Source organism: Phoxinus phoxinus (genome assembly GCF_949152265.1).
Source record: "Phoxinus phoxinus genome assembly, chromosome: 25".
Lineage (NCBI taxonomy): Eukaryota > Metazoa > Chordata > Actinopteri > Cypriniformes > Leuciscidae > Phoxinus > Phoxinus phoxinus.
Window position 1 is genome coordinate 21,730,602 of NC_136900.1, and position 144,179 is coordinate 21,874,780.

The 144,179-nt window shown below is 37.9% G+C and overlaps 9 protein-coding genes across 16 annotated transcripts in view; 2 read left to right on the plus strand and 7 right to left on the minus strand.

Annotated features, from left to right (window-relative positions):
- The first annotated feature begins 6,050 nt into the window (after nucleotides 1–6,050).
- On the plus strand, nucleotides 6,051–29,309 carry ccdc33 (coiled-coil domain containing 33). The gene is made up of 11 exons (XM_079604622.1): nucleotides 6,051–6,315; nucleotides 6,430–6,493; nucleotides 14,826–15,021; nucleotides 23,262–23,350; nucleotides 23,720–23,851; nucleotides 24,731–24,824; nucleotides 25,666–25,784; nucleotides 25,969–26,049; nucleotides 27,174–27,290; nucleotides 27,422–27,498; nucleotides 28,323–29,309. The coding sequence occupies exons 1-10, from the start codon at nucleotides 6,143–6,145 to the stop codon at nucleotides 27,482–27,484; spliced, it is 1,128 nt and encodes a 375-aa protein (XP_079460748.1). The 5' UTR covers nucleotides 6,051–6,142; the 3' UTR covers nucleotides 27,485–27,498; nucleotides 28,323–29,309.
- LOC306994193 (uncharacterized protein) lies at nucleotides 16,904–21,421 on the minus strand. The gene is made up of 2 exons (XM_079604623.1): nucleotides 20,739–21,421; nucleotides 16,904–20,676 (listed from the first exon to the last, which is right to left on the minus strand). Exons 1-2 carry the CDS (start codon nucleotides 20,754–20,756, stop codon nucleotides 20,290–20,292), a joined length of 405 nt encoding a protein of 134 aa, XP_079460749.1. The 5' UTR covers nucleotides 20,757–21,421; the 3' UTR covers nucleotides 16,904–20,289.
- On the minus strand, nucleotides 28,484–34,800 carry LOC306994191 (cholesterol side-chain cleavage enzyme, mitochondrial-like). Its single transcript, XM_079604621.1, has 9 exons — nucleotides 34,538–34,800; nucleotides 32,951–33,106; nucleotides 32,677–32,876; nucleotides 31,311–31,514; nucleotides 30,447–30,607; nucleotides 29,901–30,067; nucleotides 29,022–29,100; nucleotides 28,713–28,904; nucleotides 28,484–28,612 (listed from the first exon to the last, which is right to left on the minus strand). The coding sequence occupies exons 1-9, from the start codon at nucleotides 34,792–34,794 to the stop codon at nucleotides 28,490–28,492; spliced, it is 1,539 nt and encodes a 512-aa protein (XP_079460747.1). The 5' UTR covers nucleotides 34,795–34,800; the 3' UTR covers nucleotides 28,484–28,489.
- A 1,688-nt stretch (nucleotides 34,801–36,488) lies between these two features.
- stoml1 (stomatin (EPB72)-like 1) lies at nucleotides 36,489–55,281 on the minus strand. Of its 2 annotated transcripts, none has more exons than XM_079603589.1 (7): nucleotides 54,913–55,281; nucleotides 54,550–54,656; nucleotides 54,320–54,469; nucleotides 54,031–54,234; nucleotides 53,719–53,947; nucleotides 41,832–42,020; nucleotides 36,489–36,971 (listed from the first exon to the last, which is right to left on the minus strand). In XM_079603589.1, exons 1-7 carry the CDS (start codon nucleotides 55,079–55,081, stop codon nucleotides 36,772–36,774), a joined length of 1,248 nt encoding a protein of 415 aa, XP_079459715.1. In that variant the 5' UTR covers nucleotides 55,082–55,281; the 3' UTR covers nucleotides 36,489–36,771. The 2 variants fall into 2 exon arrangements, with proteins under 2 accessions (XP_079459715.1, XP_079459716.1); XM_079603590.1 differs by having other exon boundaries at nucleotides 36,491–36,971; nucleotides 41,832–42,014; nucleotides 54,913–55,257.
- A 1,767-nt stretch (nucleotides 55,282–57,048) lies between these two features.
- On the minus strand, nucleotides 57,049–78,362 carry nr2e3 (nuclear receptor subfamily 2, group E, member 3). 2 transcript variants are annotated; one of them, XM_079604624.1, is made up of 10 exons: nucleotides 78,264–78,362; nucleotides 75,794–75,833; nucleotides 60,253–60,654; nucleotides 59,795–59,945; nucleotides 59,584–59,687; nucleotides 59,222–59,494; nucleotides 58,378–58,559; nucleotides 57,934–58,174; nucleotides 57,725–57,830; nucleotides 57,049–57,621 (listed from the first exon to the last, which is right to left on the minus strand). In XM_079604624.1, exons 3-10 carry the CDS (start codon nucleotides 60,338–60,340, stop codon nucleotides 57,489–57,491), a joined length of 1,278 nt encoding a protein of 425 aa, XP_079460750.1. In that variant the 5' UTR covers nucleotides 60,341–60,654; nucleotides 75,794–75,833; nucleotides 78,264–78,362; the 3' UTR covers nucleotides 57,049–57,488. The 2 variants fall into 2 exon arrangements, with proteins under 2 accessions (XP_079460750.1, XP_079460751.1); XM_079604625.1 differs by lacking the exons at nucleotides 75,794–75,833; nucleotides 78,264–78,362 and having other exon boundaries at nucleotides 60,253–60,789.
- A 2,002-nt stretch (nucleotides 78,363–80,364) lies between these two features.
- Nucleotides 80,365–92,503, minus strand: hexa (hexosaminidase A (alpha polypeptide)). 2 transcript variants are annotated; one of them, XR_013796483.1, is made up of 15 exons: nucleotides 92,102–92,503; nucleotides 91,170–91,274; nucleotides 89,931–89,996; nucleotides 89,770–89,816; nucleotides 89,570–89,680; nucleotides 88,655–88,756; nucleotides 88,369–88,501; nucleotides 84,756–84,936; nucleotides 84,562–84,648; nucleotides 83,697–83,769; nucleotides 83,449–83,623; nucleotides 81,925–82,099; nucleotides 81,206–81,296; nucleotides 81,012–81,119; nucleotides 80,371–80,584 (listed from the first exon to the last, which is right to left on the minus strand). XR_013796483.1 is itself a non-coding variant. In XM_079603458.1 (14 exons), exons 1-14 carry the CDS (start codon nucleotides 92,361–92,363, stop codon nucleotides 80,521–80,523), a joined length of 1,605 nt encoding a protein of 534 aa, XP_079459584.1. In that variant the 5' UTR covers nucleotides 92,364–92,498; the 3' UTR covers nucleotides 80,365–80,520. The 2 variants fall into 2 exon arrangements, 1 of the variants encoding a protein (XP_079459584.1); XM_079603458.1 differs by lacking the exon at nucleotides 83,449–83,623 and having other exon boundaries at nucleotides 80,365–80,584; nucleotides 92,102–92,498.
- A 6,890-nt stretch (nucleotides 92,504–99,393) lies between these two features.
- pkp3a (plakophilin 3a) lies at nucleotides 99,394–125,236 on the plus strand. 2 transcript variants are annotated; one of them, XM_079603457.1, is made up of 13 exons: nucleotides 99,394–99,651; nucleotides 105,967–106,064; nucleotides 107,852–108,819; nucleotides 110,898–111,021; nucleotides 111,107–111,311; nucleotides 117,469–117,733; nucleotides 118,710–118,827; nucleotides 118,928–119,092; nucleotides 119,211–119,393; nucleotides 120,003–120,159; nucleotides 120,249–120,444; nucleotides 120,532–120,619; nucleotides 123,996–125,236. In XM_079603457.1, the coding sequence occupies exons 2-13, from the start codon at nucleotides 105,987–105,989 to the stop codon at nucleotides 124,029–124,031; spliced, it is 2,583 nt and encodes an 860-aa protein (XP_079459583.1). In that variant the 5' UTR covers nucleotides 99,394–99,651; nucleotides 105,967–105,986; the 3' UTR covers nucleotides 124,032–125,236. The 2 variants fall into 2 exon arrangements, with proteins under 2 accessions (XP_079459583.1, XP_079459582.1); XM_079603456.1 differs by lacking the exon at nucleotides 99,394–99,651 and adding an exon at nucleotides 101,661–102,107.
- A 5,451-nt stretch (nucleotides 125,237–130,687) lies between these two features.
- sigirr (single immunoglobulin and toll-interleukin 1 receptor (TIR) domain) lies at nucleotides 130,688–138,996 on the minus strand. 2 transcript variants are annotated; one of them, XM_079603597.1, is made up of 9 exons: nucleotides 138,722–138,996; nucleotides 135,264–135,455; nucleotides 134,112–134,239; nucleotides 133,818–133,958; nucleotides 133,585–133,728; nucleotides 132,332–132,434; nucleotides 132,055–132,205; nucleotides 131,808–131,985; nucleotides 130,688–131,058 (listed from the first exon to the last, which is right to left on the minus strand). In XM_079603597.1, exons 1-9 carry the CDS (start codon nucleotides 138,745–138,747, stop codon nucleotides 130,886–130,888), a joined length of 1,236 nt encoding a protein of 411 aa, XP_079459723.1. In that variant the 5' UTR covers nucleotides 138,748–138,996; the 3' UTR covers nucleotides 130,688–130,885. The 2 variants fall into 2 exon arrangements, with proteins under 2 accessions (XP_079459723.1, XP_079459722.1); XM_079603596.1 differs by having other exon boundaries at nucleotides 135,264–135,468.
- Nucleotides 138,997–143,775: 4,779 nt separating this feature from the next.
- Nucleotides 143,776–144,179, minus strand: part of gse1a (Gse1 coiled-coil protein a) — a 188,507-nt gene continuing 188,103 nt past the window's right edge. For all 3 annotated transcript variants that reach the window (XM_079603591.1, XM_079603592.1, XM_079603593.1), the window contains exon 16: nucleotides 143,776–144,179. This exon is cut by the window's right edge and continues 1,464 nt beyond it. The gene's annotated coding sequence lies outside the window, so the exon portion shown is untranslated.

Below are 144,179 nucleotides of genomic sequence, written 5' to 3' on the forward strand. Positions count from 1 at the left end.
AGATTTAAAAAATAAATGAATACAAATGTATTATAAAATATGACAAACAAAAATAAAAAAATACAGTATATAGTATACAGCTAACAGTTTTTTTATTTTCTAAATAAGCGAGGAGATTAACATTACAGTATAAATTAAAGAAGTTGATCTCTGCTTCCTGTTAAAGGAAGAGGATGTGGATCTGACCGATGCATTAAAAATTCATCTGGCTTTCAGATTGTACACACACACACACACACACACACACACACAAAGAAAAGAGAAGAGAAAAGAAAAACACAGACGCTTGTGTTCGGCTCGAGTCTCGTTCCCTCATCTGAATCGCCTGGCAGGGGGTGTGATTCTTGATATTGAACATTAATATGAATGAGACACTTTGGAACAGATTGCTTTTTCACGGAGTCTCATTTCAGTGTGCTCGTATGGACATTGATGGGACTTTTATTTATGCAGGCAAATAAATGTGTATTTTAGTTGTTTTTGTTCAGGATATAGTGTCCTCGTAATTGACTTGGACGTAATGCTAGTTCTCTGTATGCGTGGCAAGTTTTATGAAGTGGAATGGTGAATCTGTATCTCACATAAAACTATCATATGACATAAGATTTGGACGCACAAGCCAGATGGAATTTTTGTGATACTTTTCCTTTAAGAAACTCAAAAGCAGCAGGTGTATAAATCTATCCTTTCATTTTTCTTCACTAACACTCTTCTTTATGTCATGTGCACACACACACCATCATCGGTACCTCCATTAACACATCCAGGCGCCTGTCACTAGGAGGGCGAGAGTCGACAGGGAAAGTGTGAGAGAGAGAAAATTGCAGGCCGTTTTAAAATCAAAAGGTCTTCAAGACCAGACTGAAAGAGATCAAATGAATGGGTGAATGAAACCTGATTCATTTGTAAAAGTTCATGTTATTTATTACCCTACAGGGTTTTCCCTGTTCCTTTGAAATCATGAAACAATTGGCATGGTGTTAACATATGAAGCCCACACTTGCATATTCAGCATTCAAGGGTTACTCGTTTTACAAGCGAAGAGCTTAACCAATCATAAAATAGTTTATTTGCATATGAAACTCTTAAAGGTACAGTATGGTTTTAAAAGCAGATTTAATTCTGATGTTCAGCAAGAGGGTGAAAAATTGTTGTAAAAAGCTAAATTACATTGGTTTTTGATGCAAGAAACTAATTATAAGTACATTTCAGGGGGTTCACATTTAATTGAAATAATAATAATAAAAACGAGAAAGGACTATTAAGTTAAAGGACGATCACAATGGGCATGAGTTTTGGGTGGCTATATGTGTGTCCAACCAATGACACACAACTAGGAAACTTGTTTGGAAACTTCAGTTCAATCATGACAACTCGCAAAATAGTTTTAACATGTTAATGAATACACTGTAAAAAAAAGATTAGTTGACTCAACTTAACTAAGTCGAGTCATCTTGTTGCTTTGACTGAGTTAATTTGAGTCAACTTATAGTGTCAAGTTTATTAAACTTCAAAACACGAATTGATGCATAAACTTGACACTATAAGTTGACTCAAATTAACTCAGTCAAAGCAACAAGATGACTCAACTTAGTTAAGTTGAGTCAACTAATCTTTTTTACAGTGCACAATGGTTATGTATCTTGGCGGACTAGATCTGCTACGCTGCTGCTGATGATTATTGCTGCTGCCAACACTGCCAATAGATACACTGACACGCTGCTGTGAGCATGGAAAATATGTTGCTAATACATAAATTGATATACATACAGTAAATCCCATTGCAGATCTAGGCAGGTGGAGCTGGGGAAGGAGGAGGACCAGCCTACAGAAAACACTGACTGAACTACTTATTCTTCAAATTTGGTTTATTCGTTCCACAGAATTCACACACTTTAGCCTAACGTCGGCATTAAATGGAAGTTGTGATCTTTTTTCTTTCCTATTGTGACTATATCCGAGGGAAACGCTTCTCGAACGAGAACAAATCTAGGGCGGGACTTGATTTTGCCCATTGGGAATCGATTGGATGGTTTGCTATTGGTGGATCTCATACCGTATAATGATGTGAAGAGATAAATAATTTATAATAAGTAGCCTACTGCAATATTCCTTAAAAAGATGTAAGAATTATATAGCCTTGTGTTCTCACTAAATATATCTGTTTTTAAACCGTGTGCGATTATTAAGTCAAATAATGTGATGGGTGTTAAAATAGAAAAAAGGTAAACCAAAAAGCATACAGGAAGGACACATGAGCGACAAATGAAGCGAAAAAGGCCGAGAGCATCTCAGCGGAGAAGACCCTGGAGACGTCGCCCCGTTCTGAGGGTAATTGAGCTCCGTGTGGCGGCAGACTCAGTCCTGTCAGTCTTCTCAAGCCCCATTTGCTGTGTTTAGCAGGTTGTGTGCTGAATACAGATGCAGGGATGAAAAGACAAGCACAGACCGTACGGCACACCGCAATCACCGGCCAATCTAGTGTCCCAGCCCTCTTATACCCCGTCTGTCAGTCTCTCTCTGCCCTCACATCCAGACCCGCCCCGGACTGATGGACACGGATCAGTCCTCGCCTCAGCCTGAGGTATAGCAGACGTTCTGCTGGTCTGAAGGTTTCCTAAACGCTCGATGCCGTTTGCTTTCTCTCCCGCTCTCATTCAGAGCACATAGCTGCAAGGACAGAGTGAATAATTCATTAGGAATTTAAGTCGTCGGTTTGGAGGAGTAATATTTACCTTATTAGATCTTCCTTATGGTTAATATTTTAAGCCTGAGAGGAAAGTCTGGGGGGAAAAAATCCATGCTTAGACTTCCACAAATTGAAAATATAAGACATGCAATACATTTTATTAATTAAAAAGAAAAATCTCTTTCATTTTGTTATGAGGATAAAATAAGCCACATTTTTGCCTTTTAGTTATTTTTTGTTTTAGTCTGACTGGCGGTCAATTTTCAGCGGTGTTGCCATAGTAATACAAGTTAGAGACGAATCATTTGATTAATTCACATTGTTGTTTTTAAATGGAAGTAATTTAAAGAAATGAAAAACCCAAACAATAGCAATTATTGAGTCAAATTATTGCCTCTTTTTTATTCAAAAAAAAAAGAAAGCTGTCTTGGTTCTAAACTAATTGCATATTGTTATTGGACTCGGCATGGCTGTCTGCCGCAGTATTGCTTTTTGTCTCATGAGAGTGATGTGATAAACAGGCTCGTGATTGAGACACACACACACACACACACACACACACACACACACACACACACACACACACACACACACACACACACACACACACACACACACACACACACACACACACACACACACACACACACACACACACACACACACACACACACACACACACACACACAGCCTTAAGATAACACCATTAATGTATTTAATGCCAGTAGTATTTTATATTTTATTTCAGTATGTTAAGATTTTAGTTTTTGAAATTAATACTTTTATTCAGAATTTAAAATTGTTTTTTCTAAATTGGTCAAAAGTGACAGTAAATTAATTTATAGTTTTTCAAAAGATTTAAAAGAAATGCTTCTTTTGAACCTTTCTGTTCACCAAAGAATCCATAAATATTAAGCACAATAATAATAATGTTTTTTGAGCAGCAAATCATCACATTAGAGTGATTTCTGAAGGATCATGTGACACTGAAAACTGGAGTACTAATGCAAAAATTCAGCTTTGATCACAGGAATAAATTACATTTTAAAATGTATTTAAATTGAACAGTTAATAGTTTTAAACAGATATAACAATTGTAATATGCTGAATTAATATGTTATTTTATTTATAATGTTAAACTAAGTATTTTCACATGGCTAATTCCCACCCTTTTTGTTACCTGTTAGTACCTTTAAAATCTCTATATGCAAATTACCTGTCATGATTGGCTAATTGTACACTATGTTAATTTAATCATGGTTCTGACAATATATAGGCTACCGATTAACCTGCTTTTTTTTCTTCAGAAAATCCTTTTTTTAAACATGTCCTTTAAAGCAAAACCATAATTTTCAGAGTTCATTGTTGTAAGATGATTGTCTAATGACTCATGGTGGCACTTAAAGAATATTAATATGCGGTAACCTTTGGCACGGGGAGAGGAACACATTGTATTTGGAAGTGTACAGGTGTCGTGCTGAGCAACAAGCTCCTCACAGCATGAGCAGAAGTCATTAGCAGTCGCTGCTCATCAATCTCCTGCTTACAGACCCGTGTGCCACAGTCCAGACCACAGCGCCATTGATTTTACATGGCCTTTCAGGAAACAAGATGGTGGAGTTCAAACATTTCAAAATTAGATGTGTTTTCCTAGCCAATAGCTACAAGTTGTCTTTGACTTTATACTGACACCTGTATCTGCGTAATGGAGCATCAGTAAGATTGAGCAAGTGTTATTTGGGAGGTCATGTGATCTATGTATACATTATACATATAATTTATCAAAAAGTTAATTTTTCATGTATTAAACTTAAAGGTGGGGTATGTGATTTACAAAACGGCCGGCAGATTTTGAAAATACACAACTCAAATGGTCCTACCTTCTTTCCTTTGACTCCACCCATTCAAAGAAGATGGACATGGATGGGGGAGGGGGGGATGGTACGACCGTTTGATTGACGCACTTACTGTCCAATGATTCTAGGTGGTCTTGGAAATGATTGGCTGGAGTTTTTCGAGTCCTGCCTGTTCCACAGATGATTAAATTGCTTAATTTTTATTTCAGCGCTTCTAACTCAGTGGCTGTAAGTGGGTTAGGAATAGGATTTTAAGTGATTTTGAAAAAATTGTCAAAAAAGAGAATTACATACCCCACCTTTAAGAGAAACTTCTACATTTTAAAGCGTTTTTTTATCATTTTTAAATGTTTATAAATGTATATTTCATATTGTACATTTAAGCATTATTTTCTCTCATTGTATCTGTAATCTTGATTATGAATGTTGTGCTTTCTGTTTAGCGGGTGTAACTGTTGCCAGGCAGGGTTTGTGTTGTGGTAACCCAAGCTCAGGTTGCCAACAGAGTCAGAGCCGTGTCTTCATCCAGCCATTCATTCACCTATTTAATATTCCCGACAAGATCTCAGAACCTTTCGGCCTCATGCAGACCTCGGAGAGTCCACGGAATGAACCTGCGAGCGCTCAGGTAAATCACCTGTTAACATGTGTGTGTGTGTGTGTGTGTGTGTGTGTGTGTGTTTATGGTAGAATGGAGAAGAAACGGGATCCTTGTTGAGTGAATAGAGAAAGAAAGGGGTTACACAGGGAGTGTGTGTGTGTGTGTGTGTGTGTGTGTGTGTGTGTGTGTGTGTGTGTGTGTGTGTGTGTGTGTGTGTGTGTGTGTGTGTGTGTGTGTGTGTGTGTGTGTGTGTGTGTGTGTGTGTGTGTGTTTGAACGAGATGGGTTAGTGGTAGTTGGACTTCTGTCCTGTTTACATTACATTGAGGCAAAAGTGTAACGTTACTGTAAAGCTATAACAGACTGTGTTTGTGTTTGGCGATGAGTTTAAGACCTTCATTCTCACGAAACTCTCTAAGTGAGCACGTTTTGGATTTCATGAGTAACGTTATTGTATACGTATGTAGTTTATTACTATACATTTTTGAAAATGCTGAAATATTACAGTAACTTGCGGTAAGTACTGGGATATATAATGCACTGTAGTAGCTTGATGTTTGTTGTCTAGGCTTAAAAATAAGCCATATTCTCTGTATTTAACTTTACATGGCAGGTATACAATGTGTTATACAAACAAATTGTTACAATGGCCTCTACTGCATTTCGTCAGGATCCATTATTAAAGTCTGCATGAAACAGAAGTTGCGCTTGTCTTTTCTTCCCTATTGTGACGTATATCTGAGTGAAACAACTTCTCGAACAAGAACAAATGTAGGGCGGGACTTGATTTTGTCCATTGGGGAATTGCTTGGATGGTTGTGGTTTGCTATTGGTCGATCTCATGTGAGTGACAGGTTGCCCCGCCCTCGCGCCAGTAAACACATCATCAGAGAAGAGAAGTAAGAGGGAGTGGAAGTTATTAGAAGATAGTAAACACTGCAATATTTTATAAAACATTGCAGTTTTCTTTAAACATGCTGTTTGTTTTTCCCCTCAGATGGAAAGGGATTCCTATGATTTGCCGTCACATGACGCCCTCTCAAAGATCCTCCAGGAGTATCTTCACCTCGTCGAAAATCCTAAAACTCAGACCAGGACAGAATCTCTACCTCAGAAAAAGTCAAACTCTCGGCTCAACCGAACCTTTGACGTGCATTCAGCTAAAAAAAGGTACAAGAATACCACATGATGGCTACTGTAATTATTAAGTACAGCTTTTAGCTTTGGTGTGAACCTATAATTTCCATTTACTTTTATTTGTTGCTGTAAATATTTCCTTTTCAGTCCATCACTACCTGATTTCAAAAATGATCCTCGTGCAAGTGAAGTCACTGAACATCAAACTAAAGTAAGTAATAAAACTGTAGATGAATATTATGTATGCTCCTGCTAGCAGTTTCCCTTCCCTCAAAGAGACGTACAAACTCATTCAAAACCAGACTTTGAGTTATTTCCATAAGGTGTAGTCCACTTTCCATCTTCGGCTGGAAGTATAATTCAGTTTTAACGCGAACGCTTAGAATACGCATACATCCGAACGCATAGCCTTTCAAATGATATTCTCCATTTGATAGTGTAAGCGAACACCGGTGCTCGACATGTGCGCACTGGAAAGAAACACTTTTTTGTTATACTGGAAGAAACTCTCTTCACATCCTGGTAGCAATCAATAATAGAAGTGGTCTGAATATTAAAACATGTACATATATCCTCTGTGGAAGTCTCAGGACCAAAAAATATTCATCCAATCATTGCATTCTATCCAAATGCATTGATAGGATGTCCTACCTGCCTGTCAACATATTAATCTCCATAACTCCACGCACCCCCTTCCAACGATAAAAATGCATTTGTTTATTTAGTTTAAACTAGAGTTGCGAGTATCTCTAGCCTGGCTCCGCCCTCCTACGTACTTCTGCTCAATTTTCATTTTCATTCAGTACTACGTCTGGGCTTGCGGTGTATTCTTGGGTTTTCTCCGATCAATTTCTTACCAGTCCAACCAGCGAACAGAGGGAGTGGTTGAGAACGATGACGTTGAGTTTGTGCGTTAGTTTGAGTCGACATATGTCTCGAGACTCACGACCAAACGTTAGCGATTGGCTATGGCAGATCCAGAGTGGCTCTGGGCAGATCCAATAGTTTTAAACTTCAACAGAGGACCCGCCTTCAAGGAAGTTAACGCTTGTCAATGGAGAGAGGCCAGACTCTCTGTACAAATTAAACGTACAAGAGTCTGGTTGGCAGTGGCGCCTCCAGAAATTTTTCATAGGGGTGGCCAGATGGGGCCACTTAAAATCTTGGGGTGGCACACCAAAACTATAAACCATAATTTCAGAATTGTATTCTACTGTTGTAGTAACCCATACGGAAATGTAATATATGACATATCCCTATATCGCTAGTGACGCCGTCATATATGTTAAATATAAGACAATATATAGCTATCACATATACATATCTCTACATATATGTTGATATAGGTTTTTAACATATATAAATTTGCCATATTAAATGAGTATATTGACATATATTAATATGATGTATATGATTATTATTTATATAATACTGTATGTTTTGACCATATATGTCACCGATATGTTTAATTTATATATGCCAAACTATTTACTATTTATTTCAAGTCTACAGATCAAGTCTACATATCCACATTTCATTTCAATTTCTATCTCATTTTCGAATCTTTTATAAATAAAATGTATTATTTATTATTATTTTACCTCTTCTTGACCAGCTCATAAAAACAAAACAAATACTACACAAATTCTATTTGAAAACTGATAATTATATATGTGACATGTATGTAAAAAAACACTATTATACATACATCAAATATATGGGCTGGTTTTAAATGTCAATTGTTCCATTTTCTAATAGGTTTTATATATGGGCATATATATGGGTATATATATTTTATATATGTGGATATATTTCATATATGTATATTTCATATACCTAGGCTATACATATATTACATTTTCGTATGGGTAAACCGGCCTGAAGAAAACTATCAGAAAGACTTAAGGAAACTCCTACTGATATACTTTGGTTTATTGTGTTATATTTAACGGACAGTGCATCACGTTGCATGAATTTCTTAAAGGGCACCTATTATGACATTTAAAATGTTCCTAATGTTGTTGTGGGAGTCCCCAACAACAGTTTTACATGCATGCAATGACAAAAAACACTTTTGTTTTCGTATAATATGCATTTATTTTTACCTGATTTGCTCACCGACTCCCAAATGATTCGTTCAACGACTCGTTTTTCAAACCCCTCCTTTGCGCGACGCTAATCTGCGTTGATTGGTCAGATGACCCAGCAGTGTTTACAGAGATAATACTTATTTTTAACACGGAGTACAATGATGCTTTTATCAATTAAATTATATTATAATAATGATTATAGTCCACTGCTTTATAGTTTGTAGTAAAAAACGAAAAATAAGATAAAGAATTTAATGTTATGTTAGCGAGCATAGCCCAGAGTTCATATTGTAAAAGCACAATCAGTCTTTGTTTGCATTAGCCCGATGCATAAACATAACGTTTTACAAAAAAAAAAAAATGCAGTTACGTGGTATTACTCTATTCTTTAGACAACTCCGAAAACAACGACAAACACTTCACATATCTCAATACAATTGCCATTGAAGACCTAGAAGCTAAACGGTGCTTACACAACAAACAAAATAATTATTAAGCATGCTACATAAAATATAAAAGCAAAAATTATTAATAACACTTACAGGTTGTGATACGGAGGAGGAAGCTGATGCAAATACACTTGGAAGTTGGAACTGAACCTTCCCAGCCAGCTCGCGAATCCAAGTTTGATTGCATTTAAAAAGCAATCGTCTTCAAAATGACGCGAACAAAGCACAAGGCTCGGACTATACTTCTGTGGTATAGTGAATTGTAGCCACTTAGTCTTCAAATGCTCCTCCTTAGGCAGATGAAAAAAGTTTGCTTTTGAGCCGCACTTCAGAACACAGCGTCTCGTCGCCATGATGTTTTCCCTGGCCTTGGAGCGCAATAAGTGGGCGTATCATATTCAAATAACTTGACAAGTTGACGTCATCTAGTCAGAGAAAAAGCTTCGGTCTTCTAACGATTCATAAAAATGACTCAGAGTCGACTCTCACTTTTGAAAGACAATAACTTTATATACGGTGCACTTTCATATTTCAAACTTTGCAGGATGTTTTTGTTCACTTAGATCTATGTTACACACTACATGAAAGGTAAATTTCAAAATTCCATAATAGGTGCCCTTTAAATGAAATAAACAGAGTTCACAAGCAGGTTAATAATAATACACACACTCCATTTCATCATTGCAAATAACACATAGCCTATGACTCGACTGACAAAACTAGGAACTAACAGACACATGAAGTAAACTTGTGTGTAGTTTATAAAGTCCAACCTTGCACTTGAAAACAATCTAAACTCTGTTTTTATGACGCAGCTCTTATTGATGCGACTTACCAGCACGAGAGATGTGAGACTCTGCTGGTGGTGACGTAGCTCCGCCCGCAATATCACGCACACAAATGCAACAGCCAATGTCGAGTTTTCCCAATTAATGCATGAATTTAACAGCATTATTTAAACTCTGTTACACATATACATGCACCAGCTAACGACGTTAGCTAGGTAACTCTTGTCAAAACATGTCAAAGACGCATCAAAAATCTGTTGTAACAGTATACTGTAACCATTTGGCACTTAAAAAGCAAGTCACGACACATAATTCCCCGTCTTCTTTTACTAAAGAATATTTTTTACTTATTTACTTACCGGTAGTCTTCGTCTTCTTTCTTAACTTCTTTTAAAATTGTTGACCGACGGGCACGCGCTGAGCTGTTGCTGTCTGAGCGCGCAACAGCGGCATGTACGGAGGGGCGGGGGAGGGGCGGGCAATCGAAAGTCTAGATCAGCTTGCCTGCCTGGCTGTGCATTAGGGATGAAATGCATAACTGATGCTACTAAATTTTTTACTGGCCATTGGGGTGGCCAGTGGGGTGGCCAGGAGTCGGCCAGGGGTGGCCACGGCCACCCCTGGCCACCCCCTGGTGGCGCCATTGCTGGTTGGACCAGGCTAGAGTATCTCTTAGCCGCCTCACAAAAGTGCTTGTCAACGGGGGTCTATTGTTGTTGCGTCTCCAGTAGCTTGGGGTTTTTTTCAGCTGCAAAACAAAGGCCCAGGGCCAGTGACACCATCTTGTGAACCTAGTAATTAGAGCAAAAATGCCTGCTGGGTACCCATACAGATTATCCCTGCGTCCGAATATGCATAATTCCATACTATAGTAGGCGAGAAACAATACGTGAGCTGAGTAGCATGTCTGAATTCACAGTATTCATAAAACAGTAGGTGTAAAGCACCCTGATGACCTACTACTTCCGGCGAGAAGTGTGCATTCACTGGACACTTTACTATCCCATGAGGCCACGGGAGAGGATTTATGAATGGAAGTGAAGCGACACTAGCCTGGCAACCCAGACCCACATCAACATTGGCAGGGCTCAATCTGAGGGGCGGGATAAACGCTTGTCTTTCAAATTCCCTCTGCACGCAATAGGATAGCGCTACAACCAACCAGAGCAACGAAGAAGGAGACGTAGTCAGAGAAAAGAATGACTTAAGTGCCGTTCTTTGTTCTTTTCTCAAAGCTTAACTCCAAGTCCTCCAGAGTCGTGGCCAAAGCCGATTCGAAAGACCGCTGTTCGCCAGCAGCCGCCATTCTTTGTTTTCAAGTAGCAGGGAACCGTCGCAACTCTGTCGTCATTATGTTAAGCCCGCCCACTGACTCTATACACGATGTGATTGGCCTGACTAGAGTTTGTTTTTTCCAGCTCGAAAGCCATCGGAGAGTTGCTAGACCACCCTGGCAGCAAAATAAAATTTGCCGCCGCTAGGGTGCGTCTAGATTTCTAGGCTAAAGCGGCACAACTGACGCCGTAGGTCACATGACATATATAGAATATAGACATATATAGATATAGAATTTTCTTTTTAACAGTCGGAAAGTAAATTTCAAACCAAATGTATTTACAGTATGCAACAAATCTGGCTGCACGCTACTGTATTGATGACGCTATTTACGTCACGTATACTATACGTATATCCTATATGCGTAAAAATCAACGTTTATTGTGGCTACGTTTATTTTTCATGAATATTTACACCATGATTCGGGAATTGAAATAAAAACCCCTCCAGACCATCTCAAGGTGACCCTTATATGTCCACAGTGTTCATCCTACAGTATGTGAAGGTTTGATGAAATGGACAGTCTTTGCTTTTCTCATCATATCGGAATCATTGAAAAGCACCCTGCCGAGAAAGAAAGAGAGCGAGAGAGCAGCACATTTGTGCTTTTATAATGTGATTGTTTGAAGCAACAGTACAGACTGCGCAGGACCTCTGTCTGCGGCGTCTACGGGGACCAATCTCTCTCTCCATTCACATTTCATTGGGTTCAGATGATTCCCTCCGTCTCCTCCCCTCCGCGGGCCCCATCTCATCACCGATCATCATTCTCACCTTGCATGTGTGCCCTTTCAATTAAGCGCTCAATTTCTTTCAGACGACCCCAGGGAGCCACAAGCACACTGGCCCAGATTGGAATCGCCTAATCGGTCCCTCTCCCACCCCTCCCGTTCCTGCGCACGACCCCCGACGCAGACCCCCTTCCTGCACACAGTGACCCTGAGTGAAAAGCAGACGCCTCGGTGGCATGTTACATGACATGCGACATAGGACTAACACAATGGCACAAAAGGATGCCTGGAAGTGCGGCACATCCCACAATGGCCCTGGTCTGCTGTCTATTTAGCACAACACAATGTCTCAAAAATGCTATTGTTCAGTTCTATAGAATGAACTAAGGTTGACCAATGTATGTGCCGACATAACTGCATAACTGTATTATAATGACTTTGTTACACTTTTTTCATCCCATTTGTGTGAATACTTTAGCTTATTTTTGAAAGAGCACTTACAATATTACAGAAATAATATATGTTAAAGAATATACTTAAAGTCCCCCTGTAGTCAATAATTGTATCCCTTATATTAAAACTCATGTTTGATCACCAAAATGAGAAATGTAAAAAAAAAAAAAAAGCGATTTCGAACCGCGTTTTTGAGACGGTCTTCTTGGTTCACTGCAGTTTTAAGGAGATAATATTCAGCAATGGTGTTGACTTAAGAATTCACACAAGGTTTGTCTTAAAGGATAATTCCGGTATTTAACACCTTGAGTCTATATTGTAGTTTGTTTTGGATGAACAAGAGTGGTGGACAACATTTTTTTGACAATGGTTCCTCTCTCGAGTTTTTGACTATAAAAGAATTGGCCATGGACCCATTTAACATTGGAGTCAATGGCCATTTCCGAAAATGTCATTAAAACAGCCAATAATGTTCGTTTACAAAACTGTTAAACTCACCGAGTGATTAGTGATGTTAGTTGATGTTCCAGAAACAAAACGTGTTGCGAAATACAGTTTCTGTCGTGTTTTATTCGTCATTTTGTAAAATCCCATTGAATTCTGTTCAAGGACTGAGTGCTCGTTAATATAAATGCGCTACTGGAAACAGAAAGGGGGCTGTTTACATTTGGTCGATGTAGTCTTTTTGCTCGCTTCCGTTTCTCATAAGGCTAGCGAGCAGAGCAACTGTGCTCCGGGAGAGTAAGCCAAATAAACAAACAAAACCTTGAAAATATTGAAAGACGTGACCACTGACCAGAGCAATATGAAGTTGAACTCGACCTTGACCGTGAGTGTCCCGCGAGACATAAACATCGGTTATCGCCATCAAGTGGTCGGGAGTGTGCTAACGCTTCAGATTCAAATATTGAGCGGAAGTTACACGGTTGTGAAGTGTCTGAAAAAATAGTTCCACTATAGCAAAATAAACGGATTGGAATCATATATTGCGACGATATATTGTTTATAATCATCAACGAACACCACTAACCACTCGGTGAGTTTAACAGTTTTGTAAACGAACATTATTGGCTGTTTTAATGACATTTTCGGACATGCCCATTGACTCCAATGTTAAATGGGTCCATGGCCAATTCTATTATAGTCAAAAACTCGAGAGAGGAACCATTGTCAAAAAAATGTTGTCCACCACTCTTGTTCATCCAAAACAAACTACAATATAGACTCAAGGTGTTAAATACCTGAATTATCCTTTAAAGCACATTAGAAACATCACACAGACATATAAACAACATTAAAAGCTTGATTTTCACCACAGGGGGACATTAAATGTGAACTGAATGTAATGTTTTGGACACTTAATTGCATGCTAGTGCTTTTTTAGACCCACATAAGTAGTAATTCTATTGCCTCTGAAATGTGGTAAGTATGGAAGTAACGTTAGCTACTGACAAGCATTTGTGGTAAACTAAAATATACTTTAATGTCAGTCCTATTAAAACATGCATGTCATGAATTTAAATGTATAGTTTTTTGTTTTTTTTTGTATATTCAGTAGTTACTTTTTCACAAAAGTATGACTGTAACAGTAGGCTATTATTTTAGCTCTACCTAGCTTTATTTAGGGTATCTGCTAGCAACTAGTTGAAAGCGGCTGGGTGTGGACCCAACCACACTTTAAACATGGTTAAATGATTCAAGCGAAGCACAAAAAGGAATGTTATTTGGTCAGATATAGTCAGGCTCAGACAGAGTCACACTCAGACAGAGTCAGGCTGCTGATGATCTGTGTTTCTCTCAGCATCCCGACTGAACATGTGACTTTGATTCCACCTAGTGGCGGGAAACTGCATCTGCCCCTCCCAGACAGTTGAGCATTGCATTATGTCAAACTAATAATTTTAAAACTAATTATGCCAATGACCTCCAGCTAAGATGATCCTGTTATGAAGAAACTCCTTACTAAAATATAAAGTCAGCTATATATTTTCATGAACACAAACCCTTTATAGTCTTTCATAAAAATAAAGATTACATTTAAATAAAGACAGTAGGCTACAATTAAATAATGGTTTCCAAAATTAAGTAACTGGCTTTTACAATGTAATTGAAGCAAACTATTAAAATAATATGTGAATATATTTCCTTTTTATTAAGTTGAAAGCATAGCTATATTTATCCAAAATGAGCTATAATCAACATTTGGCTAATGAGAATGTTGTATATAGGATATATATATATATATATATATATATATATATATATATATATATATATATATATATATATAGGCTAGGCTATATATAGGCTACCGTTGATATAATTTTAACTTTGATACCCTTAAAATACATTTAAAAAAGCGCAAGCCGCAAGTGCAAATCCGCAAGCACAACTTTGCATCCTTCCAGTATTGAATCTTCAGTATTAAGCTTTCAAATAGAATATTGTCAAAATTAATTAACAATCGTACACACACACACACACACACACACACACACACACACAGCACCTTGGGGTAGCCTACCATTAAAACACTTTGGTTGGCCATATATCAAAGTACCATGGTGATAGTCTACTCTTGCAATTTTCTTGCTGCATTATGAAATAATATCCTGAATGGAAATTGTTGGTTCACATTTGCAATCTATATTTGCAGATCATTTTGTATGTACAAATCAATTTGTATATCTCCTCTAGGAGTTGGAAACCTATCGTGCGGCGATGCATAAGATGGCGGATGACATCTTCGGCCTGCGCTCTCAGGTGAGCGGACTGGAGTCCGAGAACGGGCGGCTCCGGCACGACCTCTCCCAGCATCAGGACCTGGCCCACAGCCTGCTGGACGACACCGACGCGGACATCATGACCAAGGCCGAGATTGCTGACCGGATCGGTATCATTTCTCCCACTATAATCTCATTTTAAAAGCATAAGCCTATCATTAGTCCAGTCAAAAAATTTCTTTGGATCATCTCAGTTTTCTATCAGAATATCATCCTGGCATAATTTATTAAATTTTTACATTTTAAAACTTGTCGCCACAATGCCAGAAAGTCAATAGTGCAAATTAATGCTAATGTGCTCTGCGTGATGTTAGCTAATGATTTGCAGTAACATTCATGTCTGTAAACTAAGACGATTAGTATAACATTACAGTATCAGCAATAGTTGGCTTACTTAGCAAACACTATTAAGGTTAACACCATAGCAAATGAGTTGAAGTATCATTCATGTCTTTACCACGCAACCCGATCTCACGGCAATTCGCACGTATTTTACGAGGTGGCTAATTCGTATGAATTCGTACGAATGACCCACCCCTGACCCCGCCCCTAAACCGACCCGTCACTGTCTGGGGTTTAGACAAATCGTGCGAATTCGTACAAATAGCCACCTCTTAAAATACGTACGAATTGGTCGTGAGATAGCGTTGCGCTGACTGATCTGAAGATTAATACTTTTGGTAAATGTAGGCTATACCAGCAACAGTTAGCTTGTTTTTTCTTAGTGTTATATGAATGATTTTTAGCGCATGAGTTGAGGTAACTAAAAAATTACACTAATTTTAAGTAGTCAGCTTACTTATCAAACACCACTAAGCTGTTCTGACTGGTCTTTAGCTATCATTCCTGCCCATAGCAAAAAATAACAAATTATGCTCTGATATAGCCTATATGATAAGTTGTTATTAGCAATAGTCGGCTGTTTAGCAATTAGCAAAACTGTTTTTTTACTGGCAAGTGATTTTAGGTTTTATTCATGTTTGTAGGCAGCATGAACATACAAATTATGCTCTGATTAATTCTTAATAATTATTAGTAATAGTTTGTTTGCTTAGAAAACACCACTAAGGTGTTATGAGTGAGTTTTAGCATGTGCTGCTTTGAGGTATCATTCATGTCCGTTGTAGCATGATAAACTTACAAACTATCTCATTACGTAATGGTAAGTAGCCTATTATTGCTTAGCAAACAACACACTGTGGTAATCTGAATGGTTTATAGCACAAGTATTGATCAACATTAATCATTCAAAACGAACATTATACTTAATGGTAGAATTGGCAAGAGTTAGCTTGCAATAGTTAGTTAACAGTGCTAATTAACATGGAGAGATGATGTACATATGCAGAAAAAAATGATCAACATCAGACAAAAGTTTTGGGAAGTGACTCTATCACAGTTGAGATGTTAAAAGTTGAGCCTGAAGTGATTTGCACAGGTTTCATGTCCTCTGAGCTGTGCTGAGGATTGATAAGACTTCTCATTTAGCTAAGGGAATCTGATAAGCACTCACTGCCTTATCTGCTGAAGGACAGTTTGTGTCCCTCACACACTCATATGCACACAAACACAAGGCTCCGCTTAAAGGACACGTCAAAGACCTTTGAGGCCTTCAAAGCAAATGCTGGCTTTACTTTCCTCTCTCTCTCTCTCTCTCTCTCTCTCTCTATCTCTCTCTCTGGCGAATGCACTGCTTGGCTTTCAGGGGTTTAGATCATTTCTGGAATGTTTTCTCCAAAAATATCTTCACAGTGTCATGGTCACACCATTTGTTGATGTTTCTGCAATGCTCAGAAAACAGATTTTGTCATAACCATAAATACTTCATATTAAATGATATATATTCAATGAAACAGAAATATAGATGTCCCCATCTACACTGTAAAAAAATAAAAACTGAAAATGTACTGGTAATTTTGTGCTGTTAGTATTTTTAGCATTACTTTGTTTAATTCAATTCAATTCAAGTTTATTTGTATAGCGCTTTTCACAATACACATTGTTTCAAAGCAGCTTTACAGAAAATGCATTTCAAAAATATACATACAAAAATACAGTTAGTTAATCATGAAATTTAGGGCATAACATATCGCCGGCGTTGGGTCGTCTCTTCACAGGCGTCGAGTCGTCTCATCACAGGCGTTGGGGCATCTGAAGTCTCCATGAGAGGCTGGATACTAACTGGAGCTGACAAACTCTATTTGAGTTATCTCGGGACAGGCGTCCCGAGATAACAACAGAAAAGGCAGATGGGAAATAATTAGCGTAGCTGCTGTTCTTAATATGAATGCATTTGATCTGATTTAACTGTAGTATAAAAGGTATGAGATGCATCATGTGAATGCTTGGCTAAAGAGATGTGTCTTTAATCTAGTTTTAAACTGGGAGAGCGAGTCTGAGCCTCGGACAGTATCAGGAAGGCTATTCCAGAGTTTAGGAGCTAGATGTGAAAACGCCCTCCCTCCTTTAGTGGACTTAGATATCCTAGGTACGACCAGAAACCTCGAATTTAGCGATCTTAAAGAGCGCGATGGAATATATGGCGATAGAAGATCTCTTAAATACACAGGAGCTAAACCATTTAGGGCTTTATAGGTCAGTAACAATACTTTGTAATTGATACGGAACTTAATAGGTAACCAGTGTAGAGATGATAAAATTGGTGTTATATGATCATATTTTCTTGACCTAGTAAGAACTCTAGCGGCTGCATTTTGGACTAACTGTAGCTTGTTTACGGAGGATGCAGGACAACCAGCAAATAGAGCATTACAGTAATCTAGTCTCGAGGTCATGAATGCATGAACTAACTTTTCTGCATCAGAAACTGATAGCATATTACGTAGCTTAGCAATGTTTCTAAGGTGGAAAAAGGCTGTTCTTGTGACATTTGAAATATGATTTTCAAAAGACAAGTTGCGGTCTAGTATAACACCCAGGTCTTTTACTGTAGAGGATAAAGTAACAGGACGTCCATCTAGATTAAGGTTGTATTGTAAGAGGTTTTGTGGGCAGTTTTTTGGACCAATCAGTAATACCTCCGTTTTATCTGAATTTAATAGAAGAAAATTACACGTCATCCAATATTTTATATCTTTAACACACTTTGTCATTTTAGATAATTTAGTGTTATCATCTGGTCTAGATGAAATATATAATTGAGTGTCATCAGCATAACAGTGGAAACTTATTCCATGTTTTCTTATAATATTACCAAGTGGCAGCATATAAATTGAGAATAGCAGGGGGCCTAATACAGATCCCTGCGGCACTCCATAATTTACTGACGTTATCTTTGATTTTTCCCCATTTAAATGGACAAAATGGTAACGGTCTGATAGGTACGATCTAAACCAGCTTAATGCCTGTCCCTGAACACCAGTGTAATTTTGAAGTCGATCTAAGAGTATTTTATGATCTATAGTGTCAAACGCAGCACTAAGATCGAGTAAAACTAGTATTGAGATACAGCCTTGGTCAGAAGCTAAAAGTAAATCATTTGTAATTTTAACCAGCGCAGTTTCTGTGCTATGATGTGGCCTGAATCCTGACTGAAACTTTTCATAGATATCGTTTTCTTGCAAGAAAGAGCACATTTGAGCGGACACAACTTTTTCTAGTATTTTAGACATAAATGGAAGATTTGAAATGGGTCTGTAATTTGCTAGGTTATTTGGATCTAATTGTGGTTTCTTAATAAGAGGTTTTATAACTGCCAGCTTGAATGTTTTTGGAACATGTCCTAAAGATAGAGACGAGTTAATAATATTGAGAAGAGGCTCTTCCACTACAGGTAACACTTTCAGTAGTTTAGTGGGTATTGGATCTAATAAACATGTTGTTGGTTTAGATGCAGTGATAAGTTTATTTAGCTCTTCCTGTCCTATAGTTGTAAAGCGCTGTAGTTGTTGTTGAGGGGCGATAATTGAGGCTGAATCATAAGACGCTGTCAAAGATTGTACATTTACAATTGTGTTTCTGATGCTTTCTATTTTCTCAGTGAAGAAATTCATGAAATCATTACTATTAAAATGTAACGGAATATTTTGTTCAGGTGATGTCTGTTTATTTGTTAATCTAGCCACAGTGTTAAATAAAAACCTTGGATTGTTTTGGTTATTTTCTATTAGTTTGCGGAGATGCTCAGCCCTGGCTGCTTTTAGAGCCTTTTTATAACGTGACATACTGTCTTTCCACGCGATTCTAAAGACCTCTAAATTAGTTTGTTTCCATTTGCGCTCTAAGTTACGAGTTTCTCTCTTGATAACATGCGTAGCACTGTTGTACCATGGTGCTTTAGTTTTCTCTCTAACCTTTTTTAATCTAATTGGTGCAACAATTTCTAATGTACTAGAGAAAATGGTGCTCATACTGCTAGTCATTTCCTCTAGTTCATCTGTTTGTTTGGGTTCACTGAGGAGCGGAGATAGATCAGGTAAGCTATTCAAGAATCTATCTATAGTGGTTGGAAGGATTGTTCTGCCTGGTCGATAACGTGGCGCAACATGACACATTTCAGCCGTACGTAGTATGCAAGTTACCATGTAATGATCAGTGACATCATCACTTTGCGGTATAATATCTATATCGGTTGGATCGGTTCCATATGATATAATTAAATCTAGAGTATGATTAAGACGATGAGTGGGACCACTAACGTTTTGCTTGACCCCAAAGGAGTTTAATAAATCTGTAAACGCAGCTCCTAACGCATCATTTGTGTTATCAACGTGTATGTTGAAATCTCCAACAATTATTGCCTTATCGGCATTGACCAATAGATCTGAGAGAAAATCTGCAAACTCTTTTAGGAAATCAGCGTAAGGCCCTGGCGGTCTATATACGGTAGCCAAGGCTAGAGATAATAGGGATTTCTTTCTTACATCTAGGAGCGTAACATTTAGCACAAGTACTTCAAACGAATTAAACCTGTGGCCTGTTTTCTGAGTAACATTAAGAATATCTCTATAGATTGTTGCAACACCGCCGCCACGACCAATCAGACGGGGCTCATGCTTATAACCGTATCCTGGTGGAGTGGACTCATTAAGACCGAAATAATCATTTGGTTTAAGCCAGGTTTCAGTAAGGCAGAGTACATCAAAGCTATTATCAGTGACCATTTCATTTACAATAACCGCCTTAGGTGTAAGCGATCTAATGTTTAGAAGACCTAGCTTTAGACATTGTTTTTGTTCACTAATATTGAGATTTTCTGGTTTAATCACAATTAGATTTTTCTTAGATCCTGCAGTAGATTTATTGTTTGGCCTCACTAAACGAGGAATAGACACAGTTTCTATATAGTGTTCTACACTGGTACTTATATCAATTAATTTGGGACAGCAAAGAATGTGATTTGGACTTTGACTTACTAGTCATATGGTGTGTAACGTCTTGGAGATGTTGTCCGACAGAACAGCCGCTCCGATTCTGCTGGGGTGCAGGCCATCAGCACGGTAGAGCCTAGGTCGCTCCCAAAACAGATTCCAATTATTTACAAAGAGCAGTCTCTGTTCATTACACCATGACATCAACCATTCATTTAGTGCAAACAATCTACTGAACCTTTCTTGTCCTTGTCGGTACGTGGGAAGCGGTCCAGACACGACGATCTTTGCTTCAGGCGATGTTCTGCGTACCGTCTCGATCAGGCTCCTGTAGTCCCTCTTCAGAACCTCCGTCTGCTGCAGCCTGATGTCGTTCACCCCCGCGTGCAGCACGACAGCTCCGACGCGCTCGTCACCGTTCAGGATCTCGGGGACCTGCGCAGCGACATCGAGAACACGAGCACCAGGAAAGCAGTGAGTGCGCACCATACCTTTACCTGAGGTAGCGCGGACATGCCGGACCATGGAACTGCCGATGATCACAGCGTCGTCGCGTTCCGTCTCGCGAAGAGGGGAGAAGCGGTTCCGGGTGGAGATCTCGAAGACCGGGAGGGGCGGAGAGGTCCTTGCTCTGGTCCTGGCTCGTGTCTTCCGCTGTGGCATCATCCAGGGTCCATGGTGCTGTGTCGGTGTCGGGGTAAACGAAACCAGGGGTGCTCGGGTCCTGTGCAGAGAAATACACGGAGTAGAGGAGGCCGGAGTCGAAAAATTACTAACCACTGACTTGTGAGCATCGGCGCGTGATGCTTCAAGCGCTGATCGTCGGTCTCGCAGCTCGGCCTGCCTCCCCAGCAGATCACGGATCTGCTTCTCCACGGACTCCAGCTCCAACCGCACCGAATGCAGCTCAAACGTGTCCTCACCTGCACTCAGAGGTAGACACACATCCGATATATTCGCCATTATGACAGATGAACAATAAATTAGCAGTGATGCTACCAATATCACTACTAATTTAGGACTGAAATCATGGATAGAACCCGTATCCTTCCAGTGATTCGAGTGTAAATAAGACGGTCGATAGGCGAGACCACGCGTGCAAATGCTAGCGGGCTAACTTAACGTTAGAGATAGTAACGGAAGTTCGGAAAGTTGGATATAACCAGCGATATCAAAGCAATCCGATTGTTTTTTATTTTATAGAGAGTAACGTTAGTATCGGAGATATGTTCACATGCTCACAAACTAAGCGATTCGAAACACAAACTCCAAACACAACCAAAGCGGTTCGAACACAGACACAAACTTCAAACACAAACAAGCGATTCGAAGCACAAGCACAAACACAAACTCCAACACAAACAGAGCGATTTCAGTGATTCGAGTGTAAATAATACGGTCGATAGGCGAGGCCACGCGTGCAATGCTAGCGGGCTATCGTTAGAGATAGTAACGGAAGTTCGGAAAGTTGGATATAACTAGCGATATCAAAGCAATCCGGTTGTTTTTTATAGAGAGTAGTATCGGAGATATGTTCACACGCTCACAAACTAACGTTAACGTTAACAGTTAAGCGATTCGAACACAAACTCCAAACACAACCAAAGCGGTTCGACCACAGACACAAACTTCAAACACAACAAGCGATTCGAAGCACAAGCACAAACACAAACTTCAAACACAACAAGCGATTCGAAGCACAAGCACAAACACAAACTTCAAACACAACAAGCGATTCGAAGCACAAACACAAACTTCAAACACAACAAGCGATTCGAAGCACAAGCACAAACACAAACTTCAAACACAACAAGCGATTCGAAACACAAACTCCAAACACAACCAAAGCGGTTCGAACACAGACACAAACTTCAAACACAACAAGCGATTCGAAGCACAAGCACAAACACAAACTCCAACACAAACAGAGCGATTTCAGTGATTCGAGTGTAAATAAGACGGTCGATAGGCGAGGCCACGCGAGCAATGCTAGCGGGCTATCGTTAGAGATAGTAACGGAAGTTCGGAAAGTTGGATATAACTAGCGATATCAAAGCAATCCGATTGTTTTTTATAGAGAGTAGTATCGGAGATATGTTCACACGCTGGAAAAATAGAAAATGCTCGTTTCTAAATTAGTGTAAAGAACAAAATCAACGATTTATGAATCAAGTCGACGGAGCTTCAAACACAAACACAGCGCTCACTCGCGACGCATGCGCAAATATTATCATGTTTACTAGTCTTGTTACTGTATTTTATCTCCAAAAGCCTCCCGTGAACAGCTGTTGAAAATTAGCATGTGTGCTAAAACACTTAATCAAATGCATATGGTTTGTCCAATGTAATTGTATGTCCATGTCAAATAAAAAAATAAAAAAAATAAAAACCTAATGCAATGTTTAATTCAAAATACAGGTAAAACACCTGTTAATAAAAATAAAAATACGGAAAGTTCCTTCATATTTATACAGTACATTTTGCCCTATTTTTATGGACTTTTGTATAGTGTAACGGGGAAGTTTCTCAGAAGTTTAGCAAACGTTCTGGCAAGGTTCTCTCAAAGTTATGAACAAATGTTTGTCTAAAGGTCTCTGGTCTTTAATAACGTTCTCAAAATGTTAGCACAAAAACGTGATTTATACATCTTTCATCGAAACTGAGCATTAATGCTTATGCGCCATCAACCTACGCCTTCGTTATTGTAAGAGGTTAGCGACACCTAGCGGTGAAAACATATTGCAGCTTTAATGTTAGCATAACCAAGAAAAGTGTTCTTAAATGTTTTGCCCATTCAGAGAACATTTAGAAAATAATATTTTCATAACTTAATGGGAACATTCAATAAACATTTTCAGAACATGTTTTAGTAGCTGGGTTTGTCTTTAAAAGAAACAGAAGGAAGAGATTCATTTTTAAATATATTTTATTTTATACAGCAATGGTCTTTTTGTATTGTTATTGTAATATGTTTGCTGGTTCATCAAGCACTCATTCATCTTCTATGGCACTGTCTGCAGCCTCTCTGAAGTCCCAGCTCTCCAGTGAAAGCAGCAAAGCCGCTGCCCAGAAGGACAGAATCCAACAGCTTCAAAACGAGCTCATCAGGGTGGGTTAATCAAGGCCGGTCTCCCTCATATCATTTCAAGTTCTTAATAAAAGCTGCAGCCGTGCTCAGAGACCGCGTGTTTCCTTTCTGAAGCTCAAGGGGTCCATTGACCGGCATACATTTGTGATGTTTGCTGGCAGTTAGGAGATGCTGTATCAAAGGCATTAATGGTTTCCTCCCAAGATCATTGATTGGATCAGGTCATTGAATTTGTCTCCAGACTGCATGGCGTATTGCTTGTTGTATTTGATACAAAGCTAAAAATACCCGAGTCTGGCTGGAGTCTTAATAGACCCCAGGCAATTGAGTTAACCCACTGCATGGACTCATTGGGCCTGAGTTTTTAGCTCTTTATTTTGCTTCTTGCAGAAGAACGACATTGAGAAAGAGTTTGTCCAGCTGCAAAGAGCACATCAACAGCAGCAGGCGGTGCTAAAAAGATATCAGGCCCGTGGCAGTAAAATTACTGTGCTGGAGGATACAGTTCGCCAACAGGAAAAGGTATTTAGCTGTACATCGAAACGCTGTTTCTGTCATTTTCCGACCACCAAACAATATGTTTCCATCCACACGTTTTTATCCGAATTAAGTGATATCGAATGAAAAATGCCTTATGGAAACAGTAAAATTCGATTGAATTTCATGAATATCGACTTAAATTAAATGCGTTCGGTCTCATCGGATTTTATCTTGATCGATATACGGCTTATGCGGTAAACGCTGATGGAAACGTTATTTGCCGAATAAATAATGAATTGCATTTTGTCTAGCAAAACCTTGTTCGCAAATGTTGGCTTGAATGTTGTGCGATTCAGTGCGAAAATGAATGGAAACACCTTAAAATGTCTCAAATCAATTCGATATACCAATTTGATCGCAAAACAGCGTGTGACGTCATTACGCACAGGTTTTTATTCGCTTTAAAGCCGTTGGATGGAAACACACTTTCACCAGCTTTATTCGCATGCGTTTTTTTTACCGAACTTCAGATAATTCGATGGACAAGTGGACGGAAACTTAGCTAATCAAGCTATTAAAACTCTCAGTCAATAGGACAAAACATTTTTTTTACCCCAAAATTAAAATTGTGTCCTCATTTCTCACTCATATGTCATTCTAATAGTGTTATTTTAGTAAATAACACTATTATTTCACATTAAGGTGACATGAAATGAATCCATGAGACTCTGAGGACATATGATAGCTGACGGTGAAAAAATTATAATTGCGAAATATTAAATTCCGCTTCGTTTTTTTAGGTGCATTCATGAAAAAAATCCCTCCACGCCCTTGGTTATGGTTGGTTGAACTATTTGTTTACATATCTAGCAAGGATCTAATGTATAATGTGCTGTATTGTGTTTTAATTCACTGTGGCAGGTCATTGAGAAGATGGAGAAAATACTGGATGCAAAACTGAAGGAAATAAATAAAGAAAATTCAGAGAAGAAGAGACCAGCTGTGAAACATAAAGGTGTGGCTTTACACCCGCTTTTGGTGGAAACACACACACACACACACACACACACACGCACACACACACAAACACACACACACAATTAGCAGACCCTGGCTACAACGAAGAATGGAGAAGTGGGAGATGACCAAATAAGGGATGATAATTTGCTCTGACCTAATATTACAAAAAAGCAACTCACACAAACCGGGTATATGTTATATTTTTAATCTTCTGAGAAAAAACAGCTCATTAACCTCGCTAACCAAGCGCTGGTTAAAAACAGCAGCTCACGAACGTTAAGTTAGCTAACGTTAAAGTTAGCAATAACCAATGGAAATTCAAAATGGTATACACACGATGAACACAGACAATATAACATTTAAATATACTGCAAATAAAACAGTCACTTGGATAACGTAATTTTTTTTTTACTTTTGGCTTAAAATGTCCGTCTCTGACCACGGCAGTTGGCAGTTGCAGCAGAGAGAAAAGTCCCATAATGCAATTTGACACATAAATAAACAGAAATACACCCGTAAATGACGTTCTATGGACAATTTCTGTAAAAATATACAGTAATACAACTGTTAATAAACAGATATTTCTTAGAGTGAAGTCTAACACACACACAAAAAAACATTTCAGTTATTATGTATTGGTCAGAGCCATGGCTTAGTGTTTGTGGTGCTCGTGCTGGAAATTTGGGTTCGAGTCTGTCCTGCGTCATGCCCTAAAAACTGCCTCTCTCTGTCTCGGTAATTTCCAGTCCTCTTACTACTCTCTTTATCAATAAAAAGTGTGAAAAGCTTTCCAGAAATTGCCACTGACAAGTAATCGTGCTGTTGTATTTATGAAGAGGAGCTCAAGAGTAGAGAGATCGAGTCTGTGCTGGCGGCAGAAAACTCTCGGCTCCGAGCAGAGCTGGACAGGCAACGTGATCTACCCCCACCGATCATCATTCAACCGCCGGTGCAGGTAAAGCCCCAGCGTCCCCTCAAACTGCCATCCCGGACCGCAAACATCGAGATCCGGCCCACATCTGGTACGCGTTGAATCCACATGTACCGGATCTGGGCCGACACTATGTTGCTGTCTGAGATTCTGCATGAGTGCTTTAATGTGCACATTTTATTAATGGTTTTGATCTCAATCCCATCAGCCTTTCTCAGACGGCGAGAAGCTGGACTTATTGACGCAGCTGGCGAGAGCTGAGGGTCGAATCCAGACACTGGAACAACAGGTTTGATCCTTTAAAGGGATAGTTCACTTTGATATTAAATGTTGGTATGTTTTAGCTTACCTGAAGTGCATCCAAGATGTAGGTGTCTTTGTCTCCGCAGTAGTTTACATTTTGATATTTTAAGGTCAAACCGTTCTTGTCTGTCAGTCATATAATGCAGGTCTATCGGCACTGTGTCTAATAGCATGCAAAGTCCAAATTAAAAAATTCCCCATCGTAAGTGCACATTGATGGCCTAAGACACGAAACAAGCGGTTTGTGTGATAAAACGAACAGCATTTATATAGTTTTTATCTCTTTTATACAACCACGTCCAACATATCTGTTTACACCGGATTTCTTCCCCGGAAACTAATCTAACCGCCTTCGATTGGACGTTGCATTTTTAAACTCAGCAGAAACGCGTGTGATTGGCTGTACGGCTCAACGTATGCCTGTGATTGACCTGAACAATGAAGCGAGTAGTGTGTCAAGATAGAAGGCTTACAAATTGGGAATAAGTGAAAACTCAACACTCCCGGATGAGTTCGCGCGAGCTTAGGCCATCAATGTGCACTTACGATGGGGAGTTTTTTAATTTGGACTTTTCTCTGCATGCTATTAGAGACAGTGCCTATATACCTGCATTATATGACTGACAGACAAGAACGGTTTGACCTAAAAATATAAAGATTGAAACTACTGCGGAGACAAAGACACCGACATCTTGGATGCACTTCAGGTAAGCTAAAACAAACCAAAATTTAATTTCAAAGTGAACTATCCCTTTAATGCTGTGAGAAGACATTCACTTTCACACGTACAGGAGTGTAAATTATGGGTTGAGGTGTAGTGGTTGGTGCGAGCGCTCTTTACACATTGAGCTTTGGTGCTCATGTGGGTGATCGAGGTTCGAGTCTAGCCAGTGACTTTTCCCATTTGACTTTCTTTCCCATATAATTTCCTATATCATATTTTATGATATTAAGTCCTAAAAAATGACATCTACCTGTTCCTATGTACCTCAATAATAGAATGATTGTTTTTGTTTACACAAACACTGGAACAAGACACTTCTGTCAACACAAGAAATGTTTATTTGAACTGTGCGGTGTTTGTGTTTGTGATATTGGTCATTTGCGCAGCTCAAGGAGAACTCCAGACAATGGGGGAAAGAGAAACAAGACATGTTGACCAGACTCAGTGAATATGAACATGGATTCACTCGAACATCAACCATGATTCTTTTTGATCTGCCCGTGGTGAGTAAATAACTGCTATTTATTTAAACTTATGATTATTAGTATTATATTTGTTAGACCTAGACCAGTTTATATACTACTGTATATCAATGGTATCGTCTTTTAAGTCGTCCTTTTTTATTTCTTAACAGAAAAGTGTGACTGATTCTGTATTGGGACATTCTCGACACAGGCAACTGGAACCTCTGAAGTGATCACGTCTATCAGTGTTAGTATTTTGCTAAATATTGTTGGGGAAAAAAAAGTGTATTTTTAATATAAAAAAAACATAAAAATTTTATGTGCCAATTTTCATTCATTCATATTAATTCAAAACCATTTAGAATATTTGGATGGATGTGTATATATATATATTGTTTCTGAAATATAACAAGACAGCTTGACATTAGTACCAGTCAAACATTTTGTTTTACTATTATTCTAAAAATCTGGAAAATATTAATAATAAAGTCATCAAACCTTTTGAACAAACTTTGAGAGTCACAATTAGTTCAAAATTAAAATTAAATTTTAAATCAGTGTTATTTTAATATCATTAAGAAACTAATATAGCTTTTATTAATTTAAAATAGATATTATATTCATGTTTGCTATTTTCGCTTTAATTTCAGTTTAAGTTTTAGTAATTTTGTAGTGTGTTTTTGTCATTTTTATATTAGTATTTTAAAAAATAAATGTCTATTTTGTTTTTATAAATTTTTTATTTCAGTTTATTTCTATTTTTTTAAACTACATCAAGCTAAACTAAATAAAAATGAGAATATTGCCTTCGCAACTTTTTTTGTTTTATTTTATTTTTATTTTATTTTATTTCAGTTAATGTTTATTTTATTTCAAATACCGAAAATGTTTAGTATGGTTTTAGTTTTAGTTTCAGTGATATTAATATGAATAACCCTATTTTAAGTTTAAAAAAAATTAATTACTAACCTTCATGCCATTCCAAGCACAAAAAAAATATTTTTTTTTGACAAAAATGTTTTTATTTATGTTGTTTTGAACATTCCTCAAATATCTTCTTTTATGTTTCAGGTTAGAATGACATGAGGGCGAGTAAATGATGACACCACAATCCCTTCAAGATCATGAGAAACTTCAATTGAGTCCAATCTTTTGACAGACGTTACATCTCAAAGACGGATCTAAAGCTCCGAGTTGCGTCCAGTCCAGTCCAGTCCTCGACATCATTCGCAGCTCTGCTATCTGCGGGCGCTCAGTGGTTTGATGGTTAGTATGATGGGCTTCTCGGGCAGTAAGATGAGCTCAAACGTGCTCCTGACCTCCACCTGCCTCTGCTTCTCAAACCTGAAGTTCTCCAGCATCTATAAAGATGACAAAACGACAAATTAGAAAGAGAATGAACCCGACGTTATTTAGCCACTTAAGAGGATATGATGTTCCTCGCTTTAGAAATCCACATACGTGAATAAGGAAGAGCTGCATCTCCGTCTCGGCGATCCTGCGGCCCAAACACTGGCGTGGGCCGAACCCAAAGCTCAGGCTCTTGAAGTAGTGGGTCTGGGATCTGACCCAGCGAGCGGGACGGTACTGTTCTGGGTGCGGGAAGACCCGATGATCACGACCCATAGCGTACAGACCCAGCTGGACTAAAGTCTGATCCAGACAGACAAGAGAACAGTTACGACTGTGTCCAGGTTGTCATGAACGAATTCGGTAACTTCCTTCAGTTCACACACACACACACACACACACACACACACACACACTCACCCCGGCTGGAATGTGGTAATTTTGAAGGACGATGTCTTCAGTGATGTATCTTTGTAGACTCACAGCTACAGGATGTATCCTGCAGAAGGAATTATATGATTTTAGACGCATGGTAAAGCCAAATGCTTTTATTCTTTTATTTCTGGGTGTTTCTTCACTAATGAAGAAGTAATCGATGAAGCTTAATTGTTGTCAATATTGTTGCTTGTGGTGAAACTGACAACATTGTAATTTGTGTAAATATTGACAAATCAATTTCACACATTAAATATTGAAATGGTTTATAATTATATCACTGTACAAGTCTATTTTAAAAACAATGTTTTTATGATGGATATACATTCTGTATATATATATATATATATATATTAGTGCTGTCAAATCGATTAATCGCGATTAATCACATCTAACATAAAAGTTTGTTTATATATATATATATATATTATATACACATTATATTGATTAATCGATTTGACAGCACTAGTAGCCTATAAATATACACACATACAGTGCTGGGTAGTAACTGATTATTTGTAATCTGAATTACGTAATCAGATTACAAAAATGAAGTGGATTATATTACATTTTAAAATTCAGTTAAAAAATTATTCATAATTTATTGATTCTCCCCAACTCAAATTTTTAATTTTCCTTCCTAAAAAACCCTATCACTTATAATACTGTATGTTTAGAAAGTCTTCTAGATTCGTGTAATTGCACACAACACCAGCCGCTAGTAAAGTGTCTGTAAGTGTAAGTTAACCTTGAACAAAGAGACAAAATATTTCATAAAAATCAACTCTTGAAAAATTTGATCCCCTATAGTTGAACCGAAAGGTGTTTTATGCCATAATATCTTGGAGTGAGCGGTTTGTATACCTTAAAGTTTCCTTCAGGGCTCCTTTAAGCAGAGGAACCATCTTAAGCATCTGCATCACGTCTCCTTTCGAGGCGATGCGAGCCGCCGAGATCTCCGCCCGGATCTCCTCCTGCAGGTCCGGGTGTCGGGCCAGCTCATAGAGCGTCCACATCAGTGTGATCGACGTCTGACGCACACACACATACAGAAAATATCTCAATACATCAACCTTGAAAACATTTTGATTAAACACACTTTGTATAACCCGAGTTCATATTTTGTAATACCGCCAAAAAATTTAAATATATAATAATTTACTCAGTCAGGTCATTCTCTTACTTCAGTGAAACACAAAAGAAGATGGTTTGAAGAATGTGTTTGTCCATGCAATGAAAGTCAATGGGGTCTAATGTTGTTCGTTTTGGACCCCATTGACTTTCATTGCATGGACAAAAACATTCTTCAAAATAACTTATTTTGTGTTCTGTAGAAGGTGTGGAATGACATGTGGGTGAGTATATTATGGTATTTTTATTTCTGGATGAAGTGTTGATTATTTATCTTACCGTGTCGACCCCTCCAGCCATCAGCTCCGTGACACTGGCCTTTATGTCCTCGATGGACAGTTTGTCCAGCATTAGAAGGCTAGCCAGCACGCCAGGGTACTTCCCGCTGGCTTCTGGATCTTTCCTCATCTGTCGGTAGATGTTCTGGATACATCGGTCGGCTTGAGGGATGAGGGATGAAAAATCAGTGGAAGTTTCAAGAGCCTCGATATACTTAAAGTGAAATCGAAGAAATGGTGTGATGTAATTTCGAACAAAATCAGGCCAAAGTTACTTTTGTTTCAAGTTCGTTTGGGAGTTCGAAAAACCTTGCCAAAGTGAACTTTCCGGAAAAGTTCGCTCCGGCTGGTGAACACCTTCGAGCTACCATTGGTCCGTGGCGATTAGTTGAATATCTGAACATGCAATATATCAAAAGATAGAACAGAGCCTATGCTTTTAACAAACAACAACAAAAAAAACGTTTTATTGTTTCATGTTTCCTTTTTTAATCAACACTTGAATGTGGATAAGTCTAATAAAAAAAGAGAATGAGAAAATCAGATTTTTGTCAAAGACCTGGAATGTTTTCCTCAAAAACCTTAATTTCTTTTCGACTAAAGAAAGAAAGACTGGGGACATCTTGGATGATATCGGGGTGAGTAAATCATCAGCAAAACATTTTTTGGAAGTGAACTAATCCTTTAATACTGTATAGCTACTTGCAGCGTGGGCAGCATCGGGATGTTTGCTAACGGTATAACGCTGGTCACATATTTTGAAATCATTTTTACCCCTAAGCGAAGAACTTTGCAGTGAGTATATCATGTTTCTTGGCAAAAAGACCAGCATGAATTTCATCCTATGCAACCAGTGTTGTGTTACCCTGGTTAAAGATGCCGTCCCAGGCCTCCACGTGGTCCTTCCAGATCTTGGCCCCCATGCGGCGGAGCAGGGCCGGAGGGAAGAACAGCATGGGCGAGGTGGTCTTGAACATGACGGTGATGCAGTCGATGAAGTGCTGGGCGTCTGGATCAATGTAGTCCAACAGCAGACCCAATCGCTCACCGTACAACACAGCACTCACGGCTGAGAGGATACAATGTATATATATTAGAGCCGGGACTTTAACGCGTTAATTAAGATTAATTAATTACACAAAAAATAACGCTTTAAACATTTTTTATGCATTTTAATCACACTTATTTTTGCACCGCGGAACGTTTCTCACTGGATGAGTTTCGGCGGACCGATTATACTCGAGCACCAACTAGCGTTCATGACTTCAGACAAAAACAAACCACAGTGAACATGAATAAAGAAGCTGACGAGACCGCTTTGGTTGGCCCCGTGGATGTGAAATTTTGTTATAAAAAACTAACGGATGGAAGCGTTGAGAATAAGAGCATGGTTGTGTGCAAGCTATGCAACAAGGAATTTGCATATCACCGCAGCACATCGAGCCTAAAGTATCACCTCAACGCAAAACATATAGCAGCTAGCGTGGACGCAAATATTTATAATATATCCAATTCAAATGCGATTAATTTCGATTAATTAATTACAAAGCCTCTAATTAATTAGATTAAAAAATGTATCGAGTCCCGACCCTATATATGTATCCACTGAATACTATATATATATATAGTAGGGCTGTCAAAAGATTAATTGCGATTAATCGCATCCAAAATAAAAGTTTGTGTTTACATAATATATGTGTGTGTACTGTGTATGATTATTATGTATAAATACACACACATTCATGTATATATTTAAGAAATATTTTCATTTATACACTGTATTATATAATTTATATTATCTATAAATATTTTATATATAAATACAACCAATTTTTCTTAAATATATACATGATTGTGTGAGTTTTTATATATATAAATAACTATACACAGTACACACACATATATTATGTAAACACAAACTTTTATTTTGGATGCGATTAATCGCGATTAATCTTTTGACAGCCCTGATTTATAGTATATATGTACTGTATATATTCACATTTTATTGTACAGACCATTATAATAAAATAAGAAAGTTGTGTTTGTTCACTCTAAAAAATGCTGGGTTGTTTTAACCCAATTTTGGGTAAAATATGGACAAACCCAGCCGTTGGGTTAAATTTTTACATTACATTTTTAACCCAACGTTTGGGTTTGTCCATATTTTACCCAAAATTGGGTTAAAACAACCCAGCATTTTTTAGAGTGTTTTTGATGGTGTCAAACCTTACATTCCAGTGCGTACTTGAAGAGTTCATGGGACAGATCTGTGGTCCATTCATTTTGTCCACTCCTCTCAATCTTTTTATAGACTCGAGCCACAAAGTCCTGCCCGACCTCATCCAGGAGCGGCACGAAGTTCCCCTGCACCTCCGGAGAAATCACCTCCTTGTTTAGAATGATCCTATTAGATTTCCAGTCCTCTCCATCTCTGCAGGAACAAATCAATGTCTTTTACTATTCCAGTAAACGTGGTTGTAGCAGATCTGGAAAGACTCTGCCTACTTTAGCAGGACGCCATATTTGCGGTTCCTGTAGTCCCTGTAGGAGGTCCACGCTTCCACCCGGAGTCTCTTGGGATAATGACCCTCGGCTTTGAACAGGATAGCAGCGTCTTCAGGCTTGATGATGTTCACACTCTCGTAGTATCCAACTTTTTCCCTGAGCAAATGTATTGTGCAGATATCATATAATGTTATGATGATGTTTTCACAATGTTCAGGTGTCTTGCATGATTTTGAGATCCATCTTTTCACACTGAGGACAACTGAGGGACTCAAACACAACTATTAAAAAAGGTTCAAACATTCCCTGATGCTCCGGAAAGAAACACGATGCTTTAAGATCCCGGTTCAATTGTACTTAATTTGTTTTCAGGGGAAATGTGTAAGTATCTTCTGTTGCTTCCCAAGGGCTGTACTAATTAGTAAAAATTTGATATTTAAACAAAATAAGAAAAAAATATTTCAAGGGAATGTGAAATATTTTTTATTTATTTTTGTCTTGTGGACTATATGTAAACATCTCTTATGTAAAATATCTCGTTCAGGACAGTATTGAATAGAAATATAACATGCATTTTGTATGATTCCTGCAAGGGGTATGTAAACTTTTGAGCATGACTGTACTATTGAAGTCAATTGGGGACCATGTTTGAGATTGGGTAAATAATGACAAAAATGTTATTTTTGGGTGAACTCTCCTTTTAATACCTCTGTGATGATGAAAAGGGTCACATGAACCCTTCAAGCACAGACTATTATGGAACAATTTATATATTAAATGTCTTTTTTAGATTTGTTCGGTGGTGTAAAAATGTTTAGGTGCATAAATGATTGTACAATGAAAAAGAAATGAAGACAATTTGTATTTATTTTTTCTTAAATAAAAAGGAAAAGGTCAGTATGGTTTATTATTATTATTTTAAAAATACTATATTTTTACTTATAAATGTCGGGTTATTCCGGTCAAATGGAATAACCTTAGGAAATCTTTTTGATATTCATGAGTCAAAAATGTGTGATATATTTCGGAGAAAAAAAAACTGTCTGGAAATATTTTTACGGTATTTTAGTACTTTTTATGTCATTAAACACATTTATGTAGTATACAATTATGAAATTAACATAAATACAATTATTAAAAAAAAAAATTACCACCTTTGACCAATTTCTATGACTTTTCAATCTTTGATAACTGGGGGAACAAAATAGTAACTCTTTTTTTTTAAGGTGATGGAGTTACACGTTACTACATGTACTTACTATAGTAATAACTGCATTATGCATAATTACAAGTAACGAACCCTAAACCTAACCGTAACTCTATAGTAAGTACATGTAGCTAGTTAATTGATATTACTCAGTACTTATTTGACTGTGTCGCCTAAAAATAAAGTGACACCAAAAAAAGTCATGAAATATTTGAGAAAAAAACATATCGCAAATAAATCGAAATGTGCATGACTGTTTTATTTTTTATTTCTATAATTTTTAAGGCCTGGAAATCACATTTTTCCTGAAAAATACAAATGTTTAATTTCAGACTATTAGGTGTAAAAAAAATAAAAAAAATAATAAAGTGTCGTTTTACCTGTAGATGGGACCAAACATATTGAAATTGTGCACCATAATCCGGTGTATATTCCTGAGGCCATCCATTTTCCAGAATGTGTAGAGACTCGCCACACCGTTCTTCCATTGTCCAGGAATCTCACTATAGGGCAGTACGGTAGAGTTGTCCTTTCGGACTGCAGGTACGGGTCCTGCGTGGGACGTCCTGACCTGTGGCAGGTGCTTAAATGCGGACAGACACGGAGCCAGACGGGCCCTCAGACTCCAGCGGTCCATCACACCCTCTCACTGCCTCTCTCTCGCTATGGGAAGAACAGCTGCTGTGGAAAGCCGCAGTTTGCTTTAATATGACTTCCCACTTCGCATGTCAAGGATGATGGAGTGTGCTGAGGACATAAGAGACCACCCCAAATTTTCTGGGACATTCATAAGATGTGGTGCCCCCTACTGGCTATTATTGAGGGCCTTATTGTGATGGACCTCCTGATCAGACTTCTCATTCTATTTTCTATTCTTTTCAAGCTTAAGTAGATTATGTTTTAATGAATTCATTATTATAATTTTTTAATATGGTTCTTTGATGGTCTTTTATATTTCTGCAAAATGTAATAAAAAGTTTCAATAGTAATAATAAAATATATATTTTCTAGGACCCCGTTTCCCAAACTCTCTCTCTCTGATTATTTTCCCAACCAACAAGTCCATTTCTTCACTAGCTGTCAAGTTCAAACCACTAACAGCATTTTGAAAGAACCGCTTCCAGGCTTTGAAGCTTTCTGGTTGGTCACTGAACTGTATTAAGCCAGTGTTAACAAGTTCAAGTCGAGCAAAATATCTGACAAAGTCTGAAATGTCTCACTTGTCTTGTTGGGAAGGTTAAAGGAACACTGCACTTTTTTTTAGAAATAGGCTCATTTTCCGACTCGCCTAGAGTTAAACTGTTGAGTTTTACCGTTTTCGAATCCATTCAGCCGATCTCCGGGTCTGGCGGTAGCACTTTTAGCATAGCTTAGCATAGATCATTGAATCTGATTAGACCGTTAGCATCTCTCTCAAAAAAATTACCTAATTGCGCTGCTGGTACGGCAGCAGTTCCTTGATTATTACACAGGAATGAGAGTATAGTTCCTAGTCATATTGGCCTAGAAAATCGCAACTTTTCATTTTCTGTCGGTGTTAGTACACGATGTAACTACAGAAGAGTCCAGTTTTAAATAGGAAAAATATCGAAACTCTTTGGTAATTTTTTTGAGAGAGATGCTAACGGTCTAATCAGATTCAATTATCTATGCTAAAAGTGCTACCGCCAGACCCGGAGATCGGCTGAACGGATTCGAAAACGGTAAAACTTAAAAAAAGCTTAACTCTAGGCGAGTTGGAAAATTAGTAAAGGAGTATTCCTTTAACAAGTTCAAGTCGAGCAAAATATCTGACTAAGTCTGATGTCTCACTTGTCCTGTTGGGAGGGTTAAGGTGTTGGACTTGCCATTGTTGAGAGGTGGTGTGCTGCTTTAGGAGAAACTTGTGTGCCTTCTGTGTTGGTTATTATCCGTGTTACCAGAAGGAGTATGTTTCATGTTTCTCATCATGTTTCAATATGCATTTGGCACAAATGACTTTATTTGAATGCTTCATTGATGACACTGAGCTGTTAGAAAATAAATGTGTTCATTGCTCATCTCTTTGAGGTCTAATCTCCCGTTAGTAGTGTGCAGAAAGAGCATTGAATACTCATTCAACTGAACAAATATATATACACCAAAATGCTATAGTGGAATAACCTTGTTGTAAAGTTTTCTGTATAAACAGTTGCGCAAGGGCACCAAATATATGGGGGTCAAAGGTCGAGAGACAGTCAGCCTTGGACAAGACAACGGATCAGCCTATAAACACAAACTTCAAGGATGTTGCTAAGTGTGTGTGCAATAAGACTCACCAAGAAAATATATTTCTGTAATGTCAAGACAAGTCCGTCATAAATAGATTTTTTTTGAATCAACAGTTTATTGGGTAAAATACATAAATTGAAATGGTTGGGTCACATAATACTCTTACACACTATTATAAATAATTAAACAACACTGACAGACACACCAGGAAGTGAAAGGCTTTGAATGCAATCACAATAAAATGTTTTACAAAATATAATTTAAGCCCTGAAGCTATTTAAACATTCACAGTGTAAACCTTATATTATTTACAAAGGCCTTTGATCAATTGAAATAACTACAAACGGAAGCGTTATAAATGGTGTCATGTTGTCTTGAGGAGTTTGATGAGTGTCTCCAGCTTCATGGCGGTGTTCAGATCTCCCTGTACTCTCAGTCTGCCGCTGCTGTAGGCGGCCAACGGGCGCAGGCCGCCCTGGAACATGGCCAGCAGATCCTGCTCGCTCACGCACAGAGAAACGTCCGGCTCTCTCGGCAGGACGCCCACACCACACGCTCCGCGGCCTGAACACAGACACGGGAAACCGCTGAGGCAGCATTCTGGGGATTTCACTACAGTCTAGAGACCATTCCCAAACGGGGCAGTACATAATCTTTCAAAAAATTCTCTGCATGTAATCATATACAGTGCTATGCATAAGTTTAGACACCTATGCTAAAGTTGACTAAAAAGAGGAATAAAAAATCATCTTTTGGAAATTGATCTTAATGCCTTAATTTAAAAAAATAGGAAAAATCCAACCTTTAAGGACACCAATTTTCTTTGTGAATGAATAATGTATCGTAAATAAATAAATGTTCTTCCTTAAAATACAGGGTGCATAAGTTTGGACACCCCTATGTTAAATTCCCATAGAGGCAGGCAGATTTTTATTTTTAAAGGCCAGTTACTTCATGGATCCAGGATACTCTGCATCCTGATAAAGTTCCCTTGGCCTCTGGAATTAAAATATCCCCACATCATCACATAGCCTTCATTATACCTGGAGATTGGCATGGTTTTATTTCAGTTAGCCTAACAGCTGGTTTGATTTGCATTGAGAGATGATCTTATGGAAAGTAGCCCATGCCAATCTCCAGGTATGGTGAAGGGTGTGTGATGATGTGGGGATATTTTAATTCCAGAGGCCAAGGGAACTTTATCAGGATGCAGAGTATCCTGGATCCATGAAGTAACTGGCCTTTAAAAATACAAATCTGCCGGCCTCTATGGGAATTTAACATAGGGGTGTCCAAACTTATGCACCCTGTATTTTAAGGAAGAACATTTATTTATTTACGATACATTATTCATTCACAAAGAAAATTGGTGTCCTTAAAGGTTGGATTTTTCCTATTTTTTTTTAATTAAGGCATTAAGTTCAATTTCCAAAAGATGATTTTTTATTCCTCTTTTTAGTCAACTTTAGCATGGGTGTCTAAACTTATGCATAGCACTGTACGTTGAATAATAGAGTAGGGCACGAGAGATTTTGGATGATGTTGGTCTTAATTTGGGTGCCGTGTTGGTAATATTGTGGATTAAAGCACTGTAAATAATGCATTTCTTATAGGCATTCACCATTCAATAATCTTACCTGATGCTTCATGTAGTAACACATCTTTATTTTAGCATTATAGTTTTATTAATTGCTTTTATTTTTAGTTTCATGTTTAGTCATTTAAATTTTCGTTACGTGCTTTTATCCTTTTATTAGTTTTTTTTTTAAATACATTTTTTATTTCAGTTGTAATAATTTGTAAAACTTTAACTTCAGTTTAATGACAAGGCAACTTTTCTAATTTTAGTTTAGTTTACGTTTTTCAACTAATATTTCTATTTTACTTGATTTCAGCTTTATTTCAATTTACAGAAATGTTTTTAATACTTTTAGTTCTGATCTCTGACCCCCTCATTTTTAATGACTAATAGCAGAGTCCCAGCAAACACAGAACGTCACCCTAACGTTAGTATTTGGGTCCCGTTTGGTTATTGTGATATGGATCACAAAACCTGGAATTACTTTAACCTTGCGTTTCCCTGAAAACATTTGCTCACCTTAGAAAGTGTGTCAAACAATCAGATCCAAGCATTCAACAGCGCCATAATGTATAATTACTTATAATTAATATTAGATATGTGAGTAAATATAATTTTGGAAAGATTTGACGTCTAATTGAAAATAACATGATGTTAATTGAGAAGAAACAACAGAAGCATGTCATGCTAAAGTGTACAATTCAGTGGTAAGAAATAAATGTACAGATTTTTTATTGTTTATTCATTTTTTTAAATTTATCAATAAATTTCAGATTTGAAAAAACATAGATTGTGTTGATGTCATTCTCTGCATACCCCTTGAATTTTTTTATTTATGATTAAAGAATATGTCAGAATTAACATGATGAACTGAGGGTAGGGGACCGTTAGGGTAACGTAAAGAAAACTTTCCTGGTTAACCAAAAACAAACGTTAAAGCAACACCAAGTAGTTTTTCAACCTTCATAATATATTTACAAGACTCTTGTGATGGTACATCGACTCACAATAGGTTAAATGACACGTCTGCCATAGCCTGACGGGGTCTGTGTCGCCTTCACTGGCACTACGGAGCTTCGGGGTTCGGGTAGTAACCCGAGCACAAACCGAACTACAATATTCGACTGCTTTACGGTATACCTCACTTCCCCCACTTCCTCAAATTCGGACGTGAGAGCCTAACTAGCGTTTCTTTGCCGTCTAGTAGCGTCTGTATGTTGTTGTCACGGCCGAAGCAGCAACTAAACCGAAGGAGGCAGAGGTTTTGTCGGAGGAGACTATAGGAAGAGAAAAAGGGAGAGTGATAAAATCAAAGGCCGGATGAGGATCAATATTGGCCCAGCGTTCGTTCGCTGGCGTGAGCTAAAGGAGGAGGAGGGACCGATGCTGATTGGCCGTCATGCTGTCGGACTAGTAATAGCTACATGATTAGACGGACAAAATCATCTTTTAGGATAACTATCCTAATGACTGCAGGCTGATAGTCATGTTTGTTTATTTATTTATTTTTCTGGTTAAAGTGTCCTCAGACTATAATGCAAATCGATTTTTCAAATTGGCAGATTCATCTATGGTTGCTTGATATTATAATATTGACGACATATGGCTATTACCTACCACACAAACATGTAATTGAATTAGCATATCCATTATGTAAAACAGTAGCCAATAGGCTACTATAGTGACGCTGGCTTGTAAACGTGAGCTACGTGATCTTTTGGCGTTTGAAAAAATAAAACCCATGAAATTATATTCACAAGACATGCTGACATATATGCCACTGTACCTGTGATGAAGACATTTCACACGCAACGCAGGCCGTCTGCCCAAGACGTGAGAACTCCTCCTGCAGAGTTCGGGGGTATCGGTTTGTCAACAAATGCACGTATATCTCCTGGTGTAACCATGACAGATTTTGCGACAGTAGTAGAAGACAATACTGTTTCCCAACTGTAGGGGGACCACGAGAGCAAAAGCTACTTGGTGTTGCTTAAAAAAAAAAAAGAAATGTGTGAACTAAAAATTGTAAGCTGGGGTAACAGAAATAAGCCATAGTAGAAAGGATTTCGGAGATGTTGCAAGCCAGGCCCGAACCCAAATCACCCAAATGAGCTTCATCAATAAGCCATGGCTCCGTCCTGATATTGTTCCTAGGATCATAATACCAATAGCAGGCACTAGGGCTGTGCGATATGACGATATATATCGGATGGACGATATAAAAAGTCTATCGATTCATATTATGCTCTATCGTTCATATCGTGGTGTCGCAAAAAACATTGTTTACGGCAAAACTTTTTTTCATCATTTGGAGGACTGCAATCTTACACGCCGCCATGAGAATGCAGGCAGAAACGTGAATAACATGGCGAGTGAAGGGTGATAGAACCGGGTGTTTCCGAGCAGGACCAGCCAGGACAAACCGAGGAGCTCGTTCCTAAATGAGGGGCTACCTCTGTAGCCTGAACATGATTTGGTAAAATTTCTTTATGTTTAGTTGACTATTATATTGTGATAATGAACATGCTGTTATGTCAAGTTAGCAATGCAAGAACGTGTGCGCGTGCCGTGAAGCGTCTGCGCGATCACAGGAACAGGAATTCGTTACTCCGTAATTTATGGTCATACGTATAGAAGCAAACAATTATTCAAAACTGTAAAGCCGTAAGATACAGAAAACAAGCTCGATTCCCTTTTCTAACATCTCGGTTTCCTTTTTGTGAACTTTGGACCCTGTCGCATGATCCGAAGCTCAGCAAAATGCTTCCTTTCGTTTTGTTAATCTGTAATTATTTAAGGCAAATAGCCTATATTTCGCATATAGGCCTATATATTAGTTTTATATATTTAGCTTTATTCTGTTTTCTCCGTTCACAGAAGCGCTTTAAGTGCGTGATGTGACGTTGTGTGGATCCATGTTCTATCTACACTATCCTGCAATTTTCGCTGGTTTCAAAAAACAAAAAGTTGCATATTACATACCTGCTATTCATTTTCATTTTTTGACAGTTGGTGACATACAGTATGGAAAACTAACGCCAGCGCATTCCCATTGCGACTTATCAATGATGACTGACAGCTGAGCATGGGCATTTCACTCACGTTGGATAGGCTATGCGCGTCAATATCACATTTGCTCAGTCTGTACTATTTGAATTCATGATTGGTTGACTGGCAAATTAAAATAGTTAACAGAACGATAAAATAACGTTGTTAACCGGTTAATGGCCATTTCAAATAAGCGTGTCTGTTCCATAGACAGTATATAAACGGTCTGTTCAGAAAGATTAAATTTAATTTGGTTTCCGTTTCTGGTTATGCTCCTGTCAAAATTTCGTTTGTTTGTTTTCGTTCATTGAACAGGTTCAGAGCCCTGATTTCTGCTACATTTTAAACATCTTCCATTGAATTTTTACATTTGGTATTTTATATAGCAATATTTTATGTTGGGCCTGTAATCATTTGTTTTTGAAAAGTGTTTTAAATTTCGTTCATATTTTATATTTCTACATTCTTTGAGAATATAATATATATATATATATATATTAAAAAAAAAACATTTTTGAGGATATACTTAATATATACTCAATATATATATATCAACTTTTCTTTTATTTGATATATGCTAAAAGTATTTTCCATGTAGTAATTATATATATAAATTATTAATTGATTGAATTTACAGAAAAGGTACTATATCGTGATATATATCGTTATCGGGATATGAGATGACTTATATCGTGATATGAGATTTTGGTCATATCGCCCAGCCCTAGCAGGCACTACACCAGGTGTAGTGTTTGGTTTATATAATGGCGTTCTCTCACACACAGTCCCAGTCTTACCTTGTGTCAGGTCCATATAATAGTTGTTGGTCTGTCCAGAGTCAGTGGTGATCTGAAACTGGTAACAGGCTCCCACCTGATGAACCAGCTCCTCTGACATCACTGATCGGACCACATCCATCAGTCCATCCACACTGCTGACACTCGCCGCGGACACTGAGCGCAGCTCATCTGCGAAGCTCACTGTATCTGGAGGAAACCACAACATTTATTATGATGGCTTGAACATTTCAAATGTACATTTAGTCATACGGCAGATGATTTTATGCAAAGTGAGGAATATAACAAACAATTTATTACAGTCTGTCAGTCTAGCAACAACTCACAACACCTTACCAATAGCCTAGCAACCAGTAAGAACACCTTGGTAACAGTTGTTAAGGAGTCCCCAAAGTGTCTCAAAAAATCCTAGCCATAGCCTAGACACACACGGCTTATACAGGTGAATCTCGAAAAATTAGAATATCGTGCAAAAGTTCATTTATTTCAGTAATTCAACTTAAAAGGTGAAACTAATATATTATATAGACTCATTACATGCAAAGTGAGATATTTCAATATTTCTTTATTTGTTATAATTTTGATGATTATGGCTTACAGCTTATGAAAACCCCAAATTGTGAAAAGGTGACATAATCATCAAAATTATAACAAATAAAGGCTTGAAATATCTTACTTTGCATGTAATGAGTCTATATAATATATTAGTTTAACCTTTTAAGTTGAATTACTGAAATAAATGTACTTTTGCACGATATTCAAATTTTTCGAGTTTTGACGTGAAAAGTATTTAACTACGCAGGGTTTGACATTAAATTTTTTGCTCACCCGCAGCTGTGGCTAGTGGTTTTCCAAAGATACTAGCCAGTCAGAATTTACACTGGCCACAATTTTGACATTGGAACCATGGGGAAAAACTGCCATATAGATATTAAAATATTATCTCGTAATTTGGCAGCGGGTATATTAGTTGCTGTCACTTTAAGACCTGACGCACAGAGCCATTATTCTGTTACACGTGCGTTTTATTTCTCAACTGTTTACATTCACTTAAAAAATACAGCAACTGACTGTGTTTAAGTGAATACTCGCCAAGACCGGCATTTTGACATTATTTTATGTGTATTTGATTGTTTAAGCTCAAAAAGCAGCAAAAACAACTTAGTACTGAGAGGCGGCTTTATGTGCGCGCACTTTTGATGCGAGTACAAAATAAGTACATTTATGTGCAATACGCGCAATCCCACAGCGAAGTTCAAACCCAGTAATATTCATCCAGAGCAAATGAAACGAGTGAGTGAGTGGAGGCGGGTTTTTGTGTAACTGTTGGACAGATGAGGGAGAGATATGGAAGTAAAATAATGACAAATGTTTTTGAAATAAAAAAGCCTGTTGAATTGCACTACTTGAAAAAAATATGCATTGCATTAACCATGCTTGTATTTTAATGCATTGTATTTTTAGGCCTCGCATTTTTTATGGGCTGAAATTCAACATGGTTGTATATTTAAGCTGTGAATATTACAATTCAAAACATTTCAAACACATTTTCATTCATAAAAATTCAATAATCCATTTTCACCTTTCATATTTCACTTCCAAAATATTCAAACTGTTAAAAAATACAACCTATAATATTCAACGGGCAATTTTCGGTCTTATTTTGCTTTACAAATTCGCTTCCACAAATTCAGTGGTTCAAATTCGACAGTAAATTCAACAGTGACCTCCAGGAACTGCAGGAAAAGCAGTAGATTACCGAGCATAATCTCCATCTGCTGTTAATCAAGCTCACCAGCAGGGGGTGCAAGCGTGTGTTGTTGACGAAGACCAGAGCAACAGTTAGAGCAAGCCATTCATTCATAAAACTGATTTTTAGAAATGTAAGTGTATTTGTGATTATTATGAGGGCTGTTTTCATGTTTAATTCAGTGTCTTCACGGTCCCTGTGTAGCCTACATCTTTCTCTACCGTGAACAAGATTACAATGTTATTCCCCCGATGCTGATGTACAGAACATATGTTACATTTGAGGTAGACATATATTTCTCTTGGTTGTTTTGCCTTAACTTTATATCGCGACGATGTGCTGCAGTACTGGGGTTTCCCTCAATAATTCAGGATTGCTGGACATATAAAACGCTTAACTTATCCTAATGGACTATTGATATAAAAGACCAAACTCGCACTTTATTGAGAAGGCTGTACTATATGGCTACAGGCAAGCAGACTCAGAATATGAACTTAACACGCAAAGTTTCACGCGTTTCCCGGTCATACTGGTTATAAAGTTGGCATCTATGGTTGGCATGACATTCGCACATTTAGGGGCCGTCTCTAAAGTTACATACGACATTGGTATACACGTTTCTAACTTCAATAGCATTGGAAGAGAATGACTTGCAGTCATAAAAACAACTGTAAGTGTTCATGTAGGTGTCAGGCATGATGCACACCTTTTAATTTTTTTATATTTATTCATATAAATAGAAGTTTGCTATTGAAGTTAGAAACGTGTATACCAATGTCGTATGTAACTTTAGAGACGGTCCCTAAATGTGCGAATGTCCAACGTCAAGCCAACTTTATAGCCATTGGCCAGTAAGTTATGTAACTGGGAAACGCTTAGCGTGAAACTTGCTTGCGCGTTAAGTTCATATTCTGAGTCTGCTTGCCTGTAGCCATAGTACAGCCTTGTCAATAAGGTGCGAGTTTGGTCTTTTATATCACTGTATTAGTCCATTAGTATACGTTAAGCGTTTTATATGTCCAGCAATCCTGAATTATTGAGGGAAACCCCAGTACTGCAGCACATCGTCGCGATATAAAGTTAAGGCAAAACAACCAAGAGAAATATATGTCTACCTCAAATGTAACATTTGTTCTGTACATCAGCATCGGGGGAATAACATTGTAATCTTGTTCACGGTAGAGAAAGATGTAGGCTACACAGGGACCGTGAAGACACTGAATTAAACATGAAAACAGCCCTCATAATAATCACAAATACACTTACATTTCTAAAAATCAGTTTTATGAATGAATGGCTTGCTCTAACTGTTGCTCTGGTCTTCGTCAACAACACACGCTTGCGCCCCCTGCTGGTGAGCTTGATTAACAGCAGATGGAGATTATGCTCGGTAATCTACTGCTTTTCCTGCAGTTCCTGGAGGTCACTGTTGAATTTACTGTCGAATTTGAACCACTGAATTTGTGGAAGCGAATTTGTAAAGCGAAATAAAGTGGTCCGAAAATTGCCCGTTGAATATTATAGGTTGTATTTTTAAACAGTTTGAATATTTTGGAAGTGAAATATGAAAGGTGAAAATGGATTATTGAATTTTTATGAATGAAAATGTGTTTGAAATGTTTTGAATTGTAATATTCACAGCTTAAATATACAACCATGTTGAATTTCAGCCCATAAAAATGCAAGGCCTAAAAATACAATGCATTAAAATACAAGCATGGTTAATGCAATGCATATTTTTTTCAAGTAGTGCAATTCAACAGGCTTTTTTATTTCAAAAACATTTGTCATTATTTTACTTCCATAGAGAGAGAAAGAGTAGCTGGTCTCGTGTATCTATTCTGCAGAAAATGAGTGTTGAAAGCCTCTTAGATATTTCAGTATTGATCGAAAAATCTATATTTTTGACAACACTACTCTTCTGTCCTCACTATGTGTATTGATACATAGCTATGCAGCGAGCTTAACACTCCTCCAAAAAGTACCCAAGACAGAGTTGACTTGAATTTAATTTAATGGAAGTGGTGTAAAACTGCAAAAAACAACAATAGAAATACATTAACTTTACAAGACACTTTGAGCATAAACATCTTCTAAAACATGCCTTCTAAACATAGATAGCATAGCATACATAATAGCATAGACAATATTCATAGTTAAATGTGTACACACATCCAACATATTCAAATACAACACTACGTTATATGACAAAGCACCAAATAACTTTCATGACATTAATTTTAGAAAACACTTACAGACAATGCCTTTCCAAGGGTAAAACATGAATGGAGATGGAATTCATCCGTGTGCTCTCTCAAATGCCTGATAACAAAATGGCTGAATAGCACATGCTCTACTTAAATAGAGGCACCTTGCCTCTAGGGGTCGCTAAATTTTAAACTGCAGCAGGGAACAGCATACTCCCCACCTGGCATCTTTAAGATGCCAAACCATACAAGCAAATAAACCTTTAGTGTCCATTCTATAGAACTAACCACAGAGTCCTTTACCGTCCTTACTCAAGAGAATAATAATTTCAGAGATCGGTCGCAAAAACAGCTTAGAGCCACCTTCTCTGACAATTTTCACTTCGACCTTCCTTACTTTCCCGTCATCACTTGGAAAGGTTTGAGTGATTAAACCAATAGGCCAGTCGTGTCTTTTGGATTGAATATCCTTTAGCAGGACAAGATCTCCTTCTTTCACATTTGTTTTCTCATCCGTCCACTTTTGTCTCTTCTGGAGACCACAGATATACTCGCTTCTCCACCTTTTCCAGAATCCGTTGGCCAGATGCTGGACTTGTCTCCACTGCCGTTTATAGAGATTACTATCGTCAAACTGCCCTGGTGGTACAGAATGTGCTCCAATCTTTTGCGTAAGGAGCATAGCAGGGGTAAGAATGAGAGGTTGTTCTGGATCGGAGGACACAGAAGTCAATGGTCTTGAATTTACGATGGCTGTAACTTCGGCCATAAAAGTTGTTAAAACTTCATGTGACAGTCCAGCAGATCCAAGTTTGAGAAGCATGGCATCAAGAATACGACGAGACACTCCAATCATTCTCTCCCAACTACCTCCCATGTGTGAGGAATGTGGCGGATTGAACAACCAAGTACAACCTTGCTCTGAGAGGTAGCTTTCTACAGGTTTGTTGGCATGCATAGAACCAACCTGTAGTTCTTTGCTGGCCCCTATGAAGTTTGTTCCACAATCAGACCTCAGTTGCTTCACAGGTCCTCTGATTGCAAAGAATCGTCTAAGGGCATTGATAAAACTAGATGTATCAAGTGACTCAATGATTTCAATGTGAATAGCTCGTGTACTCATACATGTGAAGATGACTGCCCAGCGCTTGCTATTACTCTGTCCTCCACGTGTTCTTCTGGCAGTGACAGACCATGGACCGAACACATCTAGACCTACATAAGTAAACGGAGGATCGGTGCTCAAGCGATCAACTGGTAGGTCTGCCATCTTCTGCTCTTCAGACCTACCCCGTAACTTACGACATGTTACACAGCTGTGTATTAGACTGCTGATACGTCTCTTACCGGCAACGATCCAGAATCCAGCTGCTCTGACAGCTCCTTCAGTGAAATGGCGGCCTTGGTGGCAAACTCTTTCATGGTAATATCTAATAAGTAGAGAAGCAACATGGTGTTTACCTGGAATTATAATTGGATGAGCCTCATTTGATGGAATTTGTGCTTTCGACAATCTTCCTCCAACTCGAAGTATTCCTTGAGCATCAACAAATGGACACAGTTTGACAAGGGGACTTCGTTTATTAACAGATTTTCCCTTTCTGATGCTCTGCATTTCCTCTGGATAGGTCTCAATTTGAACAGCAAGAATGATTTTAGTCTTTGCTTCATCCAGTTGGACTGCACTCAAAGGTTCCTTACACATATGCCAGCCATGGCAGGAATCCTGATTGACTTCTTTTGAGAAGGAATGAGCTATATGTGAGAGTCGTGCTACAGCTCTTGAAGCTGACGTCCAGCTTGAAAACCTTTCAAAACGTGCACTTCCAAGGCATGAAGAAAGTTTGGTTATACATGTCATTACCTCAGGTCGCAGTTCTGCATCAGATTCAGGATGGATGAGGTCAAAGGCTTCCACAGCTGGTTGGCAGGTTTGCGACAGGAATTTTGGCCCAGTAAGCCATGCAGAGACAGTAAGCTGATTTGCTGAAACGGCTCTTGTCCCACAGTCGGCTGGGTTGAGATCAGTTTGAACATGGTGCCACTGATGTTTCTGAGTTGAACGTCTAATCCGTTGCACTCGGTTATTAACATATACAAAGAAGCGTTTTGATTCATTGAATATGTAACCAAGAACCACCTTGCTGTCGGTATAGAATTTCATGTTCTTCAGCTCCAGGTCCAGCTCTTCCGAGATTACTTCTGCTATTTCCACTGCGAGAACGGCAGCGCATAATTCAAGTCTGGGAATGGTTAGGTCAGGTTTTGGCGCCAGTTTTGTTTTACCGAAAATGAATCCAACTTCAGTCTGTCCATGAGCATCTGTAACCTTTACATAGCCAACAGCGGCAATGGCTTTAGTTGACGCATCACAGAATATATAGACTTCTCTTTCCTGAGCTTGTGAATAAGGAATTGATGTGTATATTCTTGGAATCTTCACCTCTTTCAGATGTTGTAGAGAAGTACACCATTTCCGCCATTCCTCGAACTTGTGATCAGGGAGAGGTGCATCCCAATCGCAGATGTCGCTGGTCAGATCTCTTAGAATTGTTCGACCTTGAACACTCACAGGAGCAGCAAACCCAAGCGGGTCGAACAGGCTATTTATAGCAGATAACACCCCACGTCGAGTATATGGCTTTTCAGAATCAACCACTTGAAAAGTGAGTGTGTCTGCAACAAGGTCCCATTTTAGGCCTAGACTTCTCTGCACAGTGTAAAGGTCTTGGCCAACATCAAGGTCCTGTAAGCCCTTGGCAAGATCGGCAGCAGGGAAGGTTTTCATTACCTCCAGTTTATTGGATGCAATTTTATGCAACTTAAGATTGGATTGGGCTAACATCTCTTGAGCTGATTTCAGCACGCTGACCGCTTCCTCCACCATGGGGAATGATTTGAGGCCATCATCGACATAAAAGTGTCTTTCTACAAACTTTCTCACCTCTTTTCCAAACTCTCTTTCCCCCTCCATGGCTGTCCTTTTCAGACCATAAATGGCCACGGCAGGTGAGGGGCAGTTACCAAACACATGAACTCTCATGCGATACTCCATGATCTCACCGTCAAGTTGGTGGTTATGGAACCACAAGAAACGGAGGTAGTTGCGATGGTCCTCTTTCACAAGGAAACTATGAAACATCTGCTTGATGTCTGTCATCACCGCAACTGGCTCAGTTCTGAAGCGCATGAGGACTCCAAGCAAGCTATTATTAAGGTCTGGACCTCGAAGGAGAACATCATTCAACGACACGCCATTGAACCGTGCACTTGAATCGAACACAATTCTAATTTGCCCAGGTTTTTGAGGGTGGTAGACTCCAAAACTTGGTAAGTACCAACATTCCTTGTCTCTGTCGATGGGAGGTGCTACTTCAGCATGATTGTTTTCAAAAATCTTTTCCATAAAATCTATAAAATGATTCTTCATCTCAGTGTTCTTCTTCAGAGTGCGACTGAGTGACAGGAGTCGATTCAAAGCATGCTGTCTGTTGTTGGGTAAACGTTGTCTTGGTGTGCGAAATGGCAGAGGAGCTACCCAACTATTTGCACCATCTTTACAGAATTCCTGATTCATGATCTCTAAGAAGAGTTCATCCTCAAATGAAGCAGCAAGCCTATAGTCATTGTCTGCCTGACTGAAAATCAATTTGCCCACATCGGTGCGTGTTGATCTGACAGGTGGCTTGTTTTGTTCACCTGACAACCGTACTTTCATATAGATGCTGTTCTCACATGGTGTCAGGTAACTGGGACGTCCGTTCCAGAGGAGGTTAGTTTTATAAGAACAAACAGTGGGTCTATGAACACCATTAAGACAAACGTTACCAATTATAACCCATCCTAAGTCCAAACGTTGAGCAAAGGGTTCATTGTGATAACCATTGCACTGACCTCGTACCTTATGCACACGAATGATATCTCTGCCAAGCAACAAGAGAATCTCTGCATCATGGTCAAGGGGCGACATCTTGTCAGCTACAGCTTTAAGATGGGTATAACTGCGTGCAGCTTCTGGAGTTGGTATTTCATCCCTGTTGTTAGGAATTAAGTCACATTCGGTGAGAGTTGGCAGTGATAAGCGGACTTCTCCATCTACCGACTCTACAATGAAACCGCTTGCTCTCCTCCCTGCAGCATCTGCCGTTCCAGAACAAGTCTTAAGCGTATATGGACAAGCAGCGCCTTGGATTTTAAAAACATCAAAGAAAGCTGATCTAGCCAGCGACACATTACTCTGGTCATCCAATAGCACATACATTCTTACTTTCTTTTCGGGATGACCCTTTGGAAAGACATTTACAAGACAGATTTTAGAGCAGGATTTACCATTGAGTCCTCCTCCGCACACTTCAGTACACATGGAGGTAGTGGCAGCTGCTGCACTTTCACTTTGGTCCCCATCATGATCATCCATTGGCGTAGAAGAATCTTCCATAATCCAAGGTGCTGGTCCTGCATGAAGAGCTGAGATATGTCGATCACTATTACATTCTTCACAATGCACTACAGCTCTACACTCCTTTGCTTGATGGACTCTTGAAGAACAACATCTAAAGCATATAAAATGCTGTGACAAAAAACGCTTTCGTTCTACTAGGGGTTTACTTCTGAAAGCTCTACACTTTTTTAGAGAATGAGGGCTTTTGTGAAGAGGGCATTGTTTATCTGGATCCTCATTTAAGTGCTCTTGAGAGAATCTTCCAGAGTTTTCTACCTCTGTTCTGTTCACTGAGAAGGAGGCCTTCGGTTTCCATGCTTTGGTGAGATGTTGCTTCTCAACTGTTAAAGGGCCAGTGCTCGGAGTGTAGAGGAAAAAACTGGGATCGTTCCGCATCTCTGCCTGTTGAGAGACCCAGTCGACAAAAAACGAAAAAGGAGGATATGAAACACAATACTCCCTTTTGTAGTGAGACCCCTTACTCATCCATTGCTCTTGAATGCTGTGAGGTAATTTCTCTAAAATTGGATTTATTCCTCTTGCTGTGTCAAGAAAGTTAAGCCCAGGGAGATAACCTTCTTTCTTTGCTGCTAATATTTCAAAAAGTAAGTCACTAAGCTCTTGCAGCTTCTTGTTGTCTTTGATTGAAAGTTTGGGGAAGTCGTGAAGTCTGGAGAACAGGAAAGCTTCAATGGCTTCAGGAGAACCATAACTTCTGTCAAGCCTCTGCCAGACCATATCCAGGCCCGCAGCTGGATTATTTACATGAACAGCTCGGATACGTTTGACATGCTGTAGTGACTCCCCACCAATCCACTTGATTATGAGATCTAACTCTTCACTAGGTTTGAGATTCAGCCCCTCTACTGCGTTGTTGAAGCTGGATTTCCATGACAGATAACTGGCAGGTTGATCGTCAAACACTTTAAGTCCCGTAGTAATAAGATCTCTACGTGTTAAATAAGCAGCCAGTTCTGACACATCTGTGGAATTAACTTTTCCTGTGCTTGGAGGCTGACTAACAAAGTCGGCATGGTGCTGTGAGTAATGGTTGGGGCTATACACACCTGCAGGTTGATGATGATTCTCGTTTACAGGAGCAAAGTGATTTCGGACATATTCTCCTGTACGTTCGATGGACTGGTGGATAAATGAAGCATGACCTTCTCCCTTTTCAGATTCACCCCTTTCTGATTTAACAAGTGCCTCGAACACTTCAGCTTCTGCTGAGGCAGCCTCAGCCTCACACTCTTCCTTCAGAGCATTTAACGTAGCTTCAATGCGTGCTTTCTCAACTTGCATCTCGATCTCTCGTTTTGCGAAAGCTGCTCTTTTACGTGCTCCTTCTGCTTTGGCACGGGCTTGTGCAGCCGCTATGCTGCTTGTAGACTTGCTTGATCTTCGTGAAGAGGATGACGAAGATGATGCAGCACATTCTGACCTAACCTCTAGGTCTTCTGGATCGACACTTATGGAATTGGCATTCGACATTTTTGTTGATAGAAGACGATGTATCTCCAGTTCACATTAAATCCTGAAGTATGGTGTCTTTTTACTCTTCTGTCCTCACTATGTGTATTGATACATAGCTATGCAGCGAGCTTAACACTCCTCCAAAAAGTACCCAAGACAGAGTTGACTTGAATTTAATTTAATGGAAGTGGTGTAAAACTGCAAAAAACAACAATAGAAATTAGAGGTCGACCGATTCATCGGTTTTGCCGATTAATCGGCACCGATTGTTGACTGGTGGAACTATCGTTATCGGCAAAAATATATACCGATAGTTTTTCCTGGTTGCGTCCATTGCTGGAGCGGCTGAGAAGCGCACGCTGTCATTCATTACACACTGTAGAGCTGAGAAGGGTCTGCTGGCATGATGCAGTACAAGAGCGGCCTCTAGAGGTGTAATAAAAACTCGTGCCTCGTGTTGTTTATTTCGACACGTGATTCTGCGTGCTGCACTGAGAGCACATGCTGCGTGGAGAGCGCTGACATCAGATGCGCGTTTAAAGCACCGACAGCTCAAATGTATGTATACAGTACATTTTGTCATATCATTATAAAGTGATTAATTTGTTGACTAAATGCTGCATTAGTAGAGAAAGAACAGCACAACAGTATGTTTTGTTTGCCTTCGAGGCTGAGAGGACGCTAACATTAGTAGTACCTCAAGCGGTTAAAACACTGACAAACATAAACGTAAGTCCGACCCGAATGTTTAATGTCACAATTGTTACCTCTATTTGCATTAGTTCATATCCAGCTGGTCACTTTTATGCATTAAATATGCAGAGAAGTTGCATATTTAAAGCTAGAGACGTAAGCAAACTGATATGTTCATACAGCTGACAGAAACATAAACGAATCAGAAAAGCATTCGATTTCGGTTATATATTTTTTTCATCTTCACTTTAATACAAATTTTGTTACGTTTTTATTACTTAAGTTGGCTTGAAAAGAACAGTTAAATAGTTACATTTGAATGTAACTGGTTTTATTTGTTATTTAGAGTATTACTTTTTGTTTCAGTTTGAATGAATGTCTTTTATTGACTTAAATATTTATTCACATTTATATATTTATTTCATTTAGCATGTTTTCATGGTTCAATACAGTTTTTTTTTTTTATAATAAAGTTCAGCACTGTTTTACTTGGAGTGTTATGTTTGTTTTTATCCAGTATCAATTTTAAAAACTATCGGTTCATTAATCGGTTATCGGCAAGTATGGCCCAACCTAGCTATCGTTATCGGTAAAATCCACTATCGGTCGACCTCTAATAGAAATACATTAACTTTACAAGACACTTTGAGCATAAACATCTTCTAAAACATGCCTTCTAAACATAGATAGCATAGCATACATAATAGCATAGACAATATTCATAGTTAAATGTGTACACACATCCAACATATTCAAATACAACACTACGTTATATGACAAAGCACCAAATAACTTTCATGACATTAATTTTAGAAAACACTTACAGACAATGCCTTTCCAAGGGTAAAACATGAATGGAGATGGAATTCATCCGTGTGCTCTCTCAAATGCCTGATAACAAAATGGCTGAATAGCACATGCTCTACTTAAATAGAGGCACCTTGCCTCTAGGGGTCGCTAAATTTTAAACTGCAGCAGGGAACAGCATAACTACATTGCACTTAGGTTATTATTTCAGATGCCTTCTTAAAAGACTACAATTGAAAAATGTATTTTATACAATTCAACCCGCCAAAGTGTCTCGTATGAGTGACCGCGTTGCACGGCACCGCTGAGTGTTAATGTCAAGCTCTGTACACAAGACAATAACCTGACCTTCAGCGTCTTCAAAATAACTTTTAAAAATTCAGACAAGACTTTGTCAAGCCAAGATTCAAAGTTAGTCTTGACGTTTCTAACTTCGGAATCCAACCATATCCTTTATTCAGATCTTTTTTTAATCGCTTTGTATTTTCCTGAATATGTGGAGGGCTCTAACATCACCTTGACTGCATTGAGACGCAGCCGTCTGGCTCTGGCTCTGGCTCTGGCTCAGGAAGTGCATTGCGAGCTGCTGTATGGGTCCGGTGAGACCTTCCAGCCCCGGGACGGAGGGGGGCATAATTAAGGTCCCCGAGTGACCCCCGTCTGGTTCCCGGAGCACCCCCTCCAGGATCAGCTCCACACGGTCCACCTCCAGCCCCCATGGCTTCGTCATCTCATTCATGTCCATCTGCATCACACGAGCAAAAAAGATTAATCTTGAAAAAAATAAAATATCACGGAATTCAGAAAACAAAATGTAATATTTCTCACCCCGAGATGTTCCCCTAGTTTGATTCTCTCTGTCTGTATCTCCCTCAGGGTCTTTTTGCTCAAGTTCTGCATCATGGCGTTGTGTGCAGTGAGACGGGTGGAGGCGTTCAGATCCTGCACGGCCACCACTGACATCACCGGACTCCAGATCCGGAACTGGATATCCGCTCCAACTGACGCCAGGCCACCGTCTTTGGTGGTTACCTTTTGGCAGAAACATTTTTGGGAATGTCAAAATACTTTGTATACAAAGATGAGTTTTTAAAAAGGTACTGTTATTTCATTGCACCTTGCATGGTGGGACGTTAAAGGCTCTGGTCCGCAGGTCAACTTTCTGCCACTGATCAATCAAGGGCAGAACCAGAACCACTCCCGGACCTTTAGGAGGACGGATCCGACCCAGACGAAAAACAACTATCCTCTCATAGTTCGGTACAACCTAAAAAATAATACTGTACATTTAATAAGTGCTTAATAAAGACTAAAACTTTCATAATAATGCGCTTAGATAGAACTGACCTTTAGGACAAACCATCCCGATATGGGAAAAGTTACGAAAGTAACTAGGAAAACCAGGAACGTAACAATCAGGTTGCAAATCCAGGACAACAATCCTTGAGATTTATCTGAAATAAGAATTTTGAAATATATATAATTATCATTAGTGCTGTCAAATCGATTATTAATGATTAATCACATTTAACATAAGTTTGTGTGTGTGTGTGTTAGATGAGATTAATCGTTATATCGATATAAGTTATAATATACATACATACATTATATATATATATGTGTGTGTGTGTGTGTGTACCGTTATGCAGTGTTGCTATCCAAATAATGTTGACTATTTGCACCGTGAAAACTATAACGTAGAGTGAATACCTGTGAAGTCGTTTTGAGATACTTTAGGGACATAATCAAATGAATGTCCTCTCTGGTCATGATTGTGAGTGAATTCAGCATGAGATGAAAACAATCCAGGAGTGTCACTGTACAATTGATCTCTCTGCGACAGACTCTGATACTCATAACCCGAAGACTTCCCGAACATTATCGTGCCGTGTCAGAGTAGATCTCGCTCCCTCCGTGATGACTACGACTGTTTATTATTGTTAAAAAAAAATGTTTAAGCTCAGTGTATGGATGGACAGTCAAAACAAGAAGCACTTCCGCGTTTGCGACGTCTAACATGATGTCATGCTGAGGGGCAATGCAACAACGCCCTCTATAGTAACGGGAGTGATATGCATCATGTTTGGAAAGGTATGATCTATTTTTATTATTCGTATGGAAAATGTAATTATTTTCTATATCAATTATAGTGTATCCCCATTTTTTCTAACGAGCCTGCGTGTAAGATTATGGAAGTTTGACTGAATGAGCTGAAAAAAATCCCTTCACGTTCTCATATTCAGAGACTTCAAGAGAAAGTTTGGTATTTTAATGAGACGTGGTATTAGATTACAAGAATTATGGAAATAGATGTTTTCAGTCGCGGCATTCTTTTCCTGCTGATAATTTTTTTGTGAATGCTTTTTGGCAGATTGATTACCATTTGTATTTAACCACAGTTTTACTACAAATAGCCTACCATGTTAATGGTTAGCCTATTCGTGGTCTGTGGTTGGTAGCCTACTAATTTGTTACTGTAATGCTTTTACACTTTTAAGTGTCCTTTTAATGTTCGAGGGTCGAATATCATCACATTGTACCCAGTTTTTGAAAATGCTTAATATTGCGTTATAGAGTGAACCTTTTTGCTGATTGTAAGCATCTATAGGGCTACTATTAATAAATCTAACTCTACCACGTCAGTTGGATCCTATTCCAACGTACTTGGTTAAAACCTGCTTTCCTTCCTTCATATCTTCTTTATGTAATGATAACATACACTCTTCACTTATTTCTGGTAGGCCTACTGTTCCGTCTCAATTGAAAACTGCTGTGATATAGGCTATACTAAAGAAACCAGGGGCTGATTCAAGTAACTTCGATTATTTTCGCCCCATTTCAAATATCCTGTTTCTTTCTAAAATATTGGAAAGGTTTGTTGCAGCCCAAGTCCAGAATCATCTTTCTCATGATGGTCTGTGCAAGCAATTTCAATCTGGGTTTCGTCCTTATCATAGTGTTGAGGCCGCACTTGTTAAGATCTCTAATGACTTATTGCTAGCTGCTGACTCTGGACTTTTATCTATACTAATTATGCTCAATTTAGTGCAGCATTTCGCACAGCATTATGTTAGACAGATTGAAGTCTATTGGAATTATTGGTACCCTTGACTTGGTTTCGATCATACTTTACGGGTCTCAATTTGTACAGTTGAAGCAGTTTTGTTCAAAGCCTTCGTATGTCAATACAGGTGTCCCGCAGGGCTCAGTATTGGGTCCTCTTTCATGTATTATTTATCTTTTACCCCTTGGTAATATTTTTAGGAAATTTGGTATTCAATTCCACTGCAATGCCGACGACACCCAACCTGTCCTCCAAACCTCTACTTTTCCTCCATCTGTCCTCTCAGATTTTTTAGCAGAAATTAAAGAATGGTTTACTTCAACTCTTCGTAAACTTAACACCAGTAAATGTAAATTCGTCTTTTTGGCTCAAAAAACAATCTGACAAAATCCACATGTTCATCTGTGAATATTGACAACTTACCAGTGTCTGTATCTAAACAAGTTAAAAATCTGGGGGTTATCCTTGACAGTACTCGCTCATTTGAAGCACACATAAACAGTGTAATTCGCTTTGCTTATTTCCATATATGTAATATTAACCCACTTCGTCCGGCTCTCTTTGTAAAGAGCACGGCAATTCATGTTCAATTGTTTGCAGTTTAAAGTCACTTCCATCAATCGCGCAAAGCCAACCCCAAAAATAGGCAACACTCAGAGATAGATAGATAGATAGATAGATAGATAGATAGATAGATAGATAGATAGATCGATAGATCGATAGATCGATAGATCGATAGATAGATAGATAGATTGATTCCAGGTTTCAATAAATCAAAAAATCAAGAAGATCATTTATACATTTTATTTATAACTCCTACAAATATGACACATATCTTCAAACTTTTTGACAAACAAATTATTTCACACTTTAATTTCAAACTGCTCATCGGACATATTCTAAATAATCTTGAATTATAATGGCCTTGGAAGGCAATTTGCATTATATACATAACCAGGCTGTGTCACATAATTAAGATGCATATACTTATTAGCATTATTATGAGTATAAAAGCTACAGTAACACAGATAAAAAGAGACATAAAACAAGACATAATGAGAACAAATAAGCAACCTATGCAAAATAATAAATACATTTGTGGGTTTTTTTTGCATTCAGGCAGATTCATTGGCATAGTACTATAACTAGCATGGCAGTAAAGCAAAGCACCTGAAGTCTAGAGGATTTTGTTCCTCTACAAACTGTCTTTCAGAAAGGCTCCTCAGTTTTTGAACATGTCACACAGCAGTTTCTCCATGGGCGTGTTCCCAATGGTTCTTTGGAAGAAAAGGTGCTCGATTCTTTCTGAACTCACAAAGTGAAGGGATGGAAGAAGAAGTAATAGTCTGCCAAACCTAAAGACAGAGAGATTCATAAAAATAGTTTGTGTTAGTTGTGTCTTCTCTCAAAAAAAACGTTTTAACTTCTTTGTGCGTGTGTGTGTGTGTGTGTGTTCACCTGGCGACTTGACTGGGGTAAAGCGTGTGGATATGTTGAGCTAGCAGCACTTGGGACTGATCTTGTAGATTCTCCACCTGTTCTGGGTCTTTAAGTCCTCGTGTTTCTGTTACAGAATGCATAGTTTACTCACTCAGAACACCAACTTAGTTTTTGTAATGTTTGCTATCATTTATGCCCCCTTGTGGCAAGAAGAGGGAAAAACCTACCTGGTTTAAACAAAACAATTGCTTTCAAGCATGCAAACTCAGTTGGATCCACTTGCAGGGGCTTGAAGCGGCTAAACACTTCTTGAAGGACCCTCAGGTCGGAGGCGGAGGGGCTTCCCTTGCCCTGTCCTGGGGGTGAGAGGTCAGGTAGCGACAGCAGGGGGCAGTTGTCCAGAGGTAGCGACCACTGAATTGCACAAAGCAGAAACAGCTCACTCCATGCTTCCTCAAGTAGAATCACCTAAAATCACAAAAATGGTGGGTTAAAACTTGCAGTTATGGATAGTGAGAGATTGTTAGGGCGATTATTTAACAATATTTGTTATTTTGATTGGTATTGGCAGATAATTGTACCTGCCGATTAATATACCGTGTGTCTGAAAATAGTTTACTTTGTCGGCAAGAAACAGTAAGGTGAGAAACAATAGTGTAACTGACTCTCACCTGGTCTCTGAAAGGTAGATGGGAAAACACTGGCAAATTCTTGGCCCATTTAACAGACATGAAGAGTAGGCGGGCTGACGTCTCATATACACTCTCAGGGCCGCGCGAGGGGTAGAGAGCACTGCCGTACTCCGGAGAACTTCTCTCAGGTTCATTACTGGTCACGTCAATGTTCTCATCCACTGTAAACACAGTTACATACAACATTTTGAACTCATAAAATGTGGATAAAGTGTTGTAAGCCTGTTGAAAAGATCAGCTTAGACCAACATAAACTTTTCCTGCTGGTCCAGGCTGATTTACGCTACAGTATTTAGGGTTGGTCTAGCTGGTAGACCAGCATAGCCGTGTCCAAAACATAAGGCAGTATTGTCTCGCTACCTAGTCAGTCAATGACTTAACATGTATCATTTTGTAAATTAAGGTGCCTTGTACACTGCCACACTGGGGAAGTGTCCATAAAGGGACACCTTTGTACCTTATATACCCCTAAAAGTGGCTTATTAGTACCTTAGTACTAGTAATATGTACCCTTAAGTTACTACTATAAACATTTTAGGGGCAAATAAGGTACAAAGTTGTCCCTTTAAGGGTGCTGCCTCGTACAAGCTGGCCCCTAAAGGTGCACATTTTAGCAAATTTTTCTGACAGTGTAAGGAGTCTTCAAACTGCCTTCCAAAGCACCATAAGTCATAAAGATCTAGAACAAATTCAAAGTTCAAAGTGAGTTTACTTTAAGTGAGTTTTACTTTGTTGCCATCCTGTTTCTGAACTTTCGGACATAGTGCTCATTAAGAAAAGATAGCTAGTGATGCTGGTTGACCAAGGCGGTCTCATTCCTTACCATCCTCTGGTTCTAGCTTGGCGCAGGTCTCGGCCGTCATCAGACTGGCCATGAAGCGATGTCCGTTCTTGGGGCTGTTAGAGTGGTGGATAGCATCTGTGGAGCTGATGCTGGAGCTGATGGAGGAGCCCAGCAGTGGGCGGTTGATCACAGAGCACGTGGATGAGGAAGTGGGCTCCAAGGTGGTGGCGAGGTGCTCCTTGTCTTTGTCCACATCCAGTGAGTCTAACCTGACTTGAGCGGTGCTGCGGGGCTGTCGCTCATTCTGAACAGCTGGCAGGAGATGGATGGAAAGGTTTAGAAAGCCAAGACAATAGAGGAAGAAGTCGAAAAGAAGAGGATGCCTTTAAAAGTTGACTCACCATCCTTGTTCATGCCAGCTTGAAGGCATTTCTTTAAGCGACAAGCCTGGCACTGATTCCGATGGGCTTTATCCACAGGACACATGCCTGTACCAGCTTGACATCTGTAAATTTCAAATTTCTTAGTTTATGTTATTGCACCGGTTTTATAGAACATTCTACCTTCAATCTTCTCTGCTCCAAACTTTGAATATGTAAGGTGTTTTCTCACCTGTAGATGAGTCTGCGCCTCACACTGCGCTTGAAAAAGCCACTACAACCATTGCAAGCATATATCCCGTAGTGTTTCCCACTGCTGGTGTCCGAACACACTTTACAAAGAAGTCCCGAGTTCAGGATCTTGCCAGGAGCAGGGCTTTTACCTGGAAAATCAAGGAAACAACTATTTGTTATTCCATGTCGCACTCACTTAATCCCAATCCAATCATTAGGAAAAAGTAATCATTAGACAGTGTTTTCTTAGTGTTTCAACTGTTGAGGTATAGGGCAAAGTGCCCAGATTTTGTCTACATAAACCTTGCTTTAAGAATATAGTGTTATAGGACTTTTATTGAAATATTAAAACTGAAATTCAAGAATACCAAAAGTTTGAGTTTATTGATTGCAAGAGTCTGCCACTTGTTGCACGTCCTGTCCACTTCAAACTAAATTGAAGAAGCAATTACTCACCCTCTTGACTGTCATCTGAGTTGCTCCTGGAAGACTCTGATGGTGATACAAATTGTACCATCGACATTTCTGACATTGGATCCTCCATTCAATGTACTGCAGAAGTTCACACAAGCTGTTTCTGAAGTGTAGTGAAGTGGATCTGGCTTTTGAGGTCAAAATATCTGTCCCACGTGGAATCCTAGAGGGTCCTTAAAAAGATACGTCCAGCCTTGAGACTGTTAGATGTTTCTTCAAGTTCCTTCAAGGACTCTATCCTGGTCCGTTCTTTACTCTGAGTATCTCTTGTCCTGTATAACTTCTTGTCTGTTGCTTTTGTAAAGTGCAGTGTGGTCTGTCACCTCCTCCTGGTGAGTCTAGCGATGCCGGACAGTGAATGACTCTGAGGCTACCGTGGGCTCCCTAAAGGAAGACAAAGGGATTAGCAGCAAGCGCTGTGTAAGCAAGTGCCTATTTGTCATCCTCTTAATCTTTACTGTCCATCTAGGGGTGGATCAATCAGTCACACTCAGTATTAGCTCTATCCACAACAAGTGTGGATAGAAACGAATCAACAAAAGGATTGGGGTTGAGTCATAACTCTCCATCTAGCTCTCGCTCATGCTCTCATCTCTTCTCTTTTGAGGTTTTCCCTCAAAATTCATGAATGAAGACTTTGTTAGCATCACACCAAAACTTTCAATGGTTAGCTATTGATTGATTTTTTTTTTAATGTGGTGATTTGGCTATCAGTGGTTTCTAAGTTTCAGGAATCAATATTGATTTCATGGGTCAACACCTGTTTTTGTTATGATCGGTGATCCAAATACAAATTTATATTTTTAACTACACAGGACATGAGATATGAAGGAATGCTGATGTCTATCTGTACCTACAAATGTTGATATGTAACTACAATTGCTCTTTCTTTCTTTTCTTCTTTTTATAATGAATCATATTTCTTATGTACAGTGCACAGGCTGTAGGGAGCATCTGCTAGGGGATTCTTCCCTAAAGTTTTATGGTATTTCATCATTGTTTAATCCTCAACTGTCCACCATTAACAATGAGGCAATGCTAATCTCTATTGGCTCGAGTTAGTCAAATCTGCTGGATTTAAAACTTGTTTTTACACACAAAAAAATGATGTCCAACAATGATTGACTGTGGCATGTTTGCCTATAAGGACACTGAAAATTAAATAACATTTTTATGATGTCATGATGTTTACAAAATGTTTGTTCAACATCAATATTTTAGGTTAACATTTACATGAATTTATTAAAGAAAGTATGTTTTTGTTGCTCAGTTTTTGCCATTTTTCCCCCCATAAGGCCTACATTTGAACTCTCTTAAATAGTCATGGTGTAATAATATTTCAAATAAAAAAATTCAAAAGATGCAATAATTTTTTTATATTACTGTAGTATATATTATATGTTTCTACGCACACTTGAACCTTCATTTTTTTTGTTCATATTTGTATTAAAGTTTTGTAAAAACTTATGAACTTATGATTTACTAAACTGATGTCAACTGTTATATAATCATGTTTAATTTACATAAACAATAAATAAATGTTAAACATTTAAAAAAAAAATACATTTAATAAGATATGTTTTATGTATGTATTTTTTACTGTATAATGTATGGTACATACATTGCACCTTTATATTTCTATTACTTTACATTTTATACATATTTTACATTAAAACAAAAAAGATTTGGATGACTAGTAATTTCCTACTTCTAAATTCTTTTAAAATATTGCTGATTGCTTACAAAGCACTAAATGGTTTAGCTCCGCAGTACTTGAGCGAGCTCTTAACGCATTATAGTCCTTCACGTCTACTGCGATCTCAAAATTTCGGCCAGTTAATAATATCTAGAATATCAAAAACGACTGCTGGCGGTAGATCCTTTTCCTATTTAGCACCAAAACTTTGGAACAGTCTTCCTAACATTGTCCGGGAAGCAGACACACATCTCTTTGACCTAGCATACACATAATGCATTATAGACTTCTATAACTCAATGTTAGGCTGCATAGATTAGGTCAGCCGGAACTGGGAACACTTCCCATAAATCCTGATGTACTCGTTACATCATAAGAAGAATGACATCTACGCTAATTTTAGTGTCTTTGTTTATCCCGAGGTTTTCCCGCAGCATGCCGGATCCAGGCCGTATTCAGATCTGACGAAGGATCTTCGCCTGGACCCGATGACAACGCAGTGCTGAAGTGCCAACTAGCCTCTCCCTATGGAGGATCCCTTTACCTCTCTACAGATAAAGTATTGTCGGGATAATTTTGGTTTCGCGTATCTACCCCGAAGTGATAAAATTCTGTCTAAAAATGTTTAAGGCCAGACAAGTAGTTTGTTAAGGCTTGGTTTGTAGGGAATTACAAACCTGCACATAACTATATAATTAATTCTTAATGCGCACGTGAGCGCCATGAGCGTTTCTCACAGGTTTGCGAGTGTGTAGAGAGAACGGTGTCGTCTTAGCGGGCTCTAATTGAATAACTAATGATCGCTGTGACGGAAGTGAATCAATCAAAACTATCTTTAGCTGGAAAATATCTTTATTCAAGAACCACTATAAAGCCAAAACAATCTGTTACCTTAAATTATACGTTTATCTCTGTAAAGCCGATTTGAAACAATCTACATTGTTAAAAGCGCTGTATAAATGAAGATGATGACTTGATTAAATATTATTATGAAATAAATACACACAGGCATAATATTTTATAAAAATGTTATTATAAAATAAATACACAGGCATATTTTATTAAAATATTTTAATGCTGTATAACATGTCGCACTGCAGAAAACTGGCCATTCTCTCTTCATTAGTCTTACAGTATTTACACTATGAACCAAATTGTCTTTTTATGACCAAACAGCTACTCTCAGATCAACAAACGTTAACTCTCTTTAACTTTCAGAGCACAAACACACATCACCTCAGCAGAAGTCCTGTCTGCTCCTGTACCCCCGCTAGCATCCGCTAGCACCCACTTCAAATCAGCTAAGCGGCTTAGCCTACCATAAAACGTGTTCTCTCAAGATAACAAAGACCTCAAATGAAAAGAGGGGGAGCAGGGAAAGAAAACAATTAGCCGCTCGTGAGGCTGTGGGAGCCGCGCGGACCCGACAACGACACCGGTGCCATATGGTGGCTGCTCTCTGGATCCAGCTCTGCCTAATTAGTGACCCCTGTGTGATTTACTGGTAATTAGAGGGCTGAAGTCAGTGATTTGCTTTTTTCTTTTGATTTGTGTATCTATCTTATTAAAGTCTTAAGCAGTGCAAGGTCACACACAAAAGCCAGACAGCAGCACATGCCATCTTAAACCCATCTCCCCACCACGGCGAAGGGTCTGTCATTGGAGCCACACGCACAACAGGTGGTCAAAATTGCTCATAAACATGTAACCACAATCAAGTGACCTTTTAATTGCAAAAAGCTTTGTTTTGTTTGAACCTACGGGACTGTTGACACAAAACAATAGATTTGAAGAAGTTTAACACGCCTTATCTTGACTCGGTTGATGTTACTCTTCTCTAATTGGTTTGTTTAAACTCAAAAGATGAATAAGCAGCAGACAGCGTGTAGTGTAGTCTGATGAGGAGATGATCTCTGTGAACCAAGAATCCTCCTTAATACTCCGTTGGCATTAAACTGGTGTCTTAGTCCCACTGACAGAGCCCTCTCTGTTGACCTAAACGACTGTGTAAAAAGATTACGGCTCCTCGATTAGGTTGGGGTCTTCTTGGGGAGCAGACGGAGCCATTTGAACTCTGAGCTGGAGACTTTACATTTGTTCTGTCTCACGAATGCCTTGAAACGTAGACCTAAGTGAACAGCAATCTCACACCTTTCTGGACCCATGTGTAATTTGTGATTTACTGTCATATTTGGCGTCAATTAGGTGTGTTTAGCAGGTGTGGGTTGTTGCGATTACGGAGCGAAACAGTAACTGTCATGGAAATGATTCAGCTGAATGAAATGACATGGTTGCCAAAATTACTAGACAATACTGTTTTGTCAAGAATGTTTGGCTATGTATGAGAGCTCATAATAAAATAAGGCTTATACAAAGAATAATTAATAAGACAACATGAGTTTGTTAGACCGTGAAGTGACCACTATCCTAGCATCTAGCCTAAGATGTTCAGTTAATATGTAGGCTATACTGCATATTTAAAATACACTTGAGTTCAACATAATAATGATCATTGATTGACGCTTCCTGTATGTATAAATGTATATGTTTGAATAGTGTAGGCCTATAGATTCGTTCTGTAATAATTATATATATCGTTGTAAGCTGGATTGTGTGATGAATCAGCAAAGATTCAAAATAATTTCATGTTTATAATGGACAGTCATCAGGATAAAGGCAGGTTATTGTTAAAAAGGATTTAAGTATTTGATATTGGCTAATTATTGTTAACGGTTTTAGACCACACAAACATACACCTGTTTGTACAGTTGCCTCACATATCATTTCTGAGAAGATATTTCCAAGCAATGCCCTGTGGTCTGTTCATTTGTGCTGATTATTCATGCTGGACTTAATTAAAAACTGTTACTTCGGATTCCTGCCTTGTTCTGACAGACACATCAGTGCGAGCACGGTGACTTTGAACCAGTGCAATAAGTAAACTCAGTTACCAAATCTGGTCCTTCGAGCCGGATGATTGTGGAGTGATGCTGGACACTGGACCTGAATGAATGAATATCAGTCTCAAGGTGCACGTCCTATACATTCAGTCCGCCATCCAGCCTACTTGGAAAAATTTGAAGTTCAGTATCCAAATCTAAACTAGAGCTTCTGTGGCAGCACAGCAGTCACATGGGTTAGAAGATTACCAGCATAGACGGATGGCACACTGGCACGGATTCAGCCACCATAGTACAGATGAGGGACCTGGCAGCCGAACACCTGATTTGTTAGATTCCCCGAAATAGAGCCCTGGTATCTCAAAAAATATCAGTGGAGTGAGAGAGATGAGTATTATCCACATTGGAGACCTATTCCATACCTGGGGAGTCCAGGGAAAGATTGCATGACCTTGAAAGAGAGAACAGCCCGCTCCATCAAGCACAGCAAACAATGAAGGAGGAAATCAGACAACTGGAGATCTAGAAAGGTATAGAGATACTCATGAGAAACCAGCCAAGTTCAGCTTCTCCACTTCCTAAGTAACAGCCTTCAACACCTCCATTACCCTCACCTAGAACTGTCTACATAGAAATATGTTCCACTACCAGCCCCATGCAGACTTCAGAGAGTAAAGAACATATTAATGCTACAGATATTGAGACTCGCGTTTCTCCATCCCCGGGCCAGAATCATTAAAGGTGCTATGTGGAGTTTTTCTACTAAAATAAATCCATTTTTTATTGCCTGTGTGTGAAGGGGTTGTAATCTCACAATAAAATGATCCACTTGGCGGGTTTTGCTATTACCTCTGAAAGCAAGTATTCCTATTTCTAGACCTGCATGCGTCTACTGACTTTGCACTTAAAAGCGACGACACTGCAACTTTATGACATGGAGTCTGCTAATACTAAGAAACGACCAGCACAACACAGACTCCAACACAAGCTATTTGCCCAGAGGAAGTCCTGACAAAGCACGCTTAGGCCCCAAAAGTAAAAGTGGATACGCGACTGGCCCTGGCACACACTAGCACTCTCACTTTTGGCCTGACAGTGGTAACACAACTAGTGGCACATTTGACATGCTTAAGGACAGTGGTAAGCTCTTCAAGCAAACTCCACTGGTCAGGTTTTAAGTCAAGATAGCGTTTGCCTCGTGTGTGATGGATGGGTCAGAGAGGGTTGCAGTTGCAGGCCTCCGTTGCTCAATCAGTCGTCTAATGATGTAGTACGTACGTGTTCCATTGTACTTGCGCCCTGAACGAGTTTGTTCTCAGATTATCCCATTGGTTTTTCTTCCAGCTTGCTGCTAGATAGTTCGCTCAATTGTTGTTGTTTTTTAAATGTTCAACAAGACATCTTGCAGCCCCAACAGCTCTTTCAATGGCTGTACTCTTTAATGCAGAAGCAATCACCATGTGTGACCACAATATTAGGGAACTATATTATGCATTAGGGAGTTTCATACTTTGCCTCTGCATCCTCCAACTATTCTGTGATGTTCCTACCTGTATGTCTGTCTTTGAGTGGCATGGTAGTGAGGCAGAAAGACATCATCTTCAACCCATCTCCTACATAATGGCATTCAGTGGCTTCAGTGACTACACCTGTCTCAGTATTGTTGATGTCACCCTTTACCTTTTGTAATATCTCCAGATACTTTCTCTCCATCAATTTAGTAAAATGTGCCCTTGAGGGTTGTGTGTATCCTGGGTCGAGGACACTGGTCATGCTTTCAAAACCTTGGTCTTCAACCATTGACATGTCAGTGACCAGCATTTTTAGGATTGCATCAGTTACAACTCACTAATGGTGGGCTGTTTCTTTCTGAAAAAAAAAAGAAGATAATAATAAACAGTATTTATACATTACACTGCCTGGCCAAAAGTCGCCGCTTGGATTTAAATGGGCAAATGCTTAAGAGTCTATAATTGGATCATTATTACAGGGATTATGTTTCTAGCGTGTTATATGTTTGCCAACGGGCGGGCGGGCGGGGAAGGGTGAGGGGGGTGAGGGGGGGGGGGGCAGTGTATAAATGAATAATGCCTGTTTACTATTGTCATTTTAGAGCTGCCATAGAATTGAATTCTGTTTCCATCATTGAATCGATATTTTCCTGTTTATCACTGTTAAAAAATTTGTATTTTATAAAGTGCTATATAAATAAAGGTGACTCGACATGATAATTAATACCATTTTGTGGATGCACGCAAAGTTTGTAAGTTACAACCTTCTTCAAGTAATTTAATATAAAATGCTCCCATGCCATAGAGGACATGGGTCGCACACATTTTTCGACTGTTACTTTGCCTGTCCGCCATTTTTCCGATGTGCATTTGTCGTGACGTGTGCATGCCAACTAATCGATAATAAGATTAGTTGACAAAGATTTTTCTGATAGATTATTAATGATTTTATTGATTAGTTGTTCCAGCCCTAGATCTGTGGTCATCTCAAGTGACACCCAGGAATCAACTCTAGGATTGAAATGGCACTGTCAATTGGATACATTCGGTTACAAACCCCACCATGTAAAGCCAGAACAATGTCTCTGTGTCATATGAGTATTGGCAACTCAGTATGATCCCCATGGCTTTATCCTTCTATTCTACACACGGTCTAAATTGTTTCTCCAGAGACTGTGGGATAAGCAGCGGGAATGGGATGACCCTAATTTGCCTGGGGGTCTTCTGAAATCCTGGAATAACTGGGGAAAAGAGCCCCCTAATCTGGCCACCATTGCCCTGCCTCGTTGTCTTGTGACATCAAATACAAACCAGTCTAAGGTTACCAAACAGACAAATATTCTGTAACGCATCTGAGAAGACATATGGGTCCGTCACCTATCTGTGTCTACACATAGAAAATCCACAAGGCCAAGTCCGGCTAGCCTTCATTATGGCGAAATCCCAAGTTGCCCCTAAGTGACGACAAACCATTCCCCGACTGGAATTATGTGCAGCTTTGAATGGTGGTCAGCTGGCCAAACCCCTTGAAACTGAAATCAGTAAAGTGGTCGTGTAAACATACTCCACAACTTTCCTGGCATGGATAACTTCTGAATCCTGTAGATTCAAAATATTTGTTGGGATAAGGATAGCAGATATTCAGAAACTGACTGGATGTACATGGACTCGCAAAGCAACCCAGCTGATGACCTTACCCGAGGTAGAACGCTTACAAAGCTATCAGTACCCAACATCATATTTACTCAGACCCTAACCGTAATGGACAGTTACTCCTCTTATACAAACTCCTCTAGATAAAACTGAACAACGAAAGGGAAACTACTGCCCCTTACATTCATGACCCTGCTAACTATACTTCCTGGAGTGATCTCCTAGTTCAAATCTATTAAACCACTTGAACAACCATTGGCAATGGATTACCAGGCCGCAGAAATGCTCCTCTTCCAAAAATCACAAATTGACAGTTTCCCTGAGGATTATAGACTGCTCAAAGCAAAGCAAAGCAAACCAGCACTCAACCAGTCGGCTGTTAACCTTGGAACCCACATATTATGAGTCTTACCAGGTCATCCGAGTTGGTGGTCGTCCTCATCGTGCTGAAGGATTGGAGCCATCAGATATCCACCCTCCTCATCACACAGTCACCAAACTACCAATAACTGACTATGATAGCTCTGCCACCCTGGACCAGAGAGAGTATTTGTGGAAATGAGGGGAAACATTAGGGTACTAAGAGAGGATCATTACAAAGTAGTAATTACAAAGATGGCAGATCTGCCACCAGCCACACGGAGACTAAAGAAACCACCTTTATAGAACTGGCATCGACTGTTTTGGACCATTTCAAATCAAACTTTGCAGATGCTGTGAGAAGAAAAGAGATATTCTTTAAGTGTCTTACCACAAGTGTTCACCACGACCTGCTTGCCTCTGTAGATACTGATTCTTTCCTAATGGCCCTGAGGAAGTTTGTAGCCCGTTGTGATAGGCCTTGTAAATTATTCTCAGACCAGGACACAAACTTTCATGCTGGGGAAAGAGAAACGCAAGAGGCCTTTGCATCCCTCAGCCCTCAACTGCAACAGCATCTGGCCAAGCTGAAAATACCTTTCCACTTCAACCCACCAAATGCCTCATGCAACCAGAGATTCGCTCTGTAAAAATGTCCTTTGTATCACCATCGGCTCACAGACAGTAACTGAGGAGGCGCTCCTGACTGTACCCATTGAAGTGGAAGGGAACCTGAATAGTAAACCTCTGGGGTACACATCTTCCAGTGTAGCGGACTTCGACCATGTTATGCCCAATTACCCGCTCATGGGGTGACCTGAGCATTCCCACCGGTTGTATATCCAGCTATCCAGAGCTCATGGTGTGGCGGAAATAGAGGCAAACCCAGATGCTAACCGATCAGGGGTGCGTTTCCCGAAAGCATCGTTAGCCAACTATGGTCGCAAGTTCCGTCATTATCAGCATAGTTCAACGTTTTGGTGTTTCCCGAAACCATCGTTCCAACGAACGTTCGCAAACAGCATCGCAAACTTGTGTGGTTGGAACGACAGCTCTCGAGCTGTGGTTAGAAGCAGAGTTTCTAGTTTACATGAGATGTAGACTGAATAAATCCTTATCTTTAGCAAAATAAGCAAGCTGACATTCAGTTCAACCTGTTATTTATTCAGAATACATACAAATGTAATTTACGTCTTTTAGTTTGTCAAGAGATTTAAAGCACCGTTTTTGAAGACTGCGCATGTGCGAACGTGCTCTACTATTTAAGAACGAGACAAATATTGAGTCTGGTAATAAAGCTAAATAACTGAGAAAAATAAGAAATGGTCTTCAGATGCCATGTCTGTAACTTATATGACAAAATCTAGCGTTAATTCGATCTCAAACAGATTAATTAAAATAAGTTATTAGTCCACCACGTGCGAGACGTCATAAACCAACGTGGTTGAACGATACTTTGCGACATACGGTTTCGGGAAACAGTCGTGACTAGCTAGTCGATTTCTCCAATGATGCATCGTACTATTGTAGTTAAGCAGTAAAATGATTAATACAGTAATCCCATACATAGGATAAGCAGTAAAATGAAATACAATTAAATCTACGGTTACGGTTTGGAAAAAGGATGTCACAAAAGATGCAAAAAAATGTCAGGGATTCTTTTTCTTTTTTCTTTTCACCTGTTGATCTAGAATTGTAGCGTTTACCTGACCCCTGTACCCACTTTGTTGTGTTTTGTCGGTTTGCTTGTATTTGTTTCCAGACAGCGTGTTCAGCATGGGAGAATGAGAGCTGAAAACAGGGCTGTCAAAACATGTGAGTGCGAGTTTCCAGAACTAAAGCTCGGCACATGACACATTCCTGTTGATGTCATGTGCGAGTGACACACCTGAGCGTGTGCTTCACAGCAGCTCAAAGCGACGGCTCGGCATTAGCTGTGTTTATGTAACTAGCAGGTGGCAATAACGCATAATGTTCCTAGTGGCTTTTTAGGACAAGACTTGCTTAGATGAGCAGAGCAGAGATTACCATAAAACAAAGAGATTAGATTGGCCTAAAAATAGAAGGAATATTATACACTATGATTGATAAGGTTTACAGGTAACCTTTAAGTTCAACTTTGGATCCGTTCAGGTCAAGGCTATTTACTAGGATGCTGGTTAAGCATGTTTGATGTATAAATGGTATTTCATGATCATCTTTAGTGCTCAAGTTCTGTCTCTTTTATACTACCAATATGATGGTTAATTTGAAAAAATGCACCAAAAAATTGCCAAAAATATTTTGTTCATAATTGTAAAAATGTATAAATATATATTACAAAAATATATTTTATATATATATATAATAACTTATATGTCCTCATATATTTTTGCCTATTCTGTATACTTTTTATAATATTGGTAATATATTTTAAATACAAAAAATATAAATATATTTATGCTGTCCAAAATACAAATTTGCATTCATCCTTAAGAAATTATCATTACAACATATATATATCATACATGTACGTACATATATATATATATGTACACACATACAGTATATTTCTGTATGGGAAACAAATTAAATTTGCTATAACTTAAAATATAAAATTATAAATATAACTAATATAAAATAATATATGAATAACTACTAATAAAATACTAACATAAAATTATAAAGATAAAATTAAGCTATACTGTAAGATAGATACCAAGCAATATACAACAGATATTTCATTGCATTCATTAAAATGCACAATAAAATAAAAGCGATTTGGAAAATGGATGAAAAATAAAATAATACAATAAGATAGTCCATTATATTAGCAAATGTTTATGATTACACAAAAAAAAGAAAAAATGACAGAGATTCCTTTTCATTTTGCTTTTGACCTGCAGATCTAGAAGTGTTTGCCTGCCTCTGCACCCTCTTTATTGTGTTTTGTTGGTTTGCTTTTATTTGTTTCCAGAATGATAACTAAAGCTAAAACTATAAATTAGATATCAGATAATATGCAACTATACTGACATTTCATTGCATTCACTGACTTTAAACACTGATATTCAGATTACATCAAACACATTTAGCTGTGAACATCCCTTAAGCAACAAAAGACTTACACTGATCACAATGGCATTTCATAGGCACAGGTTTAGTGTAGCAGAGCATCATGGGCCACAGTTAAGGCGTTTAGAGTCTGATCTGTGCAGTGCTGACAGTGTAACTCAGCAGGTGTTACATAACCGTATGCTGAAGTCTCTCGCTGTGTGCGACCAGACCGTGAACGCCACAGATTACTATAGGCTCCCTATACGTCAGGGGAAAGCTGTTGATGTAAGGCGCTCCACGCACAGGATAACATAACACCCCTGCTTATTAACACTTCTATCCACTGCCAAATCGAATTACTTAGTCTATAATATAAGGGAAATAATTGCATTGAGAAAATAAGTGAACTAAAATGTATTTTTAACTTTACATGATATATATCCTACCATATATTAAAAATATATATGTGTGTGTGTGTGTGTGTGTGTGTGTGTGTGTGTGTGTGTGTGTGTGTGTGTGTGTGTGTGTGTGTGTGTGTGTGTGTGTGTGTGTGTGTGTGTGTAAAAAGGCAAATAAATGTTTTCCCATATTGTAACTTTACCATATAATATTAGTAATGTTACTATAAAAAAAACTGTTAGAGTAAAACCCCATACATCCACTGTAAAAGAAAATGGTAGTGATGTTAATTTCAATGGAGAAAAAATACTCTGCTAACTACTTAAATTACCCTGCCATATATGGTAAAAATGCACATACCTTTGCTGTAAATATTTTTTTTAAGGGATATTTAACAACCAGTCCTAGTAAGAATCATAATATATTTAAATGTAATAATTTAAAATAATAGAAATAATGTTAAAAAAAATTCACCTTATAATTTATGGTTGATGGTTCATTGCCAGAATTCATTAAATATCACTTTTGTTTTCACTTTATTTTAAAACATTTATTTTTATGTCTGTTATCAGTTATGTGCACTGGCGTTTTTGTCATGATGGTTTATGAGTTTAGCACTGAGGAGAAAAGTTTTTCATTTATTACAAAAAAATTACAAAAATTGTCATCTTATGAAATATGCACACATTTGTATATTATATATATAAACTGTAAAAAGTGATCAGATTTTTTTAACTTAATAATTTTAAGATAACAGGTTTCCTAATTTTTTAAGTAGCCTAAATAACTTCATGTGTTATTAAAAAAAAAATTAAGTTAGGCTGTCAACTTGACAATTCCACAGAACTTCATTATTTTCAGTAACACGTGAAGTTATTACGTAATTTTAAGGCAACGGGGTTCCAAACTTTTTTAAGTTAAGTCAACTCGTCACTTTTTACAGTCTGGACACAAAATAGGGTCTCTACCTATTGTTAAGCATGAAATACGCCTATTATATTGCCTTTCAAAAATGCTAACCAATGCTAATGTAGAATCATATTAACCTATTCTTTATAGGTCTATGTATTTTGAAAGTTAGTTGAAGTTAGTCAAAGAACTTTAGAAAGTTAAAGCTAAACAAAATGTATGTCTAATGATGAGGATGAAGAGTAAAGTTCTGTCAGTTTCTCCGATGAGAACAGGCTTCTGGACGGTTCTGGAGGTGTGTGTGTGTGTGTGTCACACTCTCAGCGCTCGTCCGCCTCAAGCACGGCCTGACCTAGATCTCTGACAGTAAACAGATGCCGTAGCGCTGCTGCCATCAGCAGAATGCAGCGCTGGCGGATCACTGTCAGATTAACCCTGAGGAGGAACGAGCATCACTCCTCACTGCCGCAGGACAGGAGGACGAGCAGCTCCATGACTGACGGCTGACCCGCAGACACCACGTGTCACACACAGTATCTGCCACGAGCGGAAGGAACGCACGCGCTTATTAAATCAATAAACACAAAGGGCCCTATCATACAGCCGGCGCAATGCAGCGCCAAGCGCGACGCAAATGTTTTTTGCTAGTTTCAGCCCGACGCAGTTATCATTTTCTCGTCCTGCCTTTGTTTAAATAGCAAATGCATTTGCGCCCGTATGTTCGCCCATGAGCGGCTGGTCTGAAAACGAGGTGTGTTCAGGCGCATTGTTGGCGAGTTGCTATTTTGAGGAAACAGAAATACACTGCGCCATTGACCAACTCAAACCTCGTCTAAAGTCAATGGCACAGTATTTTTTTTGTTATTTAAAGAGCGCGTTAGTAATGTGCGCCTATAGGCGGGTCCACAACGCACATACACTCTGCTTATTACACACACAGGGATGCGCAGCAGCACACAAACTAGCCAAATATTAAAAAAAATAAAAGGATTACAATGTAAAAGATGAATATTGTGTACATAAAGATATGGTGGAATCCGGCTTGTCCCGTAGATGTTCTGCTTGCGCGCTTTAAAGTCGGCATGAAATCAAAATTGACCCTATTTACTTTGTTAGCGCATATTACTAGTCTTGTGGTGAACAATAATTCTGTGCAAGTTAATACAAAGAAATAAAATGTTTGCAGTGGTGATCTTTAATTAAAGTCTGAAAAGTTACTTCCGGTCTGGAATGGCGTTCCTTTTCTGATGACGTCAGTTTGACGGCTTGGGTTGAAAACGCTTAATCACTCCCTCAGACCGTTACTCTGCCATGAGCGAGAGATGGAGAGGAGGAGCGCTGAAGTAAAACCCTGCCCTCTGTTCAATATTACGTTAAACTTGGAAATGCGTCACAACACTGGAGAAAAGTCGTTTGCAACTTCCGGTTCTCGCTGACTTTAACCTCGTGCACGAGCAGATCCGTTTCCTCTCTGGAGAGTTTTTCAGCTCGCAAATTGCGTCATGTAAATAGCGAATCCGCCATGGCACGAGCGCAACTGGCTTTTAAAGGGAATGGGAGCTGAGACTCCGACTGGTTTATTGCACGTAAATCCCAAAACACACACATTACTCATTAAGAGAATAGGGACAACCCTTTTAGACCATGCGCCGGGTGTGCCAACCATTTTTAGTAAAAGTGGTAATTTATTGTAAGAAATACTTAATTAATTAATATAAGCACGTTTTAAAATAGTGATGTATTATAGTTTAATATATATTCATGTAGGCTACCATGATACTCATAAAAGGTTAAAGAATTTGATGAGACTGCCATTGTTTATGTCCAAAAACATTTTTATTATAGATATAATATAAAAATATGTAAATAAATACAGATGTCAACAAATAAAAAAGCATCAATATTATATTATGCCTATATTATATTACATTACATCATATTATAATATTATATTATATTGGAAGCTTGGATTAAAAAACAACTTTTTGATTTTGTTTCTGATTTTTCCTCTCACAATTGCACATTTATATCCGAAATTGGAATTGTCCACAAAAAAAAAGTTATAAACTCAGAATTGCGAGAGAAAAAATTTCTATACATTTTTTTAAATATTCTGTGGTGGGAACAAGCTTCCATAAATATAATATCATATAACAATTGTGTAAATATATTGAATAATTGGTGCACACATATTGTAAAATACTGTAGAAAATGCATTAATACATTACAATTGACTGTTATTTTGACATGCTTCCTATGAATTCTAAGTGTAGGATCGAGCCGGGGTTTTCAAAGTGGGGACCGCAGCAAGTTGGAAGAAGAAAAAATTATTTAATTTTTAATTTTTATTATTCAGGTTGGGTAAAAGTATATGGTGTTTTATAAAAAATATATATATAGAAAATATATATATTTGTGTGTGCTGTAAAGTGGTTAGAAAAATGAAATCGGAATCGGCAATTTTTCAAACTCAATGAAAAATTGTAATCGGTGCATCTCTATAATCTTTCTGATTGGCTGGTATCAAACACCATCACATAATCTGATGTTCACAGATGTTTTATTATTTATTTCTACATTTGCCGTAGTATTGTCGATGGGTTCAATAACACATCCTGCAAAAGGGAGGCCTTGGCCAGAACCTCGTGGTATTTGGGGGGCCTTGTCATGGAAAAGTTTGGGATATGAGTGCAGAGGACAGGAGACCGGCACCTGCGCAGCAGAAATCGCCGCGTGTTTTCCGCAGGTCAAGTGTTTGTCCTTGAAGGCGTATTGACAGAAGTTCACATCTCCGTGCATCACATAAGGCGCTTTGTGTATAATCCCTTTGAATGTCAGCTCTTGTCAAAGAGTGAGGGTAACTTTTACAGTGTGCGAGAACATGTGCCGACGACTTATAGTCTAGACAGGAATCTATATTTGTTTAGCTTCTATCTAGGTGTCATTATTGTTTGATTATGATTTCTCTACAGTATAGTATGTATTATAAAAGCCCTTTTAGGTTTCTTTAGTTTTTACACGCCTCACTTTTTTTTCATAATTAGGTACAATGTACTTACTGTGTTCATGTTGTACTGCAAACACTTTTGAGGTGGGATACTGTGTAAAAGAAGGGTCACGTGTCATTTTACATAGATTATAGATATTACAGCTCATAGTAATACCTGTACACACTGTAAGTACAATGTAAAAACATGTATGAACACAATTGTATCAAGTAATTAATTTAAATGTGAATACACAGTAGTAAAAGACACATAATATAAAGTTGGTCAAAACAAAATAAACAAAGCACACATACACACACACAGAACATAGAGGGCTGCATTGGGATTGAGTCCCGCCGGGTCCCGCGGGACCCAACGCAAATCTCGCGGGAGCGGGCGGTTTGAACTTTGCTGCGGGCGGGAACGGGCGGCTAAAAAAAACACAGCGGGATAGGGAAGTTGCCTAGCGACATGATGGAGATGTCAATAAATGATGTAGAAAAGAACCTCAAACTAGGTATTTACAGCACAAAACCTAAGCGCAAGGCAAGTCTGACATTTGGAGAAGTTTCTCAATTGTTTTTGATAAAGATGGAAAGGAACTGGACTTTGTTCATTGTGACAAATGTCTAAAGAAACGCGCGGAAGCCTAAGCGTTTTAGATGTCCCCGACTATTCGTCTTCCTGACCAGTGCGTCAGAATGCATGCAGGCCAGGGAAACGAAACAAACAACCGCATGAATCTCTTTAATAAAAGCAATACAAATGCGTGTTTTTTCCTGCGGGACGGGAGAAGACACAAAATCAGTGCATCTCTATTATTGTGCGGGAATAGATTCTCAGAGTTTTGCGGGTGCGGGCGGGAGTGGACATGCATATTGCGGGAGCGGGCGGGAGTGTAACACATATGTTGCGGGAGCGGGCGGTAATGGTCAGAAATTCGGCGGGCGCGGGCGGGAGCGGGATGAAGAAAACAGTCCCGCGCAGGGCTCTAACAGAACACAATACAAAACAAACACAAAAGCAAAAAATACAAAACAATTACAATTTTTATAAATAATACAAAACAAAACACAATTTTTTAAAAAAAATACAAGCAAAAAAACAAAACAAAAAAAAACACAAAACAAAATACACAACACAAACATTAAAATTATAGCAATCAAACTAATTTCCCCCAAATACTAATTTATGTATGTGTTATTTATGGATTTATTTATTTATTTGTTTTTGTAACTCCCATCAATCTCAATGATGAGTCTAATTAGATTATCATAAGTAATATATATATATATATATATATATATATATTTTTTTTTTATTTTTTTTTTTTACTGTACTACAATGTTTAAAATTACTGTAATTTATAATACTGAAGTTTACATCATGGATCATTTCATTTATCAATAATATTTTGTATAATATATTACAATTTCAATATTATTTTTATCACAAAGTGATTGGTTTGTTTGGCATTACAGTTATGAAAATGAGGGAGGATGCTTAATTTCAATTAAAATAATGAAACAACGCACAAAAAACAACCGAATAGTTCTAAAAATATGCTCAATTTGTTTTATTTCCCTTAAGTTAAATGCCCTATTGACTGAAACCTGTACCTAACATGCCTCATTGCCTCTAGTGAGAACATTTCTCAGTTCACTGTAGCATTATGGCTTAAATCAGAGATGAAGAAGCTGCCCTGACAAACTACACACAGATCATGAGCAAAGTAAATTAGACAGAGACGGAGATAATCACTTCAGGATACGGATGCCAGTTTTCAAGAAAACAAACAAGGTGAACAATTACAGATCCTATAGCCTACATCTCCGCCATTTATGATCCATGAACGCTCATTTCTTGTAACTATTTGAGTTTTATTCATATAAAACAATGACATCTAACACTTTTTAGATAATTTATGTAGCCTAACTTACACATAGTTTTAGAGCTTCTATACTGTGAGTGAAACAATGCAGCTGTCCTTTATACATTGACTTATACAGTTGCCAATAATAGCTCAAATCGTAAAATAAAAACTAATAAGCTCTAAAAATCTAATTAGGGCCATTTATCATATTCAGAAAAAGCCCTAATGCCCCTCTCATGGTGGAAGGAAGCCAGCGATTTATAAATCTATGACTCATCGTGATTAATCTTTGTGTCCGGGATTAAACGCATTCATGGACACGAGCGAGTGGCCATATGCCGTAATGCTGAACTCGTGTTGTACTGAGGAAAAACTGGCACAAAACAACACGCCATGTTTTAGCACTAATTAATTAATACGATTATTAACTAGATTTCCGAATCGACATTAACCGACAGGGAAATTGCAAGTCGCTTGCCAAGTGAGGAGAATTTGGCGGGAAATCTCTTCAGCTGCGCACAATATAAAAACTGCTAGTCTTTTGCTTACAATACATTGATATGCGATATCTAACTTTGTTAGATGATGTTTTGTCGCCGGTCCAACGATATGTGCAAGTAAAATGAGTCGTTTTTGCTGTATTAACACAGTAAGGGTAGCTGTACTTGCCATTTCTGAGTCATTCCAGGTTATCATTGTCTACACATCCAAAGGTAAAGTAGGGGTCAGTCTACCAACCTTCTCACTGGACATGCGGATGAAGGGGAGCAGGAAAGGGCAGGTGGGAATGGGAAGGCTCCGTTGCCTTCTGGGATTAGCCAATCCGTGCCATCTGCTAGCGGCAGCGTAATCCCGTCAATGAGAAAATCAATTGTCTAAGTAAATATCAAAGGCATGTAAGCTCATTTTGGCAAGTAACTTAAACATTAGGAGGACTTAAGTTAAAAGACCAAGTTAGTGCTGAGCAAGGGATATGGAGGCTTATTCATTAGGTGCAACTCGCTGCTGAATCGTCAGAAAAGGATCAAGCTGCAATTTACAGAGACAACAACAAAAATTAAGACTCACAGTAGGCTAATAATAAAAAAAGTGTTTGATAAATGTGGACGCGTTTGTCTTTATACAAACTAAAAATACTAAATATATTGTGTTACATGAAAATAATATATAAATTAGGCTAAAATGAAATTTGAGTGTGTGTGTGTGTGTGTGTGTGTGTGTGTGTGTGTGTGTGTGTGTGTGTGTGCGATCATCATTAAATACTTGATATTTATTGATCTGGGAAAAACGTTTATTTAAAATAATTTTAGACCCTAAAATTGACAATAATAAAAATAAATCTATATATAAAGATTTTTTCCAGACACTGTTGTTATTGTTAACTAACACTGAAACTATTGAAAATTGTTTTTGTTAACTAAAATAAACTTTTTAAAATAACAACATGCGGTAGCATAACATAATTGCATAAATATATTGAAATATTGATGCAAAATATTGTAAAATATTGTAGAATGAAAGTTCAACTGCAATTAACAGAGAAAACAAATTAAGATAAATACATAAGTTTTGTCTTTATACAAACTAGAATGTAAATTATGTATAATTAGATGTCGTTTTCATTTATTTATATATATGTGTGTGTGTGTGTGTGTGTGAGAGAATATTTAGTAATAATAGTTATATAAATATTATTTAAATATTCTCTTACACACACACACACTGTTTATTTAAGACAATTTTAGACCCTAAAATTCACAGTAATAAAAAAGTGAATATATAGATAGGAAGGTAGATGCTAAAAGAATGTTCCAGACAGTTATGTTATTGTTAACTAAAACTTAAACTATTAAAAATCATTTAACTGGAATAAATCTGGAAGGGAAAAATAAAAGTTAGACAAAAAAAAAAAAATTGAGAAATGTTGCAAAGTTAAAATAAGTTTGAAGCCAAATATAAGTAAAAAAAGGTAATTGAATAAATACATAAATAAAACTAAAAAAGACACAAAAAAGACACTGGTCTCCAAAAGGCATTCGCGCCTCTCAGTGTCCTACTTCAGCTCCTGTTTAAACCCCATCAGAGATAATAGGATCTGCTGCCGTGAGGATGGAGAGGCGGGATTGGTGTCGTAGTGCCAGGCGATTTCATTAAATGTGTAGCTACTTTACTTCAGCCATTTACCTGACGGGGGAGGAAGTGGGGAAGTTGAGCCACCCTTTGTTTCTTTAACAACCATAAAAAAATATTTTTAAAATCAGTCATGTGACCATTTTACTCACCCTGTGATGGAGAGAGGCCAAAATAATTAGTAGTAAGCACTTTATGTTCAAGGAGAATTACAGACAGTTTGAAAAGATCTCACAAGTGTTCATTGAGGGCAAGTTGAGCCAAGAGACCACTTTTTTTTGGAAAGTCGTGTTCTGAAAATAGTTAATTTCAGACTCAAAGTGATTATTCCCAGGGATGCACCACATCCTGAAACGAATGGCATATTTTAGTTGGACGCATTGCTGCCATGCCTTAAAGACGCCTCAAGGAAAAAGTGGCTCAACTCACCCCACTCTCCAAATTTGGAAAGTCAGTAACAATAATAACCTTGGTTAAGTAGAGTTTTGAATTTTACATCTGCACTATGACAATGTTTCGATATCATACAGTTATTAATTTATTACCAACATTTATACAAGTGCGACTTTAGTGTCCAAAATGCTTTTTGGGGGCCGTTGCATTTAAGGATAAATACATTATTAAGAAAGAAGATCAACTTGCAAATCATTCTTGCAGAGGTCTTTATTAATAAAATGTACATTTTCTTTAGCAAAAGTCAGTTTGCATGATCATAAAAAAATATTGTGCAAATTCAGAAGCAATATTCCAGTGCATGAACGAATCCCTCTTCAGTTTTAGTGGCTCGTCGATGAACTTACAGCCCGTTGTACTCATGCTTACAGTGGCCGACATACAGAGGCTCCGCCAGAATCCCCCGCCTGCAGAAACACAAACAACTCAGTCACTTTCATCACTTAAAACTCACTGAAAATATGAAATAATTCACTTTAATAAAGCCTGATGTATGAAATAATAGTCAGAAATGTTTTAAATGTAACATATTTAAAATAAAATTCAAAATTAAAGTTGCATGTGTGTTTTAGTTGAGTATCATATTTGATATGTCAGGCTTTTATACACTAGCATGGTATAGTTATGGATATGAATATGGAGCTCGTGTTCGAGGAGGAAAGAAACATTCATTTTATTCAGAGGCACAAACTGAGCAAAAATATGCAATTTGGTGCAGTTTATGATGTTTATACAGCCAAAAAGTCACACAGTAGGTTTTATAGGGTTAATATTATGAATTGTGTATGTGTACAGTGTGACTAATAGAGGTTGATAAAGAATCTATTTCAATACCTTAGAAGTTCACAGCGAAACTCTTCCAGACGAGGAAAGGCCAGATCTGCGTTCAACGTTTTTTCTTCATCGCTCCACAACCTCTCAGCTGCGGCGCAGGCTCTCGGCCTTCACAAACACAATCACGAAGATGTGGAAAATGCAACAATCATAATAATATCATTAATGATCTTGTCAGTGTATTTGTGTCATACCACAGACGTGGGCTCAGATTGGTGGCGTCGACATATTCCCCCCACATGGCGACCTCTCCGCCGATCACCAACTTCTTTTGCTCTTCTGTCCCTAAAACCATAGAAAAAAAAATGCACAAATTGAATCAAATACACACAAAAAAAAAATTAGGTTCTATCATATGGCATCACCGTGAAAACCTTATTTTGGAACCTAACCACTATAACAAGTAAAAAAAAAAAAAAAAAAAAATATATATATATATATATATATATATATATATATACATATATATATAAATGCTGCATGGGCAACTACCTGAAAATAAGACCAGATAAAGTGGCTTAAGCACTAAAAATACTAAAAATTAAAGTTAAAAAGAAAAGAAAAAACGATTTAATTTGCTCTTGTGTCTAAAACATGGAAGAATATACACAAATTTAACCAGATACACACTGAAAATACACCAGCACTGCACTACAAACCACAACAAAGCAAACAAAATAGTTATTATATTAAAAGTGAAATAGTTATTAATTAGAATAGTTTAGTGTAATTAATTAGAGCTAACTGACTAAATCTGTATACTGAATTTATTAAATTAACTTAACCACCAGCCCATGAATTAGAATCAACTGTATCTGAGCAAGGAAACGGCATCAGGTTCTTATTAATCTCCCGTTTGCTTTTCGATTTCATATTAAATATTGAGCCCAGCCTAACGTGCTGCTCCACACACCGGAGAAATTCTGGGGCTGCACTGCGTAGGAAATACGCCAGTCCTGGCCGTAGCTGATGTGGTTGATGTACCAGGGGGCAGAGAGCAGAACCCTGTGCCCGGCCTTGGTCATCCTGCTCAGTTCAGCCTGGTAACCTTTACCCTTCCAGATCTCCAGAACCGTGTCCTGTGGAATCTGAGACAGTGCACAGACAGGAAACACTGGGTCACACGCATTGCACTCTTCGCACTTCATCTGCCTCTTTGGATTGATCAATAACCTCTGCTTTATCAATCTGCATGAATACAAAAAAAATTTTTGCCACTTATCCACAGTTCTGACATCAGCTTTTACCAGTTTGATTGATCTTATTGTGGAGCGAGGATAGGAAATGAGGGGGTGGAGGTGGAAACGAGATTTAAAAAAATGTTGCAAGCTAGACTCCAAATCAAAAAGCCCAAAAAAGCACCAGAACTCAACGTCTTAAACACTAATCCACAGGTCTGACGTACAAAAAAAAAAAGCACATTTTTTTAAACTTGTACAAATTTTATTGGTGCGAATTGTGAAGCGAGGACAGGAAATGAACCACTAATCCACAGTTCTGACATGAAAAAACAAGTTATTTTGTGCATAAATGCAACATTTTGGGGCTTTTACCAATTTTATGGAGCGTACTGTGAAGCGAGGACAGGAAATGATGGGGTGAAGAGGTGGAAACGAGATTTAAACTACAAAACTACAAAAAAGCACCAGAGCTCAACGTCTCAACCACTAAACCACAGTTCTGACGTGTGTGTGTGTGTGTGTGTGTGTGTGTGTGTGTGTGTGTGTGTGTGTGTGTGTGTGTGTGTGTGTGTGTGTGTGTGTGTGCAAAAATGCAAAATTTTGGGCTTTTATCACTTTTATGGAGAGTATTGTGATGCGAGGACAGGAAATGATGGGGTGAAGATTTAAAAAATGTTGCAAGCTAGACTCAAACTCCAAAAGTCCAAAAAAAACAAACACCAGAGCTCACAGTTCTGACAAATAAAACATACTTTGTTTCATTTTGCTTTATATATTCTGGGAGGCTGGTCTTGTGTTACGTGTACACAGACATGTTTCACCTCAAAAGTCGACTCGTGGTCGACACCTTCTGGTAAGAAAGTGCTTTGCAACGATTGTAACGACAGGATTTCATGCAGCACTCTGGGCAAGAGGGAGATGTTACATTCCCATGTTTCTCTTAAAATATTAATTTACTAAGTATTTGATGCAATTCCTATTGAAAAGACCAAAATAGAAAGTCCAGTGTTGTTATACTGTTAACTAAACCTACTCTATTAAAAATGTATTTGAAGTTCATTTCAATTAAAGCTGAATCTAAAAATAAAATGATGAATACAAACTATAATAGTGTATAAATACTAATAAAATAACAGATAAAGTCCACACACACGTTCACACTGGACTGAATTCAAATGTTAGTAAAAGTATCACTGCACTGAGACACAGCACTGCAATCTCTTGTACTTGTTAGTGTTTTGCACTCATGTTCTGACCCCTAAAGGCTAGCGGCCGCACGGTGTAGTAGCGGGCCCAGCCGTGAGTGGGTATCGGCAGGTCGAGGTAGAAAGGAGCCGCCAGGATGACCTTTAACCCTGCTTTAGTCACCCGGCGCATCTCGCACAGGTAACATCCCTGCTTCCACACCTCCACCACGTACTTGGCTCTGGGCTAGAAGAGAAGCGTCTCGTTCCAGTTAAACTGCTTTGTGAGGTCTGAAAGCGGCCAGTGTAGTCCTACTCACCCGCTCACGGTAGTCAAACACGTCCTGCCAGACAATGGAGGTTTTGTTGAGAGCGGCAGTCATGTTCATTATACTAAAGAAGAGCATAAAGAGAGACATAAAGACATAGAAAAACCATAGACACTGCGTTCACGAATGCTCTATTTCTTATGTTTATGCAGTAAATCTGTATAATAAACAGTTTGTTCATAATTTGATCACAAGAAAATGTATATACTAAACATTGAAACAGAATTGAATCAATGCAGCGTCACAAGTGTGCTTATATCAGTTTTTTTTATGATTTCAAACACAATATTAAAAATATTAATTTTAGAATCTGGGATTAAACTTGTCAAAATTAAACTTGAAATATTCATCAAATTATTTAATGTTTTAAATATATATATTTCCAATTATTTATAAAAGGATCAGTTGAAGGAAAAGCAGCCAACAGGTGATGCTGTTATTCTAAAACGAGACAATTATTAATAATAAAGAATAAGTAGCTGTATCCTGGTATATGTGCACTACTTTTCAAAAGTTATTCAGCAAGGACGCATTAAATTGATCAAAAGTGACAGTAAACATTTCGAATGTTACAAAATATTTCTATTTGAAATAAATGTTGCTCTTATTAACTTTGCATTATGGTTTCCAGCACAACAGTTTTCAACAGCAAATCATCATATTCGAAAGATTTCTGAAGGATCATGTGACACTGAAAATTTTAGCATATATTCAAATTGAAAACAGTACTTATACATTTCAAATATTTCACAATATTACGGTTTTTACCATATTTTTGATGAGCATGACAAAAAAAAAGAATAATAATTTGACCGATGTAGTTTTTGAAATATGAAACACCCACAATTCTACTCACCTCTCCATATAGAATGATTCCAGTTTGGTAAAATCCTTCCCGAAGCCCATCTTTCCCATAAACTTTCGCACATTGGGATTGGACTGCCTGTTTGAGAGATTAACAGTTAAAATCTTTAAAAAAAAAAAAAAAAAAAAAAAAAAATCCACCTTTTATGCAAATGCAGGCGCCCAAAACATGTCAAAGGTGCTTACCAGCAGGAAAAACTGACCTCGTCCCCTCCTAAGTGAACATACGAGTCAGGAAACACATATTTCACTTCTTTCAAAAGGCGTTCCATGAACGTATAAGTGGTGTCTACCGTTGGATCGACGGGTCCAAATGAACCAGAGGGCACATCTCCCTTGTAACAAGGTGTCAAGAGGTCTGGCTGTCCTGATAATAAAGCACAAGCATTGTTATTCGTTGTAGTGTTTTTAAATAAAAAGAGAGTTGACTGAACCCGCATGTCTGCAGTACCGGGCATATTAGGTACCAAGTGATAGGTTCTATCTAAAGCATGTTTTTACAAGCGTTGAGCATTGTAGCCAATGAAAATCATATCTGTTGAGCGCATGAACGCAAAGGCCTATCAGAGGTGCTAGTCAGTCAGAATCTGCTTAAAGGTCCCGTTTTTCCTGTGTTTTTGAAGCTTTGATTGTGTTTACAGTGTGTAATATAACATGTGTTCATGTTTCGCGTGTAAAAAAACGCAGTATTTTTCACAAAATCTACACTCTAAAAAATGCTGGGTTGTTTCAACCCATTTTGGGTCAAATATGGACAAACCCAGCCATTGGGTAAAATTTTTACATTACATTTTTAACCCAACATTTGGGTTTGTCCATATTTGACCCAACATTGGGTTGAAACAACCCAGCATTTTTTAGAGTGTGTATACCGCTGTTTTCACTGTCCTAAAAACGGGCTGATGACTTCCTTGTTCTATGAAGTCCCTCCTTCAGAAATACGTAACGAGTTCTGATTGTGCCAGCGGTTCCTGTGTTGTGATTGGACAGCAGATTAGCGCACGTTGCCCGGAAAGGTCACGCCTCTGACCGTAACGTGGAGATGCATGCGCTCAGTGTTATTCTAAACATGGCCAAACAAAGGTGATTTGACTCCGGGATGAAAATAACAGCGTCTCGACGACATGACGACAAACACACTCTACAAACGCAACTCTTCCTCTTCTCTGTAGGAGCGCGACAAGACCACGCCCCCTTTTGTGTATTCCTGTGTGCGAAGGTTAGTCAAAAAACTGTTCTAGCGACGTCATTAAAGTAGGAAGTAGAGGATGTAGTCCGAACCGGCCATTCGCTGGCTTTAAAAAGGGACTTCTGTTAAAGGGCACCTATTATGGAATTTTGAAATTTACCTTTCATGTAGTGTGTAACATAGATCTAAGTGAACAAAAACATCCTGCAAAGTTTGAAATATGAAAGTGCACCGTATATAAAGTTATTGTCTTTCAAAAGTAAGAGTCGACTCGGAGTCATTTTTATGAATCGTTAGAAGACCGAAGCTTTTTCTCTGACTAGATGACGTCAACTTGTCAAGTTATTTGAATACGATACGCCCACTTATTGCGCTCCAAGACCAGCAGGGAAACTTGAAAACAGACGAGACGCTGTGTTCTGAAGTGCGACTCAAAAGCCAACTTTTTTCATCTGCCCAAGGAGGAGCATTTGAAGACTAAGTGGCTACAATTCATATATACAACTATACCACAGAAGTATAGTCCGAGCCTTGTGCTTTGTTCGCGCCATTTTGAAGACGATTGCTTTTTAAATGCAATCAAACTTGGATTCGCGAGCCGGCTGATATTGAAGGAAGGTTCAGTTCCAAGTGTATTTGCATCAGCTTCCTCCTCCGTATCACAGCCTGTAAGTGTTATTAATAATTGTTGCTTTTATGTTTTATGTAGCATGCTTAATAATTATTTTGTTTGTTGTGTAAGCACCGTTTAGCTTCTAGGTCTTCAATGACAATTGTATTGAGATATGTGAAGTGTTTGTCGTTGTTTTCGGAGTCGTCTTAAAGAATAGAGTAATACCTCGTAGTAACGTAACTGCATTTTTTTTGTTGTAAAAACGTTATGTTTATGCATCGGGCAAACGCAAACAAAGACTGATTGTGCTTTTACAATATGAACTCTGGGCTATGCTCGCTAATGTAACATTAAATTATTTATCTAATTTTTAGTTTTTTACTACAAACTACAAAGCAGTGGACTATAATCATTATTATAACACGATTTAATTGATAAAAGCATCATTGTACTCCGTGTTAAACAATAAGTATTATCTCTGTAAACACTGCTGGTCATCTGACCAATCGCAGATTAGCGTCGTGCAAAGGAGGGGTTTGAAAAAACGAGTCGTTGAACGAATCATTTGGGAGTCGGTGAGCAAATCAGGTAAAAATAAATGCATATTATACGAAAACAAAAGTGTTTTTTGACATTGCATGCATGTAAAACTGTTGTTGGGGACTCCCTAAACAACATTAGGAACATTTTAAATGTCATAATAGGTGCCCTTTAAATCAAATATCTCGCTTGGCATTGAACTTTGAGCTTTATAATTTTACAGGTATTATTTATGCTCTCACAGCAACATTACATACTAGCTAAAGTTTAAAAAACGGGATCACGAAGAACAGGACCTTTAAACCCGCTCTTCTCTTGGTTTCTGTTTATTACCCATTCACAATCTGAATACAAGTTTAGTTTTTCATGCTGCTCAGTACGCTGCAAAGTTTATGGATTGACAACCGCATTTAAACTCGCAATTGAATCGGAAACTGCGATGACTGACTGTGATACGTTCTTTGCTCAGGTACCGAAATTAGTGCCGGATATTGGTCCCGAATACTGACATTTTGGTACTGTGACAACCCTAATTCTTTACAATTATTATTTTTAAATGTTTTAGATGTGTGCAGTGTTGGTCGTAACGCATAACAAGCAACGCGAGTTGTGTAATCAGATTACTTTTTTCAAGTAACTAGTAAAGTAACGCATTACTTTTAAATTTACAACAAAATATCGGAGTTACTTTTTCACAAGTAACACAAGTTACTTTGTTTTCCCATGTATTGACTGACAGCTCTCCTGTCCGCATGTTGAGAGGAATCGGGAGTAAGTGCCGAGCAAACATGATGTTATTGCAGTTTTAGACTAAATGCGAGCAGGTATTTACTCATCTCACTTGCACAAAAACATATTTAGTATTCCTCAAAACTATTAAAACAGCTAAATGGAAACTCAGAATATTACGCAAAGCTGCAATAATGAAATATGCTAATTAACACAAATAGTCTACTTTATGTATTTAATCTCACTTTATTAACCAATGTCTTTGCTGCGAACATCACATTTGTGTTTAATTTTCTTCTCCATCTTATTCTTCTGCAATCCAGAACGGCACCACAGCTCAAAGGTTTGCTTGAGCGGCGCCCTCTACTGTTCAGGTGTGATTTTGCAGTTATTATGCAGTTCACTTTAGGTGTGAAAGGTTATTAACTTTTGCCAAAAATATAACTTTTTTATTATTAAAAAAACCAATGGGCTAAAGCAAGCCCATCCCAGATGAGAAAAAGTAACGCAACACATTACTATCCATGAAAAGTAACTAAGTAACAGCATTAGTTACTTTTATAGAGAGTAACACAATATTGTAAGACATAACTTTTAAAAGTAACTTTCCCCAACACTGAGTGTGTGTGTGTGTGTGTGTGTGTGTGTGTGTGTGTGTGTGTGTGTGTGTGTGTGTGTGTGTGTGTGTGTGTGTGTGTGTGTGTGTGTGTGTGTGTGTGTGTGTGTACCTTTCCCCCATGACTGAGTGTGTCCAGGCGAGTCAAACTCAGGTACGACTCTAATGCCTCTCATTCTCGCGTGTTCAATAACTCTCATCACATCTGACTGCGTGTAGATATGAGTGAACGGATGAAAAGCTCCCTAGAAGAAAAAGATATGCCAGTGTTGTTATTGGAAACTAAAACTCATTAAAAAAAATCACTTGTTAATTAAAATAAAGCTAAAATAAAATAAAGTTAGATGAAAAACTCAAACCAAAAAAAAAAACTTAAACGACAATTACAGTCCCTTTACCTTCTTACTGAGGTCAGGAAAGGTGCGGCTCTGATACGGAAAAGAAGGATCATCCACGATGTGCCAGTGAAAGACGTTGAATTTACTGTAAGCCATAGCATCCTAAGGAACATTTTAATTCAATTTATTTATTTCACAATACTTAAAACATTAATTCAGCAAGGAATTAAATTGATCAGAAGCGACAGTAAAGACATTTATTATGTTACAAAAGTTTCTATTGAATTATAAAACGGATAGTTCCAGTCCTTGATTCTGATTGGTTAATTCTTTGCGCAACTGCCGTTTGTGATTCTTTGTTGCTGCATGTTGCTTAGCAACCTCTCTGGAACTACATTGCTTGGCGGAGGAATAAATGTGTTATAACGTTATATTTTTGTTGTTGCTGGTGTTTATTTTATTAATAAAATAAATATTAAAATGAATATTTTTAAGTAGTAAGCGTTTTATAAAAAACGTTTTATAAAACGCTCCGCGTCGTGCCTAACAACGCCCCTTAGCTGTTCTAAATCCACTGTAAAACACGGCATTTACTAAAGCAACAAGCCCAGCAAAGCCGTCTTTTTCATCATTATAATAATAATAAAAATTCTTGAGCAGCAAATCATCACATTAGACTGATTTTTGAAGGATCATGTGACACCGAAGACTGGAGTAATTCAGCTTTGATCACAGGAATAAATTACATTTTAAAATATATTAAAATAGAAACGCTTATTTGAAATTGTAATACTATTTTATATCATTACTGTGTTTTTGATCAAATAAATTATGCAGCCTTTGTGAGCATAAGAGACTTCTTTCAAACACGTTTTTTTTTTAAATCTTACCGACCCCAAACCTTTGAATGCTATAGTGTATAATAGTAAAAAAAAAAACATTAAATACAATTTATAATGACCAGTAAATACATACCAGGGTCTTCAAAATAGCATGGAGGGGTAAATAATGCCTTGAAGTGTCCAGTAAAAGTCCTCTAAATGCAAACCGTGGGAAGTCTACAATCTCTGTCTTGTTGAGAAAATACTGCATGGAAAAGACGATTAAAAGAACATATTTAACATGCGAATACACCGTGACAATCACATGACTAAATACCGTCACACAAAACTTACAGAGCCATAATCATCCTGGTACACAAGCTGACTGAAAGACTCCAGACCTGATTTTCAGGTTTCAGAAGTTGAAAAAGACAAATATTTAGTTAGTGCTGTCAAGCTAAGAATTATGCACAAATGGAAAAATCAATCAGCATAAAATGCAAGATGAGTCACACCTCTCAGAGAACCCCATACAGTCGCTGATCTCAGAACAGCCTGGCCATCAGCAACACTCAGCTTATCTGCAGCAACAAAAACATGTTAAAGGATAATTCCGGTATTTAACACCTTGAGTCTATATTGTAGTTTGTTTTGGATGAACAAGAGTGGTGGACAACATTTTTTTGACAATGGTTCCTCTCTCGAGTTTTTGACTATAATAGAATTGGCCATGGACCCATTTAACATTGGAGTCAATGGGCATGTCCGAAAATGTCATTAAAACAGCCAATAATGTTCGTTTACAAAACTGTTAAACTCACCGAGTGGTTAGTGGTGTTCGTTGATGATTATAAACAATATATCGTCGCAATATATGATTCCAATCCGTTTATTTTGCTATAGTGGAACTATTTTTTCAGACACTTCACAACCGTGTAACTTCCGCTCAATATTTGAATCTGAAGCGTTAGCACACTCCCGACCACTTGATGGCGATAACCGATGTTTATGTCTCACGGGACACTCACGGTCACAGTCGAGTTCAACTTCATATTGCACTGGTCAGTGGTCACGTCTTTCAATATTTTCAAGGTTTTGTTTGTTTATTTCGCTTACTCTCCCGGAGCACAGTTGCTCTGCTCGCTACCCTTATTATGAGAAACAGAAGCGAGCAAAAAGACTACATCGACCAAATGTAAACAGCCCCCTTTCCGTTTCCGGTAGCGCATTTATATGAACGAGCACTCAGTCCTTCAACAGAATTCAATGGGATTTTACAAAATGACGAATAAAACACGACATAAACTGTATTTCGCAACACTTTTTGTTTCTGGAACATCAACTAACACCACTAATCACTCGGTGAGTTTAACAGTTTTGTAAACGAACATTATTGGCTGTTTTAATGACATTTTCGGACATGCCCATTGACTCCAATGTTAAATGCGTCCATGGCCAATTCTTTTACAGTCAAAAACTCGAGAGAGGAACCATTGTCAAAAAAATGTTGTCCACCACTCTTGTTCATCCAAAACAAACTACAATATAGACTCAAGGTGTTAAATACCGGAATTATCCTTTAAGAATGTCTTAGCATATTACATATGCTTTATAATATGGCACAAATTTTGAAACTGGACAGTGTGATTACACCTTCTAATATAGCAGACTTTCTCACAAATCATCAGAGTAAATAAAAGGTCAAAGGTCAGCAGGGGTTCCATCTCAAGGTCACGTGATCAGGAAACACTCACAGCTCTCATCTGAATCTTCGTCAGGGTAGCCGTCACATCCTCTGCTTTTGACACTCACCGACACCACAAAGGGTATTGACTCCGACCAGTAGCGAAGCCCGTTTTCTGCTCAAAGAAACATCAACATATTAACACACATTATTCAGCATTGCAAAATTATTTCATTTGACTATGAAGAGCTATTTAGGCGCACACACGCTGTCTGAACCCAGTTAAAAAGCGTTACTTTAAAGGGGAGGTATAATGACCTTTTCACAAGATGTAAAATACAGTAAGTCTCTGATGTCCCCAGAGTGTGTATGTAAAGTTTTAATGAACTTTGTTTGTTTTGGATGAACAAGAGTGGTGGACAACATTTTTTTGACAATGGTTCCTCTCTCGAGTTTTTGACTATAAAAGAATTGGCCATGGACCCATTTAACATTGGAGTCAATGGGCATGTCCGAAAATGTCATTAAAACAGCCAATAATGTTCGTTTACAAAACTGTGCAACTCACCGAGTGGTTAGTGGTGTTCGTTGATGATTATAAACAATATATCGTCGCAATATATGATTCCAAGCCGTTTATTTTGCTATAGTGGAACTATTTTTTCAGACACTTCACAACCCTGTAACTTACAAAATGACGAATAAAACACGACAGAAACTGTATTTCGCAACACTTTTTGTTTCTGGAACATCAACGAACACCACTAATCACTCGGTGAGTTGCACAGTTTTGTAAACAAACATTATTGGCAGTTTTAATGACATTTTCGGACATGCACATTGACTCCAATGTTAAATGGGTCCATGGCCAATTCTTTTATAGTCAAAAACTCGAGAGAGGAACCATTGTCAAAAAAATGTTGTCCACCACTCTTGTTCATCCAAAACAAACTACAATATAGACTCAAGGTGTTAAATACCGGAATTATCCTTTAAACCAACCTGGTCCTTTTGTAAAGTCGGGGAATATGATGGAGAAGTATCTGTTGAAAGCAGCATCCAGGACGGAGCATCCAGTCTGAGCTGCCGAGTCCTTTCCGTAAGTGAAGGAGAAGAGCTGCGGACTCAGACTGTATCTGTCCGGGGACTGATGGATGCTCTGCGGCAGCGGCCAGACTCCGCACACCGGCTCCACTGTGAGACCCACCGCCACCAGCAAGAGCCAGACCCGCAGACGAGCAGAGTGTGTGCCGGGGCGAGCCATGCTGCTGTCGCTTCAGTCGTGTAGTGTCCGACTGCAGGTGTGTGTGTGTCGCTCTACACGAGAAATGCGCTGAAACTGTCAAAACACGAGTCATGTGACAGAAAGTTAGTGTTTTGTGTTCAGGTGACCTGAGCTGAGCTGCGGCGATTCTCATTGGCTCAGCTCGAGTCACATGGTCTATTTCCGGGATAATACATTATGCAAAGGAAACAAGAAAAGAAAGAAAACAATAACAGAGAGAGGTTACATATCTATGTTGTTAAATAAGCATAAATAGATACTTTTTATATGAAAATGTTAACGCGGGGTGATAAAAAAAGAAGATAGCAAAACGGTTATAAAGCATTACCAACAGAAACTCTGAATTGCGAAAAATATTCAGAAAGAATTGTGAATAATTGGTTTAAAACTTTTTTTCGTTGGATTATTCGTTGATCCCTTCGTTTTTAGTTAACTCTGCACTGTTATTTCATTGTTGGTAGACTATTTTAATTTTTAATATTGCTTGTTTCTCCATATGCACTGTTTTGTTTTTACTTCTTTTGCACAATATCTAATAATCGTATATTATATTGTATTATGCTATGCTAAATAATAGGCTATTATGGTATATTATATTATATATTCTTAGTGTACTCTGCACGGTTAGCCTATTTTATATTATGCTATTGTATTTTTTTATATTACTTATTTCTCCATATGCACTATTGTTATTTTACTTATTTTGCGCAATATCGCATTATATTAGTCTATATATTATAGGCTATATATTATATATTCTTAGTTTACTTTGCACTGTTATTTTATTTTATGCCATTGGTATTTTTTTACACATACATATATATATATATATATATATATATATATATATTACTTGTTTCTCCATATGCACTAATTACTTATTTTGCGCAATATCTTGTAATATATTAGCCTTTATTATTGGCACAATATTTGTATTAAATTTTCCGTCACCTTTTTTATCGTTTGTGCTGATATTCTGGTATGTTGTAATGATATCTAAATAATCAAGTAGGCATATTTTGAAATAGAGAACTAAACTTGAGAGTCTGGATAAAGCCTCTAGATGGCGTCAGTAGACAGTCAAACAAACTCACACATACATAACAAAATTAAGGTATTTTAAATAGACAGGACTATTGGGATCACGTAAAATTAAAGGCATTTATTATAATGTCATCTGATTAAAGTAGCACATACCACTGTCATAGTGCCTGCTCTTCCCAATGAAAACATGAGACAGCTTGACTGGATTAAATTACCATCAGTCATATCTCCATTGTTCCGTGGAAGAAAGTAAATGTTACATAAAAGCATTATCCAGAATCAATATCAAAGCCTACTGTATGCAGCCAACCTAATAGACAAATTAAACATTAAAGGGTTAGTTCACCCAAAAATGAAAATAATGTCATTAATGACTCACCCTCATGTCGTTCTAAGCCCGTAAGACCTCCGCTCATCTTCGGAACACAGTTTAAGATATTTTAGATTTAGTCCGAGAGCTTTCTGTCCGTCCATTGAAACTGTATATACAGTATACTGTCCATGTCCATAAAGGTAATAAAAACATCATCACAGTAGTCCATGTGACATCAGTGGGTTAGTTAGAAGTTTTTGAAGCATCGACAATACTTTTTGGTCCAAAAATAACACAAAATAAGACTTTATTCAGCATTGTATTCTCTCCCGGGTCTGTTGTGAATCTGCGTTCAGGACTCCGCAGTGACGCTGCTGACGGAAGACGCTGATGACGTGTTATCTGGTGCGCCCGAGCTTCGTTTACAGTCTGAGGGAGACGCACGCTATATTCAAGCTATTCTACATTGTTTGCGTGGATATCATTTTTTTAATGGTGCGTAAATGTGCATGTCGCGGATGAGACACTTTTACAGCGTGCGTCTCCCTCAGTCTATAAATGAAGCTCGGGCGCACCAGATAACACGTCATCAGCGTCTTACGCCATCAGCGTAACTGTGAAGGATTGACAACAGACCCGGGAGAGAATACAATGCTGAATAAAGTCTTATTTTGTGTTATTTTTGGACCAAAAAGTATTTTCGATGCTTCAAAAACTTCTAACTAACCCACTGATGTCACATGGACTACTTTGATGATGTTTTTATTACCTTTATGGACATGGACAGTATACTGTATATACAGTTTCAATGGAGGGACAGAAATCTCTCGGACTAAATCTAAAATATCTTAAACTGTGTTCCGAAGATGAACGGAGGTCTTACGGGCTTAGAACGACATGAGGGTGAGTCATTAATGACATTATTTTCATTTTTGGGTGAACTAACCCTTTAAGCTTTATTTAGTCTTTCAAAGGCCCATGACTTTATTTGTTCTGTGAAATACATTTATATATATAAATATATATGTATATATATTTATATAGAAATACATTCATTTTTAAAGCACACACACATTCACCCCCCTTCCCATTCTGGAAACCCCTCCCTGTGTTTCCTTTTTTCACAGAATCAAGTGAACTTGATGTCTCAATCGTCGTCTACTCACTGTTCCAGTTCTCTGGATGTCATTGGCCGGAAATGTCATACTGTGCCAAATGCCGTACTGTAGTGACAGTAACTAAGTATGAGTCATTCAAATGTTATGAAGCCCTCACCAAAAATGTCATGCTTTGAGATTTCTTCACTGTGATTAATATGCTTATAATTTTCCACGACATTCACTGTCACAGCGATGAGCGGGAACCTGATGGTATCTGTGTAATTTATTCATTGATAAATATTGTAATTTAAAGATATGGCAATTTTGCCTCAAGATCATCAACGTTGTTATTATATGTAATGATAGGCTACCACAATGTATTTTTATTGTGTTTTATTTGCACTTGAACATAACCACACCCAGTGAAACTTATTAAACACGCATAGTTATTGAGAATTCATTTCAGGTTAAATCTCTGATGAAACACCCCAAGCTAGGTGTGTGTCGATAATTATTGTTATCTAATAAATCTCATTGGAGAAAAAAAAAAAGATGTTATGTGAGTATTAGGAAGTTTCAATTGTCTACATAATGTTGTTTTTTTAATGGGGAATATTAAAATGGTGACGCAACTGTACTTGCCAATATTTACCTTAGTTTCCAAACGATTACTTTCTACTTTGGCTTCATTCAACATTCCCTTTGTAATTAGTCGATATAAACGCTGCTAAGCTAAGCCTGTTCAAAGGGTGTTTAATGTATATTTGCTGCTTTTGTCGTTATGGCACATTGTTAATATGGTTCACATCATTCAAGTTCATAAAAATGGTTATCTCTGTCTAAGATCTCTGGCCTAGTAGTTTTGTGTTTGATCTTCTAGACACTGCCATATAATCTGTGCTCAATGTCTTTGATAAAAACAAATTTAATATAGTCTCCACAGCAAAACGGACAACTCTTTGTCAGACGTTTCAATCAATAATGTGTACATCACAATTGCAAATGCAGTGCACATGTGAATCCTAATAATTCTTAAAATAGACCATCTGCATTTATTGTGATTTATTTATTATTCATTTTTTGAGCTTTTTTTGTGTTGTCCATGATTTCTTGAACCTAAAAAGTGTTCTCTTTAAAATGTCTAACATCTAATATTTTGATTATTGCAATTACAATAATCACGTGCCATAACTGGGATGGTGATGGAATTCTGTGGTTAGTTCTGAAGAAACTGGTCATTGCAGTCGTCATAGGCCCCAATGAACATTGCATTAATTAAACTCAGTACACAAACTAAACACATAATAGACAAGACAACAAAAAACTCAAAAAATACACACACACAAAACCCAACAACAAAGCAATACAAAATCAAAACAAAATAGAACGAATCGAAATAAAACAAAAAAACGATACAAAAACAACAACTAAATCAACGCAAAGGAAACATAATTAAACAAAAGCAAAAATAAAAACTCAAAGCAAAGCAAGGATAAAACAAAAAACTAAACAACACATAATACAACACACAACAACAAACAAAGCTAAACAAAGTGAACAAAAAACTCAAAACACAGAAACTCACGCACAAAACAAAAAAACAAGCGTGCAAAAATGAAATAACACATAATACAACACTCAACAAAGCAAAGCAAAAACAAAAAAACACACTACAAAAGAAACACAACACATAATAAAGCACACAACAAACCAAAGCAAAACAACAAAATAATCAAATAAATAACTTTACAAAGGAAGGAAAGGTTTTAAAAATGACAAAGAAGCCCACGGTGTACACGCTACTTTTACTTTTTATTTGAACCCCTTATCAAGTGCCCCCCTTTTTTCTAATAGACATGAAAATGCACAGTCCGAACTTAAATGGTTGTAATTCAAGAATGCTTTGGAATATAGATGTAAGATTGGTCTTGTTTTTAAGAAGACATTTGGCAGATTAAAAAAAAAAAAAGTTAAACATAAAAAAAGTTATAGTAGTTGAGTTTATGAAAATGTACACCGTTAAAAATGTAATTATTCATATTTTATATAAAATATATATTTTCAAAACCTGGTGGACTCTAAAACTGCAAAAAAAAATCAAAGGCAAAAATCTGAACAAGTTGTGTTTCAAGTTGCGTTATTTTAGGTTGATTTCTCAAAAAAGAAGCTTTCAGTGAATTTAGTTTGTGCGCAGTACCAAACTTTTCCACTAGTTGACATTACTGCCCATATGAGGCTGCCTCCATTTCCATATGTTGTTTGAGTGATCTGAACCATTATTTTTACAATTTTCATACAATTTATGAAGTAGAAATCCTATTCAGAAGTAGTATTGGAAGTTTGGCAGATTTTGAAATGAATTCAACCTCTAAGAAACATAAAACGATCCCGTATGTGCATTATAGCTCGCTGCCACGAATGGTGAATCTATTATTTTTTTCTTTATATTAAAACATTTTCAGACCTTTTTTTCTAAAAGAATTGAATGGATGCTATCTTTTGAACTCTTGGCATGAAAACAAACTGAGGTTTCTACCATTCTTTCATGATTTTTCATGTTCATCACTATTTCAAAATAAAGGTCTGAACACGCCTTAGGAGTATGAAAATATTCTTGTTGCAAATTGATAAATTACGGCTCCTCTGTAATTCATTTTAAAAATCAGTCACCAAAAAATGAAAACTAGAGATTAAGTTTTCAAATTATATAGTTTGTCAAGATTGGTTTAGGTTTAGTATATTACTGTTTTAAATATATAATGGCCGCGGTGCCAATATAAAGGGCACTGGCAGATGATTTGTTAAACTTTACATTTCAAATAGTGTCTTTATGCTTCGTGACAGTAGTTTATATTAGCATAATTGATCTACAGTACACGTTTCACAGGGCATATTCATATTTGAGAGTTGTCAGACTCCACGTCTGGCGGATTAAGGTGGTAGAAAAGTTGAACATGCTTTCTCAGGGAAGGGCAAGTGATTCTGTCTTTGTCTGAATGACACCTTCGACACCTGCCCTGGCCTGAGGAAATCTCTATTAAATATTCACATTTACTTCTCAAAGTGACTCATGATAGCACAGAAGTTCAGTACTTACTGTCCGTACAGTACTTCAGTACTTACTTTACACTGTCACGGATGCCACCCCAGTGAAACACTGACTGTCTTATAAGAGATTAAATAATGGCGTGAGCATTGGAAGACTTTAATTAAAATATTTCACTCTATGTCCAAACTAACAAATGTCGGTAGTGATTCACAGACTGAAGGTTAGTTATATAGGTTATTAGTTGTATATAACCTTAGTTGTATAAGGTTATATATTGATTGGTTGGTTACAATACCAGTAAAAATGTTTGGGTCATTAGAAAAAAAAAAAGTGCATTAAATTGAACAAAAGTGACAGTCAAGACATTTATAATGTATGTTTGCTTTGTCACACTAACATGATAATACAAATGTAGATGTATTTAAAGGTCAGCCAGGTTTAAAATTGGTGATTAGTATACGTTTATTTGCTGGTTTCCTAAACACTGTAAAAAAAATATTGTAATTTTAACTGTAAAGGACTGTAAAAATGTGACTGTAAAAACCTGTTAATTGGTTAATAGTAAGTTATATATGTGGGGGAAAGTTTAAATAGACCTAACTTTGCATTTCATGTCATTTTACAGTGAGGTACCTTTACAGTAAATGTACCGTTTTAGACGTACAAAATAGCAATAATGAAGTGAAAAGCAATAATTCCCTGATCTGATGGTTTTTAATTTTAACATTTATGATTCTACTTTTTCTTGTCAGTTTTATGTTACATCACACTCTAATAAATGCTAGTTTGTTTCATGTTTGGGTCAAACCCAACTGTTTGTTTAAATTATCCTAGATTAACTTAAACCAACGGTTGGGTTTGTCCATATTTGACCCAAACATGAGTTGAAACAACCAAGCATGTGTGTGTGCACCATCTATACATTAGTATTTACATCAGTTTGTGGAAAAAATCTACTTGTGATGAACTTTTCATGATTCATCATGTGGTTTTCTTTTTAATATATAGGCTAATATATATATATATATATATATATATATATATATATATATATATATATATATATATATATATATATATATATATAAATCATGAATATATTATATATTCATGATTTGTTATCACTTTTTTTCTTCCATCAAATCAACTTAGATAATGTGTTTTAGATAACATAATATTTTGAGATTCTGATAAATAATCTCCTTCATTGTAGTAACTTAAATGATTTATTTCAATGTACTCAAAATTTGAAGGCAACAACTTACTTTTTTTAAGTTAAACCAAACAACATTTTTAATACAGGTTTACAGAATTATTCTGGCATCAACAACGGCCAGATTATTTTCTTTTCTTTTTTTCAGTGAAACTGTCTTTTTTTAGTTTTAGTTTTTTTTACCCTGCTCACGCCTTGCCTGACATCTGCATCACACCTATCCGCACTGCAGACTCACCCATTTTGTCTGTTTCTCTCCTCTAAAACTATGTCTGTCACCACACACACACACACACCTCATTTTTTTAATTCAGGGATTGGTAACCACAATAGTGATCATGAATACACACACGTGTACTGTTTTAATCGTGATAAGGGCGTTGTCACTGCCGATTCTATATCTTCTTGTCTCTCTGTGACATCTGTCAGAATGCATCAAGCAAGCGAACTGTGAGAGAGGTCAATAAATATATACGGCCCAACGACATTTTCTCAGCACAGGAACTATTCACTAAATCCTGCTGATTGGTGAGTGAGTACAAAGATTGGTGAGTACAAGATAAAAGCAAGCATTTCCTATTTGTTTTCAGCTTTCGATATTTGCTTAATATTGTCGTCTTATATGAACTAGCATGATTCAGTTTTGTGAACAAGCATGGAAATGCTGTCTGGACAGAAATCTAGTATCACAGACAGTGACTCAGTGATGGGCTTGATAACTTTGTGAAGAACATTACAAATGAAGCTTGTTTTGTATAATTGATGACATTTCCAATGACATTTCCTGTGATGACCATCTGCATTAAGAATGCCTAGTATAAATATAATTCAATGTTTGAATTATTTTTTTGTGTGTGTTACGAAATGACACAGAACTGCAAATAGCCTAATTATATTGAATTTCTTTGTTAAATCTAAATCTAATTTCAAATCTAAAGCTAAATCGACGTGCCATTGGTAAAATTCAGTTGGAATAGCCTATCGTTATTTTTCATCTGATAGTTTATATTAGTGCTTGAGCAGTGAGTTTCATAGAAAGCAAAGGCTCGTTACGTTTTAGATGAAGAAGAATGCTCGTACAGGAACACAGCATGACCTCCCGCGTTTTCCGGCTTCTCTCGTTGCTAGGCGACGATACAACAACAACAACAACCTGTTGAAACGGAGACATACGTCACCTGCATGTCAAAGCGCGTTCTTTTCGAACCATCGCTGCAGTGACGACAAGATGCTAGAAAAATGAATCAAAATCACATATATTAACTCTAATGAAAGTATACTGTATTCACGAAATACGTCTCATATTATTCAATTTCATTACTTGGATTTTTAGCAATATCAACTTAATTACATTAAACTGACTTTAAAAAAAAGAGTTGAATCTTGTATTTCAAAAAAGCTGAAAATTGAATTAAATTATACTTTCAAATTTATACTGATAGTAAATTGTAGTAGCCTATTTGGTGTACAGTCCATGTTATGCTATTATATATATATAGGCCGCCGCCTATACACATAAAGGGGAGAGCAGGCCACAACCTAACGCTTTTTTACTTTCTCAGTGTGTGTAAATCTACTTAGGGTTCAGAGTATTTATTTATTTTCCACATTAATTTTCCACATGTCTAGTAGGCTACAATTATGTGGTTTTGTTTTACAGTGTATACTTTTTTTCTTGATATAGCCTACTATAGAATGGAAAAGAATGGAAGTGAAATGTGACAACATGCCCCATAGCACATTGTAACATGACCATATGACAGCTTAAAATCTGATCAACAACAACAAACAAGTCAAACTAAAATATTTTCTCAATTAATTACAATTATTAACTTTTTCATATAAAATAATGGAATTTTTAATTACTAAAAATTTTTTTGGAGTTTGACAACGAACCGGAAAACAGCTATACAACATTAATAATTAATAATTTCTGAACATTGACTCTCAGTCTTTATTCACCTTTTTCTCATGTTTTCTCAATAGAATTCATAAAAGTATATAGAATAGCAGTTCTAACAGAGGCACATGTGTTACAACATGCCCCAGCTGCACATCTGGGATTTAAACCCTGCTAATGTCTTCTGCTAGGAAGCATTAAAGAATCATATCAACTGTTAAATAACACATTAGAAGATAAAAAAAATAATATCAGATTTGTCTAGTTTAAAATAAACACCAAAAATAGAGATTTTAATTTTTTTTAACATAAGTAGAGTTTAGTTACTTTAGCAATGTTTAAAGAAATGTTCAGTGATATCTTCCAAAGATTTCTGAATTTTGTCGCATTTTTTTCTCTATATTGTGTTGATATGGCAACAAGTAAATACACTAAGTTTCGTCATGCTAGCATGTGTGGAAGTATTTAAAACAAGGGTGTTGTAGCCTATAGCCCCGCGTTAGGTTGTGTTCCGCTCTCCCCAAATTATATTACATATTTTAGTAAAATATCAAGTGGACGTATATTTCCATTTTACTTACTCAAATAAAACCTTATTAAAGAAAAGCCTCCCTTTGTTCGTTCATGAGTGTACCTGGCTCAGGTAACCGATGACTCACCTAAGCCCCGCCCACTTAAAATCCCACCTGCGAAAAAGCCTCAGAGTTCAGATCAAACGTCAGACGAGCGTCGCCCCACAGTTCCTACATCAGCGCAGAGAAACACAAGCTGACTAACCGAAGACGCCTTTATTGCGGGGATATATCTTTTTCCACTCTCTCTGGTGGGACTGTAACTTTTCAGCTCGGTACCATCGTCGCTTCGCAATGAGTGTGAGCGTGACCACGGAGAACGTCTTTCTGACGGCGTTGCAGCCCAATTCGGCCGTCAGTACTTACGCGGTCCCGTCCGAAAACGAGCTCGCGCAAGTTCGGACTCATGGCGGGTCTCACGCGAAGGACCTGGCGAGATTTAATCGCGTGCACCAGCAGGTGACCATGAGACTGGCGGAGAAATCCACGCTCCCGCGCCAGAACGGATCCTCGTCACATTACGCAGCCTCAGGTGTGTCCGCGCGCGCTTTGATCTCATTGTAATACAGCTACAACAGCCTTTGAATTATTAATCTGCTCATCATCTGCACTTTGTGCTGTGCTTTTATACAGTATGCGGTTTCATTTAACAATGATCAGGAGTTGAATTTAATCTTTATTCAGTTTTGGGGTTTCAAGTTTCATTTTTTGAACTTGATTTGATTTCAAAAGCAAATGCATTATTATTATTATTATTATTATTATTAGATTCACAGGCAGAGGATGTTCTGTGTTGTTTACACTTAAGAACACTGTAAAAAATATATATATATGATCAATAATTTGTATTTTTGTAATAGGCTACATTTTTTGCCATGAAAATAGCCTTAGATGCTGATATGGCATTAAATAAAACAATCTATATATATATATATATATATATATATATATATATATATATATATATATAATCAATAAGTTATGACAGCACATGTTTTTACTGTGCTTGAACTCATCAAAATAAGTTAAGCAAATTTTAACAATTTTTATAGGCTACGTTATACAAGATTCAAATCAGTCAGAGTCAAAGTCAGTTTAGTGCAATTTCATTTGAAATGACTTAAAGATCCAAGTTGATTGTACTTTTAAAAAATTAAGGCAGCAACTTATTTTTACAGTGTATGCAAAACATTAAATATTTATGAGACAAAACAGCCTGTTGCAAAACTGTGGTCACATGATTTCTGTTATTTGTATATAACACACTAAGACAAAACATCACACGCCATTTGTACATAATGCATGTCAGTATGACTAAGTTGAATATAAGCTAAACTAAGTTGAGTTGAATGTAAGCTAAACTAAGTTGAATTGAATGTAAGCTAAACTAAGTTGAATTAAATGTAAGCTAAACTAAGTTGAATTAAATGTAAGCTAAACTAAGTTGATTGTAGGCTACCTTTGTTCCAGTTGATAATAAAAAAGCAGTGTCATAAATGGTGGTTCATTCACGTCAGGCGTGGTCGATTTAGTTTTCACCGTTGTTCTTCAAGGGGATAAAATAGGGTGGGACAGTTTTGAATTCATGATTTTTTTTCTGCATCAATTAGAATGGATCTAAGCAAAGGTTTTGTATAAAAAGGACCGATAAGTGGCGCTTGCATGTAGCAGACAGAAATACAATACTTCTGGTCTGGTGTCAATAATTTACAGGGGCAAGTTGAGCAAGGTCCAAGTGTAATCTCAGTTCCTGTTACACGACTAAGTGAAAGTTTCAAAGCTCTTTGAAAAAACCCAACCCACGCTAAACAAAAAAGTGCTTAACATCGCACAAAAGGGAAGTTATTCGGTGCCGTCAATCATAATGCTGTGAATATCAATTGGCATGACGGAAAAGCCAAAGAATGTTTTGCTTTCTCAATGTAGAAAGCCTAACTCTGTTTCAGTGCACAACCCTTGTGAAACTATATAATTGTAAATACACCCAAAGTTCCTTACACATCTGTGCATTGAATGCACTCAAACGCATTTGGTTGATTTAAGTGGTTAGGGCAAAAAGTGGTTGAATTCCTGGCTTTATGAGGGTCTGCCGCAGCTCTTTTCAGGGTTTAACCTCTGGTGCTTAGCGGATACATTAACCAGCGGACCCCTGGTTTATGAGGACCTGCATTTTGACAAGTTCGAACAGCCTTGCATATTCCTGTTACTGGCCCAAGGCTTCCTGGAGGACGTCTTCAGAATGTCTGAACTAGATCTGACAATGGCGAATACCAAGCATATGCTACGAGTTTAAGAGAAACGAGTTTTTTTTTTTTTTTTTTTTTTTTTTTTTAAGAGATGTAGTCAAGTGGATTGTTTTAAAGGGATAGTTCACTTTAAAATGAAAATTCTGTCATTTACTCACCCTCAAGTTGTTTCAAACATGTATGAAGTTATTTCTTCTGCTGAACACAAAGGAAGATATTTTGAATAATGTCAGTAACCAAACAGTTAACTGGTCCCATTGACTGCCATAGTATATCTTTTTTCCTACTATGGCAGTCAATGGGACCTGGTAACTGTTTGGTACCGATATTCTTCAAAATATCTTCCTTTGTGTTCAGCAGAAGAAAGAAATTCATACAGGTTTGAAACAACTTTAGGGTGAGTATATGATGACAGAATTTAAAATTTAAATTGAACTATCCCTTTAAAACAATGCATTTTGAACATTAAAAATTAGATTTCTGGTGCAAATAACTTGCTATAGTTATTTGTGTTTAATTCAGCTATGCAATCCACTAGGGCAGGGCGAGGCAGGGCAAAAGGGTGTGTGTTTTTTTGGGTAGGGACATTGGGAGTGTCCCAGTCATCAGACCGGTTCTGTCTATTTTGCTGCTGTTGTCTACAACTCACTCTACATTCATCAAACGCTTGTACCACTCCCAAACTGCACATGTACATGCATGCTCATAGATGCAACCCCGTCTGTTGCTGAGCCAGAATAAAAAAAAACGTTAGTTGTAAACTTGCACTGCAGTATTTTGTGTAACTCTATAAGTTTGCCTCACATTGTACTTGCAGCGTCAACAAGGGCATATGATGAGCACACTGACTCAGCTGTAAAGTTACAGACTTGATGACTTTACTGGCCATGAATCTTCGGCTTTATTTGAACGTCTGTAACTTATTTCCCACTGCTAACAATATACACAGACTGTTATGCTATCCATTCAAACAAGACATGCGAACGTACATACAATGGTGTCATAAACCTCACAACAAGGAAGCAAACAAACTATCAAAGAACTATTGTGCAAGTTTACAAAGTAGACGTACAAACAATGCACATTGGTGTCAAAAACATGAAACAAAACAAAGTTGTTTGATTCATTGGAGCAGACATGCATGTTTACATTCAAACTTGTGTGCGAAAAGCTGTCGTAAACTACTAAATTTAAACAAAACAACCAATTTGTTTGTTTAACTGTTCAATTAAAGAAAAAAAACTTGCATACAAAGCTATCGTAAACATGACTGAAGTGAATCAAAACGCATTTGTTTGTTTAAGTTCCATCAAAGAAAAAAATGCATGATTGTGTACAAACTTGCGTGCAAATGCGTCATAAACATGGCTCAAGGGGATCATTTTATGAAACAAAAGCTTTTCATTAAACAATAATGTCCAATCAGGTAGCATTGACAAAGAGAATTGGCTACACTGTAAAAAAAATAGTCCTGTAAAAAAACTGTAAACTACTGGCAGCTGTGGTTGCCAGCATCATACTGTAAAAATACGGTGTTACTGTTTTTTTAAATTAACAGCTAAATACCGTTTTGTCAGCTACAGTATAAAACTGTAATTTAACAGCATATAGCTGTAGGTGACAAAACAGTATTTAGCTGTTAATTGAAAAAAAAAATCATGCCATATTTTTACGTTATGATGCTGGCAACCACAGCTGCCAGCAGTTTACCGTTTTTTTTTTTTTTTTTTTTTGCAGGATTATTTTTTTACAGTGTATCTGATTCTCTTTGTCAATGCTACCTGATTGAACATTTTTGTTTTGGAGAATTTTTTTTTATTTTTTATTAAACAAAACAAACTAAAATAATTGGCAAAATTGCTCATCAAATGCAATCTTTTTATAATGAGGATCTGTGGTTTCATTTTAGCTGTTTTTTAAAAAAAAATAGTTTTAGTCTACACCAACTGGGTAATTTAATGGCCAGTTAAGATCATGAGTTTTATTTTCTTGATTCAAATAGACTGCAGTGTGACGCTTGTGTTCAGAAACTTGTATGTGATTACACATTGAGAAAGTTCACTGGGAGGATAACTAGTCCATTATGTCAAAAATTCCCATTCCGATGAACATTTCTCTAAATTCTCTGTATTTTTCTTCTCTTAGAGTCTGGGGATTATTCAACCATGACAAAATTTTCAACGAGCCAAAACTTCCCCCAAAATTTCAGCTCTAAATCCCAGTCCTCCAGCAGACAAATGATGGTAAGATTCTTCCCTCTTATAAACATAAATATTTGATTGTTGTTTGCTTGTTTGAAAGACATATCACACATTGAGCTAAGTTAAAGAAATCTTTTTTGTGTGTGTGACTGTATGGACGTGTATCTTGTCCAAATATTGAAAATGAGTAATGGAGATTGTGTTAGTTAGGTGTGATATTTCACAGGCCAGCTCTACTCAACAACCTCATATGAAAAGTCACACGCTTACAAATCTCTAAGCGTCACTTTCAGTTATTTTCTTGAGTAATACTATGTTTAAATTTGGGCTGTCAATTTATAGTATTAAAAATGCATTATGTATGGGTCACACTTTATATTAGGTGTCTTTAAATATAGCATGTTGTTTTGTAAAACACTCTTGCTGCTATTGAGGTGGGATACGGGTAATGTTAGGGACAGGTTTGGTGCTATGGTTCAGTTTAGGGATGGGATAAGGTGTAAAGGAATGATTATTACATCAATAATTCAAACTTAAAATATCACCCTAATGTTTTTGCACTGATCATACATCTGAATTATCTGAATTTTGGGACGTTTCTCCAGAAATATCAATGTGATTAAAGGGTTAGTTCAGGCAAAAATTAATTCAGTTACTCACCCTCATGTCGTTCCAAACCCATAATACATTCGTTAATTTTCGTAACACAAATGAAGATATTTTAATGAAATCTGAGAGCTTTCCGTCCCTCCATTGACAGGCTACACATCTACCAATTTCAAGTCAGGTCAAGTCAAGTCACCATCATTTATATGGCGCTTTTTACAATCCATATGGTTTCAAAGCAGCTTTACAGTGATGATAGGAAATTAATGCAACAAATATTGTTTTGGCTGTACAGAAGAAAGTCATTGTCCAGTTTAAGTAAGTTTTAGATTGATTCATTTTCGTTGTAAAAAATCATTTGCTATTAACTTAGGGGCCATTTACACGACACCGTTTTCAACTGAAAACACAAAACTTTTAATGCGTTCTAGTCGTTCAATTACACGACAACAAAGTGACTGCCAATTACTTGTCTGGCATGCATAATACAGCGGATCCGTGTGAACGGAAATCATATTGATAATGTTTTCATCTGTACATATGAAATTTTTGAGTACTAAAAAACATTTGTCGTGTCGTGAGGCCTTCGCAGGGGATAGTCTAGTTGACACGGTCGCTGATGACACTTCAGGGCTAAGTTGTAGTCTTGTTTAGGCGCAGGTCCACCATCTGATCTGGATACGGCCCGGATACGGCTGAGTACTGTAAACCTCGGGATAAACAGAGAGACTAATATTAACGTAGATGCCATTCTTCTTATGATGTAGCGAGTACATCAGGTGTTATAGGAAGTGTTCCATGTCCCAGACCTAATTTATGTAGCCTAATAATAATTTTACATGATTTGAATAATAGGAATGTATAATGTTCTATGTGTATGCCCTGGTGTCACATGGATTACTTTATTGATGTCTTTTCCTACCTTTCTGAGGCTTGAAAGTGGTAGTTGCTTAGACTGTCAATGGAGGAACAGAAATCACTTAGATTTCATTAAATCGATCTTCATTTGTGTTCTGAAGATGAACGAATGCCTTGCAGGTTTGAAACAACATGAGGGAAAATAATAATGACAGAATTAAAAATTTTGGGTTAACCAACCCTTTAATATAATTTGTATTGATTGATTAATCAACATATGTAATTCGATAACATTTGAATCAATCGATAGCTATAGTTGATATCGTTAAGATATTCAATATTAAACATTTTCTTGTTTCTACTAGGCCCAGCGTCCATCCCAGTACTCTAGTGGTGGTTTCTCATCCCGCTCTGCCATTGATTTCGCCCCAAGAGCCAAAATGAGTTACACAGCAGGAGGAGGGGGTGGCGGAGGCGGGGCATTTTACCAGGAAGAGGTCGTGGACGGCGGACACCAAGCTGGCGGTTACAAAGCTGGCGGTTTCCAAACTGGCGGTTTCCAAACTGGCGGTTTCCAAACTGGCGGACACCAAACTGGCGGTTTCCAAACTGGCGGACAGCAAACTGGCGGTTTCCGAACTGGCGGTTTCCAAACTGGCGGTATCCAAACTGGCAGTTACCAAACTGGCGGTGGCCCAGTTCAACTTCAGCAGGTCGGTGCAATTACTCGTTCCTTCAGCCAAATGGGGGGCGACCCGGAGACGTTGTCGATGCATTCCATGCGTATGACACCCATACCACGCAAGCTTACTTCTTCTTGGGTGGGACAGGATGACAGCGACGGCAGCATAGCTTCCGAACGTGATGCCACTTATACACAACAGGCTTACGTGAGCGACAGCTATGCTGCCAAAACCTTCCCACGTCCGTCCATGTACGGCACCTCTAGAGTGAACGGATTTGAAAGCGGACAGCAGCAGGTCGGCTCCATGACGCTACCGGTCATGAAACGCTCCCTCAGCGGGACGCTCGCCACTGGCGGCGGAGGAGGCATGGAGCAGGAGGTCTACGTCAGCCGGCCATCCTCCTTCAAAGGCCCCGCCCACCGCACCATCAACCGAATCAACAATCGGCAAACGGTTCGCACAGGCAGTGCCTCATCCGCCATGTTCGGCAGTAGTGCAGGATTCAATGGCTCCCATGGCAACATGGCGCTGGTGCAGCAGGGAAGGCTGTCGCGTGCCGGCTCCGTAAGGAGTATGCATAGTGTTGGGAGAGGCAAGGATGTGTTTGATGGCATGGATTTTTCGGGAAGCATGGGCAATCTAAACGGGTAAGAACACGTACCTTAGGTGTTTGAAAATATCGAAACCAGCGAAATAGCGAAACATCCTAATCAAGGCAAGGAAGAATTTATAGAAGCAAGTAGTGACAAATTTTCTCTTCCATATGGTGACGTACATCCGAGTAAAATGGTTAATCTTGAAAAAAAACGGGACGTGGTTCCATCCTTCAGTTGTTGATTGAATAGAGGCAGATCTGAATGCACGCTTGCAGTCGATTGTAAGAAAGCGGTGGAGCTAAGCGAATAAAATTTTATACGTCACCAGAAAGAAGTCTGTCGAATCACAGGAAGATCGTGTTACAACATTTTGATTAAAAAATTACAGTATTTAGAAAATGAAACATATATTCACAATAAGATCAATAACATGTATTTGGAAAAGGGATAGGGTGAATTTGCTTTTCGTTCAGAATTGAAGTTGAATTGAGAATTGAGTTGTTGTCAGGAACAATGCAAAGCAGAGATGTTTTTTTTTTTTTTAAACCGTTGCCGAGCACCGTATAAACTTGCCGAATTTAATGTAGAATGACGTTGAATGATTTTATTTCGATTTTGTTTTTTTTCACTCAGATGTTACATAAGCTCATAAAGTTTATGTGCTAACACCCGATTTCATTATGAACAATCTTATCTTTTGGTTTGTGTCCATCAAGTTAATGATTACCCAATTTAATTTCTGGATTATTTAAAAAAGAAAAGTCATGAGATACCGGTATATATACCCCAGATAAGATAAAGTTTTGGATATACTGCTCATTTAACAGCAAAACTATTAACTAAGGGTGTCTGGTATCAAAACATCATGAAATTGTCTTTTAAATTACTTTAAAGATGTAAGAAAAAGTAGTATGCTAGCACCATTAGCGTAAAGCACCACAAGAGTAAAACGCCACTTAAAAGTAGGCCTAATTGCTTAAAATGCACAAATAACATGTGTCCAACCACAAATGACATGTCTTACCAAACGCTTCCTTATTACTGTCGGTCAAAAATTCCCTGAATTATGTACCATAGCTATAGTCGAGCCACACTGTTTTACAACAAACACTGCACATTACTGTTTGCTAATTAGCCTGTTAGCTATAGTGATTACCCATAGTGATTGCTGACCTTTGAAGCAAGAAATTATTTATACTTTGCTTTAACAGCCTGAGTACACCCACACGTAGCGTGTGTGTGTGTGTGTGTGTGTGTGTGTGTGTGTGTGTGTGTGTGTGTGTGTGTGTGTGTGTGTGTGTGTGTGATGTTGCCTAGCCCTGCTTATATGTGCATAAAAAGTGAAGAGCGAGTCTGTTGTGCAGGCACACCCAAACCAGTCCAGCCACCTCATACTTCACACACCCTGGGAAAAAAACACACACACTTCCTAGCACTCCGGCGACATGCACCAGCACACACAAACACACGTAGAGGAATGTCCTCTTAAGCAAAATCATTTTCAAATAATGCTGACTCTTAAAATGGAAGTAGTACTAGTTAGGTTTTTTTAACAATATTTGGAAACATTGAGAAGAGCATTGACAAGAAATGATGGGTAAAAGAATTGGGAACATGGTTGGGAAACACTGATTCAACCCCAAATTTCCTACATAATCTCCAGAGCTCATTGCTAAAGTTCACATGCTAACAAAAACATCTTCGAAGAATATTTTGCTAACATTCCCATTAAGTGTCTGAACGTCCAAATGTACAGGTTTAAAAAAAAATAAAAAATAAAAATTATGTGAACATTTAAGGGGACTTTCCATCGTATCACTCTTCAAACATAATGGGAACGTTACTTTATGATGTTCTGAACATTCTGAAACAAGAAGTAATAAAAATTCTGATGAAAACAAAAAATAATCAGATATCTTTGAACAAATATTCTATTATCACTGGAAGAACATCGGTCCATAACTTTAAGAGAACCTTGCCAGAACGTTAGCTAAAGTTCTGAGAAACTTCTCTGTTAGCTGGGTAAAATTGAAAAGTCCTTGAAGAAAACCTCCTGTATGAACATATACAGCTAATCATCATCTTTACAGGACAAATTTACTAAATAAATGTTAAATTTTTTTGTATAGACTCGACAACTTGGACATGCCTTCTGCCATCAGCTATCTTAATCAGCCCGATCCAGAACTTCAGATGTTGGGAGCTGCCTACATCCAACATCAGTGTTACACTGATAAAGACGCAAAGATACAGGTATGCAGTTGCTTTTCATCTGAAGAAACATTCAACTGATTTGTGTAAATGTCTTCGATTTGAGTAGAACGTCTGTTTCTTTTAGGTGAACAAATTGCAGGGAATACCTCTCCTGGTGCAGCTGTTCAACAGTGACGACCAAGAGGTGAAGCGCTACGCGACCGGCGCCACCAGGAACCTCATCTATGAGAACATGGTGAACAAAGCCGCCCTTATTAAAGCCGACGGGATCCCCAAGCTCATAGAGGCCATAAAAGACCCAGATGACGAACTCCGCAAGAACATCACAGGTGGGCGTTTCACTCATGTTGTTCTTAAATTTACTGCCATTATAATTGCCATTGGAACACGTGTTTTTTTATTATTATTATGGCCGTGTTTACACCTGGTATGAAGATGCGTTTTGGTTGATCGGATCATAACGGCGACACATACCTGTTTACAGCTGGTTTACAGCTCTTTTGTCCACTTTATAAAACTTCTGTCCTGATATCTTCAAGGGGAAGGACTATGAGTGGGTAAATGTATGGGTTTTTTTCCGATCTTCCGATCTAATGTACAAAATAAGCTTGCGAAATGTACATATGAATGCGCACCGAGACCCCGTCTGGTTTAAATCCCGTCTGGCTAGCGCTTCCCATAAAGTTTACGTTAGGCAGAGGCGGACAGAGTACACAGCTTCATTACTAGAGTAAAAGTACAGATACCCCTTGCTAAATTTTACTCAAGTACAAGTAAAAGTACTACAGTCAGATGTCTACTCAAGTAAAAGTACTGAAGTACTTGTTTTTAAAAGTACTTGAGTATCAAGAGTACAAGAGTACATTTTCTAAATATTGCATTACTACTGCCACAGTGCTTACATTTATGTACAGAAACGTCCTACATGGAGTTATGAAAAATGTTAATGTGAATACCTTGGAGAATGTAAAAGGAATTGAAAGTAAAAGCAAGTAATTTTCATCTTTTTACCATGTTGCTTTATTTAACATTTCGCACTTGCCCACAAGGCAATAGCACAATAGCAACGCTCTGGCAAACCTCTGCTAGAGTTTTAATGGATTTTTGCACCCACATTTGAACTAACAATTGTGTGTACATGTGAGTTTCTCTGTTTTTTCATCAATCAAATCAATAAACCTAAACCAGCAAAGAAGGCAATATAGCAATGTTCTGACACACCTCTGAACCTGAACCTGAAAGGTGATTGCTGATAGGCTGTCCCAATCAGTGGCGCCTGCACAATCCAGTCACGTTTGAGAGGGAAACAACTAATTGAGGGTTTCCGAGATCCCTCAAAATTGTACTTACTGTAAGTACTGTACTCAAGTAAATGTACTCCGTTACTGTCCGGCTCTGACGCTAGGTCAGTAGACGGAGAGTAGACGGTCTTTCGTGGCTGTTTGAACGCATTCGACCACATGCAGCGTTTACACTACGAAAGCAATCCGGTCGAATGTGTTTTTGACTACCTCTGAAAGTGGTTGAAAGTGGGCAAGCTCAAAATGTTTTAGACACCATTTGTGTCGTCTACTTGTGATCCGATCAACCAAAACACATCTTAATACCGGGTGTAAACAGGGCCTATGACGCAAACGCTTTCACCTGTGCCTTTGATGGTGAATTTGATTTCTTGGGCTGCATAGCAAAGCTTAATTTTCACACGAGAAGCCTAAAGGTGCGGTCAAATTTTTGCGGGCAAAATCCAGTCGTTTCAATTGGAATCGATTCAATTGCAAGCGATCAGGAATTTCGCTTAAGGATGAAAGATTTCATCATGCAGATTTCGCAATGTGTTCAAGTTGGGCACATGGATTGATCTCAGTGTATCAGCCTCTTGTTTCACATCATCTTTTACAACAGGCCTGCATAAAAAATACTCGGTAACACTAGTTTAGGGTCCAATTCTCATTATGAACTAGTTGCTTATTAGCATGCATATTACAGATGGTACTCAACCAGAATGCCTATTACCGCCGCGACAGGCACCGCGGCGAAACTACCGCGGTAAAAATAATCCAGTCGCATTTCAAAGTCATTCGCGAAATGACCGCCAGGTGGCGCAGAGGGACATTGTGCAAAACAGCCGCTATTGCCGTATTTTGAAATGTAAGCGGGGTTAATGTCAATTAACAGATGAAATAGGCTACTATAGAACATTGTTTAGGACAGAAAAATAATAATAATAACAAAAATAACGAACAAAAATAAATTAGGTGCAAAGAAGCTGATTATTTGTTTACTACTCAACTGAGGAATGAGACGAATGATGAGCGCTTTTCTGGAAGAGATTGGATAAACCGGGCGTTTTTAAATAAGTATATTCATGGCCGAGTGGTAGAACTTACGTATCGGTCATATGGATGACGCGGGTTCGAATCCCGTACAAACAAAGATTATTTATTGTACATTTTATATTAGCCTATTAATGCATGTCATAGCCTATTATTAATGCAGACAATCAAACAAACAAAACATTTTTTTTATAAAGGATAGCCTTTTTTTTGTTCATATAGAGTTTGTAAAACATGGTTTTAATAAGGTGCGATTTGCCAGGGGGACGGGGATTTCCTTCTGGTCTAAACATCCCTGCTTCTGCTGAATTATTTTAATCCCCCCTCCCTCCACAGTAACCAATGCTATAAATTACTTCACCAATAGACCATTTAAAATATATAAAATAAAGATATGCAACAGGCACGTTTAAACGACAAACAATAAAATCAGAACCAGTTTCAGTTCATGGTTCCAGTGCCTTAATGCATGCACGGCTTTCAAAATGTCACAAAGCGTTTTGAGATTATTTTGAATGAAATATATTGAAGTTTTTAATTAAGTATTTTGGCACACCACACCGAGTGGCGCTATCCATTGTTCTAAAGTCGGGGTTTATTCTGGCGTGTTGAATTAGTGTTCGGCAGACGCGGCTGCGCGTTCATTTGGATTTATTTTTCTCATAACAGACAGACAGCTAAAATAACTTAGGCCCTTTAGGCTACTCCGTGGTTTTTTAGTCATACAGATCAGAGTAGAGTAGCCTAGCCTACATCGGTCAAAACTGTAAACTTGTAGGCTATTCATATTCAAACTTTTATTCAAAAGTTTATCTGTCGTCTCTGCATGTCTCCGGGAACTGCGCGTCACAAAAATGAACCGAAAGCCACTTTCCTCCGCTCAGTCACGATAAGAAATCGGCTATGTCTAAAGCTTTTAAATGTCTAAATATTTAATAAATGTTATCTGATTAGGTAATCCGTATGAAACCGAGAGGTGCAGATCTACTCAAAAGCTGTGAGCGCTTCCCAATGATGAACGGACAAGGGTGAAAATCTCGCTATAATTAAATGTAGTCTAGGCTAAATCGCCCTGAATTAAATTGTAAAAATAGATCAGATAATTTATTTGTCGAAATGTTGCGATATTGTTTCATTTAAGTTCATAAATATTATATAAATGTTATTTAGTTTAGCAGCAGCACAAAGCACTGTGGTTCGAGATTTATAGGCTATAAAAAAAAAAAATAGATAATTCACAAATCGCGCACCCTGGTTGTAAGGATCCAAAGATCCCTGTGGAATTTAACATTGAGTTGAACATTGTATTCATGACAACAAATGAACATGCGTTTGAACAAATGAACATGCGTTTGTATTTAGGCTTGCTTGGAAAAAGCTGCCCAAACCGAGGTAGCGTTTTATTTCTTCAATTCTTGAAATAATTAAATGTTTATTAATAAACTTTTATGACAGAAATATTAGCCTATTAGCCTACATGTAGCCTAAATAATTAAATTATTTTATTATCAACACTTTACTAGCCTAATGCTATGTCTAGAAGTAAGTATGAATTGCGACTTCTCTTTGTTTTAAGTCGGTCTCGAGCTCAGATCGCCTGTGGGGGGGTTGGGGGTTCAGAGGTGTTAATGTTCCGTCTTTCATATGCAGAGTGAGACTGATGACCAGGCAAAGGCAAAATACTTTTAAAGATAAATCTCTCGATGTGTCCAAATGTAGGCCCTTAAATTATAAATATTGTAGTTTTATGTAGGCTATTGTATTTAAAGGGGTTTCACACACACTTTCAGTTGAAGTGTTCAATCCATTTGTTTCAACTGGTTTTGTAGAATTTTAACACGTTTGAGTAGTGTGTTTGTCAACAATCTGGCATTATCTAAACATGAACTATCGACGAAACGCGTTCTTGCCAACTAAACGAATGCGAGTGAGCCGCAGATACAGAGCGCTTATTCGCGATCCACCTCGTTTTATTGTACGGTGAATTCAACCAGGCATTCTGTTTGAAGCAAGACTCAATCATGTTACAGTTTTTTTTTCGTGATTTGTCTGGATGACACACAGCGACATCAGTATTATCAGCTGTATAATGGGGTTTTACCCTGAAATCTTGTTTAATGTCGAGAGAGACCCGGCGCGCGCAGTGCAGGGAGACATAAACTAAAATAAAAGAGATCCAGCGCGAGAGAGCAAAGAAAATCTTAATTTATGTTGCTTTGAACTATTTTCGTTTTGTAGACTAGGCTATAGCCTACTGTTTTAATTGTTTATTTAGCTGCAATTTCTTTGTCAATACAGATTTAAAATGTTGCAAGAATAAGATTCTGTTTCTTACTTAATAAACTCTAACTTGATGCAACCCTGTTTTAAATAAATAAACTGCCCCGACACTTTATTTAAACCTTGAAATGTCCAGGATCTGTTTTTAAAAATTTCTTCCTTTGCTATGACGGGTATCAATTGTCAGTCATCTCAATTTCGTGGATGATTCACAAAACAATAATTTAGCAGATTAAAGATAGCTTCCATTTTCATTTTCTGACGCGATCGGCTGATAATCTTCCTTTATCAGTTTTCTCGTCTGTGCAGCGGCTCTACTGGAAAGTAGCAAATTTATGTTGTAATGTGCCATTGATAATTAAACAAAACGCTTGACTTCAAAAAACAGTTACCCATCTAAGCATCAAGAATGGTAAAACATTTAACGCTGTCAGCCAAAGCTAGAGAGATTCGATCTCGCATCGCTTGAAGCTCCGTGAAGCTCGTGCTGGTGCGTTGTCCACTGCGTTACCGTCGGTCCGCTGATGAGACGTTGCTCTTGCAAAGCCTCATTGATGTAGCCTAATATTTTTCTATTGCAATGTTTTGTGTTGAAATGTTTTCATTATTTATTAAATGTATTAGGCCTACATTTAATTTCAGTCTTGTGATTATATGAATTTATTTAACTACATGTTTAACTTGAATTGATCTGTTTTACCACATTTCAATCACTCTCAATGAGCCGCGGCGCGGCGGCAGATTACACAATAGAGAGAATAAACTGACACTTTTCAAAGTCTGCGATTGTAGCGCCTCTTAGCGGTCAAAGCCAGCAAATACACCCCCGCAATTTTACCGCCGCGGGAACGGCGGCGGTAAAAGTCTCATTCTGGTTGAGTACCATCTGTACTAGGATATTGGCTGTTTATTAGTACTTCTAAAGCACATATAAATGCATTTTTCTGCATGACCATATTCTACATTCCTTAATCCTACCCGATACTATTAATAAGCGGTAATTATGAGTTTGAGGCAAAAGTCATAGTTAATAGTTAGTTTAGAGAGAGAATTAGACCCTAATCTAAAGCGTGACCAAATACTTGATGTAGATTATACTGTAGCTGAGAGTTAAAGGGATAGTTCACCCAAAAAAATTATTCTTGGTTTGCACAAATTTGTTTACCACAAAATATGAATCTCCAAACATTAATATCCAAATATGAATCTCTAAAAGACCTTCGTTTGTGTTCCGAAGATGAACGAATGTCTTGCGGGTTTGAAACGACATGAGGGTGAGTAAGTGATGACGGCATTTTCATTTCTGGGTGAACTATCCCTTCAATGTGCAATCACATGATTCACAAGTGAAATTTTGCAGGGAAAATAGGTCCATTGTCTAATAGTGTAGTGATGTATGAAGCGCAGCTCACACACAGAAGTCACTTTCGAACAGGTTTTTTCAAAGTCAGTCTAGATGTGTGTGTATGTAGGGAGTCGACCGATCTCTCAGTGTTGCATCAAGCTGCATTAATTATTGCTCGGCGTTGTCTCGACATGTGCCGTGGAATGAGCGGACTCCTGTAGCGAAGGTTTATGCCAGTGCTTATGGCTCTGTGCGTGTCTGGATGTGCAGCAGCAAGGTCCTCAATAAACACGCATCTATGAGAACACCACTACTAAACATGGGGGCTTTTAGGAGGAGGACACCATAACGAAAGTCAAGGAGGATGTAAATCATTTACATGCCGTTTCAATTTGTGATTTGTGATTAATTTCCCTCCGTTTTTTCTCTTTTGTTTGTTTCCTTATCAAATTCTTATCTATTTTCCATGGCACTTTCCCATGCTCTTTTCCTCTTTATCTGTCTCCCTCCTGCTCTCATTCCCTGTAGGTATTCTGTGGAATCTGTCCTCTAAGGATAACCTGAAAGAAAAGTTGGCACGGCAAATTCTTCCCCAATTGACGGAGAAAATTCTGATTCCCCTCTCGGGCACTGGGGGCACTGGGGGCACTGGGGGCACTGGGGACACTGGGGGCACTGGGGGCACTGGGGGCACTGGGGACACTGTGGACACTGTGGACACTGGGAACCAGGACTCCATTGAGCTGAGCGCCTCAGAGTCCGACATCTTCAACAACACAACTGGCTGTCTCAGGTACACACACACACACACACACTTTTTTGAGTTCCCCTTTACTACTTCCTGTTCCTTTAGGAACTTCATCAAACTTCAGTGAATGAAAATCCCCTCTAGGCACATCACTTGTAGGAAACCTAAGAGCAAGAACACAAGTCATGTTTAAATCCAAAACCTAACCCAAAAAGAAACTATATTTTAAAAAATTATTGGAAATAAAGCTTGGTTTTAGGACTGTTATTTTTAGTCCTAAGTTTTTTTTTTTTTTTTTTTTTTTAAGACTTACATTTTGAAAATTCTAGAAAATTAAGCCTATATTTAGGACTGTTATTTTTTCTTAAATTATAGAAAACTAATTCTAGTTTTAGGACGGTTATATTGTTAAAAAAAAAATATATATATATATATATATATATATATATATTAGGAAAAGCCTGTTTTTTTAGGATTGGGTTACACTTTATTTTAAGGTGACAGTTACGTTGTACTTACTCAAATAAGTATTAATTAACTACATGTGCTTACTATAAAAAATGAAAGGGTTTGGTTTAGGGTTAGTTACTTGTAATTATGTATAATGTACTGTTATTACTATAGTAAGTATTTGTAGTAATTAATAACTACGTCACCTTAAAATAAAGTGTTACCATTTTATTTTTTGAAAATTACAGAAAATAAAGCTGATTTTTGGGACTGTTCTTTTTAGAACATTAATAAATAAAGCCTATTTAAATTTTTTTTAATTATTTTAATTTTTGAAAATATACTTTAGTTGAGAGAATGTAACAAGACTCACCACTGAGAATAATGTTGACTACAAATAAATGTATTTAAAAAAAAATTAAAATACATATGTAGCAAGCAGGGTGTGGCAGAATGGACTGAGAATATATAACACATATCATTTGTTTTATTTTTTTAAATTTTTTTTGGTGAAACAAAATGTGTTTTCTTTAATTCAGCCTTTTATATATGCCTCTGTTTCCTTGTACAGGAACATGAGCTCATTGAACGAGAAGACCAGACAATTGATGAGATCGACAGACGGCCTTATAGATTCTCTGGTTGGCTATATTAAGAAATGCTTGTCTGACGATAAACTGGAAGAGAAGGTAATTGTGTAACACACACTTTTACTTTCTGCCTTTGTTGTTGACTCTGCTTGCAAATGGTGTGTTTACATGGCCATTAATGTGTGTGTTCCTCCTTCAGGGTGTGGAGAACGCGGTGTGTGTGTTGAGGAATCTGTCCTATCAGGTGTACAGTGAGATTCCCCCCGCGTCTCAGGTGCGGTTGGAGGGTCCAAGCCGAGCTGCAGGCTCTTCAAAAGAAGAAGCTATCGGCTGCTTCACCCCTAACAGCAAGAAGGCCAAAGACGTAAGGAAGAAGCTGCTTTCAAATTCCTATTTGTCAAATTCGTCAAATTATCAAATTCCTAAATAGTTTCCTATTTCAAAAACTACAGCTTAATCTCATATTTAATTTTTACTTCCAGAAACAAAATCAGAGCCTCAGCACATTTACAGAAGTGTCGCGGCAGCCTAAAGGCATGGAGTGGCTCTGGCACCCTGATATAGTGGATGTGTACAATCAGTTGCTTCAGAACTGTGAGAAAAACACGGCCACACGAGAGGCCGCGGCCGGAGCCCTGCAGAACATCACTGCCGGAGATGGGAGGGTAAGACATTTACCTCACTTCATCAGTTATGTTTGCTCCAGCTACCCAGAATATGTGAGAAACTTGCTAGAAATGCTTTAGCTTCTAGCCAAAACATCTTAGCCTGGCATTTAGGGGTGTAGCGGTTCAAATTACTCACGGTTCGGTTTTTATCACAGTTTTAGGGTCACCGTTTCCGGTACGGTTCGGTATGTGCGATGTTCAGGGGAAAAAAAGGATACAAAGGATGCAAAAGATGCAAATGAAATAAACTGCTTTTCAGGTTATTTAGGTATCTATCAGTAGTTTTTCAGAAATGTAATAAAGTAATCAAAATGTAAAATTACCCTTCATATAATCTTCACTGTATTAATTAAATATAGATCAATCCGTATTAAAAATACAAAAGCTAATTGGTCTAGAGCAGTGAGTGACTTCTTTGTCTTTTGTTGTTTGATTAACAACTAGCACTGGCCGCTCATGAACCGCTCACGAAACCACCCAGAACCGCCTAGCAACAAATTCACAACATCTTAGCCTAACTAGTACTTAGAACACATTAGCAACTGTCTATATTAAATGTATTTCAACTATTAAACTTCTTTTTTTCCTTTCTTTTTTCTATCTCAGTGGGCGTCCGTTTTGAGTTGTGTCGCGATAGAGCAGAAAAGGATCTTGCCTGTCATTCTGGAGTGCTTCGAAAAGGTTAAAACCGATACAGAGCTCCGTTCTCTCACCGGCTTCGTCAGAAACCTCTCTCGTCATGCCAAGGACAAGAACGAAATGGGTGAGCCTTCCTTCTCTAGCCACAAACCTGGAGTCAGTCGCACCTCTGTAGCATTAGAGAAGCTCATTGCTCAATTTCTTTCACTTTAGCTACTAAGGTGGTAAATCCCTTGGTCGGCAAACTACCCCTCGACGGGCAACAGAAGTTGCCGTCAATCGACGTGGTGTTAAACATCTGTGGAGCCCTCAACAACCTGGTGACCACCAGCAGCATGGCGGCACGGGACATATCCTTCTTCGATGGTGTGCCCAAACTGATGGCCATCAAGAGAGACCATGACGGCAGGTAAAACTAAAAGTCCTCCAACTATACAACAATCTCTCAAAATGATATTCCTTCCATACTAACGTTGCAATTTCAATTTTCACCCAGTGTTAACGGTCTGAAAGCTTCCAAAGCAGCGTCGACAGTGCTAAGCAACATGTTCCAGTACAAGAAACTACACAAAGATTACAAAAATGTGAGTGTTATGAAGTTTTTCTTTTTTTAATCGATGTACACTAGGGATGGCGAAAACTAAAAAAAATTATTGACCGACCACCGAGCCTCATTAGCCGGTTGAAACTGGTTAACCGATTAGTTTAAAATATGCTACGCTATTTGAAATAACAGCCATTTCGAGCCGCGCCTGCAATTTCGCAACTCTGTCGCATCTTCTCTGCCGCTCTGCCTCCCGCTCACACACACACACACACACGGCGCCGGCGCAGCCCTTCCACTCATGTCACTTTTTTAAAATCCCCAACAGCGCGAAACATGAGTCCCGCAAATGCGGCGCCGAGGAGCTTGTATGTAATCGGCAGACAAATGGCTCCTTAGTTTCGAAATGGTTCGGGTACAAGGTGATCGCGTTGAAAATAAAGGCGTTTGTCTAGCGTTAGAAGCTCATTTGAAACATTGCCGCGGCTCATTTCAGAAAATGACAGCTCCGAACCGAAGAGACGCCGCTTTAGTTTGAGGTAACGTTAGTGCTAACAATAATAAAGAAAGATGATGATCATCATCACCTTATCTGTTATGTATTTGTAATGTATTTTCATATTTAAGCGCTGTACCACACAAGTTGCAACTCACATCTGTGTCATTCTTGTTGGTGAAATGGTCCCACACACACACTACTATAACCTCGAGTGTGTTAGCCTGTAGCCTTTACTTTTCGCAATCCTTGTGAGCGCGCGAACCCAAACGCAGTGACCTCGCGCCGAATGTTTTTATTGGTTTATTAAGTACAAACGGGCGAGTTATGAAAGATCGAGTGAGGGATTTGTTCACTTCACACAAAAAGATCTTGGAATGTGACGTACGGCTAACTTTAGTAGCGTTTAGTCCACGGTCTATAATAGACTAATTTAGAGATCACTTTTTTTTGTTTTTTAACCGACTACCAACAACTTTGATCGGTTAACGTTGATACGGTCAACCATCGGTCAAACGGTCATCGGTTAACATCCCTAATGTACACTCCCATGAGTGCAGCAAAGTAAAAACTGATGTTGAGCAATAACTTATTAACCTTTAAAGACAGACCTACTGTGAGCTACGATGTTGTTGTTAATTTGCTTCTGCTGAAGACATCAGGCCACATTATTTCAGCTCATTTTTAAAATAATCGTGTTTAACAGTGGAGTTCCTGGTGAAAAACTACATTACCCATGATGCTGTTCAGAAAATTACACCAATCAGAGTCTAAATAAATAGCTCTTTAGCTCCGCCCACTCCCATTAAGCACTGCGAATACGTAATTAAGTCGATCTCTCTACATTCTCAAAATATTTAAATGTTTATATATACATTAGTATTTTGCAATAAACTTAAAATATATAGTTTTTTAAAAATATAATCAAGGTTTGTAAATGAGTAGTTTTATATTTCTCCATCGTTTTTTATTTGATTGTGCTGTTTGCTTCATGGAATTGTAGTTCTTTCCCTAACTAAAGCCGTTAAATACAGTCTTGTACTTTTGTCTTTTTTTTTTTTTTTTTTACTTCAAATCAAAGTTTGTAGTGTTGTGATTCACATCAAAGCTGATTGGTTTGGTTCATGCCTTATAACTCTTTAACAAAGACTATTTTCAAATCCCTATGGGAAAAAATTAATGAAAAAAAAGCCAACACTGCTGAAAAAGGTGCGGACAATGCTGCAATATATTGAGTATTTCTACAATCATTCATCCACACCAGTAGGTGTCAGTATAAAGTACAAGATAACTTTTGTTTTTTCAAGTAGAACACTAAATATTAAACTTTAGTGCATAACTGTTCCCTTCAGTCATGAATGACCTCAAATCATGTGGTTCATCATTCTCTTTTTCTACGATTTTTGAAAATGTGTGAAAATCCCATCTATTTACATTGAAAGAGCAAACCTGAGTCATATCTGCAGACCAGAATATCATAGAGACTTGGTGGTGGACTCTTAATCTTTCTTTAATCAGGACAACAAATGTACAAAAAAAAAAATTTGTATTTATAAAAGCTTTGGTTTTGTATGATTCATCCACACCAGTAGGTGTCAGTATAAAGTCCAATACCTCTCCTATATTTTCAAGCAAAACATTAAGGTTGTTCCTGAAATCGCTCCCTGTACCCTCAGTCACTGTTCCCTACATTAGTCCATTAGTTCACTTGAGGGAGTAAATCAAAATGAGTGAGTGAATTCGGACACTGAGTGCACCGGAAGAGTATCCGCTTTTGCGTATTTCGTTTGGATAATTATTTGGATTTTAGCAAACTGGCAGCTCCAGTAGTGTTAAAAAGATTGATCTTGAACTCTGTCATGGAAACTATCAATAAACCTTAATTAAATTAAATTTAATAACCAATTAAAAAGGTCTTTATGATTGTATGATATTACGCTGTAGCCACATTGGACCAGCGGTTGGGAAATTGAATGAATGGATGATTCAACTGCGGGCGCCATCTTCTGGTCAGACGCAGGAATTAATTTGGCGCGCGACTTTCGCAGTGCATTATGGGTATTCTCTAGCTGTTGAGCGTACATCGGTTTTACACTCGTTTTTGATGTGGGCCAGTCAGCAATACCCTAGCAACCACTTAGAACACCCTAGCAACCACTTAGAACACCCTAGGAACCACTTAGAACACCCTAGGAACCACTTAGAACACCCTAGCAACCACTTAGAACACCATAGGAACCACTTAGAACACCTTAGGAACCACTTAGAATACCATAGCAACCACTTAGAACACCCTAGGAACCACTTAGAACACCATAGAAACCACATAGCAACACCCTGGAAACCACTCACAATACCTGGAGCGACAAGCCTTTACTTGACAAAATTGTAACTTTTAAGTATTTCTTTTATCTGTTTCAGTCAGCTTATAAAGACCCACCCACAGAATGTGTCCGTTTGTGTTTGTGTTTAGCGTGTTACGTACTAGTACAGTTGTACATCACAGTTGCTGTCATTCCCGCCCTGCCCTCTAGACATTTTCCAGTAATTTGAAGACTGTTTAAAAAGCAACATTGCACGCATACATTCTCACAAACGAACACCTATCATACTAAATGATCAAAAGCAAAGCAGCCCGTCATATTTGGAGTTGTTGTTTTTCCAAAAAACACAAACACACTTGTGTTTGATATGGGAGGTAGAGGTTCAGACACACCTGAAATGGGGATTTCCTCGTGAACATGTCCAAACACACCATAGAACGCCATGGGTGAAACAAAAAACAAAACAAACAAAAAAACATGTTCTTTCTTCAAATCTGGGATGGTAGCCATGTGTTGCTATACCTGGTACAACTATGTGCCTGTGTGGATTCAAAGCGTCACTCACTCCTGTGGTGTTTTCTGCTTGTGTTTTACAGAAAGGATTCATCAAAGTAGACTTTTTAGATCCCTAAACCGACCCGATTGTGAAATAGGAAGATATTTAATAAGGACAATGGATAAAGAAAACACGGAATACTGCCGGAACACCTGCAACATATTTTGAAACATGAAAATGTGGATAACACACGTTTAGCTTTTTTCCCCCAAAAAAATCCTCAGGGATTTATTGCAATATTTGTCTTTTTTTTTTTTTTTTAACTGCCTGTATTTCATTTCTTTCTATTTTTGTATTATAGGACCACAGACTATCCATGATATAATAATTATATTTTGGGAATTGAATCACTCTTTTTAAAATAGTTGCATTTTAATTTGTTTTCTGTTTTTTTAGATATTTGTAAAAAAAAAAAAAAATGTATTGTGATGGTTGGGAAGACAATTTAGCACGAACAATGTAATTGTAATATTATAGATGATATGAGAAGACTGTCATATGTTTTATAATACTCATAAATATTGTAAACGCAGGCCGGAGAGATTAAGGCTGTTCATCAGCCTTTTTGTCATAATAGAGTTGCTTATTTCTTACTAGGCGGATTCAATTCTAATGGGTTTTCTTCTTTTTTGGTGCTTTGATGTGTGTACAGAAATTGTGTATCATTATTTCCTGTACAAAAGATATTTGAGGTTTAATAGAAATAAAATTATATGAGGACACATGGTAAAATACCATCTGAATGTTTGAATGGAAATGTTTTCATTTATACCTGACGCAATAGTTGATGCCACAGAGATTGTTTTTCACAAAACGCAAAATAAATATGCCATTTAAATAATTTGTTCATTTACAAATGTTCTTATTTTTCGTAATTGTACATGGTGCAATATGTGCATTTATTTTGACAGTAAGCAACTTAATTCACATGTAGTGTTAAAAAAATATTATTTTTTTTATAAAGTGTTTTTATCATGGTTTGGGGTGCTGTGTTTTCAATTTCTATTTAATCTGTCAAACTGTTAACACTGTCAAATAAACTGTTATGAGTGATTTGCAATCTTTAAATATCTGAGACTTTGTTTTATTGGATCAGGAGTTGATCATGCAGAGGTCTTGAACTTTCTGGCCTTTAAGAATGCATGGAATGTTCTCCTTCCAAAGCCTTTGATGATCGAATGTCTAGTATGTTTTATAATTCAATTCAATTTCATTGTTAAATGTATGTGCGCGAATGTCATAGATCTATGTTTATGTAAAACACAATAAAAATAAAATAAAGTGAGTTCGCGTTTTTGTCAACCTCATGTTGTTGAGATCCTGTATTGAAATCTTAATCCTTCGGTGCTCTTATGTCATTTTTGACCGAAAATTTGTAGGTTTTATTATTCCTTTTTTTTTTTTTTAATTCAGAATGGTTTGACACCTGGTGACTTTAGTGGCACTTGCTATGTGAACTTCGAAAAGGTTAAAATGACTGCCATAGAAATTTATGGGAAATGATAATAACAAAAATGATCTACAAATCAGCCATGATGATGCAGAAAAAAGCACACCTTAATGAGTTCATTGAAAAAATAACACAAAGATATTAGAATTTTTATTGTATTGTAAAAATGTGGAAACAAATGGATCATAATTATTGCATAAACATAACTTAGTATTATAAAGCTGCCTCAAAATACAAAATATTAAATCAAAAAATATTTTGGAACAATATTGATTTTACTGAAAAAGGTCACTTTTGAGCGAGTAGGACCCCTAAATAAGGTGCACTAGAGGGTTAAAGGGACAGTGTGCTAGAAACATTTTAATTCTAGAAACATTCTAATTTGCATAGACATGTATAAAGGCTAGATGGCTTACCGGCGCTGAGAGCCAATGGGACCCGGCGAGATCACACGGCGGCCATCTTAGGACAGGACCGCTCGTCCAGTTATAACATTAAAGTCTATTGTGCATGTAGTGCTGAAATAACTATATTTTGCTCAATTTTTAACCGATTTTCAAACGGCTTGGTGTGTCATAAACGTCAGGGATGCCATGAAACACACAGCTACGCTGCAATGTTAAGCGTTTCTCAAAACGTGAAGCTACAATTTAAACATCGGCATCAGCACAAATCATAGCCACGTTAATAAGGTTTGTAATAAACCAAACCGTTTGTAAATCCGTCAAGAATTCAGCAAGTTACGAGCATTTGTCACTCACCTTCCGTCCACAGCAGCAGGGAGCAGCAGCGCAGTCTCCTGACCTAAGATGGCCGCCAAGTTGACGACACAGCTGACTCCGCCTTGAGCCATCTAGCCTTTATACATGTCTATGCTAATTTGCATTATGTAAAAAAAAAAAAAAAAACACTTTCCAAAATTCCAATTCCTGCTGATTTCAGCCCAGTTTATGTTTCTCAGAAGTCAGCAAAAATGGTTAAAAATGTCTTAGTTCCACCCCGTCCTTTTCTTTTGCGCTTTGCGTCTGTTTCTAGCTCTTTTCTGTCCGCCTCTAATGTAGACCCATCCACCCCTATTTCCATACTTTCTCTCTGCTTCGACATGAACAGTCATCTACCACACCCTGCAAACCCTATGACTTCCTGAAGAGTCGACACATTTAGGCTACAACATCTCTAAATCACAGAGGTTCTCCAATAATGTCTGTATTCTGAGAGTATTGATGAGTGTATTGGTGACATTTGAATCATAACAAAGCCTTAGTGTTGCATCATGTTCAACATTTTATGAATGTTGACCTCAACGTGACATAGCTCTGGGTGATGCCGAGGGCAGATATGCACCTCAGAGAAAGTCGAAGGGTACAAAACATTCACTGTTTACATCACACACCTGTCACATACTGTTCTTATAGCGTTGACTTATGGCAGCTGAGCAGAGATGACTTTTATCTTCCATTCAGAACTTAAAACTTGAAGAGATAAGTTCCCATATGGTCATACACTCTAAAAAAAGTGGGTTGTTTCAACCCAATTTTGGGTCAAATATGGACAAACCCAGCCGTTGGTTATTTTTATTTTTTTTTATTACATTTTTAACCCAACGTTTGGGTTTGTCCATATTTGACCCAAAATTGGGTTGAAACAACCCACCATTTTTTAGTGTAGTCCCAAATTACTTATGCACTAATACACTACTCTCAAATCTGTGAAAAAAAAATCATACAGCTATATATCATTATACATGACACAGTGTCATGTTATTTTATTTATATAAAAAATGTATATTTATATTTTTTATATATATATATATATATATTGGTGGATCTAAATGATATAAAGGTTGTGTTAGTTTAAACATTTTGGTTTTAGGCTGCTAACGCAAAAGTAGCATGCTAATACATGGATGTTACTATGCTGCCCTCTTCTGGTCATAAACATCTCTGCTGGGGTTTAGTGTCCACCATTTATATCTTTAACAGCTCAGAACATGTTTTGCAATAGCCAAAGTTTAATTTATACGGTGATGACAAGTTTAATCAAGTCGAGTCAAGTCACCTTTATTTTTATAGAGTTTTATTCAATACAGATTGTTTCAAAGCATTTGAGCATAGGCTATAACCCTGATAGCACACACACATCACGGAGATGTCTATTTGATGTGCGTTTTTACATCTGGAAGACATGTTTTTTTTAGAGTGTTTGCTGATCTGCGATACGTCTATGGGACGTTTGCTGTCAGATGTCACATAGACGTTTAGAAAATGTTTTTAAGATGTTTATGATCTAGATTCTAGATCTTAAAGACGTCCACCAGATGTTAGTAAACAGCAGATGCTTTCCATACGAACTGATCTTTAACGGATCTAGTTTATTTTTTTTAAAGAAAATTAATTTTCAAGAAACTTATTGTGCATTTTTTTCACATTTAATGATAGGTAGGCCTACAATATTAGTTACAAAGTCAAAATGATATGTTGTAACTGAACTGAACTGAAAAATACTTCTGCAACGTCGTGGTGGACAGTTCAATGATTATCTCAGATATGTGTTTTGTACAGTAGGTGTATTAAATTTAATTTAATATTTTAATATTAATATAATATATATATATATATATATATTAATATTTTATTTCTATTATTTTGATTGAGTTTCATAGCTATAATTATAGGGACAATAATTCACTTCAGGCCTTGAATATTAGCCTCAAACTGTGAACTCTATGTGAACAAACAAGTGAATTCCATGACAAAGATCGTATCAACAGTAGCTAAATATTTTAAATAACAATACAATTTATTAATTTGATTAAATCTTTACTCATCATTTTTCCGTCAGAGATTGCGAGACAGTAGCACGATGCAGGCAGAGCTCCGCCCACACGCTCCTCTGAATCTGATTGGCTGTTATGATTGGATTATGATTGCTATGATGACACGAGCTTTGTACAATATCGCATTTTGCTAGTAGGTGCTACATTTGGTTTGAAACGTACTTCTTATCCATTAAACTCAATATGAAAAAAAAATATATATATGAAAAAATGTATGGATGGGACAACCTGTCACTCACATGAGATCTCTGATGTACATCACAATAGGAAATAAAAGATTATCGCAATTTCTGTTTCATGCTGACTTTAAAAAATCATAAAAAATGTATACTTTGTGGAATGGGTAGATAAATAAATTAGGACGTCTGGCTACTACATCATGTTGACCATGTTTTCACAACTCCTCTCCCGTGGCCTCAAGGGATAGTAAAGTGGGATAATAAAACAGATGTTCACTTCAGAATTTCGTATTAGGTTATCAGCAGTATTTCTCTTTCGAGTTCGGTTCTCCCGACGTTGCGTCAGTAGCTGACGCTAAGGGGGAAACACTTTTTCAGTGAGTATACTGGAGCCCTATAGCCTGGCTAACGCCAGACCAAATTCTCGTTGAGACTTGGGTCTGGGAACCACATGTGCATTTTCTCGTATTTGAGGCGTGGTTTACGAATGCCCGGCGCCGTTTATTGGGTGCTAAGATTGTCTATCAAATGCGCCTGTACGTAGCTCATAGCCAATCGTTTCCATTATACCAGATGACGTATGTAGAGCGACAGAAATTAGACAAGGAAGAAGACGATGGGTAAGATATTTTTGTGTAAACAATGACGTTCAGCGACTATTGCCGTTTGTGCAAGATAAACATGAGGGTCGAAGGTATATATGGATATAAAGAAACTGCTTAGTTGTGTCGCATAGATGTCGTCATCGTCTTGCTGCTCCCTCCCCGTTCTGTGATTGGTTCCCTAGATGAGGCGAAAATCTGGTCCATGGTATCCAGACTGCCTTTCAGCGTGAATAAAATCTCGCAGAGGATTTGCCTGCCAATGATGTTCAAGCACGCAAAATAGGCGGGAAGAAGCAGCCCCCCACCTCAGAACAGCGGTCAGTCTTAAATAAAACATAAAATAAAAAGCATAAAAACTCATTCACTAACCACTATATTGCCGTTCATTACTTTCTATTATAATCACTGACTGTGCTGTTGTGTATGGTTAAATCAAGGACGACGGCCAGTCCACCGTCTTATTACTTTGCGTTGTGTTTAGTCTAATGCTTGTGCAACTTACACTTATGTAGCATGAAGCACTTTTAGCTAAGGTCAACATTTTTGCTTGCAGCTCAGCTGGACCCTTGCTATTAATAATTATATTACCCCTGTTAAATTATGTATTTTATTATTGTAAGGTGTCCTTGAGTGTCTTGAAAGGTTCCCAAAAATAAAATGTATTATTATTATTATATATACATTTTTATACGATTTTATTAAATCTTGTTTTATAAGATTTTATAAGATCCCAATCAGCTACTGACGCAATGTCGAGACAACCGAACTTGAAAGGGAACGTCTCTGGTTACCTCATGTAACCTGGGTTCCCTGAGAGGAGGGAACAAGACATAAGCTGCCATGTTGCATAGCTCAGAGTCTTTGCCAGCTACGCTCTGATTCAGTCCAAAGATTCTGAGGGAAAGACTTTCAGCTCCACCTTATAGAGCGGAGGGGCAAGATTTCATAGGGCTTCATCATTCTCAGAGAAAAGGTTTTTCCCCATAGCATCAGCTACTGACGCAATGTCTCGTTCCCTCCTCTCAGGGAACCGAGGTTATGTTAGGCACGTTTGCATACTGTTTTATGAATACCGTATTTTCCAGACCATAAGTCGCTTTTTCATAGTTTGGCTGGTCCTGCGACTTATAGTCAGGTGCAATTTATCAAAATTAATTCATACTGACTGAGCTGAACCAAGATAACACACTACCATCTACAGCCGTGAGAGGGCGCTCTAGTTAGCGGAGTTGTTCTGAAGCGATACACCGAGGAAGAGTTCAATGGATTCAGTGTTGTGGAATGAGATCGGGAGCTTGGTGAACTTGCTGACCGGTAACTTGTTGGACTCGCTGGCGTATGTTAATTTAGCCTATTCAGCCTCCCAGGTATATGTTCTTTATGCTATTGTGTAGCTGAATAACTGTTAATGTGTTACGTTAACATGCCGGACACCTTCAGCCTGTTGTTCTGTGTGCTATTGTGTAGTTCAATAACTTGCCTTTCCAGATTAAATGTCTGTTCTTGGTCTTGGATTTTGTGAAATAAATTTCTAAATAATTGTGATTTATAGTCCAGTGCGACTTATACATGTTTTTTTCATCTTCATGACAAATTTTTTGACTGATGCGACTTATATTCAGACGTAGGGGCGTTATAATGAAGTCAAAACCAAATAAAACATGGATCCCAGAACTTTATTCAAATATTTACACAACCTAACATCCCTATGACTATACATGAAATGTTATTAAACATTTTGCATAAAAACATTAAGAAGTGTGCATGCAGAACTGTACAGGCGTAGATTAAAAAACAGTAACATGAAATCGTTGGGGAGAAAGTGACTTAAAAGTGCAAAAAGGAACAGGAGTGTGTGTCTCATATATCGTCCTCGGAGACCAGGCAGTAAAAGTCTGTGCGGGCGGCGTAGTTCCTCAAGCCGAGGTCAGATACATCTATCTCTGGGGGTCTGGGTTCATCCGTCTCAGCTGGACCTGCAGGAAGCACTGGAGCTTTGGAGGGAAGCGTCTTGTAGACGGGAAAACGCAAACCTGTGAGGTAAACACATCGTATGTACAATAAAATGTCGTAACCCTTTATAATGTAAACCCTGTAAAGCCTGACACATGGAATGTAGTGAGAAAAAGCCAGTGATTAGAGTTTATAAAGTTATAAATATGGATATTTTATAAAATAAAAAAATGCATGGCTTCACTTCAGAAAGCCTTTATTAACCCCCTGGAGCAGTATGGATTACTTTTATGATGGATGAACACTTTTTTTGCGTTTCAAAATCTAAGTTACCATTCACTCCCATTATAAAGCTTGGAAGAGCCAGGGTATTTTTTAATATAAATCAGATTGTGTTTGGCTGAAAGAAGAAAGTCATATACACCTAGGATGGCTTGAAGGCGAGTTAATTATGGGATTCTTTTTATTTTTGAGTGAACTATCCCTTTAAAGGCTTAGTTTTATGATCAAAGCTCTGTAGAACTCTGTAAACTATATAAACAGTATAAACCCAATCAGAAGACATGTAGTAGACTGTGTAAAACAAATGTGTTGATAATTAGGCCTTAGAAATATACATCAAATATGACACAGTGGGCTTTCTTTATAGGGTTAAAAACTGTATGGCAAATTAAAGCTTGTTTTAAAGGGATATCTTCTAAATATCTTATTTTGTGCTCTACAGAACAATAAAGGAAGCCTAATCCAGCACCAATCCAGGTCATATATCATTGTTGGAATGACACTCAAAGAAGATAAACTCTTTAGGTTTAAGAAGCACGTTTCGTACCCAGGTCTCCTGCGGGATCTGGGTCCGGTCTGCAGTCCAGGTAATCGGGCTGCTGCGTGAGCATCGGATCTTCATCGCCTTGCAACAAAGTCTGCGGATCGCCCGCCGATTCCCTGTGAAACGTCACCTTACGCGGCATTGCCAACGCAAGCTCCTTCCAGAACCCTGAAGAAGGGGTCTGTGAGAAAGGAAAGAGTATGATTAGGTTTCGTTTTACCCTAAATCTTAAGCAGTGTGAGGGTCTCACCATGGAGTGTGCGCCCCAGGTGATTGCTGTGATTCGAGGTTGGTGTTGTCTCAGCTGTTGACTGATGTCCTGGCTTATTTGCTTCTGCTGCGAATGAAATGTGATGAAAATGGGCTTCCTCGACAGATCCATCAGATGCCACAGACCCTGCCTGAACATTAAAACTGAATTTTAGGGCGCAGCTTAGGGCACAGATGCAAATAATCAGGGAGTAATGACTACAAACCAGGAAACTAACTCAAACTAAACATATAAGTCCAAATAAGTAACATGACACCTAAAGTTGGTGGTGCACCACTCCTGCTCCAGGTACGCCTCAGAAAGCACCACAATCAGCCGGCGACAGCGACTAATGTTCATCAGCAGCTCTGCAGACGGCTCTGAGGAAATAAGACACAATATTACATATGCTGTGCTTTAAATTGTGCATTTTCCTAGACTATCAATAGACCTACGTCAAAGATGAGACCATATTTAATTTCATACAAACAAAACCGGTGCTGTCTGTTAAATATGTCATTACTATTATTTTAAAATAGGTAATAAATATGTTTTATTTAACATAAATAGTATTCATGTAACTCAAACAGTAGAGCATGGCACTAGCAACACCTAAGTCATGGGTTCGATTCCCTGGAAGTGCAACTAATAAAATGTGAATGCAGAAAAAAAACTTAAATGGAGTGTAAGTTACTTTGTCTGCCAAATCCATAAATTAATTAAAGGGGTCATGAACTGAGAAATCAAATTTTCCTTACAAATATATCTGTGCGACTTGTGACTGGTTTTGTGGTCAAGGGTCACATATAAGAGGTCATCATACAATAAGAATATTATGTAAGTTTCAGAACTCAGTTTCCTTGTTAGTCCAAGAATGTGGTTATTGATTTTCAACAATGTGAATGTCTCAGTTGAGCATTATTTATTTTCTATATGGTACATTTCACTGTGGAATTTTTGGTAAATGAGTCGCAATTTCGGCGCAGGCTTTGCAAACAGACTTTTACGATATGGACTTGACAGTAATGGGACAACATGTAAGTAACTTACATTTTAATGCCTAATATGATCTGTGACCAGTGATTTCTGATATGTAATGATTCATGTACAGTCAGATATGTTTGTCAGTAAATCAAACCGGTGACTAAACGGTCAACTTCATATTGTTTCTCTTAGTAGGATGAAAATAATATTTAAACTGATTAAATTATATATAGAAAGCGATCAAAGAACGCTCCCTTTACAATCGCTGAAGCTGTCAATCAAACAGCGCGAGTTTATCAGTGACTGAGTTCTGGACTCTCGACAAAATCCCTGTTATAATCAACAAATCTCTTATTTACATCATGTTTGCACTGTTAGTTATGATGAAAGCATTCTTGGGAGTGCAGAAATCGTTTTGCAGGGATGAGATCACTGCATTCATGCGCTCAACATATCTGTGATCGGCTACAATGCTAATCACACTGAAGACTGATTAATGATTTAACCTTATGCCCACATTAATCTGAATATAGTTGTAAGATTTACCGGCTCCTGGAAGGATGTTAGTGTCGTTGAGTAGAAGTTTATGACTGTACTTGTTCTCCAAATGAGGCTTCAGGATAAAATTGACAAACTTCCTGTCATTCTCATTGTTGACATATGAGATGTAGGCGTCGTACATTTTGCCATCTGAGAAACAGCAAAAACATCTTTATGAAATGAAAATGCAATGTTATGAAAGATTATAAAGGGCTTTAATGCACAGAATGCAGACTTACCATTAAGCTCATACTCTCCGTAAAAGTTCTTATACCACAGTTTAAAGTTGAGTCGGCACTTGGAATAGACCACCGCTGCAAGAGCGAGTACAACCAACAGGACCACCGACGCAACCACTGCCCCGCTGTGACTTGGGGATTCTGGGATCAAAAATGGGATCAAAATTATTATCAACCATATACACAGATCTGCAGAGAAGAATCTGAATATATTTCACACTTTATATTATAATGTTTAGGGCATTTGTAAATTCTTACAAATGTGTCACATAAAATAAGGCATTTTTTTCTTACTGTATTCTTGTACGTTGAATTGCGCTGTGCTGTTCCTCGCCACGCAGAAATACACCCCAAAATCATCCCGATCTCTCAGAGTCAGCGTTAGATCACTGCTCTTAATGAAGTGATCCTCATCCGTGACCCTGCCAAGAGTTTGGATAGTCATGAAACTCTAGATGGCACAAGCTGAAAGGTCTTTTACATGCAATCTGCAAGCAATCACACCATTACCACATGGTACAAGCTGAAGCCTCTGATGGTCCTGCAGCCATTGAGATTGCTGGCATTTAAATAGTCTGGTTCAGTGATTTCTGTAGGCTAGTCGAGCCGCGCACTGTCAGATTTCCTCTGAACCCCTCCACCTCCCCCAGCTGCAGTTTCGCTTGCCGCCAGAGGTGGCATAGTTCTGCAAAAACTCAGAATCTTGCGCTATGCACCCTTAACATCGCCTTATTCATTAACATGCTAAAACTACTCCTTCATGATTGAGTCTTCATTGAAATATACTGTGTAAATAATATATATATATATATATATATATATATATATATATATATATATATATATATATATATATATATATATATATATATATATATATATATATATATATATATTGTATGATTTATTCCTATTACAATGACGAAATGTGGCATATACAAAATAGGACACTGTTTTGGGTGAACTAACCCTTTACATGAGCCATAAATCACCTCAGCCTAGCCTAAAAGTGTAACATCTCCTTCTTAACTGATTATTTAATTGAATGATGAAAATTAGACTCTTTTACAGACAATTTGGTTAAAAAATCCAAATAAAAAGAAAAGATATTTTCAGAAACATCTGGCTGGCATTTGTTCAAATAAGCACAACGTAAAGTAAAGAGGTTGTGCAAAAACAACTGACTGAAATGTTTAGCAAGTGCACATATTTTTTAAACTTTCACATTATTTTTTTAAAATAGTATGCACTAAAGTAGTGTATACTACACATCATGCAGTACGCTAGTATTTAAAACACAGTCAAAGAGATTAATTTCATTATAAAGCATCTTCATTTCTTTCATATATTTTCAGTTTAATGGGCCACATTACAATATTTTCAATTTTAATAACTGATAAACTACATGTACCCAGTGTTGGGCATTATATTGCATCATATACCCACCAGTGTTGTATATTTTGAGGGTAGATGGTGAGGTTGGTAAGCGGTGTGCCGTCTTTCATCCACTTCAGGTGGTCTTTACAGTCTAAACCTATGCGGTTCGGACCCATGGAGGCTTTGCATTGGAGGACCACGCTGTGGCCAAGCGTCCCAGAAACCGTCTGAGTTTGATCATGCTTGAAGTCTGGAACGCTGCTACAAAACGGATCTTTGTTTAGAGAGAGAAAAATGTGAAATATGTGAGCATCAGTGTGTTAAGGCCCGTTCATACCAAGAACAATGACTATAAAGATATCTATAATGATAACTATATTTGTATCCACACCAACGCACGATACCGATCTGTTTATTTATTATAGCATGCTCTGCAGTTTTGTCGTCTGCCGCTTTAAATGCCCCGCATTCAAAGCAGAAAGGATTCTGATTGGCTGTCAATGTTTTTATTGTTCATCAGCTAGAAAGAAAAACGTTGTGAAAGAGATTCCAATGATGTCATTTCTCTGTGCCATATTATCGTTATAGTTGTGGTGTGGACTGTGCTATTATTTTAAATTAACTTCTGTATATCTTTATCATTATCGTTAATAGTTATTGTCATTAGTGAGCCTTTACAATGTATAAAATGTGACTTTTTATAAGTTGCGTCACAACTAAACTGCCAGATTCTTAATCCAGTTCGAGCTTTATGGAATGAGCACACATGAAAGGCGCTCCGCTAAAAACAATGACTTCTTTATTAGCGTAACCTTGCTTGAGTCTTGTGGAGGATATCATCTCAAGAGAGATGAGTGAAACTGTGAGGCTGTTTCTCATCAGCACTGCTTCATATTCCCACGTTTGAGCAAAATGTTCTTCATCTGCCCTCATGGATATGGTATTTTATGCAAAAATAAATGGAAATGGGTTCATTAAAAATGTATTTAATGGGCCTTCATTATGAAGATTCATTTGAAAGCTCAGCTGGTGACGGGTCCATTAAGGACACTGATGTTTAATATAAATCACTGCCTACATAAATATTGTACACGTACTGTAGATTTCCGGGGAAATGGTTGGAAAACTCCAATGTGGGCAGTTTTGGTCCATAAATCCTTCAAACAACAAACTTTGGACATGCTGTGGTGGTCAGAAGCACGATAATTATGTCAGGTCACTTGGTTTGACCTTTAGCAAACACTTTTTCTGACGTCCACTGTACACATAATCTCAGGACTCGAGGTTGGTAAGACAGTTGTTCATTTGTTTCTATGTGACATGATGGAAAAACCTTTTCAAGAAATGCCTGTTCATCAATTTTATGGAAGTCAATTGCTTACCGTCAACTGTCTGGTTACCAACATCCTTTAAAATATCTTCTTTTGTGTTCAACAGAATAAAGAAACTCGTACAGGTTTGGAACAACTTGAGGCCGAGTAAATGATGACAGAATTTTCATTTTTTGGGTGAACTGTCCCTTTAAGTCCTCAGAATAAGCAGTGGGGATTTTAAAATAATCGGTACCGGTATATATCGATAATTTTAATTTATCAGTCAATATCAGGCATGTAGTTGAACACAATGTACATTTTTAGAAAAGCTTTCCCATCATCTACTGATTAAAGTTAATTTTTTAAAACACTGATCATTTAAATCTAAATTTGAGTCTTTCGCCTTCACACGAAAATCCTGATCACATGGATCGCTATTGAAATGACTGGATTTCAGCCTGCGGAAAAATTGGCCGAACAACAATAAAGGTATCTTTAGCAAATGTCACACTGAATAAAAATATTTTCATTCTGTAAATTATAATGTGATGAATTTAGTTTTTAGTGTTTTATTTTGTATTTATTTAGACAAAATAGTATAGAATTTTAATATCGCTCATTTATTGGTTATAAGATGAACGTATTAATGACTTATATCAGTCGGCCACAATTTTAATATCATTGCATCCCTATTTAGTACACTAGGTTTAGTATGTAGAATGGGACCGGCTCTTGCAATGTGCAAACCCAGCATTTGCGTACTTGTGTACTTGAGTTTTAAGCCTTAGTGCCAATTTCTCTGTTAAACAATCTAATGAAATATTAAATAAGCTGTTCATCCATTGGAAATTTGTTACACTCAACATTTTATATTTGATATGCAGCTATGAAGTATACACGCATGAAAAGTGTGTATAACTAAATTTGTGTATATTCAAATCAGGCAGGAATAACTAGTTCCTGTAACTCAACTGGTAGAGCTCGGTGGCGGTGCTTTACATGTCAAAGATTCAATTCCCAGGCAATTCACAAATATCTATAATATACTGTAGATAGCTTTAGACAGAAACTAATGAATGTAAATACTAATGATTCAAAGTTAGGGAGGATAAGAGTGGCAGAGGGGGAAAAACAACAATGTTATGAGAGCAGATATTGACTGTTCCAGAACAAATTTACACTGGATTGCTCTTTTTATGGCCACTTTTACCCGTGCAGGTGAATCATACGAGGGTCATATGAGGTGCTTTACACACACACACACTCACACACACACACACACACACACACACACACACACCAAAAAGTCAACATGCTGTATGCTCATATAGGCGGAAGAGTGATTTGTGTAACAGGTTTGACAAAAGCATTATGCTGTTTGAATGCACTCGATAGGACTTTACAATCTAAAAGACCTGTTATAACAAGTTAATTATTCATTACTTTCAGGTTGAGTACTAATGCCTTTGGTTATAAGAATTGATCGGTCAATATTGAATAGTCACTATGGAGCCAGTATTAAGATGTGTGTAATATTTAAGTGAGATTTGTTCTGCACTTCATTCAATCATTAAACAGGAGCAACTGTGTTAAAGGTACAAAGTTCCCTTTACAGGTTGAGGTTTTTTTACTCTGGTAGACAAACAAGGTGCTGAATAATTGTACAGCATGAACATTATTAACCGGAAAAACAAGGGGTCATCAGGACATCGTGATATTTTTGTTTTGAAAACAATAACACAATGTCATGTCAGGGCAAGTTGTCACGTGTTTAAAATATAATAGTCAAAACATACAATACAAAACATTTTTGCACTTTTGTATTTTTACTATTTCAGGATTCCTACTAAAGCCTTAATAGGTTGTTCAATGGCAGATTACAATGTGAAAACTTGCTTACCCACAAAAGGTCAATGTGTAAAATGAACCAAATCTTTTTACGTGGGCAATAGCAGTAAAAAATACAAATATAGTTGTGTGGAAAAAAACTTTAAAGTTTATCTATACAGAAACTGAAAAACACATTCAAAACCTGTTACAATCAGTCACACACTCCCCTATATAATAAAGATAGATAGATAGATAGATAGATAGATAGATAGATAGATAGATAGATAGATAGATAGATAGATAGATAGATAGATAGATAGATAGATAGATAGATAGATAGATAGATAGATAGATAGATAGATAGATAGATAGATGAAGTCTTACCCGCAGACTGAGTAAACGCGAGACATGTCAGATACAGAATGAAAGGACAACGCCACATCGCAGTCCTCTGGTTAATCCTTTCATGAAAGAGTGTACTTGTAAAGTAGTTTGTCATGAAGTTGACTAACGCACTTTAACCGTGAAACAGAGACTGTAGATGTTGCCAGCAGTGCGTGTCACATAAACGCGGAAGGTGCGCAGCGGTTACACGGAGTCTGCCGCCTAGAATCACTGTGGGGAACACAGGGTCACGTGATCCTGTTCACCTGAGCGTCTCTTGAACAGGTGAACGGGCGTTTATATAATAAGACGCGGGCTGTACGGAGTGCAATGAAATGGAGTCTCGAAATGCGTCTTTAGGTTTAAATTGGCATCGGCTATTTGCACTGTTGTATACTATTTAGATGCTATTTATAAATAATGGCAGATGAGCTATTTGCACCTCAATGTGGTTGTAGCCTAGCCTACATTAAACGGTAGCCTATATGCAATAATAATATAGAGTGTAAATTATTCAATTTAGGTTATTGAAATTATTAAATGGACGCAGCCTTATTGGAATAATAAAGCTCTCCCTGCCCCTAACCCAATCGATAGACATTTTATTATAAAACACACATTAGACACTTTATTTCCACTTTTAGTATATTTTCTTCATTTTTATTGAAAATAAATGCTTTTCCGATCTGTTATGTGATGGGAAAAGGGAGTAGAGCGAGTTTGGGAATTTTGGCAGTAGCACTTTTAGCACAGCTTAGCATAGATAATTGAATCTGATTAGACCGTTAGCATCGCTCTTAAAAAAAAATGACCAAAGAGTTTCGATATTTTTCCTATTTAAAACTTGACTCTTCTGTAGTTACATCGTGTACTAAGACCGACAGAAAATTAAAAGTTGCTATTTTCTAGGCCAATATGACTAGGAACTACTTTAATTCCCACGTAGGCTAATAGAACTGTGCTGCCGTACCAGCAGATGCAATGATATTACGCAGCGCCTGAAAATAGCAAGGGGGTAATCCATCCGCCGGAAACTGAAGCCTCCGCGGGCGCCGCCATTGTAGCAGAACTTCACCTGCTGTTAGCATTCCATTGACTCCCATTCATTTTTGCGTCACTTTGACAGCGAATAACTTTACATCTGAGGCGTCCAAAGACTCCATTTGTCCATTATTTATTTCTAAAGAAACTCGACAATGTATAAAAGGCTCCATTACCTTGTACCTTACGTTATGGCCCCGTAGAAGCCGTTTTTGTAAAAATAGGCTAACGATTGCGTCATAACTCACGCGACTCTCTGTCGCACTGTAGAGAAATTACCGTATAGACCGGCGGAGAAGCTCACGGGCAATCTGGGGGACGTGGAGGCATTAAGTCCGATAAAGTGAAGGGAGTAGCCCACCGAGAGTGATAAAGTTGCTCCTGCTGCTAAGCTCATGGACAGCTAATGCTCACGCTCTCCGTCTCTGCGAGATTCGGAAGGGAATGATTCAGATTTCTCTCCGCACAGCTACTAGAAGACTGACAGCTGTCAGACATGTTGCTCACGTGTTCAAGCTCAGTTTGAGCCTGCGCAGTTCGCCTGGCGATCAGGAAGTGAGTGCTTCAAATGGGCTTCATTTTTCTCCGTTGAAGTCTATGGGGTCGCTGTGTCCATCTTATATACTGTCTATGGAAAATAGTCCCCAGCTCGTAACTAACGTAACGTGACCGGCACTCAGTTTGTAATATCATTGCGCCTGCTGTTACGGCAGCAGTTCCTTGATTATTCCCAAGAGGGTAATCCATCCGCCGGAAACTGAAGCCTCCCCGGGAGCCGCCATTGTAGCAGAACTTCACCTGCTGTTAGCACTCATTGACTCCCATTCATTTTGGCGTGACTTTGACAGCGAATAACTTTACATCTGAGGCGTTTAAAGACTAAAGAATTTCTAAAGAAACTCGACAATGTATAAAAGGCTCCATTACCTTGTATCTTATGTTATGGCCCCGTAGAAGCCGTTTTTGTAAAAATAGGCTAACGATTGCATCATAACCACGCGACTCTCTGTCGCACTGTAGAGAAATTACCGTATAGACAGGAGGAGAAGCTCGCAAGCAATCGGGGGAACGTGGCATAAAGTCTGATAAAGTCAAGGGAGAAGCCCATAGAGAGGGATAAAGTTGCTCCCGCTGCTGCTCATGGACAGCTAATTCTCACGCTCTCCGTCTCTGCGAGATTCGGAAGGGAATGATTCAGATTTCTCTCGGCACAGCTACTAGAAGACTGAAAACTGTCAGACTAGTTGCTCACGTCACCAAGCTCAGTTTGAGTCTGCGCAGTTCGCCTGGCGATCAGGAAGTGAGTGCTTCAAATGGGCTTCACTTTTCTGCTTTGAAATCTATGGGGTCGCTGTGTCCATCTTATATACTGTCTATGATTATTACGCAGGGATGAATGAGAGTAGGCTATAGTTCCTAGTCATATTCATAGATATACATAATAAAGGCTAGATGTCTCGTTCGCGCTGCTGGCCAATGGAGGTCGACGTCCACACCTGGCGGCCATCTTGTCACAGTCAGCTCGCTCACTCGTAACATTGTGTTTTAATGGTAAATGTACTTTTTGTACATGGTGCACGGCACTGCATACTTATGAATAATTATAATATTATATATTTCAACATGTTCAAGCATCCAGAATTATAGCCACGTTAACGTTTGTAAGAAACCAAGCCGTTTGTAAATCCGTCAAGATTTCAGTGAGATAAGAGTATTTGTGTTCGTGCAGATCACTCACCTTACATCAGGAACCACAGAGCCCGCCAGAAAGCTTGCCTGTGACAAGATGGCCGCCGGGTGATGACGTTAGAGACTATTGCAAAAAAAGTGGAGTGTTCCTTTAATGCAGATTCTGTCGTTCTTACTACTTTGAGTAAAGATTAAGCATGGAGCAAGATTTGTTTTACAAACATTCACATTAGTGCTCGGCGTTTCAATGATTCGTTCGTTTAAGAATCATTGAAAAATGTGGTGATGTGCAATGTATGAGAAAATGAAAGTGCTTTTTTTTTTCTTTTTCTTTTTTGCATGTAAACCTGTTGTAGGAGACAAAAGTTGGAGCCTTAAAAATAGCACAATAGGGATACTTTAAAGCTGCCGTCGGCAAGATTTTTTTGATCATATTCACTGAAACCGAAGCTATGCTCCGACAGAACAACATAAATCAGAGATATGACTGTCAATCACAGTTTGTGCACACGCCACAGATCCCCCCTCCGTTACAATATCACATGCACACGCCTGAAGTTCGCAGGTGTGTTGGATTGTATGAAGCGTGATGGTGGAGAGAAAATCTACTAACAAGCTTCCAATTCCTCGGTTAACAACCAGAGCTAGGAGGTCCAAAACAACCAAGGAAAAGAAAACATGGTACTCCATGGTGTTGATCGATGCTGAAGAGACGGATGCGAGTTCACAGAAAATCGGGTGCACAGGCACTGACGAGCACAAACTCGATGGGAGGGTGCTCGGTGGTAGTGGGGGAGGGGCATGAGAGTTGTAAACATTCAAAACTTTGGCTAAAGGCTGATTTATACTTCTGCGTCGGGTGTACGCCGTAGGCGACGCCGTCGTGAGCATTTATACTTCTGCGTTTATGTCTGCATTGCTCTGCAGTTACATCGCCGAAACGCTAGTTGGCGGGGGCGGGTTTTAATGTTCCACTGTGTATAGATTCCTCGTGGCTGTTTTGATTTGGCTACTACAAGCAATGGCGACTGAAAGAGAGCGGATCATGTTGGAGCTGGAGCTTATCGAGTTGGAAAAACAGTCAATTTTAGTGAAATTTCTGAATTTACAGAACTTCTGAATTTAAAAATGGCGGGCGGTGCAGAAGAACACGCCGGAAACGCCCAGGAGGAAACGCAATGCTACCAAGCCGACCAATCACAGATCTTGCGGTCCGCGTCGTCGCGACGTGTAGTTACATTTTTGAGGAGGTGCGCGTCAGGGTACGGCGTATGGTACACGTCTACGCGTATGCTACGCCGTACCTACTGCGCGCACCCGACGCAGAAGTATAAATTGGCCTTTAGTCCACTCAATCTGCCAGACCTGCCGACTGCAGCTTTAAATTATTTACAACAATTACCCTGGGCTGTTGCAGTTCTGGATGAATTCCTGAACGAATCATTTCTGGATTTATTGAAAAGATAATGATTAATTCACTGTTCATTGGAAATAAAGCAGGTTAGACTCGATGTTCAGTGAACGATAACTTAAATTCAGTTCTGTTTTTCACACAATCATCATCTGACTTCAGAAGAATAGTTAGAGTCATATACAATATTTATGACACTTTTTGGTCATGGAGCTCAACAGCTCCAGTCCACATTCACTTTTATAAACTCTTCATAAATTCTGCTATACAGGTTTGAAAATTATATAATATTAATTTCTGGGTGAACTGTCTATCCCTTTAACTTGTGGATTAACAGTTTTGTGCTAGGAGCGCATGCATATATACGTTCTAGCATATAAGACTGATGAAATGACTTTGTAAACACCTCTGCAAAGACATTATTTGCATCACAGGTGGTGTATAGTTTCAAAGCTGTGGATCAGAAAGGACCTGAATGACCTGCTAAACAAGATAAAGGTGGCCTTCAGGTTTGAGACGCGATGCTGAAGAAGAAGCATTGTGATGAAAAACAAACTGGAGTACACGCTTCAACAGGACAATGAAGCAAAGAGGGAGTGATCTAACAACAGCCTGGTGACCTTCTTTAACTCACAGCAAACACAACTGACTGCAAGTTACTCTAGTTTACTTTGAGAGTGCACTGCAGTCCAACTGAACGGTTTTAAAATTAAGCACATTTGACCAATTCAAAACCACATCAGTCTTAATGACTGCTATTCATTTGTATATCTAATCATTTATAAGTGATATATAATCGTTAACCAGAGCTGTAAGTTAAAAACGTGCTAGTTATACATATATACATACACAGTAGTGGTCCAGCCTAAGAAAACTGACACATCTATATATAAAATAAGACCAGAGATCATTTAAATATCAAGTTGTTTATTTTGCTGCATTGTAAATCATATAGAGTCAGGAAACAACTGAAAGATCATGTTACGTATGTGAATGAATCATGTCCATTACTTTCTTAAGAGTTTTTGTAAACAAAATATGGCAAGAAATATTTTTTTTTCAAACTCTTTTATCAGCATATACACCTATATATCCATAAATAAGTATTTCTACCTTCAACAAATAATATATTAACTCACATTTCATTCCACTAAAAATTACAACTAAAAACATTTCAGCCCCCCAACCCCCCCCCCCCCCCCCCCCCACATAATGGCTGTTTCATTTCCTTTCCATTTATTACAAACAGATTTCCATTCGCCATTCTTGTTTTAAACAATATACAATAACGTTTCAAGGGTCAAAGACAAAATGGAG

Coding starts and splice junctions, on each gene's coding strand:
- ccdc33 (XM_079604622.1), top strand. CDS start 6,143: ATGGAAAGGGATTCCTATGATTTGCCGTCACATGACGCCCTCTCAAAG. Junction 15,022..23,261: donor CGAGATTGCTGACCGGATCG/GTATCATTTCTC, acceptor CACTGTCTGCAG/CCTCTCTGAAGTCCCAGCTC. Junction 27,291..27,421: donor TTCTTTTTGATCTGCCCGTG/GTGAGTAAATAA, acceptor ATTTCTTAACAG/AAAAGTGTGACTGATTCTGT.
- LOC306994191 (XM_079604621.1), bottom strand. CDS start 34,794: ATGGACCGCTGGAGTCTGAGGGCCCGTCTGGCTCCGTGTCTGTCCGCA. Junction 31,515..32,676: donor CTTCAAGTACGCACTGGAAT/GTAAGGTTTGAC, acceptor GTATCCTCTCAG/CCGTGAGTGCTGTGTTGTAC. Junction 28,613..28,712: donor TGCAGCTCTTCCTTATTCAC/GTATGTGGATTT, acceptor TCATCTTTATAG/ATGCTGGAGAACTTCAGGTT.
- stoml1 (XM_079603589.1), bottom strand. CDS start 55,081: ATGTTCGGGAAGTCTTCGGGTTATGAGTATCAGAGTCTGTCGCAGAGA. Junction 54,235..54,319: donor TTAACGTCCCACCATGCAAG/GTGCAATGAAAT, acceptor TTCTGCCAAAAG/GTAACCACCAAAGACGGTGG. Junction 42,021..53,718: donor TGCGTCTCAATGCAGTCAAG/GTGATGTTAGAG, acceptor GGTTTCCTCCAG/ATACAGTGAGCTTCGCAGAT.
- nr2e3 (XM_079604624.1), bottom strand. CDS start 60,340: ATGGAGGATCCAATGTCAGAAATGTCGATGGTACAATTTGTATCACCA. Junction 59,495..59,583: donor AGCTGGCATGAACAAGGATG/GTGAGTCAACTT, acceptor ATCTCCTGCCAG/CTGTTCAGAATGAGCGACAG. Junction 58,560..59,221: donor CAAGCTAGAACCAGAGGATG/GTAAGGAATGAG, acceptor CTGTGTTTACAG/TGGATGAGAACATTGACGTG.
- hexa (XM_079603458.1), bottom strand. CDS start 92,363: ATGGCTCGCCCCGGCACACACTCTGCTCGTCTGCGGGTCTGGCTCTTG. Junction 89,997..91,169: donor CGAAGATTCAGATGAGAGCT/GTGAGTGTTTCC, acceptor TTGTTGCTGCAG/ATAAGCTGAGTGTTGCTGAT. Junction 82,100..83,696: donor TGTTTGACTACCGTGAGCGG/GTGAGTAGGACT, acceptor GCACTGTCTCAG/ATTCCACAGGACACGGTTCT.
- pkp3a (XM_079603456.1), top strand. CDS start 101,870: ATGAGTGTGAGCGTGACCACGGAGAACGTCTTTCTGACGGCGTTGCAG. Junction 120,160..120,248: donor CAAGGACAAGAACGAAATGG/GTGAGCCTTCCT, acceptor CTTTCACTTTAG/CTACTAAGGTGGTAAATCCC. Junction 120,620..123,995: donor TACACAAAGATTACAAAAAT/GTGAGTGTTATG, acceptor TGTGTTTTACAG/AAAGGATTCATCAAAGTAGA.
- sigirr (XM_079603596.1), bottom strand. CDS start 138,836: ATGACAAACTACTTTACAAGTACACTCTTTCATGAAAGGATTAACCAG. Junction 135,469..138,721: donor CGCGTTTACTCAGTCTGCGG/GTAAGACTTCAT, acceptor CTCTAAACAAAG/ATCCGTTTTGTAGCAGCGTT. Junction 132,435..133,584: donor TAACATCCTTCCAGGAGCCG/GTAAATCTTACA, acceptor TTATTTCCTCAG/AGCCGTCTGCAGAGCTGCTG.